At 45.6% G+C, this 134,027-nt stretch overlaps 7 protein-coding genes and 1 long non-coding RNA gene across 14 annotated transcripts; 6 read left to right on the top strand and 2 right to left on the bottom strand.

Annotated features, from left to right (window-relative positions):
- The first annotated feature begins 46,647 nt into the window (after nucleotides 1-46,647).
- On the top strand, nucleotides 46,648-50,826 carry LOC100502253 (Plant cysteine oxidase 3). 4 transcript variants are annotated; one of them, XM_035963176.1, is made up of 6 exons: nucleotides 46,648-47,011; nucleotides 47,233-47,393; nucleotides 48,163-48,310; nucleotides 48,636-48,836; nucleotides 50,320-50,435; nucleotides 50,523-50,826. In XM_035963176.1, exons 1-6 carry the CDS (start codon nucleotides 46,864-46,866, stop codon nucleotides 50,526-50,528), a joined length of 780 nt encoding a protein of 259 aa, XP_035819069.1. In that variant the 5' UTR covers nucleotides 46,648-46,863; the 3' UTR covers nucleotides 50,529-50,826. The 4 variants fall into 4 exon arrangements, with proteins under 4 accessions (XP_035819069.1, XP_008662295.1, XP_008662296.1 ...); XM_008664073.4 differs by having other exon boundaries at nucleotides 50,514-50,826; XM_008664074.4 differs by having other exon boundaries at nucleotides 50,317-50,435.
- Nucleotides 50,827-52,327: 1,501 nt separating this feature from the next.
- LOC118473618 (uncharacterized) lies at nucleotides 52,328-53,052 on the top strand. Its single transcript, XR_004853445.1, has 3 exons — nucleotides 52,328-52,351; nucleotides 52,436-52,598; nucleotides 52,935-53,052. It is a non-coding gene; the product is annotated as an uncharacterized lncRNA (long non-coding RNA).
- A 1,645-nt stretch (nucleotides 53,053-54,697) lies between these two features.
- Nucleotides 54,698-57,268, bottom strand: LOC103642174 (regulatory protein RecX family protein). The gene is made up of 6 exons (XM_008665491.3): nucleotides 57,099-57,268; nucleotides 56,939-57,006; nucleotides 56,624-56,837; nucleotides 56,177-56,269; nucleotides 55,777-55,864; nucleotides 54,698-55,194 (listed from the first exon to the last, which is right to left on the bottom strand). The coding sequence occupies exons 1-6, from the start codon at nucleotides 57,191-57,193 to the stop codon at nucleotides 54,913-54,915; spliced, it is 840 nt and encodes a 279-aa protein (XP_008663713.1). The 5' UTR covers nucleotides 57,194-57,268; the 3' UTR covers nucleotides 54,698-54,912.
- A 3,598-nt stretch (nucleotides 57,269-60,866) lies between these two features.
- Nucleotides 60,867-62,052, bottom strand: LOC100501931 (Heavy metal transport/detoxification superfamily protein). The gene is given in 3 exon segments (NM_001196569.1): nucleotides 60,867-61,563; nucleotides 61,734-61,809; nucleotides 61,920-62,052. Coding segments are annotated over 3 exon segments (456 nt in total). The 5' UTR covers nucleotides 61,932-62,052; the 3' UTR covers nucleotides 60,867-61,195.
- A 2,714-nt stretch (nucleotides 62,053-64,766) lies between these two features.
- LOC100191221 (uncharacterized) lies at nucleotides 64,767-85,093 on the top strand. Of its 3 annotated transcripts, NR_152418.1 has the most exons (11): nucleotides 64,816-64,953; nucleotides 65,052-65,183; nucleotides 65,274-65,284; nucleotides 66,279-66,396; nucleotides 83,174-83,218; nucleotides 83,381-83,492; nucleotides 83,601-83,659; nucleotides 83,764-83,838; nucleotides 84,264-84,312; nucleotides 84,405-84,481; nucleotides 84,654-85,031. NR_152418.1 is itself a non-coding variant. In XM_020544843.3 (10 exons), exons 1-10 carry the CDS (start codon nucleotides 64,855-64,857, stop codon nucleotides 84,741-84,743), a joined length of 744 nt encoding a protein of 247 aa, XP_020400432.1. In that variant the 5' UTR covers nucleotides 64,767-64,854; the 3' UTR covers nucleotides 84,744-85,093. The 3 variants fall into 3 exon arrangements, 2 of the variants coding, with proteins under 2 accessions (XP_020400432.1, NP_001345364.1); XM_020544843.3 differs by lacking the exon at nucleotides 66,279-66,396 and having other exon boundaries at nucleotides 64,767-64,953; nucleotides 65,279-65,284; nucleotides 84,654-85,093; NM_001358435.1 differs by lacking the exons at nucleotides 65,274-65,284; nucleotides 66,279-66,396 and having other exon boundaries at nucleotides 84,654-84,795.
- Nucleotides 85,094-88,944: 3,851 nt separating this feature from the next.
- LOC103642173 (N-acylphosphatidylethanolamine synthase) lies at nucleotides 88,945-96,886 on the top strand. The gene is made up of 5 exons (XM_008665490.3): nucleotides 88,945-89,296; nucleotides 94,933-95,060; nucleotides 95,868-95,953; nucleotides 96,078-96,215; nucleotides 96,316-96,886. Exons 1-5 carry the CDS (start codon nucleotides 89,052-89,054, stop codon nucleotides 96,601-96,603), a joined length of 885 nt encoding a protein of 294 aa, XP_008663712.1. The 5' UTR covers nucleotides 88,945-89,051; the 3' UTR covers nucleotides 96,604-96,886.
- Nucleotides 96,887-100,956: 4,070 nt separating this feature from the next.
- Nucleotides 100,957-114,869, top strand: LOC103642170 (kinesin-like protein KIN-14I). Of its 2 annotated transcripts, none has more exons than XM_008665484.4 (23): nucleotides 100,957-101,672; nucleotides 102,143-102,215; nucleotides 102,843-102,974; nucleotides 103,127-103,356; nucleotides 103,433-103,760; nucleotides 104,882-104,981; nucleotides 105,137-105,318; nucleotides 105,400-105,515; nucleotides 105,635-105,737; nucleotides 105,858-106,010; nucleotides 106,090-106,236; nucleotides 106,323-106,523; nucleotides 110,363-110,527; nucleotides 110,591-110,695; nucleotides 110,797-110,937; nucleotides 111,049-111,243; nucleotides 111,323-111,449; nucleotides 111,532-111,734; nucleotides 111,846-112,028; nucleotides 112,264-112,359; nucleotides 112,781-112,978; nucleotides 113,729-114,000; nucleotides 114,261-114,869. In XM_008665484.4, exons 1-23 carry the CDS (start codon nucleotides 101,530-101,532, stop codon nucleotides 114,451-114,453), a joined length of 3,786 nt encoding a protein of 1,261 aa, XP_008663706.1. In that variant the 5' UTR covers nucleotides 100,957-101,529; the 3' UTR covers nucleotides 114,454-114,869. The 2 variants fall into 2 exon arrangements, 1 of the variants encoding a protein (XP_008663706.1); XR_004853444.1 differs by having other exon boundaries at nucleotides 101,107-101,672; nucleotides 112,215-112,359; nucleotides 114,261-114,864.
- Nucleotides 114,870-116,052: 1,183 nt separating this feature from the next.
- LOC100285232 (trafficking protein particle complex subunit 3) lies at nucleotides 116,053-118,989 on the top strand. The gene is made up of 5 exons (NM_001158126.2): nucleotides 116,053-116,257; nucleotides 116,345-116,442; nucleotides 117,291-117,390; nucleotides 117,869-118,051; nucleotides 118,591-118,989. The coding sequence occupies exons 1-5, from the start codon at nucleotides 116,204-116,206 to the stop codon at nucleotides 118,711-118,713; spliced, it is 558 nt and encodes a 185-aa protein (NP_001151598.2). The 5' UTR covers nucleotides 116,053-116,203; the 3' UTR covers nucleotides 118,714-118,989.
- The last annotated feature ends 15,038 nt before the right edge of the window (nucleotides 118,990-134,027 follow it).

The raw sequence follows: 134,027 nt of genomic DNA, 5'->3' as shown, positions 1-134,027 counted from the left end.
TGTTTGTCGGGAGTGGGACTCCGACGAAAGCTCAAGCGACTCCTCCGACGACGAGGACGCCGCCAACATCGCCGTCACCAAGGGCCTTCTCTTCCCCAACGTCGGCCACAAGTGTCTCATGGCCAAGGACGGCAAAAAGAAGGTAAAATCAAGGTCCTCCACCAAATATGAAACATCTAGTGATGAGGATGATGATAAAAATGAGGAGGATAACTTGCGCATTCTTTTTGCTAACCTTAACATGGAACAAAAGGAAAAATTAAATGAACTAATTAGTGCCATCCATGAAAAGGATGATCTCTTGGACTCCCAAGAGGACTTCCTAATCAAGGAGAATAAGAAACATGTTAAGGTTAAAAATGCTTACGCTCTACAAGTTGAAAAATGTGAAAAACTGTCTAGTGAGCTAAGCACTTGCCGTGAGATGATTGACAACCTTAGAAATGAAAATGCTACTTTAAATGCTAAGGTTGATTCACATGTTTGTAATGGTTCAATTACCAATCTTAGAGATGATAACGTTTACTTGCTTGCTAAGATTGATGAATTGAATGCATCTCTTGCTAGCCTTAGATTAGAGAATGAAAATTTAATTGCTAAGGCTAAAGATTTTAATGTTTGCAATGCTACTATTTCCGACCTTAGAACTAAGAATGAAATGTTGCATGCTAAGGTTGTAGAACTTAAATCTTGCAAACCCTCTACATCTAATGTTGAGCATGTTTCTATTTGCACTAGATGTAGAGATATTAATGTTGATGCTATCCATGATCACCTAGCCTTAATTAAAAAACAAAATGATCATATAGCTAAACTAGATGCTAAAATTGCCGAGCACAACTTAGAAAATGAGAAATTTAAATTTGCTCGTAGCATGCTTTATAATGGGAGACGCCCTGGCATCAAGGATGGCATTGGCTTCCAAAGGGGAGACAATGTCAAACTTAATGCCCCTCCTAAGAACTTGTCTAACTTTGTTAAGGGCAAAGCTCCCATGCCTCAGGATAACGAGGGTTACATTTTATACCCTGCAGGCTATCCTGAGAGCAAAATTAGGAAGATTCATTCTAGGAAGTCTCACTCTGGCCCTAACCATGCTTTTATGTATAAGGGTGAGACATCTAGCTCTAGGCAACCAACCCGTGCCAAGTTGCCTAGAAAGAAAACTCCTAATGCATCAAATGATCATGCCATTTCATTTAAAACTTTTGATGCATCTTATGTGCTCACTAGCAAATCCGGCAAGGTAGTTGCCAAATTTGTTGGGGGCAAGCACAAGGATTCCAAGACTTGTGTTTGGGTACCCAAAGTTCTTGTATCTAATGCCAAAGGACCCAAAACAGTTTGGGTACCTAAAGTCAAGAACTAAATTTGTTTTGTAGGTTTATGCATCCGGGGGCTCAAGTTGGATACTCGACAGTGGGTGCACAAACCATATGACAGGGGAGAAAAGGATGTTCTCCTCATATGAGAAAAACCAAGATCCCCAACGAGCTATCACATTCGGGGATGGAAATCAAGGTTTGGTCAAAGGTTTGGGTAAAATTGCTATATCACCTGACCATACTATTTCCAATGTTTTTCTTGTAGATTCTTTAGATTACAATTTGCTTTCCGTATCCCAATTATGTAAAATGGGCTACAACTGTCTTTTTACTGATACTGGTGTTACTGTCTTTAGAAGAAGTGACGATTCAATAGCTTTTAAGGGAGTGCTAGAGGGTCAGCTATACTTGGTAGATTTTGAAAGAGCTGAACTCGACACTTGCTTAGTTGCTAAGACTAACTTGGGTTGGCTTTGGCACCGCCGACTAGCCCATGTTGGAATGAAGAATCTTCACAAGCTTCTAAAGGGAGAACACATTTTGGGACTAACCAATATTCATTTTGAGAAAGACAGGATTTGTAGCGCATGCCAAGCTGGGAAGCAAGTTGGAGCCCATCATCCACACAAAAATGTCATGACTACCGACAGGCCGCTGGAGCTACTACACATGGACTTATTCGGCCCGATCGCTTACATAAGCATCAGCGGTAGTAAGTATTGCCTTGTAATTGTGGATGATTATTCTCGCTTCACTTGGGTATTCTTTTTACAGGAAAAATCTCAAACCCAAGAGACTTTAAAAGGATTCTTGAGACGGGCTCAAAATGAGTTCGGCTTAAGGATCAAGAAAATAAGAAGCGACAATGGGACGGAGTTCAAGAACTCTCAAATTGAAAGCTTCCTTGAGGAGGAGGGCATCAAGCATGAGTTCTCTTCTCCCTACACGCCACAACAAAATGGTGTAGTGGAGAGGAAGAATCGAACTCTATTGGACATGGCAAGAACCATGCTTGATGAGTACAAGACACCGGACCGGTTTTGGGCCGAAGCGGTCAACACCGCCTGCTACGCCATCAACCGGTTATATCTTCACCGAATCCTCAAGAAGACATCATATGAACTCCTAACCGGTAAAAAGCCCAATATTTCATATTTTAGAGTTTTTGGTAGCAAATGCTTCATTCTTATTAAAAGAGGTAGAAAATCTAAATTTGCTCCTAAAACTGTAGAAGGCTTTTTACTTGGTTATGACTCAAACACAAGGGCATATAGGGTCTTTAACAAGTCCACTGGACTAGTTGAAGTCTCTTGTGACGTTGTGTTTGATGAAACTAACGGCTCTCAAGTAGAGCAAGTTGATCTTGATGAGATAGGTGAAGAACAGGCTCCATGCATCGCGCTAAGGAACATGTCCATCGGGGATGTGTGTCCTAAGGAATCCGAAAAGCCTCCAAGTACACAAGATCAACCTTCCTCCTCCATGCAAGCATCTCCACCAACTCAAAATGAGGATGAGGCTCAAAATGATGAAGAGCAAAATCAAGAAGACGAGCCACCTCAAGATGATAGCAATAATCAAGGGGGAGATACAAATGATCAAGAAAAGGAGGATGAGGAAGAACCAAGACCGCCACACCCAAGAGTCCACCAAGCAATCCAACGAGATCACCCCGTCGACACCATCCTCGGCGACATTCATAAGGGGGTAACTACTCGATCTCGGGTTGCTCATTTTTGTGAACATTACTCTTTTGTTTCCTCTATTGAGCCACACAGGGTAGAGGAAGCTCTCCAAGACTCGGATTGGGTGGTGGCGATGCAAGAGGAGCTCAACAACTTCACTAGAAATGAGGTATGGCATTTAGTTCCACGTCCTAACCAAAATGTTGTAGGAACCAAATGGGTCTTCCGCAACAAGCAAGATGAGCATGGTGTGGTGACAAGGAACAAAGCTCGACTCGTGGCCAAAGGGTATTCACAAGTCGAAGGTTTGGATTTCGGTGAAACCTATGCACCCGTAGCTAGGCTTGAGTCAATTCGCATATTATTAGCCTATGCTACTTACCATTGCTTTAAGCTTTATCAAATGGACGTGAAAAGTGCCTTCCTCAACGGACCGATCAAGGAAGAGGTCTATGTTGAGCAACCTCCCGGCTTTGAAGACAGTGAGTATCCTAACCATGTTTATAGGCTCTCTAAGGCGCTTTATGGGCTCAAGCAAGCTCCAAGAGCATGGTATGAATGCCTAAGAGATTTCCTTATTGCTAATGGCTTCAAAGTTGGTAAGGCCGATCCTACACTCTTTACTAAAACTCTTGAAAATGACTTGTTTGTATGCCAAATTTATGTTGATGATATTATATTTGGGTCTACTAACGAGTCTACATGTGAAGAGTTTAGTAGGATCATGACACAGAAATTCGAGATGTCGATGATGGGGGAGTTGAAGTATTTTCTAGGATTCCAAGTCAAGCAACTCCGAGAGGGCACCTTCATTAGCCAAACGAAGTACATTCAAGACATTCTTGCTAAGTTTGGGATGAAGGATGCCAAACCCATCAAGACACCCATGGGAACTAATGGGCATCTCGACCTCGACACGGGAGGTAAGTCCGTGGATCAAAAGGTATACCGGTCAATGATTGGTTCATTGCTTTATTTATGTGCATCTCGACCGGACATTATGCTTTCCGTTTGCATGTGTGCAAGATTCCAATCCGACCCTAAGGAATCACACCTTACGACCGTAAAACGAATCTTGAGATATTTGGCTTATACTCCTAAGTTTGGGCTTTGGTACCCTAGGGGATCCACATTTGATTTAATTGGTTATTCGGATGCCGATTGGGCGGGGTGCAAAATCAATAGGAAGAGCACATCGGGGACTTGCCAGTTCTTGGGAAGATCCTTGGTGTCTTGGGCTTCAAAGAAGCAAAATTCGGTCGCTCTTTCCACCGCCGAAGCCGAGTACATTGCCGCAGGACATTGTTGCGCGCAATTGCTTTGGATGAGGCAAACCCTGCGGGACTACGGTTACAAATTAACCAAAGTCCCTTTGCTATGTGATAATGAGAGTGCAATCAAAATGGCCGACAATCCCGTCGAGCATAGCCGCACTAAGCACATAGCCATTCGGTATCATTTTCTTAGGGATCACCAACAAAAGGGGGATATCGAGATTTCTTACATTAATACTAAAGATCAATTAGCCGATATCTTTACCAAGCCACTTGATGAACAATCTTTTACCAGACTTAGGCATGAGCTCAATATTCTTGATTCTAGAAATTTCTTTTGCTAGCTTGCACACATAGCTCATTTAAATACCTTTGATCATATCTCTTTTATATGCTATGACTAATGTGTTTTCAAGTCGATTTCAAACCAAGTCATAGGTATATTGAAAGGGAATTGGAGTCTTCGGCGAAGACAAAGGCTTCCACTCCGTAACTCATGCTTCGCCATCACTCCGAGCAACTCTCTCTTCTTCGGGGGAGAAATGAGCATCAAGGAAAAGGACTTCATCCTTGGGGGAGAGAGTAAAAGCTCAAACGCAAAAGGACTTCATCTTTGGTATAATCTTAACTCACTTATTTATTACCAAAGGGGAAGATTGCACACCGAGGGCTCTAATGATTCCGTTTTTGGCGATTCATGCCAAAAAGGGGGAGAAATGAGCCCAAAGCAAAAGGACCGCACCACCACCACCAAATTCAAAAACTTAGTGCTTTCCAAAAGTCTTTATCATTTGGTATCCTATTGTGTTCAAAAGGGGGAGAAAGTAGTATTTCAAAAGTGGTATATCAAAACCCTCTTGAACACTAAGAGGTGGATCTCTTTTAGGGGGAGTTTTGTTTAGTCAAAGGAAAAGCATTTGAAACAGGGGGAGGAAATTTCAAATCTTGAAAATGCTTTTGCAAACTCTTATTTATTTACCTTTGACTATTTGCAAAAGAATTTGCAAAAACAAAACATGTGGTGCAAACGTGGTCCAAAATATTAAATAAGAAAGAAACATTCCATGCATATCTTGTAAGTAGTTTTATTGGCTCAATTCCAAGCAACCTTTACACTTACATTATGCAAACTAGTTCAATTATGCACTTCTATATTTGCTTTGGTTTGTGTTGGCATCAATCACCAAAAAGGGGGAGATTGAAAGGGAATTAGGCTTACACCTAGTTCCTAAATAATTTTGGTGGTTGAATTGCCCAACACAAATATTGGACTGACTAGTTTGCTCTAGTGTATAAGTTATACAGGTGCAAAAGGTTCACATCTAGCCAATAAAAAGATCAAGTGTTGGATTCAATAAAGGAGCAAAGGGGCAACCGAGGGCACCCCTGGTCTGGCGCACCGGACTGTCCGGTGTGCCACCGGACAGTGAACAGTACCTGTCCGGTGCACCAGGGGACTCAGACTCAAACTCTTCGCCCTCGGGAATTCTCGGAAGCCGGCGCGCTATAATTCACCGGACTGTCCGGTGTGCACCGGACATGTCCGGTGCTCCAAGGAAGCTCGGCCTCCTGAACTCATCAGCCTCGGGTTCGCGCGACAGCCGCTCCGCTATAATTCACCGGACTGTCCGGTGTGCACCGGACTGTCCGGTGTGCCAGCGGAGCAACGGCTCTCTGCGGCGCCAACGGCTCTCTGCGCAGCATTAAATGCGCGCGCAGCGCGCACAGACGTCAGGGCTGCCCATACCGGTGCACCGGACATCAAACAGTGCATGTCCGGTGTGCACCGGACACCCAGGCGGGCCCACAAGTCAGAAGCTCCAACGGTCAGAATCCAACGGCAACGCTGACGTGGCAGGGGCACCGGACTGTCCGGTGTGCACCGGACTGTCCGGTGCGCCATCGAGCAGAGGCCTCCAGCCAACGGTCACTTTTGGTGGTTGGGGCTATAAATACCCCAACCACCCCACATTCATGGTCATCCAAGTTTTCCAACTTCTAACCACTTACAAGAGCTAGGCATTCAATTCTAGACACATACAAAGAGATCAAATCCTCTCCAATTCCACTCAAGCCTTTAGTGACTAGCGAGAGAGATTTGCCGTGTTATTTTGAGCTCTTGCGCTTGGATCGCATTCTTTCTTTCTCTTTTGCTCTTGTGATCAACACTCAATTGTAACCGAGGCAAGAGGCACCGATTGTGTGGTGGCCCTTGCGGGGAAGTTTTGTTCCCGGTTGATTGAGAAGAAGGAAAGCTCACTCGGTCCGAGGGACCGTTTGAGAGAGGGAAGGGTTGAAAGAGACCCGGCCTTTGTGGCCTCCTCAACGGGGAGTAGGTTTGCAAGAACCGAACCTCGGTAAAACAAATCCACGTGTCACTCTCTTTATTTGCTTGCGATTTGTTTTGCGCCCTCTCTTGCGGACTCATTTATTATTACTAACGCTAACACCGGCTTGTAGTTGTGATTATTTTTGTAAATTTCAGTTTCGCCCTATTCACCCCCCCTCTAGGCGACTATCACCTTCCTTCTCCCAAAGCTTTCACCCTTTTTGTGTCCAATCCACCCGTGACTGATAGCAATTTGGGTCTTAGAGTGCGACCTTCTGCCGAGGAAGTCAGTGCTTTGGTTGCTTCGCTCGGGGCAATTCCTGATGATGAACGGCAGGTTTATTTCGAAGTGCCTCTGAACCCCAGTGATGCTGACATAAATGATATGCTCGATCTGCTAGCTGAGGATTCATCCGATGTTGCTCCTGATGGTACATTGGCAGTGGTGCCCCTTCCAGAGGTTGATGCGACCTTGGATGTCCCAAAGCCTGTCAGTACTCGCCCGAGGCGCCCTAGCCGAACCAGTCAGCCCGAGCCTTCTGCTGATGAGCAGAAAAAGAAGAGAAGACGCCTCCGGCGAGTATCCAGCTTTGACGAGGATGCCAGTACCTTAGCTTCTGCTGCCGAAGAAATGACTGCAACTGGCCTTGCTGACATTGATCCCAATGGGTGTGCTCCGCCTGCTGCTGACCCCAATGAGGATGCTGTTTGTGCTGTTACTGTGGAGGATGAGGAGGAAGAAAATGAAATTCCATTAACTCGGAAAAACAGTCGGCAGTTCGTCGCTAGCGGTGGAAGTAGTGGAGTTCCTTCTCCCGCCTTGTCTGCCCTTATTGGTCTGCAAGAACTGTCCATGGCCAATTTTGATCAAGCTCTAGAGGATATGGTCCCTGAGAACTTGTTGTTGGAACCCGCAGATGCTGATGCGACAGAAACTTGTGCAGCCGTGCCAGATGCTGGGTTGAGGTCATCCCGTGCCTCGTCGACCTTAGAGCATGATCTCGAGGGTCAGGATGCTGACCTGGATCGTTCTGATCCCATGGAAGTAGCTGAAGGCCCGTCAACCTTAGAGGTGGTCACGGCTGAGAGCACCTAGAGGGGGGGGTGAATAGGTGATCCTGTAAAAGTTCAAAACTTAAGCCACAAAAACTTGTTAAGGGTTAGCACAAGTATGGCCAAGTGGCTAGAGAGAACTCAAAACACGATAACCACAAGAAAGCAATCACAGAGTTGACACGGTGGTTATCCCGTGGTTCGGCCAAGTACAAAACTTGCCTACTCCACGTTGTGGCGTCCCAACGGACGAGAGTTGCACTCAACTCCTCTCAAGTGATCCAATGATCAACTTGAATACCACGGTGTTTTTCTTTCCTTTGATCTTTTCCCGTTTGCGAGGAATCTCCACAACTTGGAGTCTCTCGCCCTTACAATTGAGTTCACAAAGAATACGGAGTAAGGTGGGAATGAGCAACGCACACAAGACTCGAAAATCAGAGCAACAACACGCACACAAGTCGCAACAAGAGCTCGCAACGCAACACAAAGAGTTCACAACTCCACAAGAGCTCTATATGCTATCACAATGAAACGAATGCGTGAGATTGATGTCTTGGTGCTTAGAAGAGTTGTAGGAATGCTTGGTATGCTCCTCCATGCGCCTAGGGGTCCCTTTTATAGCCCCAAGGCAGCTAGGAGCCGTTGGGAACAAATCTGGAAAGCCATCTTTGCCTTCTGTCTCGTGGCGCACCGGACAGTCCGGTGCACACCGGACACTGTCCGGTGCCCGATTTGTTTCCTTAAATGGCGAAGCCGACCGTTGCCGACCGTTGCAGATCTGGCGCACCGGACAGTCCGGTGCACACCGGACAGTCCGGTGCTTCCTTCCGACCGTTGGCTCGGCCACGTGTCGCGCGCCGATCGCGCGGCCGACCGTTGGCCCGGCCGACCGTTGGCTCACCGGACAGTCCGGTGCACACCGGACAGTCCGGTGAATTTTAGCCGAAGTCGCCGGAGAAAAACCCGAGAGCGGCCTCTTCGGCCGAGGCAGCCTGGCGCACCGGACACTGTCCGGTGCACCACCGGACACTGTCCGGTGCACCACCGGACAGTCCGGTGCCCCAGACCGAAGCAGCCCCTTGGCTGTACACAGCCAAGTCTTCTCTTCTCTTCTTCTATCTGTTTCTAACACTTAGACAAATATATTAGTACACAAAACCAATGTACTAAGGCTTAGAAACATACCTTAACTTGTGATTTGCACTTTGATCATCCTTGGGCATATTTTCACATTTAAGCACTTGTGTTTGCACTCAATCACCAAAATACTTAGAAATGGCCCAAAGGCACATTTCCCTTTCAATCTCCCCCTTTTTGGTGATTTATGCCAACACAATATAAAGCAACTAGAACAAGTGCAAAATCACTTTAAATAAAAACTCAAATTGGTTTTATTCAATTTTGGCATATATGGATCATCCTTTGCCACCACTTGGTTTGTTTTTGCAAATCAAACTCAAATCTCTATCTCTAAGTCAAACACACATGTTGAAGTATAAAGAGAGTCATTCCAAAAGAGATTGATCAAAGATTTCAAAAACTCCCCCTATTTCCCATAATCAATACTTCTCCCCACAAGAAGCCAACTTTTGACAAGAGAGACAATAAAAGCTTTTGACACAACAAAAACTCTATTCTACCATTTTCAAAATCTCTCAAGTGGTAGCTGATCCATTTATCGCTTTGGCCTTTATTTTCTCCCCCTTTGGCATCAAGCACCAAAACGGGATCAATCTTGGCCTTTTAACCTCATTGCCTCACCAAAGTCTTCAATTAAGAGCAAATGGCAATAAGATTTCATGAGATGAACTTGGAATTAGTTACCCTCTCATCGGAGTGCAGTGGAAGTCTTTCATGGTCCAAGTCCACCTTTTCCCTTTCAATCCTCCTTCGAGACTAAATTATCAAACTCAAGCACAAGGTTAGTCTCAAAGGGTCAAGTTGTAACACATCTCCCCCTAAACATGTGCATCACTTTGCAACGGACTTGTGAGGTCCAGGGAGTGTTTGTACAACTTGAGCACCATAATAAGCAACATAATGCAAAAAAAAAGGAACATGATCAAAAGCATAACTACATGTATGCTACAATTCAATCCAGGTTCCGCGAATCTAAGACATTTAGCTCACTACGCAACCTGCAAAAGGTCTTCTCATCTAGAGGCTTAGTGAAGATATCGGCTAGCTGGTTCTCGGTGCTAACATGAAACACTTCGATATCTCCCTTTTGCTGGTGGTCTCTCAAAAAGTGATGCCGGATGTCTATGTGCTTTGTGCGGCTGTGCTCAACAGGATTCTCCGCCATGCGGATAGCACTCTCATTGTCACATAGGAGTGGGACTTTGCTCAGATTGTAGCCAAAGTCCCGGAGAGTTTGCCTCATCCAAAGTAGTTGCGCGCAACACTGACCTGCGGCAACGTACTCGGCCTCAGCGGTGGATAGGGCACCGGATGTTTGTTTCTTAGAGTTCCATGACACCAGGGACCTTCCTAAGAATTGGCACGTCCCCGATGTACTCTTCCTATCGACCTTACATCCAGCATAGTCGGAGTCTGAGTATCCAACTAAGTCAAAGGTAGACCCTTTTGGATACCAGAGCCCGAAGCAAGGCGTAGCAACCAAATATCTAAGAATTCGCTTCACCGCCACTAAGTGACACTCCTTAGGATCGGATTGAAATCTAGCACACATGCACACGCTAAGCATAATATCCGGTCTACTAGCACATAAGTAAAGCAAAGAACCTATCATTGACCGGTATGCTTTTTGATCAACGGACTTACCTCCTTTGTTGAGGTCGGTGTGTCCGTCGGTCCCCATTGGCGTCTTTGCGGGCTTGGCGTCCTTCATCCCAAACCGCTTTAGCAGATCTTGCGTGTACTTCGTTTGGGAGATGAAGGTGCCTTCCTTGAGTTGCTTCACTTGGAACCCAAGGAAGTAGTTCAACTCGCCCATCATCGACATCTCGAATTTCTGCGTCATCACCCTGCTAAACTCTTCACAAGACTTTTGGTTAGTAGAACCAAATATTATGTCATCGACATAAATTTGGCACACAAACAAATCACCATCACATGTCTTTGTAAAAAGAGTTGGATCGGCCTTCCCAACCTTGAAAGCATTAGCAAGTAAAAAGTCTCTAAGGCATTCATACCATGCTCTTGGGGCTTGCTTAAGTCCATAGAGCGCCTTAGAGAGCTTACACACGTGGTCGGGGTACCGTTCATCCTCGAAGCCAGGGGGTTGCTCCACGTACACCTCCTCCTTGATTGGCCCGTTGAGGAAAGCGCTCTTCACATCCATTTGGTACAACCTGAAGGAATGGTGAGCGGCATATGCTAGCAAAATACGAATGGACTCTAGCCTAGCCACAGGAGCAAAGGTCTCCTCAAAGTCCAAACCTGCGACTTGGGCATAACCTTTTGCCACAAGTCGAGCCTTGTTCCTCGTCACCACCCCGTGCTCGTCCTGTTTGTTGCGGAACACCCACTTGGTTCCCACAACATTTTGCTTCGGACGAGGCACCAGTGTCCAAACTTCATTGCGCTTGAAGTTGTTTAGCTCCTCTTGCATGGCCAACACCCAGTCCGGATCTAGCAAGGCCTCCTCTACCCTGAAAGGCTCAATAGAAGAGACAAAAGAGTAATGCTCACAAAAATTAACTAATCGAGATCGAGTAGTTACTCCCTTGCTAATGTCACCCAGAATTTGGTCGATGGGATGATCCCTTTGAATCATCGCTCGAACTTGGGTTGGAGGTGCCGGTTGCACTTCTTCCTCCATCACATGATTATCTTGTGCTCCCCCTTGATCGAGCGCCTCCACTTGAGGTACCTGTTCGTCATCTTCGGTTGGGGGATGCACCATAGTTGAGGAAGAAGGTTGATTTCGTTCATCTTGTTCCTGTGGCCGTACTTCTCCAATCGCCATGGTCCGTATAGCGGCCGTCGGAACATCTTCTTCATCTACATCATCACAATCAACAACTTGCTCTCTTGGAGAGCCATTAGTCTCATCAAATACAACGTCGCTAGAGACTTCAACCAAACCCGATGATTTGTTGAAGACTCTATACGCCTTTGTATTTGAGTCATAACCTAACAAAAACCCTTCTACAGCTTTGGGAGCAAACTTAGAATTTCTACCCTTCTTCACTAGAATGTAGCATTTACTCCCAAATACACGAAAGTACGATACATTGGGTTTGTTACCGGTTAGTAGCTCATACGACGTCTTCTTGAGGAGGCGATGAAGGTAGACCCTGTTGATGGCGTGGCACGCCGTGTTCATGGCTTCCGTCCAAAAGCACTCGGGGGTCTTGAACTCTCCTAGCATCGTCCTCGCCATGTCGATGAGCGTCCTGTTCTTCCTCTCTACCACACCATTTTGCTGTGGTGTGTAGGGAGCGGAGAACTCGTGCTTGATTCCTTCCTCTTCAAGGAACTCCTCCACTTGAAGGTTCTTGAACTCGGACCCGTTGTCGCTTCTTATCTTTTTCACTTTGAGCTCAAACTCATTTTGAGCTCTCCTGAGGAAGCGTTTGAGAGTCCCTTGGGTTTCGGATTTTTCCTGCAAAAAGAACACCCAAGTGAAGCGGGAAAAGTCATCAACAATAACTAAACCATACTTACTTCCTCCTATGCTCAGATAGGCGACAGGTCCGAAGAGGTCCATATGCAGCAGCTCCAGGGGTCTTGAAGTGGTCATCACGTTCTTGCTGTGATGTGCTCCTCCCACTTGTTTACCTGCTTGACAAGCTGCACAAGGTCTATCTTTTTCGAAATGCACGTTAGTCAAACCTATCACGTGTTCTCCCTTTAGAAGCTTGTGAAGGTTCTTCATCCCCACATGTGCTAAGCGGCGATGCCACAGCCAGCCCATGCTAGTCTTAGCTATTAAGCATGCATCTAGACCGGCCTCTTCTTTTGCAAAATCAACTAAATAAAGTTTGTCGTCTAATACACCCTTAAAAGCTAATGAACCATCGCTTCTTCTAAAGACAGACACATCTATATTTGTAAATAGACAATTATATCCCATATGACATAATTGACTCACAGATAGCAGATTGTATCCAAGACTCTCTACTAAAAATACATTAGAGATAGAATGCTCATTAGAAATCGCAATTTTACCTAAACCTTTTACCTTGCCTTGATTCCCATCACCGAATACAATTGAATCTTGGGAATCTTTATTCTTGACGTAGGAGGTGAACATCTTCTTCTCCCCCGTCATATGGTTTGTGCATCCGCTGTCGATAATCCAGCTTGAACCCCCGGATGCATAAACCTGCAAGGCAAATTTAGGCTTGGGACTTAGGTACCCAACTCTTGTTGGGTCCTACAAGGTTAGTCACAATTTCCTTAGGGACCCAAATGCAAGTTTTATCACCTTTGCATTTTGCCCCTAACTTCCTAGCAATTACTTTTCTATCCTTTCTACAAATTGCAAATGAAGCATTCAAAGCACAATAAATTGTAGAGGGTTCATTCACTACTTTTCTATGAACATTTGCAACATTTCTTTTAGAAACAACATTTCTCCTAGTAACATTTCTATTATACACATAAGAAGAACTAGGAGCACACATGGCATGAGAATCATAAACATATGAATCAAAAGCATCATAACTTCTATTTCTAGTTTGTCTTTTATCATGATACAAAAAGGCATGGTTCCTTTTAGCACTAGTAGCCATAGGGGCCTTCCCTTTCTCCTTGGCGGGAATGGGAGCCTTATGACTTGTTAAGTTCTTGGCTTCCCTCTTGAAGCCAAGTCCATCCTTAATTGAGGGGTGTCTACCAACCGTGTAGGCATCCCTAGCAAATTTTAGTTTTTCAAAATCACTTTTGCTAGTCTTAAGTCGAGCATTAAGACTAGCTACTTCATCACTCAATTTTGAAATGGAAACTAAGTGTTCACTACAGGCATTAATATCAACATCCTTACACCTAGTGCAAATTTCAACATGTTCAACACAAGAGTTGGATTTATTTGCTACTTCTAATTTAGCATTTAAATCATTGTTGACACCTTTCAAAGTAGAAATGGTTTCATGACAAGTAGATAGTTCAAAAGAAAGCATTTCATTTCTTTTAACCTCTAAAGCATAGGATTTTTGTGCCTCAACAAATTTATCATGCTCTTCATACAACAAATCCTCTTGCTTTTCTAAAAGTATATTCTTTTCATTCAAGGCATCAATTAATTCATTAATTTTGTCTATCTTAGATCTATCTAAGCCCTTGAACAAACATGAATAATCTACTTCATCCTCATCACTAGATTCGTCCTCACTTGAAGAAGCATAGGTAGAGTTGCGAGTACATACCTTCTTCTCCCTTGCCATAAGGCATGTGTGACGCTCGTTGGGGAAGAGGGTTGATTTGTTGAAGGCGGTGGCGGCGAGTCCTTCATTGTCGGAGTCGGATGAGGAGCAATCCGAGTCCCACTCCTTGCCTAGATGCGCCTCACCCTTTGCCTTCTTATAATGCTTCTTCTTTTCCCTCTTGTTTCCCTTTTCCTGGTCACTTTCATTATCAGGACAGTTAGCAATAAAATGACCAAGCTTACCGCATTTGAAGCATGATCGCTTCCCCTTGGTCTTAGTCTTGCTCGGCTGTCCATTGCGACCCTTTAGCACCGTCTTGAAGCGCTTAATGATGAGAGCCATTTCTTCATCATTAAGCCCGGCCGCCTCAATTTGCGCCACCTTGCTTGGTAGTGCCTCCTTGCTCCTCGATGCCTTGAGAGCAATGGGTTGAGGCTCGTGGATTGGACCGTTCAACGCGTCATCGACGTACCTTGCCTCCTTGATCATCATCCGCCCGCTCACGAATTTTCCAAGTACTTCTTCGGGCGTCATCATCGTGTACCTGGGGTTCTCACGAATATTGTTCACGAGATGAGGATCAAGAACGGTAAATGACCTGAGCATTAGGCGGACGACGTCGTGATCCGTCCAACGCGTGCTTCCGTAGCTCCTTATCTTGTTGATAAGGGTCTTGAGCCGGTTGTAAGTTTGAGTTGGCTCTTCTCCCCTTATCATGGCGAATCGTCCAAGCTCGCCCTCCACCAACTCCATCTTGGTGAGCATGGTGATGTCGTTCCCCTCGTGAGAGATCTTGAGGGTGTCCCATATCTGCTTGGCATTGTCCAAGCCGCTCACCTTATTGTACTCTTCCCTGCACAAAGATGCTAAGAGAACAGTAGTAGCTTGTGCATTTTTATGAATTTGTTCATTGATAAACATAGGGCTATCCGAGCTATCAAATTTCATTCCATTCTCTACAATCTCCCATATGCTTGGATGGAGAGAGAATAAATGACTACGCATTTTGTGACTCCAAAATCCGTAGTCCTCCCCATCAAAATGTGGAGGTTTACCAAGAGGAATGGAAAGCAAATGCGAATTCGAACTATGTGGAATACGAGAATAATCAAATGAAAAGTTCGAATTAACCGGTTTCCTTTGTTTGTCGTGGTCGTCGTTCTTTTGGGAAGAAGAGGACTCATCGCTGTCGTAGTAGACGATCTCCTTGATGCGTCTTGTCTTCTTCTTCTTCCCATCTCTTCGCTTGTGGCCCGAGCCCGAGTCATTGGACTTGTCATCCCTTGGCTCGTTGACGAAGGACTCCTCCTTGTCGTTTATCACAATTCCCTTCCCCTTAGGATCCATCTCTTCGGGCGGTTAGTCCCTTTCTTGAAGAGAACGGCTCCGATACCAATTGAGAGCACCTAGAGGGGGGGGGTGAATAGGTGATCCTGTAAAAGTTCAAAACTTAAGCCACAAAAACTTGTTAAGGGTTAGCACAAGTATGGCCGAGTGGCTAGAGAGAACTCAAAACACGATAACCACAAGAAAGCAATCACAGAGTTGACACGGTGGTTATCCCGTGGTTCGGCCAAGTACAAAACTTGCCTACTCCACGTTGTGGCGTCCCAACGGACGAGAGTTGCACTCAACTCCTCTCAAGTGATCCAATGATCAACTTGAATACCACGGTGTTTTTCTTTCCTTTGATCTTTTCCCGTTTGCGAGGAATCTCCACAACTTGGAGTCTCTCGCCCTTACAATTGAGTTCACAAAGAATACGGAGTAAGGTGGGAATGAGCAACGCACACAAGACTCGAAAATCAGAGCAACAACACGCACACAAGTCGCAACAAGAGCTCGCAACGCAACACAAAGAGTTCACAACTCCACAAGAGCTCTATATGCTATCACAATGAAACGAATGCGTGAGATTGATGTCTTGGTGCTTAGAAGAGTTGTAGGAATGCTTGGTATGCTCCTCCATGCGCCTAGGGGTCCCTTTTATAGCCCCAAGGCAGCTAGGAGCCGTTGGGAACAAATCTGGAAAGCCATCTTTGCCTTCTGTCTCGTGGCGCACCGGACAGTCCGGTGCACACCGGACACTGTCCGGTGCCCGATTTGTTTCCTTAAATGGCGAAGCCGACCGTTGCCGACCGTTGCAGATCTGGCGCACCGGACAGTCCGGTGCACACCGGACAGTCCGGTGCACACCGGACAGTCCGGTGCTTCCTTCCGACCGTTGGCTCGGCCACGTGTCGCGCGCCGATCGCGCGGCCGACCGTTGGCCCGGCCGACCGTTGGCTCACCGGACAGTCCGGTGCACACCGGACAGTCCGGTGAATTTTAGCCGAAGTCGCCGGAGAAAAACCCGAGAGCGGCCTCTTCGGCCGAGGCAGCCTGGCGCACCGGACACTGTCCGGTGCACCACCGGACACTGTCCGGTGCACCACCGGACAGTCCGGTGCCCCAGACCGAAGCAGCCCCTTGGCTGTACATAGCCAAGTCTTCTCTTCTCTTCTTCTATCTGTTTCTAACACTTAGACAAATATATTAGTACACAAAACCAATGTACTAAGGCTTAGAAACATACCTTAACTTGTGATTTGCACTTTGATCATCCTTGGGCATATTTTCACATTTAAGCACTTGTGTTTGCACTCAATCACCAAAATACTTAGAAATGGCCCAAAGGCACATTTCCCTTTCAACGGCAGAGAGCCTGGGTCCCAAGAATGGCGCTGATATATGCCCAGCCCCCGAGGATGTCGTCGGGAGTGACTTAGCTCGGGCGAAGAGTGTAGGCCACTGCCCAGCCCCCGAGGGTATTGCCGGGGATGATCCGGCTCAGGTGGGCAGTGCCGACTGTGACCCAGCCCCCGAGGGTGCCCGAGCAGGGTCTCCTTCCTGCACTTCTATGGACGTTCACGCGGGTTCACCTCCACACTCTGGCGGCATGGTGGTGGCTCAAACTCCAGATCAGGGGGTCGCTTTAGAGGGCAGCATCCCCACTGGTCTGGCGTTAGGCTCTGCTGAATGTACTGAGCTCGTTCCTGCTGGTCTGCTGCAAGCTGCTTCGGGTGGTGGTCTTACACCTGATTATCCACTGATCTCTCCTGATTTGGGAATATCTTCGTTCTTCTCCAACCTCCAGGTAATTGTGCTGTATTGTAGCTTGATCCCTACATTGTATGAACTGTTGCCATTCTACTCATCTGTTCTTCTCATCAGGCTTTAGTGAATGGGATGGCCAGCCAGCTGAGATTGCAGGGTGCTTCTGTCCCGGAAGTGGCTTCGTCTCTTGCATGCTGGAATCCAGTGTCGCTTCAACGTCGTGTGTCTGAGTTGGAGGCAACAAATGCTGGTCGGTGTTCTTTTCCTTCTTCTTCTTTGCCTTTGCTCGTGGATTGTTTTACCTTCTGACCTTATTTCATTTGATTACCCCTTGATAGGAATGACTCGGCAGATTGCAGTTCTTGAAGAAAAACATTCCCAAGATCAAGCTGAAATGGCTCAACGGTGCGCTGACTTCGAGGAGAAGTATTCTCAGAGTCAGATCGAGTTGAGTCAGGTATCTGCGGCTTTGGATGATGCCAACGCTCTGAGTTCTTCTCTTCATGCTCAGCTTGACTCTGAGAAGGTAGCTTACGAACCCGTGCTTTGCCTTATCATGCTCTTGGATTCTGAATGAGTTGATTTTTTGCTTGTAGGAAGAAAAACGCATCCTTGCTGCTTCTCGCGACAACCTTGACAGATTGTACCAGGATTCCAGCAACTCGCTGACCATCTTGGAGAGGAGCCACCGCTTTACGATGGAGGAGCTGGACAATCAGCGTCGTCAGCTGCAAGAATCCTCGGACGAAGTGACCCGCCTTACATAGTTGCTATCAGCAAAGGATACCACCATCAAGGGACTCCGAGCTTCTAAGAAATCCATTGCTCAAGAGTTAGAAACTGCCCAGCAGGCTGTTAAAGTTGCCGAAGAAACTGCTGTCACTTTCAAAGCTCAGCGCGATAAGGCCCTGGACAAGGCCATTCGGGCGGGACGAATCTTGATGAGAAGACCTGGCGTGGTTGTCCCTGAAGATATAAGAGCCGATGTGAATGCTGCCCCTGACTCCTCGAATCGCCCTTCTTCGTCAGTCATTCCTGAGAAAGACATTGGAAAATAAAGAAACAGTTCGCGTGCTCTGAGCGCGCAGTTAGCATGATCAAGCACTCGTTAGAGGTTATCGGCTTATCATTCAAATGAGATCATCATTTTCTTATTGTATCCGAATTTCGAATTTGTGGTAACGCTACATGATGATTATGAAGTTTGTTTGTGGGATATGGAAATCATCCCCTGAACTGCATAAGCGCGAGTATGCTATATCGGTTTAAGCCGTAAATGACTTTTAGCCGATAACTCCGTTAGTAGGGTATAGTGGTCCCCCTAGGTAAAGTAAGCGTGAGCATGTTGCTCCGTCTTAAGTCGTTGCCGACTTAAGTCGATTGCTTCGTTTGTAGGGCATAGTGGTCACCCCGAGTTAAGTAAGCGTGAGCATGTTGCACCGCCTTAAGTCGTTGCCGACTTAAGTCGATTGCTCCGTTTGTAGGGCATAGTGGTCACCCCGAGTTAAGTAAGCGTGAGCATGTTGCACCGCCTTAAGTCGTTGCCGACTTAAGTCGATTGCTCCGTTTGTAGGGCATAGTGGTCACCCCGAGTTAAGTAAGCGTGAGCATGTTGCACCGCCTTAAGTCGTTGCCGACTTTAAGTCGATTGCTCCGTTTGTAGGGCATAGTGGTCACCCCGAGTTAAGTAAGCGTGAGCATGTTGCACCGCCTTAAGTCGTTGCCGACTTAAGTCGATTGCTCCGTTTGTAGGGCATAGTGGTCACCCCGAGTTAAGTAAGCGTGAGCATGTTGCACCGCCTTAAGTCGTTGCCGACTTAAGTCGATTGCTCCGTTTGTAGGGCATAGTGGTCACCCCGAGTTTAAGTAAGAATGCAAGTCGATCATAAACGAACCGAGTATCTTTGAAATCTATCTTTATTGATGACATATTTCCACTTTACAGAGTACATGGTCGCCCCGGCTGTTTTGAAATACAGCTAGGGGTAAAACTTTCTGAGGTGCTCTATGTTCCAAGAGTTCCCAACTTCTGTGCCATCCGTCTGGGTGAGGCGATACGATCCGGGCCGAGTGACCTCTGCTACTATGAAGGGTCCTTCCCATAAGGGTGATAGCTTGTGCCGTCCCTCCCCCGTTAGAATTCGGCGGAGGACGAGGTCTCCTACTGAAAAGAACCGTTGCCGCACAGCCTTATCGTGATAGCGCCTTAGAGTCTGCTGGTACCGTGCTGATTGGATTACTGCATCCAGTCGTTCTTCCTCAAGTACATCAATATCCTCCAGCCTGGTGGCCTCAGCTTCCGCTATGCTTTCGAAGATCAATCTTGGCGCCCCAAACTTGAGGTCAGCAGGTAGCACTGCCTCCGACCCATAGACCATGAAGAAAGGAGTGCTTCCATGCAGGGCTCGGCTAGGTTGGGTTCTCAGGCTCCAAACGACATAAGGTAGTTCTCTTATCCATTTTCCTGCGAATTTTTCATTCTTATCGAAGACCCTTTTCCTGAGTGCCTCCAATATCATTCCGTTGGCTCGCTCAACCTGCCCGTTGGCTCTTGGATGCGCTACAGATGCGTATTTGATCTGAATGCTTTTTTGCTCGCAGAAGTCAAAGAATTCTGAGCTGGTGAAGTTGGATCCTAAGTCAGTGATGATGCTGTTTGGTATCCCGAATCTGAATATTATATCCTGTATGAATTCCACGGCCTTAGCAGAGGTTAAAGAAGCAATGGGTTTGAACTCTATCCATTTAGTGAATTTGTCAATCGCCACCAATACGTGGGTGTAACCTCCTTGAGCTTTCTTGAAAGGTCCAATCATATCCAATCCCCAGCATGCGAAAGGCCAAGTTACTGGTATGGTCTGTAGCTGCTGTGCTGGCATGTGCTGTTGCTTTGACAGGTATTGACAAGCTTCGCATCTCTGAACTAACTCGGCTGCGTCGTTCTTCGCCGTCGGCCAATAGAATCCTGACCTGAAGACCTTCCCGACTAGCGTTCTGGGGGCTGCATGTATTCCACATTGCCCTGCATGGACCTCCTCCAGAAGTTGCTTCCCAGTGGACGGGAGAATGCACTTCATGAGAACACCTGATGCACCCCTTCTGTATAATATCTCCCCAATGAGTGTGTAGTGAGCCGACTGTCTGGCAATGCGCTCTGCCGAGTTCTTGTCGTCTGGTTCTTCTTCGTTCTTTATGTACTTAATGATCGGCCTCCTCCAGTCATCAGAGTCTGACTCGGGTTGATCTACGATGTTGCACTCTTCTGTTTGATCTATTGAGATACTCGGCCGTGTAATTTCTTGCACGAAAACTCCGGGTGGGACCTGAGTTCGACTGGATCCGAGCTTGGATAGTGTATCAGCTGCTGTGTTACGATCCCTTTCCACATGATGAAATTCCAGACCCTCGAACTTATCTTCCAGCTTTCGGACGGCAGCGCAGTATTTTCCCATTGAATCACTTGAACAATCCCATTCTTTGTTTATCTGGCTAATGACTACCAGAGAGTCTCCATATACCATCAATCTTTTGACGCCCAGTGATACGGCGATGTTTAATCCATGTATCAAAGCTTCATACTCGGCTGCGTTGTTAGAGGCCGGGAATAGCAGCTGGAGAGCATACTTGAGGTGCTCGCCTCCAGGTGCAGTGAAGAGAATTCCTGCTCCTGCTCCTTGCAGTTTCAGCGAGCCATCAAAATACATTCGCCATACTTCTGCGGTTTCTGGATTATCCGGTACTTGCTGTTCTGTCCACTCTGATACGAAATCAACCAGTGCTTGAGTTTTGATGGCTGTGCGAGGTCGGAACTCGATATCATGGGATCCTAACTCGCAAGCCCACTTGGCTATTCGGCCAATGGCTTCCTTGTTGTGAAGAATGTCCCCTATTGGAAAACCAGTAACTACTATGACTTTGTGGTCGTCAAAGTAGTGGCGTAGCTTGCGGGCAGTTAGAAGTACTGCATATAATAGCTTCTGAACTTGAGGATACTTTTTCTTCGATGGACCCAAAACCTCACTGATGAAGTAGACAGGATGTTGTACCGGATAAGCATGCCCTTCTTCCACTCGTTCGACTACCAACGCAGTGCTTACCACGTGAGTCGTGCAAGAGATATATAGCAGCAAATCTTCAGCTGGTTGAGTTGGCGTAGCTCGCCGGGGCGGCTTTAGTACTGGTGGTGTTGTCAGGAATTTCTTAAGTGCATCTAGAGCTTCTTGTGCTTCTGAAGTCCATTGAAACTTATCCATCTTCTTAAGCAGCTTGTAAAACGGCAAGCCTTTCTCCCCCAGTCTGGATATAAATCTGCTTAGAGCTGCCATACATCCTGTGAGTCGCTGAACCTTCTTTTGTGACCGAGGAGCTTCCATCTTCATGATAGCTTCAATCTTATCTGGATTAGCCTCAATTCCCCGGTGGCAGACGATAAATCCGAGCAACTTTCCTGCTGGTACCCCGAAAACGCATTTTTCAGGATTGAGCTTCCATCTATATCTTCTCAGGCTGTTGAAAACCAGTTTTAAATCTTCGATGAAGTTTTCCGGATTCTCAGTTTTGATCACCACGTCATCAACGTAAGCCTCCACACGCTTGCCCCAGTGATCGGCTAGGCATGTTTGAATGGCTCTCTGATAAGTCGCTCCAGCGTTTTTGAGGCCGAACGGCATGGAGGTATAACAGAAGGCACCAAACGGAGTGATGAACGCCGTTTTTTCCTCGTCTTCTTTTGCCAAACTAATCTGATGATACCCGGAATAGCAATCTAAGAAAGACAACACAGAACATCCAGCGGTGGAATCCACCACCTGATCTATCCTCGGGAGCCCGAAGGGATCCTTCGGACAGTGTTTGTTGAGATCGGTATAGTCGACGCACATGCGCCAATCCACTTTATTCTTTTTGAGTACAAGAACAGGATTGGCTAACCACTCAGGGTGTAATACTTCTCTAATAAATCCAGCCGCGACCAGGCGAGCTAATTCGGCACGAATGGCTTCTCTCTTGTCGGGCGTGAAACGACGTAGCTTTTGTCGAATCGGCCTCGCCTGGGGGTAGACTTTCAGTTTGTGCTCGGCCAGTTCTCTTGGGACTCCCGGCATATCCGCAGGTTGCCACGCGAATACATCCCGGTTATCTTGCAGAAACTGGACGAGCGCGCTTTCCTATTTGTCGTTCAAACTGGAGCTGATGACAGCCGTCTTGCGCTCGTCAGCGAACCCCAGGTTGATTCTTTTGGTTTCTTCAGTCGACCGCATAGAGGTCGCGGCCTGAGTTTCATTTGCCGGTACCGTGAGGCCTTCCTCAGGCTTAGAGTTCGCCGATGTAGAAGGAACCGCCGACGGCTTGGTGGTGAGGGCTGCCTGAATGGCCACTCGGAAACACTCTGCGGCACCTTGGAAGTCGGCTCGCACAATTATGATTCCTCGTGGTCCCGGCATCTTCAGTATCATGTATGTATAGTGCGGAATGGCCATGAATTTGGCCAGTCCCGGCCTCCCGATGATGGCGTTGTACCCGCAGTCGAAGTTCGCCACCTCGAACCTCAGGAACTCGGTTCTGTAGTTCTCCGGAGTTCCGAAGGTGACCGGCATGTAGATGTGGCCCAGCGGGTATTCCCCTTCCGTCGGCACGATGCCGAAGAAAGGAGTGTCCGACTCGTGGAGCTCTTTGAGGTGAACTCCCAAGCCTTGGAGTGTACGGGGGAAGGTGACGTTGATGCTGCTCCCCCCGTCCACTAGCACCTTCTTTACCCGGCTCTCTCGGATCACCGGATCAACGAGGAGCAGGTATTTGCCTGGATGGTCGAAGTTGAGCCACTGATCCTCCCGAGTGAAAGTGATCGGGTGCTCCGACCACCGGTACGGGGCGGGAGGACCGGTGGTCGCCACCAGTATCTGGCGGTCGTTGAGCTTTTGTTGTCTTTTGTTCTCCTGCGACCCATGTCCGCCGAAGATGACGTTGACCTCCCTGTCAACGCGCGGGAAAGCTCCTCCTCCCCCCTCCTCCTGCCGATGGGGCTGTCGTGGTTCATCTGGTCCTCCCCTCGGCGGAGGAGGCGGTAGAGGTTGGAAGGGTCGGCCGTGCCCGACGGAGTGCTTGAAGTCCCGGCAGTTTCGAAGGGTGTGGCGCATGTCTTTGTGGTACGGGGACTGGGCGTCGAGGATGTCGTCCAGCGTGCGCTCGCCTCCACGAGGTCCTCCTCGGGCGCGAGAGGCGGGTGGTCCGGCGGCGTGTACTTCTTCTCGAGGCCTCTTCTCCCAGCGTTTGTCGGACGGCTGGTTCGCGTCACGTCGTGGCGCTGCCGGTGCAGGCTTTGCTCCTCCGATGAGATCCTGGGCCCGCTCGTCGGCGGTGATGTAGAGGTCGGCTTCCCGGAACAGCTCCTCGGAGGTAGTCGGCGCCTTTTGTAGTATGGCTCGGACGAAAACCGAGTCATTGGATCCTCTGTAGAAGTCCTCGATCACGGCCACCTCCGTGACCTCGGGGATGCGGTTTCTCATGGTCTGGAACCTTTTAAGGTATGACCGGAGAGTCTCATCCCCCCGGCGCTTGATGGATTTGAGGTCCCATGGCTGCGCCGGCTTGTCGGAGAGGGACTGGAAGTTGGCGATGAAACGTCGACTGAAGTCTCCCCAGTCGTCGATGCAGTGTCGGGGTAGATGTCGCAGCCACTGCAGCGCATCTTGCCCAAGGACGATGGGCAGATACGCGGTCATGACGTCTTCGGATGCTCCGGCAGCTCGAGCGGCAGTGGTGTAGACGGCTAACCAACCCCCTGGATCCTGCTTAGGTTCATATTTGTCGACATTGGATACCTTGAAGTTGGGAGGCCATTGGATGGCCCTAAGGCGCGGAGTAAGTGCAGATACTCCGCACGTGTCCTCCTGTCGTCGGGGATGACGTCTGTCCCGGGGAGGGGAGTGGTGGTGGCGGTTCCTCGACCGTCCCCGGGTGGTACCGCCAGTTGAAGCTGTTGCCGACTCAGTCCTGGTGGCCTGGCTTTGAGTCGGGAAGCCATGATCTCGGTCATACTCCTCCCGACGGCGAATTTCGTTCTCATGCCGCCGTTCGCGCGAAGCATTGATGAAGCTTCGCGCGTCTCGGCGACTGTTGATGGTGTGTCGCAAATCGTTCGGCGGGTGAGCGAGCGGTAGAAGATGGTTGGTCGCCTGAGTAAACAGGCGTCGGTATCCCTCGGCGTCGGGAGTCCGAGGAAGTCTGTCAGCTATCCGAGCTAGAACGCCTCCGACTTCGCTCGGCGTGTTCATAGCTCGAGCGAAGTCGGGGTTCAAGTTGCGCCCGAAGAGCGGATTCTCGCGTCGTTGCCTTGCATCTTGCTCGGCTTGCTCCGGAGTCCGACGGCGATCACGTCGTCGAGAGTTCCTTCGTTCCCTGAAGACGCGTTCTTCCGGAGTTTCTCCTATCTCTGAGACCTCGTCTCGCGAGACAGGCTGCTCCGGATCCCTTTCTCCAGCTGCGTGATGTCGTCGAACGTTCCTGCGTCGGTTCCTTCGTCGGCGGGATTCTCGCTGAGGCGGTTCTTCTCCAGGCGCGGTCGGTTCATCGTCGGAGATGGCGGGCGACTCTGCTCTCCCGATGAAGAGGACGTCGGGGTAGAACGGTATTGCTGCCGCGGCGACTTTCTTTCCGTTCTCCTTTGAGGTCGGAGGAACGGGAAGAACGACTTGCCTCTCCCCGGTCTCCTTCTTTCTCACGACCCGTGTCCGTTCTTTCGTCGGGGAAGTAGACAGTGGAGTCTTCCGGGTCAGCGAGCTTCTAGCTCCAGCCTCCCCGGAGACGATCTTTTTCCGAAGAGCCGGAGGTAGCGTCTTTCCAGCATTTTCGGAGTTTGTTGGAGGAGACTTCTGTTCCGGCAGATCTGCGAGGCGGTGTAGAATTCCTTCTTCATCTGCTACGGACGAGATTGTCCCGAAGCAGAATACAGATCCGGGACGCACGGCGATTTTGCTGTGGAAGGTGACGGCCATTGAGCTAGCTTGGATCGTCGACACACCCCCTACCTGGCGCGCCAGCTGTCGGTGTTTTGGATCCGACCGCACACCCGGGGTTGCCCCTCAAGGTGTTTTTAGGAGTAGGACGGTGTCAACGACTGTAGCAAAATGGTTCGTGCTGGTCGCACGAGGGACAGTAGACAAGATTTGCAGGTTCGGGCCGCTTAGAAGTGCGTAACACCCTACGTCCTGGTGAGTATATGAGCGTGGTTACAAGAGGGTCCTCCGGATAGAGGACGTAGAGAGTTTATGTGTGTGGCTAAGTAGAACAGGGGCCATCGTTCTGAAGGGGTGCCCCCTAGGTCTTATATATTCGACCGTGGGGCAGTACACGTGAGTATGATAACAACAAGTAGCTAAAAGATAGTGAACCTCTTGAGTTTATCCCTACGTAACCCTCGCCGACTTATCCTCGCATGGCTCTGTTGCATGGGGGCTTCAGCGCGGGAAAGTCGGGTCTCTGTTGCGATTCATTCGTTCGACGTTTGTGGGCCGTCTGGGTTTCCACTAATCAGTCTCACGTCTTCTTTTCTTTGTTGTCTGTCCTTCCCTAGGCCCACGAAAGAATGACCTTACGAATTATTGGGCCCCTGGGCCTTTCGTGAGGCCTTTTACTTCTTTAGTGGACCCAGGGGATATCTATCCCCCACACGAGGAATCTCCACAACTTGGAGTCTCTCGCCCTTACACTTGAGATTCACAAAGAAATACGGAGTAAGGGAGGGAAGCAACACACACAAATCCACAACAAAATGCGCACACACACGGCCAAGAATCGAGCTCAAAAGACTATCTCAAAGTTCTCACTAGAACGGAGCTCGAATCACTTAGAATGACAAACGAATGCGCAAAGACTGAGTGTGAATGATCAAGAATGCTCTAAGGTTGCTTGGTCTCTTCCTCCATGCGCCTAGGGGTCCCTTTTATAGCCCCAAGGCAGCTAGGAGCCGTTGAGAACAAAACTGGAAGGCCATCCTTGCCTTCTGTCATCGGGCGCACCGGACAGTCCGGTGCACACCGGACACTGTCCGATGCCCGATTTATTTCCTTAAACAGCGCAGCCGACCGTTGCCGACCGTTGCAGATCTGGCGCACCGGACAGTCCGGTGCACACCGGACAGTCCGGTGCACACCGGACAGTCCGGTGCTTCCTTCCGACCGTTGGCCAGACCACGTGTCGCGCGCAGATTCCGCGGCCGACCGTTGGCTCGGCCGACCGTTGGCTCACCGGACAGTCCGGTGCACACCGGACAGTCCGGTGAATTTTAGCCGTACGCCGTCGGCAAATTCCCGAGAGCGGCGTCTTTAGGTCGAGGCAGCCTGGCGCACCGGACACTGTCCGGTGCACCACCGGACAGTCCGGTGCCCCAGACCGAAACAGCCTGTTGGCTGTACACAGCCAACAATCTCCTTTTCTTCTTCTCTCTGTTTCTAACACTTAGATAAATATATTAGTACACAAAACCAATGTACTAAGACTTAGAAACATACCTTTGCTCTTGATTTGCACTTTGTTCATCCATTGCATAAATTCACATTTTAAGCACTTGAGTTGGCACTCAATCACCAAAATACTTAGAAATGGCCCAAGAGCACATTTCCCTTTCAATCTCCCCCTTTTTGGTGATTTATGCCAACACAACATAAAGCAACTAGAACAAGTGCAAAACCACTTCAAATAACACTTAAATTTATTTTGATTCATGTTTGGCATATATGGATCATCCTTTGCCACCACTTGGTTTGTTTTTGAAATCAAACTCAAATCTCTATCTCTAAGTCAAACACACATGTTGAAGCATATAGAGAGTTATTCCAAAAGAGATTGATCAAAGATTTCAAAAACTCTCCCTATTTCCCATAATCAACACTTCTCCCCACAAGAAGCCAGCTTTTGATAAGAGAGACAATAAGAGACAATAAAAGAGTTTGCCAAAACAAAAACTCTATTCTACTATTTTCAAAATCTCTCAAGTGGTAGCTGATCCATTTATTGCTTTGGCCTTTATTTTCTCCCCCTTTGGCATCAAGCACCAAAACGGGATCAATCTTGGCCTCTTTAACCCCATTGCCTCACCAAAATCTTCAATTAAGAGCAAATAGGCAATAAGAGTTTAAAGATGAACTTGGAATAAGTTACCCTCGCATCGGAGTGCAGTGGAAGTCTTGCATGGTTCAAGTCCACCTTTTCCCTTTCAATCCTCCTTCGAGACTAAATCATCAACTCAAGCATATGGTTAGTCTCAAAGGGTCAAGTTGTAACACATCTCCCCCTAAACATGTGCATCACTTTGCAACGGACTTGTGAGGTCCAGGAAGTGTTTGTACAACTTGAGCACCATAATAAGCAACAAAATGCAAAAAGGAACATGATCAAAAGCATAACTACATGTATTCTACAATTCAATCCAGGTTCCGCGAATCTAAGACATTTAGCTCACTACGCAACCTGCAAAAGGTCTTCTCATCTAGAGGCTTAGTGAAGATATCGGCTAGCTGGTTCTCGGTGCTAACATGGAACACTTCGATATCTCCCTTTTGCTGGTGATCTCTCAAAAAGTGATGCCGGATGTCTATGTGCTTTGTGCGGCTGTGCTCAACAGGATTTTCCGCCATGCGGATAGCACTCTCATTATCACATAGGAGTGGGACTTTGCTCAGATTGTAGCCAAAGTCCCGGAGGGTTTGCCTCATCCAAAGTAGTTGCGCGCAACACTGTCCTGCGGCAACATACTCGGCCTCAGCGGTGGATAGGGCAACGGAGGTTTGTTTCTTAGAATTCCATGACACCAGGGACCTTCCTAAGAATTGGCACGTCCCCGATGTACTCTTCCTATCGACCTTACATCCAGCATAGTCGGAGTCTGAGTATCCAACCAAGTCAAAGGTAGACCCCTTTGGATACCAGAGCCCGAAGCAAGGCGTAGCAACTAAATATCTAAGAATTCGCTTCACCGCCACTAAGTGACATTCCTTAGGATCGGATTGAAATCTAGCACACATGCATACGCTAAGCATAATATCCGGTCTACTAGCACATAAATACAGTAAAGACCCTATCATTGACCGGTATGCTTTTTGATCAACGAACTTACCTCCTTTGTTGAGGTCTGTGTGTCCGTCGGTTCCCATCGGCGTCTTTGCGGGCTTGGCGTCCTTCATCCCAAACCTCTTTAGCAGGTCTTGCGTGTACTTCGTTTGGGAGATGAAGGTGTCGTCCTTGAGTTGCTTCACTTGGAACCCAAGGAAGTAGTTCAACTCGCCCATCATCGACATCTCGAATTTCTGCGTCATCACCCTGCTAAACTCTTCACAAGACTTTTGGTTAGTAGAACCAAATATTATGTCATCGACATAAATTTGGCACACAAACAAGTCACCATCACATGTCTTTGTAAAAAGGGTTGGATCGGCTTTCCCAACCTTGAAAGCATTAACAATTAGAAAGTCTCTAAGGCATTCATACCATGCTCTTGGGGCTTGCTTAAGTCCATAGAGCGCCTTAGAGAGCTTACACACGTGGTCGGGGTACCGTTCATCCTCGAAGCCAGGGGGTTGCTCCACGTACACCTCCTCCTTGATTGGCCCGTTGAGGAAAGCGCTCTTCACATCCATTTGGTACAACCTGAAAGAATGGTGAGCGGCATATGCTAACAAGATACGAATTGATTCTAGCCTAGCCACAGGAGCAAACGTCTCCTCAAAGTCCAAACCTGCGACTTGGGCATAACCTTTTGCCACAAGTCGAGCCTTGTTTCTCGTCACCACCCCGTGCTCGTCCTGTTTGTTGTGGAACACCCACTTGGTTCCCACAACATTTTGCTTCGGACGAGGCACCAGCGTCCAAACTTCATTTCTCTTGAAGTTGTTGAGCTCCTCCTGCATGGCCAACACCCAGTCCGGATCTAGCAAGGCCTCCTCTACCCTGAAAGGCTCAATAGAAGAGACAAAGGAGTAATGCTCACAAAAATTAACTAATCGAGATCGAGTAGTTACTCCCTTGCTAATGTCACCCAGAATTTGATCGACGGGATGATCCCTTTGAATCATCGCTCGAACTTGGGTTGGAGGTGCTGGTTGCGCTTCTTCCTCCATCACTTGATCATCTTGTGCTCCCCCTTGATCAAGCGCCTCCACTTGAGGTACATGTGCGTCATCTTCGGTTGGGGGATGCACCATAGTTGAGGAAGAAGGTTGATCTCGTTCATCTTGTTCCTGTGGCCGTATTTCTCCAATCGCCATGGTTCGTATAGCAGCCGTCGGAACATCTTCTTCATCTACATCATCACAATCAACAACTTGCTCTCTTGGGGAGCCATTAGTCTCATCAAATACAACGTCGCTAGAGACTTCAACCAAACCCGATGATTTGTTGAAGACTCTATACGCCTTTGTATTTGAGTCATAACCTAATAAAAACCCGTCTACAGCTTTGGGAGCAAACTTAGAATTTCTACCCTTCTTCACTAGAATGTAGCACTTGCTCCCAAATACACGAAAGTAAGATACATTGGGTTTGTTACCGGTTAGAAGCTCATATGAAGTCTTCTTGAGGAGGCGATGAAGGTAGACCCTGTTGATGGCGTGGCAAGCCGTGTTCACAGCTTCCGACCAAAAACGCTCGGGGGTCTTGAACTCTCCAAGCATAGTCCTCGCCATGTCGATTAGCGTCCTGTTCTTCCTCTCTACCACACCATTTTGCTGTGGTGTATAGGGAGCGGAGAACTCGTGCTTGATCCCTTCCTCCTCAAGGAACTCCTCCACTTGAAGGTTCTTGAACTCGGACCTGTTGTCGCTCCTTATCTTCTTCACCTTGAGCTCAAACTCATTTTGAGCTCTCCTGAGGAAGCGCTTGAGGGTCCCTTGGGTTTCAGACTTATCCTGGAAAAAGAACACCCAAGTGAAGCGGGAAAAGTCATCAACAATAACTAGACCATACTTACTCCCTCCTATGCTCAGATAGGCGACGGGTCCGAAGAGGTCCATATGCAGCAGCTCCAGGGGTCTTGAAGTAGTCATCACATTCTTGCTGTGATGTGCTCCTCCCACTTGTTTACCTGCTTGACAAGCTGCACAAGGTCTATCTTTTTCGAATTGCACGTTAGTCAAACCTATCACGTGTTCTCCCTTTAGAAGCTTGTGAAGGTTCTTCATCCCCACATGTGCTAAGCGGCGATGCCACAGCCAGCCCATGCTAGTCTTAGCTATTAAGCATGCATCTAGATCGGCCTCTTCTTTTGCAAAATCAACTAAATAAAGTTTGCCGTCTAATACACCCTTAAAAGCTAGTGAACCATCACTTCTTCTAAAGACAGACACATCTACATTTGTAAATAAACAGTTATATCCCATATGACATAATTGACTAACAGATAGCAAATTATATCCAAGACTCTCTACTAAAAATACATTAGATATAGAATGCTCATTAGAAATCGCAATTTTACCTAACCCTTTTACCTTGCCTTGATTCCCATCACCGAATATAATTGAATCTTGGGAATCCTTATTCTTGACGTAGGAGGTGAACATCTTCTTCTCCCCCGTCATATGGTTTGTGCATCCGCTGTCGATAATCCAGCTTGAACCCCCGGATGCATAAACCTGCAAGGCAAATTTAGGCTTGGGACTTAGGTACCCAACTCTTGTTGGGTCCTACAAGGTTAGTGCAAATTTCCTTAGGGACCCAAATGCAAGTTTTGTCTCCCTTGCATTTTGCCCCTAACTTCCTAGCAACTATTTTCCTATCCTTTCTACAAATAGCAAAGGAAGCATTTAGTGCATGATAAATTGTAGAAGGTCCATGAACTTTCCTATGAGCATTAACAACATTTCTCCTAGGCATATTGTGAATAACATTTCTTCTACCAACATTTCTATCATGCACAACATGAGAACTAGAAGCAGTCATAGCATAAGAATCATAAGCATGTGAAAAAGCATCATAATTTCTAAAAGCATTTCTAGTATTTTTTCTATCATGATATAAAAAGGCATGGTTCTTTTTAGCACTAGTAGCCATAGGGGCCTTCCCTTTCTCCTTAGCGGGAATGGGAGCCTTATGGCTTGTTAAGTTCTTGGCTTCCCTTTTGTAGCCAAGTCCATCCTTAATTGAGGGGTGTCTACCAATTGTGTAGGCATCCGTTGCAAATTTTAGCTTATCAAAATCACTTTTGCTAGTCTTAAGTTGGGCATTAAGACTAGACACTTCATCATTCAATTTAGAAATTGAAGCTAGATGTTCACTACATGCATCAATGTCAAAATCTTTACACCTAGTGCAAATCACAACATGTTCTACACAAGATGTTGATTTACTAGATTTTTCTAGCTTAGCATTTAAATCATCATTAACGCTCTTTAAAGTAGCAATGTTTTCATGACAAGAAGATAATTCACTAGAAAGTACTTCATTTCTTTTAACTTCTAAAGCATAGGATTTTTGTGCCTCTACAAACTTATCATGCTCATCATACAACAAATCCTCTTGCTTTTCTAAAAGCCTATTCTTATCATTCAAGGCATCAATCAATTCATTAATTTTGTCTATCTTAGATCTATCTAAACCCTTGAATAAGTATGAATAGTCTATGTCATCATCATCACTAGACTCATTATCACTAGAAGAAGCATAAGTGGAGTATCGAGTACTCACCTTCTTCTCCCTTGCCATAAGGCATGTGTGACGCTCGTTGGGGAAGAGGGATGACTTGTTGAAGGTGGTGGCGGCGAGTCCTTCATTGTCGGAGTCGGAGGAGCAATCCGAATCCCACTCCTTTCCGATGTGTGCCTCGCCCTTGGCCTTCTTGTAATTCTTCTTCTTTTCCCTCTTGTTCCCCTGTTCCTGGTCACTATCGTTATCGGGGCAGCTAGCGATGAAATGACCGATCTTACCGCACTTGAAGCATGAGCGCTTCCCCTTTGTCTTGGTCTTGCTTGGCTGCCCCTTGTGACCTTTTAGCACCGTCTTGAAGCGTTTGATGATGAGAGCCATCTCTTCATCATTAAGTCCGGCCGCCTCAATTTGTGCCACCTTGCTAGGTAGCGCCTCCTTGTTTCTTGTTGCTTTGAGAGCAAGAGGTTGCGGCTCGTTGATTGGTCCATTCAAGGCGTCGTCCACGTATCTTGCCTCCTTGATCATCATCCGTCCGCTTACGAATTTTCCGAGTACCTCCTCGGGCGTCATCTTCGTGTACCTGGGATTCTCACGAATATTGTTCACGAGATGAGGATCAAGAACGGTAAATGACCTTAGTAATAGTCGGACGACGTCATGGTCCGTCCATCGCGTGCTTCCATAACTCCTTATTTTGTTGATAAGGGTCTTGAGCCGGTTGTATGTTTGGGTTGGCTCCTCGCCCCTTATCTTTGATCACGATTCCCTTCCCCTTAGGATCCATCTCCTCGGGCGGTTAGTTCCTTTCTTGAAGAGAACGGCTCCGATACCAATTGAGAGCACCTAGAGGGGGGGGTGAATAGGTGATCCTGTAAACTTCAAAGCTTAAGCCACAAAACTTTGATTAAGTGTTAGCACAATTAATGCCAAGTGGCTGGAGAGAAGATCTTGCACAATATGATAATCACAAGGAGTTCAACACAGAGAAGACACAGTGATTTATCCCGTGGTTCGGCCAAGTACAAAACTTGCCTACTCCACGTTGTGGCGTCCCAACGGACGAGAGTTGCACTCAACTCCTCTCAAGTGATCCAATGATCAACTTGAATACCACAGTGTTATGCTTTTCCTTTCAATTTCCCGTTTGCGAGGAATCTCCACAACTTGGAGTCTCTCGCCCTTACACTTGAGATTCACAAAGAAATACGGAGTAAGGGAGGGAAGCAACACACACAAATCCACAGCAAAATGCGCACACACACGGCCAAGAATCGAGCTCAAAAGACTATCTCAAAGTTCTCACTAGAACGGAGCTCGAATCACTTAGAATGACAAACGAATGCGCAAAGACTGAGTGTGAATGATCAAGAATGCTCTAAGGTTGCTTGGTCTCTTCCTCCATGCGCCTAGGGGTCCCTTTTATAGCCCCAAGGCAGCTAGAAGCCGTTGAGAACAAAACTGGAAGGCCATCCTTGCCTTCTGTCATCGGGCGCACCGGACAGTCCGGTGCACACCGGACACTGTCCGGTGCCCGATTTATTTCCTTAAACAGCGCAGCCGACCGTTGCCGACCGTTGCAGATCTGGCGCACCGGACAGTCCAGTGCACACCGGACAGTCCGGTGCTTCCTTCCGACCGTTGGCCAGACCACGTGTCGCGCGCAGATTCCGCGGCCGACCGTTGGCTCGGCCGACCGTTGGCTCACCGGACAGTCCGGTGCACACCGGACAGTCCGGTGAATTTTAGCCGTACGCCGTCGGCAAATTCCCGAGAGCGGCGTCTTTAGGTCGAGGCAGCCTGGCGCACCGGACACTGTCCGGTGCACCACCGGACAGTCCGGTGCCCCAGACCGAAACAGCCTGTTGGCTGTACACAGCCAACAATCTCCTTTTCTTCTTCTCTCTGTTTCTAACACTTAGATAAATATATTAGTACACAAAACCAATGTACTAAGACTTAGAAACATACCTTTGCTCTTGATTTGCACTTTGTTCATCCATTGCATAAATTCACATTTTAAGCACTTGAGTTGGCACTCAATCACCAAAATACTTAGAAATGGCCCAAGGGCACATTTCCCTTTCAGCGGGACACGTGGCCGAGCCAACGGCTAGAAGGGGGCACCGGACTGTCGGTGTGCACCGGACATGTCCGGTGCGCCAACGGCTCCCAAATCTGCAACGGTCGGCTTCGCTATTTAAGGAAGGAAATCGGGCACCGGACAGTGTCCGGTGTGCACCGGACTGTCCGGTGCGCCACTCGACAGAAGGCAAGATCAGCCTTCCTAGAATGCTCTCAACGGCTCCTAGCTGCCTTGGGGCTATAAAAGGGACCCCTAGGCGCATGGAGGAGAACACCAAGCATTCCTACAACATTCCTAAGCACCAAGACCTCGATTCCGCGCATTTGTTTCATTGTGATAGCATATAGAGCTCTAGTGGAGTTGCGAACTCATTGGGTTGTGTTGCGAGCTCTTGTTGCGACTTGTGTGCGTGGTGACACTCTGATTCTTGTGTCTTGTGTGCGTTGCTAATCCCTCCCTTGCTCTGTGCTTCTTTGTGAACTTCAAGTGTAAGGGCGAGAGGCTCCAAGTTGTGGAGATTCCTCGCAAACGGGATTGAGAAAAGCAAGCAAAACACCGTGGTATTCAAGTGGGTCTTTGGACCGCTTGAGAGGGGTTGATTGCAACCCTCGTCCGTTGGGACGCCACAACGTGGAGTAGGCAAGCGTTGGTCTTGGTCGAACCACGGGATAACCACCGTGTCATCTCTGTGATTGATTTTTGTGGTTATTGTGTTTTGTTGAGACTCCTCTCTAGCCACTTGACATTTACTGTGCTAACGCCTAACCAAGTTTTTGTGGCTTAAGTTTTCAAGCTCTACAGGATCACCTATTCACCCCCCCTCTAGGTGGTCTCAATTGGTATCAGAGTCGTTCTCTTCACGAAGGGACTAATCGCCCGAAGAGATGGATCCTAAGGGAAAGGGGATGGTGGTCAACAACGAGAAGGAGTCTATCTTCAATGAATCGAAAGATGACAAGCCCACCGACTCGGGCTTAGGCCACAAAAGAAAAGACGGGAGGAAGAAGAAGACAAGGCGCATCAAGGAGATCGTCTACTACGACAGCGACGAATCTTCCTCTTCCCAAAAGGACGACGACGACTACGAGAAAAGAAAACGGTCAATTTGAACTTTTCGTTTGATTACTCTCGTATTCCTCAAAGTACAAATGCTCATTTATTATCCATTCCACTTGGCAAACCTCCCCACTTTGATGGAGAGGACTACGGATTTTGGAGCCACAAAATGCGTAGTCACTTGTTCTCTCTCCATCCTAGTATATGGGAGATTGTAGAGAGTGGAATGCACTTTGATAGTACGGATAGTCCCATGTTCATTAATGAGCAAATTCATAAGAATGCATAAGCTACTACTGTTCTTCTAGCTTCATTGTGCAGGGATGAATACCACAAAGTGAGCGGCTTGGATAACGCCAAGCAGATCTGGGACACCCTCAAGATTTCTCATGAGGGGAACGACGTTACCATGCTCGCCAAGATGGAGTTGGTGGAGGGCGAGCTCGGGAGATTCGCGATGATAAGGGGAGAAGAGCCAACCCAAACGTATAACCGACTCAAGACCCTTGTCAACAAGATAAGAAGCTATGGAAGCACACGATGGACGGACCACGACGTCGTCCGCCTAATGCTAAGGTCTTTCACTGTCCTTGATCCTCATCTTGTGAACAATATTCGTGAGAATCCTAGGTACACCAAGATGACGCCCGAGGAGATACTTGGAAAGTTCGTGAGCGGGCGAATGATGATCAAGGAGGCAAGATACGTGGACGACGCATTGAATGGTCCAATTAACGAGCCTCAACCCCTTGCTCTTAAGGCAACAAGAAGCAAGGAGGCGCTACCTAGCAAGGTGGCACAAATTGAGGCAGCCGGACTTAATGATGAAGAGATGGCCCTCATCATCAAGAGATTCAAGACGGCGCTAAAGGGTCGCAAGGGGCAGCCAAGCAAGACCAAGACAAAGGGGAAACGCTCATGCTTCAAATGTGGTAAGCTTGGTCATTTTATTGCTAACTGTCCCGACAATGATAGTGATCAGGATCAAGGGAACAAGAGGGAGAAGAAGAAGAACTATAAGAAGGTAAAGGGCGAGGCACATCTTGGCAAGGATTGGGATTCGGATTGCTCCTCGTCCGACTCCGACAATGAAGGACTCGCTGCCACCGCCTTCAACAAGTCATCCCTCTTCCCCAATGAGTGTCACACATGCCTCATGGCAAAGGAGAAGAAGGTATGTACTCAAAACTCTACTTATGCTTCTTCAAGTGAGGACGAATCTAGTGATGAGGACGAAATAGATTATTCATGTTTATTTAAGGGCCTAGATAGAACCAAGGTAGATAAAATTAATGAATTAATTAATGCCTTGAATGATAAGAACAGACTTTTAGAAAAACAAGAGGACTTGTTGTATGAAGAACATGACAAATTTATAGAAGCACAAAAATTTCGTGCCTTAGAAGTTAAGAGAAATGAAATGCTTTCTTGTGAATTATCTTCTTGCCATGAGAAAATTTCTAGCTTAAGGAGCATTAATGATGATTTGAATGCTAAGTTAGAAATAGCTAGTAAGTCAACAACTTGTGTAGAAAATGTTGTTGTTTGCAATAGATGTAAAGATTTTGATATTGATGCTTGTAGTGAACACATAGCTTCTATTGCAAAGTTAAATGATGAAATGGCTAGTCTTAATGCCCAACTTAAGACTAGCAAAAGTGACTTTGATAAACTAAAATTTGCTAGGGATGCCTACACGATTGGTAGACACCCCTCAATTAAGGATGGGCTTGGCTTCAAGAGGGGAGCCAAGAACTTAACAAGCCATAAGGCTCCCATCTCCGCCAAGGAGAAAGGGAAGGCCCCTATGGCAAGTAGTACTAAAAGGAACCATGCTTTTATGTACAATGATAGAAGACAGTCTCATAGGAGTTGTAATACTTTTGATTCACATGCCTATGATTCTTATGCTATGTTTGCTTCCAGTTCTTCCTATATGCATGGTAGAGATATGTCTAGAAAAAATATTCATCGTGTGCCTAGAAAGAATATTGTTCTTGTTCCTAGGAAAGTTATGAATGGACCCTCTACAATTTATCATGCTTTAAATGCTTCCTTTGCTATTTGTAGAAATGATAGGAAGATAGTTGCTAGGAAATTAGGGGCAAAATGCAAGGGTGATAAAACTTGCATTTGGGTTCCTAAGACAATTGTGACTAACCTTGTAGGACCCAATAAGAGTTGGGTACCTAAGACCCAAGCCTAAATTTGCCTTGCAGGTTTATGCATCCGGGGGTTCAAGCTGGATTATCGACAGTGGATGCACAAACCATATGACGGGGGAGAAGAAGATGTTCACCTCCTACGTCAAGAATAAGGATTCCCAAGATTCAATCATATTCGGTGATGGAAACCAAGGCAAGGTGAAAGGTTTAGGCAAGATTGCAATATCAAATGAGCACTCTATCTCTAATGTGTTTTTAGTTGAGTCTCTTGGATATAATTTACTATCTGTTAGTCAATTATGTAATATGGGATACAATTGTCTATTTACAAATGTAGATGTGTCTGTCTTTAGAAGATGTGATGGTTCACTAGCTTTTAAGGGTGTACTAGACGACAAACTTTATTTAGTTGATTTTGCAAAAGAGGAGGCCGGTCTAGATGCATGCTTAATGGCTAAGACTAGCATGGGCTGGCTGTGGCATCGCCGCTTAGCACATGTGGGGATGAAGAACCTTCACTAGCTTCTAAAGGGAGAACACATGATAGGTTTGACTAACGTGCAATTCGAAAAAGATAGACCTTGTGCAGCTTGTCAAGCAGGTAAAACAAGTGGGAGGAGCACATCACAGCAAGAATGTGATGACCACTTCAAGACCTCTGGAGCTGCTGCATATGGACCTCTTCGGACCCGTCGCCTATCTGAGCATAGGAGGAAGTAAGTATGGTCTAGTTATTGTTGATGACTTTTCCCGCTTCACTTGGGTGTTCTTTTTGCAGGATAAGTCTGAAACCCAAGGGACCCTCAAGCGCTTCCTAAGGAGAGCTCAAAATGAGTTTGAGCTCAAGGTGAAGAAGATAAGGAGCGACAATGGGTCCGAATTCAAGAATCTTCAAGTGGAGGAGTTCCTTGAGGAGGAGGGGATCAAGCACGAGTTCTCCGCTCCCTACACACCTCAACAAAATGGTGTGGTAGAGAGGAAGAACAGGACGCTCATAGATATGGCGAGGACTATGCTTGGAGAGTTCAAGACCCCCGAGCGCTTTTGGTCGGAAGCCGTGAACACGGCTTGCCACGCCATCAACAGGGTCTACCTTCACCGCCTCCTCAAGAAGACTTCATATGAGCTGCTGACTGGTAACAAACCCAATGTGTCTTATTTTCGTGTATTTGGGAGCAAGTGTTATATTCTTGTGAAGAGAGGTAGAACTTCTAAATTTGCTTCCAAAGTTGTAGAAGGGTTTTTATTAGGTTATGACTCAAATACAAAGGCGTATAGGGTCTTCAACAAATCGTCGGGTTTGGTTGAAGTCTCTAGCGACGTTGTATTTGATGAGACTAATGGCTCTCCAAGAGAGCAAGTTGTTGATCTTGATGATGTAGATGAAGAAGATGTTCCAACGGCCGCGATACACACCATGGCGATTGGAGATGTGCGACCTCAGGAACAATTGGAGCAAGATCAACCGTCTTCCTCAACTATGGTGCATCCCCCAACCCAAGATGACGAACAAGTACCTCAAGTGGAGGCGCATGATCAAGGGGGAGCACAGGTTGATCAAGTTGAAGAGGAAGAAGCACCTCAGGCACCTCCAACCCAAGTTCGAGCGACGATTCAAAGGGATCATCCCGTCGATCAAATATTGGGTGATATTAGCAAGGGAGTAACTACTCGTTCGAGATTAGTTAATTTTTATGAACATTACTCTTTTGTCTCTTCTATTGAGCCTTTCAGGGTAGAAGAGGCCTTGCTAGATCCGGACTGGGTGTTGGCCATGCAGGAGGAACTCAACAACTTCAAGCGCAATGAAGTTTGGACACTAGTGCCTCGTCCCAAGCAAAATGTTGTGGGAACCAAGTGGGTGTTCCGCAACAAACAGGACGAGCACGGGGTGGTGACGAGGAACAAGGCTCGACTTGTGGCAAAAGGTTATGCCCAAGTCGCAGGTTTGGACTTTGAGGAGACGTTTGCTCCTGTGGCTAGGCTAGAATCAATTCGTATATTGCTAGCATATGTCGCTCACCATTCTTTCAGGTTGTACCAAATGGATGTGAAGAGCGCTTTCCTCAACGGGCCGATCAAAGAGGAGGTGTATGTGGAGCAACCCCCTGGCTTCGAGGATGAACGGTACCCCGACCACGTGTGTAAGCTCTCTAAGGCGCTCTATGGACTTAAGCAAGCTCCAAGAGCATGGTATGAATGCCTTAGAGACTTCTTAATTGCTAATGCTTTTAAGGTTGGGAAAGCCGATCCAACGCTTTTTACTAAGACTTGTGATGGCGATCTTTTTGTGTGCCAAATTTATGTCGATGACATAATATTTGGTTCTACTAACCAAAAGTCTTGTGAAGAGTTTAGCAGGGTGATGACGCAAAAATTCGAGATGTCGATGATGGGCGAGTTGAACTACTTCCTTGGGTTCCAAGTGAAGCAACTCAAGGACGACACCTTCATCTCCCAAACGAAGTACACGCAAGACTTGCTGAAACGGTTTGGGATGAAGGACGCCAAGCCTGCAAAGACTCCGATGGGAACCGACGGACACACCGACCTCAACAAAGGAGGTAAGTCCGTTGATCAAAAAGCATACCGGTCCATGATAGGTTCTTTGCTTTATTTATGTGCTAGTAGACCGGATATTATGCTTAGCGTATGCATGTGTGCTAGATTTCAATCTGATCCTAAGGAGTGTCACTTAGTGGCTGTGAAGCGAATTCTTAGATATTTAGTCGCTACGCCTTGCTTTGGGATCTGGTATCCAAAGGGGTCTAACTTTGACTTGATTGGATATTCAGATTCCGACTATGCTGGATGTAAGGTCGATAGGAAGAGTACATCGGGGACGTGCCAATTCTTAGGAAGGTCCCTGGTGTCGTGGAACTCTAAGAAACAAACTTCTGTTGCCCTATCCACCGCTGAGGCCGAGTACGTTGCCGCAGGACAGTGTTGCGCGCAACTACTTTGGATGAGGCAAACCCTCCGGGACTTTGGCTACAATCTGAGCAAAGTCCCACTCCTATGTGACAATGAGAGTGTTATCCGAATAGCGGAAAATCCTGTTGAGCACAGCCGCACAAAGCACATTGACATCCAGCATCACTTTTTGAGAGACCACCAGCAAAAGGGAGATATCGAAGTGTTTCATGTTAGCACCGAAAACCAGCTAGCCGATATCTTCACTAAGCCTTTAGATGAAAAGACCTTTTGCAGGCTGCGTAGTAAGCTAAATGTCCTAGATTCGCGGAACTTGGATTGATTTAAAGCATACATGTATTTATGCCTTTGATCATGTTCCTTATGCATTTTTGTTGCTTACTTGTGGTGCTCAAGTTGTACAAACACTCCCTGGACCTCACAAGTCCTTTTTGCAAGTGATGCACATATTTAGGGGGAGCTGTGCTACAACTTGACCCTTTGAGACTAACCGTTTGCTTGAGTTTGCTTGATTTAGTCTCAAAGGAGGTTTGAAAGGGAAAGGTGTACTTGGACCATGAAAGACTTCCACTGCACTCCGATGAGAGGGTAACTTATTCCAAGTTCATCTCATGTACTCTTATTGCCTTTGTATTTTCATTTGAAGATTTTGGTGAGGCAATGGGGTTAAAGGGCCAAGATTGATCCCGTTTTGGTGCTTGATGCCAAAGGGGGAGAAAATAAAGGCCAAAGCAATAGATGGATCAGCTACCACTTGAGAAATTTTGAAAATAGTATATTAGAGCTTTTGGTTTGTCAAAACTCTTTTATTGTCTCTTATGTCAAAAGTTGGCCTCTTGTTGGGAGAAGTGTTGATTATGGGAAAAAGGGGGAGTTTTTGAAATTTTGAATCAATTTCTCTTGGAATGACTCTCTTTATGTCTTAACATGTGTGTTTGACTTAGAGATAGAAAACTGAGTTTGATTTGCAAAGACAAACCAAGTGGTGGCAAAGAGTGATCCATATATATCAAATTTGAATCAAAACAATTTGAGTTCTTATTTGAATTGATTTTGTATTTGTTCTACTTGCTTTATATTGTGTTGGCATAAATCACCAAAAAGGGGGAGATTGAAAGGGAAATGTGCCCTTGGGCCATTTCTAAGTATTTTGGTGATTTAGTGTTCAACACAAGTGCCTAAGTGTAAAATGGTGGACAAAGTACAAATCAAGGATAAAGGTATGTTTCTCAGACTTAGTACATTGTTTTAGAGACTAATGTATTGTGTCTAAGTGCTGGAAACAGGAAAAGACCAACTGGAAATGTCTTGGCTCAAGCAGCCAAGACTCTGCTCAGTCTGGGTGCACCGGACTGTCCGGTGGTGCACCGGACATGTCCGGTGCGCCAGGCTGGCTCGAGCGAACTGGCCGCTCTCGGGAATTCACCGACGACGTACGGCTATAATTCACCAGACTGTCCGGTGTGCACCGGACTGTCCGGTGAGCCAACGGTCGGCCGGGCCAACGGTCGGCCGCGCAATCTGCGCGGGACACGTGGCCGAGCCAACGGCTAGAAGGGGGCACCAGACTGTCCGGTGTGCACCGGACATGTCCGGTGCGCCAACGGCTCCCAAGTCTGCAACGGTCGGCTTCGCTATTTAAGGAAGGAAATCGGGCACCGGACTGTCCGGTGCGCCACTCGACAGAAGGCAAGATCAGCCTTCCTAGAATGCTCTCAACGGCTCCTAGCTGCCTTGGGGCTATAAAAGGGACCCCTAGGCGCATGGAGGAGAACACCAAGCATTCCTACAACATTCCTAAGCACCAAGACCTCGATTCCGCGCATTTGTTTCATTGTGATAGCATATAGAGCTCTAGTGGAGTTGCGAACTCATTGGGTTGTGTTGCGAGCTCTTGTTGCGACTTGTGTGCGTGGTGACACTCTGATTCTTGTGTCTTGTGTGTGTTGCTAATCCCTCCCTTGCTCTGTGCTTCTTTGTGAACTTCAAGTGTAAGGGCGAGAGGCTCCAAGTTGTGGAGATTCCTCGCAAACGGGATTGAGAAAAGCAAGCAAAACACCGTGGTATTCAAGTGGGTCTTTGGACCGCTTGAGAGGGGTTGATTGCAACCCTCGTCCATTGGGACGCCACAACGTGGAGTAGGCAAGCGTTGGTCTTGGCCGAACCACGGGATAACCACCATGCCATCTCTGTGATTGATTTCTTGTGGTTATTGTGTTTTGTTGAGACTCCTCTCTAGCCACTTGGCATTTACTGTGCTAACGCCTAACCAAGTTTTTGTGGCTTAAGTTTTCAAGTTCTACAGGATCACCTATTCACCCCCCCTCTAGGTGCTCTCAGCACCGGACACTACATTGTTCATTGTCCAGTAAGTGCCACGTCAGCCGATCGTTGGAGTTTGGAGTTGTTGACCGTTGAAGTCTTCTGTCCTCTTGCAGTACCGGCCAGTCCAGTGCGTTCTGACTTTGCAGACTGACTTCTGCCTTCTGCTCTGGTGACTGTGATGCAGTCAGCGTAGTTGACCGTTGCTTCGTTGTCTCACCGGACAATCCGATGAATTATAGCGGAGCGCACTGAGAAAACCCAAGAGCGGTCAGTTCACGAGGTGCTCGGTCAGGGCACCAGACAATGCCTGGTGCACACCGGACAGTGTTCGGTGCGCCACTGGCTGCACCAATTCTTGTACGCTCCAAACTTTGTAGAATTCCTTCAAGTCTTTTTCTTTGTATGTTTATGTTGAACTTTATGCACCTAAGAGAAATAGCAACTAGGCAAACTAGTAGTCCATAAGGTTTGTGATGGACGTCAAATACCAAAACCGATTATATGAAATGGTTAAGCCCATTTCCCTTTCAGTCCCATCGGATAGAAGATGCAAAAACAGCCATAGAGCAGCAAGAGCTTGTTGGTGCCAAGATCGACAAGCACCTCCACTCTAGCTTCATTCGCGAGGTCTAGCACTATTTGTGAAAGGCAAATAGTCTCAATATTTTCTATAATCGATTTTGGTGTTTGACGACCATCACAAACCTTGTGGACTAACCAGTTTGCCTAGTTGATCATTTCACAGGTGCATAAGTTCATCTACAACTATTCTAAATCGACTCTCCGGAATATCGTAGATTATTCCGGACAGGAGAAGCTTTTTTGGAAAAACACCTAAGCACGGACCATCCGGGCTCTTGCGGCGGACCGTCCGCGGCACCAAGGTGACCCTCGGACAGGAACACTGCAAAAACACAAGTATACACTACGGACCGTCTGATGGAGAAGCGAGCACCGTCCGAGACCAAGCGCGGACCGTCCGACCTCAGGCGCGGACCGTCCGGTCGGTGAATAATCAGAAAACCTGAAGGTGACGGGTTCGGTAAAATGAATTTTAAGCGTCCTCACGGAGCGTCCGGGGTGCACGACCGGACCGTCCGCGACTGCGGTACCTGACATCTGACGACACATTTAATGCAAAGTAGCCATTGATATAGCTGTTACTGCTGACCGTTACGATTTCAGCCATTGATGTGCAGGTGCGGACCGTCCGGACCAGGGGCACGGACCGTCCGCGGTCGGCAGAAAGGGAGCAACAGCTAGGAAGTGGTTGGGGGCTATAAATACAACCCCAACCACCTCTATTCACTTCAACCAAGCACTCCAATCCTTCACATTCAATACAAGAGCTAGCAATCCATTCAAAGACACAATCAAAGCTTTCAATCTTTTCAAGTTTCACAATTGAGACAAGTGATCATTAGTGATTAGTGACTTGAGAGAGAGAGAGAGAGAGTGATCTGTGTGTTATTTGTCGCTCTTGTCATTTGGCTTTTGCAATCGTGCTTTCTTCTTTTCCCATTCTTATTCTCAAGTGACTTGTAATCAAAGCAAGAGACACCAAGTGTGTAGTGGTCCTTGTGGTGTCTAAGTGATCGTTTGAGAGAGGGAAAGGGTTGAAAGAGACCCGGTCTTTGTGACCACCTCAACGGGGACTAAGTTCTTTGGAACCAAACCTCGGTAGAACAAATCACCGTGTTCATCCGCTTTATTTCTTGGTTGATTTGTTTTCCCTCTCTTTCGGACTCAGATTTAATTCTAACGCTAACCCCGACTTGTAGTGTGCTTAAGTTTGTAAATTTTAGATTCTGCCTATCCACCCCCTCTAGGCGACTTTCAATTTGGCAAACTTCTAATGTACATAGACTACACCGGCCTCAACAAGAAATGCACTAAAGATCCATACCATCTTGTGTAGATCAGATTATAGACTCCAGCCTCGTGTGTGAGCTTCTATTTTTTAATGCATATCCTAGTTTCCATCAAATTAGCATGGTTAGGAAAAATGAGAAAAAAACTTCTCCCATAACTCCTTAGGGTCTATATTGTTTTGTAAATATGCCTTACAGGTTCAAAAATGTCTTGTTCACCTTTGTGCGTGCAACACATACTACTTTTGGTGGTCATATAGGCAAAACTATTGAGGTCTATAGATACGATATCATTGTCAAGTCCCATTAGAGCGATTCAATCCTCTGGATCTAACTAATGTTTTTATAGCATTTGCCAAATCATATGATGTTAACCCGGAGAAAGCGTGTCTTTAGGGTATTTTGAGGCCAACGTAACTCAAAGAATTGAGTCCGCTCGTTGGTTTCCTTTGGGAATTGAGACCACTTCTTAGCTAGGGCTCATGGTGGTTGTTATATCGCCCCTGCATCGTTAGCTAGGGTCCCAAAAAGGTTTCAGGAGAAGAGTCAAAAGGGTATTGTTAAGTACAATATTCATGAGACCCATGACATGGAGAGTTTTATCATTTTCCTTGAGAAAATTGCAGGAATGACTCGATATATCATGCGCTCCTTCTCTAAGGGCATCACTCCCTTGGGGGCTGCACCACGCATCACTTGGAGACTCCGCAAGGCAGAAGCCTCCTCTTGGTCATAGGGCTATCACAACTCAATGGCTAGACGAGAACCTATTTGGGTCCTTTGTGGTGCCAAAGGCCCAACCTTTGATAGTCTGCATTGGGCTAAAGGAGAATCTCTTCGAGTCTAATGACACTAGAAAGAAAAATGAGTTATTTCATTAAATTTAAGAAATTGGCTAATGATACACCATCTCGTTTAGAATGAAATGACTCCTCAAACTAAATACCCTATAACTCGTACATTTGCAAATGTCTACAAATTCTATTAGTACGCAAGAATATAGTATTCTCTATATAAGAATACACAACATAAATAAGACAACATGACAAACACAAAAATGGGATATGGAGGTTTTGTCATATGTCTTGGAAGAGATGATTATAGAAGCATCTAAAAAAGAAAACTAGGGCACATTTAGATGTGCACCGGACATAGTTTGATAAGGTTAACCTTACCTGTCCAAGTGAGTTAATTTGTCTCTCATGGGCTAGCGCCGAGTGCTAGGCTGGCGGACACTCGGCAAAAAAACTGACAAAGGGGTTCGTCGGCGGCCTCGTTGTCGAGTGCTAGGCTGACGGACACTCGGCAAAGATGAAAACTATTTGCCCAGTGTCACCTAATACACTCGACAAAGGTTAATCTGTTTAGCGAGCGTCACCTAGAACACTCGGCCAAGGTGCCGTCTCTATTAACAGTCGCTGTGACGGCGACCTTTTCTCTGTCGAGTAGTACTCGACAAAGAAGCCGTTGTTGATGTACAGTTCGTCGAGCTCTCTTTGCCGAGTATTTCGCCGAGTGTTTTACAGGTTTTGCTGAGCCCGATTATGGTAGTGGAGAAAAAACATGTTTGCATAGGAATCGAGGAAAACCAAATAAAAAATGTGTTCTTGAATTCGATTTCTCACTAAATGAGGTAAGGCACAATTTCTAGCTAAAACCAAACATGCTCTTATCTTCTTTTAAAATACTGTAGATAGATAGGTAGTTAGGGATAAAAATACAGATAGAGATATTGTTATGAATAGAGATATCGATAGATAGGCAGACATGGATATAAATACAAATAGAGATATAGATGCAAATATGGATATAAATTTAAATAAAGATAAAGATACAGATACAACATACAAATACTAGAGGATCCTACAAAGGTTTCTAAAATACCATTTAGAGTGTGTTTGATTTGAGGAATGAAGTAATTCATCTTCTTCTCACTCCTCACCTTTTTAGTTGGTTTGTGGAATAGAATGGGTTGATCCATCACCACCCCATTCCTCATAAGCTAATAATTAGTATATACATGATGAGTGAGTTGATTCCACCAAAATTGATGGAATGAACTTATGATGCATCACCTCATAAAACATAGAGTGACTCCACAAACCAAACACACCATTAGAGAGTCATTTATAAAATTTGTTTTCTATGTTTTTTCACTCTTCAATAACTTTTATATTTTATTTGCACTCTAGAGAGTCGTTTTTATTTTCTATTTTTGGCTAACCAGAAATTTAAAATAAAAGGTTAGTTTTATTTGTATAATCATTTTAAAACCTGTTAGAGGATTTCTATTTATCAAAATCTCTATTCCTAGCAATTAGAAAAGATATAGAAAATCATTTATAGTTGTTGTTAATATAGATATACATTAAGATAAAAAATAGAGATACCGATATAGATATTATATATCAATATATTTAGAGAGATATTAGCAGAACAAAGTAGATATATAGGTAGGGTTAATTAAAGATACATTCGGTTCCTGATAAAATTCAATTGAATAATTCAAATGTGGCCGCGTATGTGAACTCCGTCATAAACGAGAACCCAGCCGCTGAGTAGACTTGTGTTTTCGCTTCCCCTTCCCCATCCCCTCTCCTCCCCTCGCCGGCTTGTCGGTCTCGCCGCGCCACTGGCCATACATCCAAGACGCTAATCCGTGTGGGGGAAAAGCCCCCCTCTCTCTGAAACTATTCAAATGGCGTGGGGCGTATCCCCGCGGCGGCAGCCGTCGTTCCCGGTGCAGGCCCTCTACGAGCTCTGCAAGCGCTCCTTCCCCTCCCCTTCCGCCGCCTCATCGTCTCCCCCGCCCGCTGATGTCGTCCGCAGCATCTCCTCGCTCATGGGTAACATACTCCTCTCCGTTATTACAGTACTGAATTTCGACCTGTTCCCCTAGTATTGGCGTGTTGTAGTTCTCCCATCCCATGGCCATGGCCAGGGCCAGGTTTGCGCAATTTTTGATATCTTTATGTAGTAAGAGAGTGTGTTTTTTCGAACATGCACTAAGAGTTAGTCATTATGACTGGCTTGTCTATCGTGTGATAAAATTGTGTCGAATGTTCAGATACAATCACTCCTGCGGATGTTGGGCTCAGAGATTATAATCTTGAGGACGACAGGGGGCATGGATTTTTTGACTCCAACCTCCTCAAGGGTTCAGGAAGGCTTCCTCGGTGGGCGCGGCCCATCAAGTACCTTCATATCTACAGCTGTGATGCATTCTCTGTGAGTTCACTTGTTAATCCTGGTTCAACTATTAGGTGAACAGAATTGTGCTGGTGCAACCACTTTTGCAAATCGTGAACTTCCAGTTATCTTCTTCGTTATATAGCTCCCACTTGATTCCTATTTGCTAACAACCACACAGGCAAGTACAGTATATCTTGAACTCATCAGGCTTAGTCTGGTGAAATACAGCCTCCTGGTTGACCATGCTATCCAAAGTATTTTTCCCATTTCCTTTCTTCTAATTAAAGTACATTTCCGTCTAAGTGTTCCTCTGTAATTCAAGAGCTATATATATTATGTATTTATGTTACTGGTTTGGTACACCATTAAACTGCACTAGTCAGATGCCCAAACATTGCTACAGTTTCTATATATATTATATAATTAGGCTTTGTTTTAATAAAACACAAAATTATGTGTTCTATTGGTTAGGTGGTGTGGACGTAGAGCCAACAGCCAAGGTTTAAATCCCCACTTGTATGTAATTTTACCTTCTTTTTTTTGCATAAAATAGGAAGGTGATGCAGGACGACTGTAGAACCATGGAAACCAGAAAAACCAGTGCTTTTATATAGCAGAGATACTTGTTATAATTGCTCACCACTACGGTTCCATAGTTCAGCTTTCACAAACTAGTGAGCTTTCCATGTATATTTTAGTTTTCTTTGACTACGAGTTTTCTTTTACCAGAACTACAACTGAAATGCTACTTAAAGCCTGTAGTGCTTATCTAACCTATCTTCTTTATTTCCTGTGTATTTTGCAGATTGGAATATTCTGCTTGCCAACTTCATCAGTCATTCCTCTTCATGATCATCCAGGAATGACTGTACTGAGCAAAATCCTTTATGGTTCCATGCATGTGAAATCATATGATTGGATAGAGCCTACTGTCCTAGCAAGTAGCCAGCCAGGTTGTTAACCAGCTTTGTTTCACAAGTTTTCTGTTTATCTTTTATGAGTTATTGATACTCCAGTACAGAGCTCTAAGTTTATTGATAAGATAAGAAACTAACCCCTGCGATGGATTCAGCACGGAATTGGACAGTTTTACCTATTAATACACTGACAGATAGTTCTCCTGCACGTTCGAAGAAAAATAAACAAATCATTTATGCATTTCAGCCAATTGTATCATTTACTAATGTTATCGAGAAATTATTTGACTGTTATTTTCTTGCCTTCAGCTTTCATCATTTTAGACTGTTACTGAAATATTGTTTCGATCCTGGTATACAGCAAGGTTGGCCAAATTACATACAGATGATGTTCGTACTGCTCCATGTCCAACCTCCATTTTGTATCCCCAAAGTGGTGGGAACCTGCACTGCTTCACTTCAGTATCTTCTTGTGCTGTTCTTGATGTCCTTGCCCCACCATATAACGATGACGCTGGTCGGATTTGCACTTATTTTCATGACTATCCATTTTCAAGTCTCTGTAAGTTAAACCCCTCTCTGTCATCATATTGTATGCTTGTACTTGTGGAAAGGTCATTACTATGGGGTTTGGTTAGATTATAGTGTAGAGTGCACGAGTTGTGGACAGAAGACTGAGGGCCAGGGTCTCGCATCAATACTGCATATTGAGATGGTAGTGTGCCTATGGTTGGTGTGTGTATAATGGGAGAGGCTCCCCAAAAAACTTGAATTAATAGGTAGAATCCAAATCAGTTTAAGGGACTTTTCTCAGATGTTTCTATCTCTTGTTCTGCTGACTTAATGGGGCAAAAACAATGTTACTGCCTTGTGCTAGGGTTTGGTTGATGGTGGATGCTGAAGTTTCTGTGCGCACCTGGCATAATGCTGGACCATAAGGCATTTAGTCTGTTTAGCGGAAGCAACGTAACAATCATCACAGATATTTATATTTTTTTTAAAAAAAAAATCCAGAGATCTGCTTTATGAGGTGGGAACCATGATTCATGAGGACAACGAGATATTTGTTATGATCATTCCCAATTGATTTATATGAAATAATTAAATAGGATTTCTGGTTGATTGTGTTGGTCTTGCTCAAGCCCAATTACCCATGATAGGCATGGCTGGGTGCGTAGAAGCCTAGTATAATGCACTTGCAATCAGAGAATGGAGGCAGTAAAAACCAGCAGCCTACCATGACTCTGGAGTCTAAGGTTCTGTAGGTTACAGTTCAATGAAACATGGTAAAACAACTCACGTTCAGTGGAGAACATACAGTAGCGGAGAAACCTACCATTTTCAGAAATGGTCCTCATTGCATAAGACACTAAGACAGTTTAGGAGGTAGATAGATCTGCAGGATGATTACCCAGTCATGAATGGTGAGAGGTCTTCCTCATGCCAAGAATCACATACCTGCCACTGTGAGTAGTGTCATTTGATCTGTTGTCTAGGTCGGTGCATGTCAGGATTTATCCTATTGCCTTGCTATTAGTGTTTCCACTGGGGTTTTAGGTACTTTATAAATAGACGTCCTTTTGTTTTGTCTTTTTATTCACAATTCAGGAAAACCATCTTCATGAAGATGATGTATTAGTTTCTGGAAATCTTGTAGCTGTTTTTTAGTGGCAGGCGGCAGTGTTGTTTTGTTTGCAGCATATTTTGGGTCTGTCTGGTTCGTTGCCACAGTTTGCCACGCCTAAGGTTAAACAGGTTTGATCGGTTTAGGCGTGTGCCTCGTTTCTAGCCACAGTTGTGGAAAGATTTTTTTCCTACTGCGTATGTCCCACTCGTTAATGACTTATAAAAGTGTGCAAGATTCCCATAGATATGTCAAAATCTGGCGAAGAATTTGAGCGCTAAATCTTAGGCAAGTGTGGTAGAAAAAATGTGGCAATTTTTGGCACTTTAGGTATACAACCAAAGAGGCTATTTGTTTCTCATGCTATTTGTTTCTCATGCTATTTGTTTTGTCATGGTCATTTGATGCTCCTCGACAGCAGCAGCTGGACGCACGAAGGTAGCTGGTAACCCAGATAATTATGCATGGCTGGAGGCCATAAACACTCCAGTGAATATCAACATGCACACTGGCATGTATACCGGTCCAACTGTACAGGTATAGCCATATAAGTTTAACGCTGCAGTTGCTGAAGGTGATTGAATAGAACTCCTGATTTTTTTGTGTTCTATCTAGGAACTTCAGACATGATGTAAAGATGAACCGGAGCATCAAGCAGCAGCTGGGTGCCTCTTCACTGATAGTAGAGCTCTAATATAGTGATGTATGTTCTATACTTTGAGGTTAGCTTTTCCCCTCTGGCCCCCTTTGTTGGAGAAACTGTTGTACTTCAGTTAAGAGATAAGTTTTCAGAGTAATTTCTCCTAATCAGTTTAGTAGAGGTTTCAGGTTCACTAACCTGAGCAGTGATCAGGCTTTTAGCTTATTTATTTATGTTGTGCAACGCTGGAATGGTTTTGAATGCAAAATTGTCACTGATGTTGCCGCATTGCCGTCTTAACTCGCGGGGGCTGGCTGCATGCCGATATCGGTGTTTGAACGGAAAGAGGACTCACAACAAGAAATGAATGAACGATGTTCCATTGATCGATCTTGCACATTTATGCATATATGATTAAACAGACAGTTAGTTCTAATGCCTAGTTCCTAATCTGTCAGCTGAGACTACTAACTCTAATCTAATTGGTTCTTAACACTCAACTTGTCAAATCCAGTTTTGAAATTTTAGCATACCAATGTAGTACATGTTTTTTTTGTTTAATTTGTTTATGTTTCTCACCGTTAGCCAAAGCCTCGGCGTGTATGAACTTATTCAGTTGTTCCTCCCTGTGTTACCTGCCCATCAACATGGTCGTCCACACTTCGTTTCACAGTTTCCCTAAAAAAAACAGAGCACAAGAACAGAAGGCGAGGCAGCATCCGCCTGAACTTCTCAGTTTGAACTTGATATGTTTGTTGCCATTCATCTCTACAACTATTAAGACCCAAGTGTAGACTGCCCCCGCCTCCATACGTCCGCACACCCGCAATCCAGCCATCGCCGCGATCCGCCCGCCCGTGCATGCCGCAACCGCGCAATCCGCCCGCCCGCCGCAAAACCGCCGTGATCTCGCGGTCCGCCCGTCCGCCATCCAGCCACCCCGTCGCGACCGCTCCGTGCATGCCTCCACTGTCGCGATCTGCAAAACCGCCACGATGTGACCGGCGAGATCCGCCCGCCCGCCCACCAGCCGTGACCGGCGAGATCCGCCCGCCCGCCCACCGCAAACCCCGTGCGCGACCGCTCCGCAACCGCCGCTCCCGCCCACTCGGTCGCACAATCCTCTCCTCGACAGCCGCGTGACCGCTGCACCTGCCCCGCTTGTGATGCCCCCTCTCCCCCACCCCCATGCGCTCGCCCCCCCCCCCCCACCCTCGTCCTCGCCACCTCTCCCTTGTCCCCTGACTCGCCACCTCGCTCTGCCAGCCGTTGCGGGTTCCGCCGCAACCCGATCCCTCCACGCACCACACGATGCCAGCTAGCCCGCCGCACGCGCACGAGGCCACCGGCGGCGGCGCCGCGAACCTCTCCAAGAATCCAACCTTCGACTGCCACTATTGAGTAAGGATTGAGAGGCTTTGCATCATCAGCAGAGCGACTGGCCCGGGATGTCAGCCCAAACGCCGGTCGATCGAACGCAAGAACCATGGCACGGACAATGCAGACGAGAGGCCGCATCACACGACTCCAGGAGAAGATTGACCACTGACGTGCCGAAGCCGCGTAGTAGCAGTATGGGCAGGCCAATCTAGCTTTTCCGGATAGCGTCTAAGTGCGAGGCAGTAGTGGTACTACCTGAGGACTGGTCGCTGGACGAGTCCTCATCCTCGTGGCTGCAGACCTTGTGGTGCAGCCTCACACCGTTGATCTCAATCGCTGTATATGTCTTCCTTTGTGCATTCTAGAAACTCTGCAGGAAACCGGTGCACATAACTGTAGGATTAGTGTATTTCCTTATGTGGCCTTTGTTCAGGTAAAGTAAAAATTAGGCCACCAGCAAAGACAAAAATTCCTCCTCCTCCAGTCATAGCGTATCAACCTGACTGCATACAAATAGTTCCTTTCCTTGCTCATTTCGTTTTCAGCTCAGATGATGTGTTTGCTCCATCTCTCGCTCCGCTTATCATCATCATCAACATCATGAAAGTGACAGTGATTGGACTTGGTTTCGTGAAAGCTGAAGGTGTGGTTAACTCCATGACTAGGCATGGAGACCGCAGGTATGTTTTGTAGTGATCATATATTTGTTGCTACCATGCTTCTTGAATGCATTGCAGATGAGGCTGTGGTTTTGCTATTATGCATATACTTTTGTTGTGCCCATCAGGATTGTGTAGCTGCCATATGTCGCCAATTGGATTGTGTAATAGCGGATACTTGACCTTTGTAGCTGGATTTTGCTAAATGTAGGTTTACTGATGGGATTTTCCCCATTTGTTTCTTTCTCCTCTTAAAAAACGTGCCAAGGCAGTGCTCTGAAAAAAAATACCATCTCTTTTTTTCTGCCAACTCTGATGAAGAACTGACAATTCCATGCTTTTGCCTCTTGACTCTAGAGAACTTCTCAAGGGCCCGTTGTATTATGCCTGTGCTATAACTCTGACAACAATAGTTTTCTGGAGGACATCTCCCATCTCAATCGCGGTGATCTGCAATTTGTGTGCCGAAGATGGTATTAACTTGCTTCTTTCTTCGATCGCAACTACAATCTGTTAGTAGCAGAAGAGGCTGCTCTCTAGCCACAATCTCTCTCTCTTTGTTCACGTGAAAACTATTGGTTATGGGGAGACTGATGCTTTGGAGGCATTGGTGGTTGAGGCAGCCAAGAGGATTGATCGACATTTGATGGATGTCATTCATAAACGACACCGATTTAAGGACCACTGCCTTGCTATTAAGCGTTACTTGCTTCTTGGGCAGGGTATGGCTCATTCGAACCATATGTGGAGAAGTTTAATTCCTTATTAGTGAGAGCAGAAGACAGAAAATGCAGAACAATTGTATAGTGTTTCAAAGGCGTTGCCTACGCACGTCCAGCCGTCCAGGTATCTCCAGCTCGCCTTGGGAAACATTAAGGATGCGGGTTCCATCAGGTGACTTCACATCAAAACCGATTCCAATTTTACTGGTATTACTTGATTTTTTTACTGTGATGTTAGTTGCTTCTGCTGTGCTGTTTTCAATGTTTAAAATGCATTCATTTCCGTATTTTGATACTGCATTTTGTGCTACTGATTTGTGCCATTCTGATCTGACCTCAAGTTCTAGGAGCAGCTAAGTGAAATAATACTGTTTCTAAATGTATCTTCTCTTTTGGGCTTGTGTCATACCTACTGTTTGATTTACATTTTACTCTAATGTTTCATTTTAATTGCAGGGGAAGGGTAAACCAAAACCAAAACCAAAGGATACATGTTTATGGTTTGATGGCGACAAAAAAGCCATGATCCAACTAGCTAGAGAACTTTTCTGGAAAATGGGTGAAGACCTGTATAGCATCGCAAAAGATCATACAGCTTCTCTTGATGCTTTTATTACGTAGCTGCCCATGCAACAACACGTCGATTTGAAGTTCCTTCTCTTCCGCCTTGACTTCACTGAATATTACGGCTGTGTTTCCTCCAACAAATGAATGTGAGCCGTTTATGTGAAAAACTAGGAGTTAGATTGACCGTTTGGTTGGGACTTCACTGAATGTGAGCTGTGTTTCCTCCAACAATTGATCTTGGTCGCTTGACTGGCAATGGCCACTTCCATTTTCCTTGCACCTCCTGTAGAAGAGGATCTGAATACCCTTTTACTGAGCATTGCCAATGCTAGAATCTGGTGATTCTGTCAGTTGTTTACATGCTGATGCTTATGTGCCGATTCAATGAGGCTAAAGCCATGCATTTCTTGCAACTCTGTACAAAATTGTAAGTTTGTTTTGATCATGATTTTAATGGATGTTCTGGTGTAAATTTAATATATATTTTTTCTCTATTAGTTTCTTGAGAATTAAAGTTGGAGGTCTTGAATATTTGTCCTTAACAGTTTATATTGTTAGTTTTACAAGAGCAGATATCTCATTACACTGGTTGTTGTTCTTGGATTTGAAATTTCTATTGGAGTTGTTGTCTGGAACTTTGGATAGCATGCTGTGGTAAGAGCAGCTGATGATAAGATAATATATATGTTGCTCATGTAAAGGAGAAGTGTAGAACAAAAAGGTCTCGACTTATAGTGAGTTCGTTTTCTCACTGTTCTGTAATCTTTCAGTTGGTTTGACCACGGTTGAAAGAATCTGATACTGCTACCGAGACATGAGAGACTATGCACGAGGCATGCAAATTAACAAGACTCATACAAGCGTGGAACAGTATGCTGATGGGACATAAGGGTAACACATGTTCAGGTCTTAACATATTTGGCTTTCGAGTAAACTTTCTACAGACCCCCCCAGGAAATATAAGATCCGATTAGATATGTGTCTATACTCATCCCAGCGTACACCCGTTGCAACGCACGGACACACACCTAGTCTAGTCAGAAGAGTCAGGGTGGAGGGTGCTGAGCCTCCAGCTTCCTGATAACGGCATTGGTCACAGCCCAGTTGAACCCTCGGTACTGAAGCCACCTCACCATGCGCGCACGTCGGCTCTCCAGGGTCAAGCTTTGCGCACGCTGCCACTGTTTGGACGCCTGAGCAAACAGATGATCCATGGAAGCTTCGGACATGCCGAACGTTGCCTCCTTTCCATAGTCGTCGCCATCCTGGAACACTCTTCTCGTTGCCTGATCTACTTCTGCCTCTGGGACACCTTTTTGGTGAAGTGCCTGATTCGAGAGTGAGTGATGTCATTTATTTATGAATTAAACAAGGGGACACCAAGCACATAATCAAATAATGGCAAGAGCAAAAACAGGCATAAAAAATTTACTATCAGAAGGCATAAGAATGTAAAGTTCCCTTGCAAAGTAAATTTTCTTTCACCTCATTGGACAGACTTTAGATATGGAGTTTGTCAAATCTTATGATAGGGATTTATTTTCAAAGAACATGGTATCTCGGAAGGCATAAGAATATAAAGTTCCTTTGCAGGGTAACTTTTCTTTTACCTCACTGGACAGGTTTTAGATATGGGGATTATCAAATCTTACCCTAGGAATTTATTTTCACAGAACATGGAATCTGAAGGTATAAGAATATAAAGTTCCTTTGCAGGGTAACTTTTCTTTCACCTCACTGGACAGATTTTAGATATGGGGATTATCAAATCTTACACTAGGAATTTATGGAGACAACTGAGAGGAATTCACCATTCACAGAACATGAAAAATGGTTTTGTAATAAAGGACGACCACATGTGCCAACAGTTCATTCAGTACAACAAGGGAGAGGATAGATAAAACACTGACCTGTTTTATTCGCCTTGGACCCCATGTTGATGTTAGCCACCGGGATCGCGAAAATGATTCAGCATAAAAACCATCATTCAACAAACCCCTTCAGAAGTAAAATACAAAGATATTAAAAACAATATGAGCATAGGCATAGCAAAATAAGTGATGTTCTTAGAACTACATATTAATGCGTGCTGCCTTGCTCTATCAGCAAAAGGTATTGGTTAGATCTAACATTTAAGAACCTGGAAATACAAACTAAAGCCCTTCAGCCTTCACAAAATTTGGTGGCTATTCAGCATAAATTACGCATGGTTTGTAAAAATGGATAATGATAGTTCTATCACCACTATTCTGTAAATGAAGATCTGTAAGTTTAATAGTGTGGCCATAAGCGAAACGAAGCCAGCCTTACCTTGATTTGAAATTAGCAATCACGGCATCAATTGTATCAAAAGGATACTTCTTACTTCGTAGTTTCTTCCTAAGCTCAGAGACAGTGAAAGCTCTGCTCAGGCAGCAACGAGGCATATTTCAGTGTTTATTCTCAATAGTGACAACAAGATTACGCTGAAAACAAGTAAAATGCAACGGCCTGAATGCATAGCACAGAAACTTGCATTAGACTACAGATGCTAAGACAATGTCATTATATCAGAAAATGAGAAAAATCAGTGGATTAACTTGCTAGCAGCAAGATCATTCACTTGGTACAGACAAGTGTGCGATCAGCAGATTATTCATTCCTGCTCGATACCCAGATCACACTAAATAGAACAAACATCCAGCACGAACATGTTGCCACCAGCAGAGTTTCAGGACATTACCATGAACATGGTGGGAATCATTCATCAGTTCTCACCTGGCAGCAAGCAATTCAATTGCAGCCTTCTCCACATCCCGCACCACGCTTTCGCTAATTTCGCACACCATATCGTCAGTCTCCTCTTCGAAAGAAAATTGCATAGACTCGTTGGCGAAGTTCTTTTCAATGGGCTCTAGGTCTAGGGCCCTGCCATTGGCGTACTTGCAATGACGGAGCACTTTATCTGGAATCGGCACGGCCTTATCCCTCGCTGCTCGGCAAGCGGCAAGAACCAAATCAGCGAAGTTAAACCAAAACGGTCTGTGGAGTACGGATTTGAAAACCTATTATGTAGCACTATCAAGACCTCACCTGCATTCCCCTGCTCGAAAGCACCTTGTCGGCAGGTCACAAGCTTCCGACGAGCCATCCCCTGTGCCCTGCAAAGAAGCAAAAGTTTCTGAATTTGGGGGGGCAGAGAAATCAGTTGGAGTTGGGCCGGCGGCGTGGGGCTGTCAGGGTAGAGATGTACCGCGAAGACAAGGGGATGCTAAGCGCACGGGACCGCAGGCACAGCTCCAGCCGCGGCAGGAGATGGAGGAGGCGGCGGCTCGCCGCCATGGACATCCCTAGGGGCCTACCGGCTACTAGCGTGACGCACTGACGCGGCCGAAGGATAGGAGAGCGGCATTGCGGCAGTTTTCTTTGCCACTATTACGATTTTACGGTACGATGGCCGTACAAACCGTCTTTTCTTATTTTAGTCCGAAAGTTTTTAAGTTTAAATTTCATTTCAATAAATAAATCCTCAGCTCAATGTTATTATTATTAGCAACGATGTTACACGTCTCAACGTTAATTTTATTTGCCCCGAGATATCAGATCCACACACTTAAACGGCGTCTATGTGGTAACATAATGTTTTTGGCAGATCCACACACTTCAAAGTGTCAGGCCTTGGCTTCAAAAGCTAATTTGTGATGACAGTCCTCATGTTTTCTATGTCCATTGTTTTGCTCACTAATTGCAGTTGGTTGTTGTTTTTGTCGTAAGATGTTGTCCAACTATTGTGAACAATATTTGTGGATCTTGCAAGAGTATGGAAGTATTGCTTGATAAACATCACAAACTCCTTGTGGATGAATTGATTCATTGTCAGATTTCATCTGGCAGAGGACAAAACCAAGAAACTTCATTGGCTAGACCTGGAGATAAAAGATGGTGTTATAAATGAATGAGACACAAATAGGATCAATCACAGAGAAGACACGGATTTAACGTGGAAAAACCCCTCTAAAGTGAAGGGGAAAAAACCACGGGCGCCGGCCGGCAACTTCTCACTATTTTCGGGTGATTACAGATCGCAGGAGATTTACAATTGAGATAGATATCTCCTGCGGCTTACAAAGATATTTATAGAGGTGAAACCCTAAAACGATCCGTACCATGGGCCGGAGCGCAGCGAGGCAACTTGGCCGCCTTCTTCAGAATTTGGATCACAAACTCAACAAACTCCACCTTGAGACAAATTCCTTGTAGCATCATAATAGCAACCTCCACCTTAAACAAATGCATCATCATCTTGCCGGCGCCAACAGCCACTAAGAGCTAATTTATAATACCAACGATAGCTCAAACTTAGCAACAGAAACATGCTTCGTCATCATGTCAGCTGGATTATTATCAATACTGATCTTGCATACCTTCACCAACCCTTTTTCAATGATATCACGAATGAAGTGATAACGAATATCAATATGTTTGGATTTCTCAGTAATCATCTGATCTTTGGTGAGATGAATGGCACTCTGGCTATCACAATAGATGGTAATGCAAGACTTAATTCCACATAACTCTGAATATATAACTTTCAACCATAAGGCTTCCTTAGTAACTTCTGCAATTGCCATATACTCAGCTTCTGTGGTAGACAAAGCAACAGTATCCTGTAAACGAGCTTTCCAACTCACAGCACAATCTCCAATAGTAAAGACATAACCTGAAAGAGATCTCCTCCTGTCTAAATCACCACCATAATCTGAATCAACATAGCCAATCAGACCATCTCCAGATTTGCCAAAACATAAACAAGCACTAGAAGAACCACGTAGATATCTGAAAATCCACTGAACAGCTTTCCAATGCTCTTTACCAGGATTAGACATGCCCAAGCCTCCCGGCGACGGGCCTCCGCTTCGCTCGCCAACTTGGCCGCCTTCTTCAGAATTTGGATCACAAACTCAACAGATGGGGATCCCACTACAAGACTTTGCTTCGTATTGAAATAATGTGGGAGTCAATAATAGAAGTTTTGGGAATTATAAATCAAGGACAGCGGAATCCATCAAGGGCTATAGGTTTGGTTGCTAAAATGGAGTCATTTTGCTTTGTGCTAATCATGAGTATGATGTTGCAAATCTTTCGCATTACAAATGATTTGTCCCTTTTGTTGCAAAAGAAGGACAAAAATATTGTCCAGTCCATGTCTTTAGTTGTTGATGTGAGAATACGTTTAAATGATTTGAGAAGTGAAGGTTGAAGAAGTCAAAGTTTTTTTATAGAAGTTGTTATTGATATACCAAATATGAATGGTCCAATATCAATATTTTGTCAGTTAAGAAGAGAAGGAAAAAACTACACGATCATTTTTACTGTATTGATATCTTTTATGATGCTATTGGCTCTTATAACAGAGTTAAATCATCGATTCAATGAGACCTCCTCTGAATTGCTTACTTGCTTTGCTTGTCTTGATTCAAGAGATTCATTTAACGAGTTTGATGTGAATAAGGTTACTCTTGTGAATATATATTTGGAGGACTTCTGATCGTGCGGCCCGTGCTCCGTGCCAAGACGAATATATATTTGGAGGACTTCTGACCGTGCGGTCCGTGCTCCGTGCCGTGCTACCGGACTGATGTGCGGGCGCACCTGACCGGTGGCCTGAGCACCTGACCGGCGAGCTGCCCGTGCGGCCGTGCCCCGTGCCGTGCTACCGGACTGATGTGCGGCCGTGCGGGGGCACTCTGCTCACACTGGCCACAGGGGTTCATCAGACGGACATCATTTCCATTGTCCACTACAGGACGCCGACGCAAATCGAGGGAGAAGAAAATGTAGCTGGGATTGTTTGCCTCATTTGGAGCTTAGTATTTGTTTTCTTCTTCTTGGCGGCTAATAGGGGATTGCTTGCCGCATATAGCTATTCTATGAGAACATCTCCAATAGGTTCTTTATTTTTGACTCTCTATTTAACTCTTTATTTGTCTCACCATAAATAATAAACTCTATATATAACATCTCATTCAACAAACTCTCCAACATGCAAGTTAGCTTGACTAGCGATAGTTACTAGCCAAATTTAGCTAGTGGGGGAGTTAATTTAGAGAGCCAGATAGCTTAGCAAGTAAAATGGCTAGTTTGTTGAAGAGCTATTATAATATTAAGTAGCTAAAATTTAGCTTGGGGAGCTATTTAACTAGTCTCTTGGAGATGCTCTGAGCTAAAATAAAAGTGAAAAGTTTAGCCATATAGGAGCTAAAGCTTTAAATAGAAAAAGCTAAAAGTGACTAAATTGATTTTTTTGTCATTTTAGTTATTTTAACTCTTCCTATTTTGATCACTAGTTTCTAGTGACAAAAAAAAATTCCAGTCTCCAAGACAGCCACGCCAGGATGAAACTAGTTCTTAATCCACATTTTAATGCTTGATCCTTGCCGTCAAATCCACGTATATCTATATGGTTCAGATGGCAACCAGTTTACGATAGATTACAATATTGCCGTAGATGTCCGTGTCGGGTTCACCGATCCTACTTCCTCATCATTCGATCTCATCGGCATCATCGTCACCATATTTGCGCCCCTTTTTAATTTTAATAACGGCAGTTCGTTGTAACGTTATAAACAATGCGTAGTTTTTATGTAGAAAAGATATTCTCAATATAAATTTTTTATATAATAATCTTTTGCCTTGCTTCTCTCTGAGTCGTTTACCTATCATGTTTTTTTTTTCTTATGGGTTCATAGGTATATATACATATCATTAAAAAGTTATATCTCTCTTCTTTAATTACAGTGCCGCATCATTAGCCTTTTCTGCTTAGTTAGTATTCAAATTAATTAAACATATAGTAAACTATATAGTTTTAAAGGTTGGAAGTGCCCTAATAAACCCAAGACCACTTGAAATTCACCACGTATCGGACATCTCCAAGTTATAATTTACATTACAAGGTCAATTAATCTTTATAAATCTCTCTCTATATATATAGTTTCATGCCTCAAACACCCCGAATAGGCAAATAGCCAAGGACAAAAAACCGCATGCACACTACGCGACCACGCTGGTCAGCAGCCTGAGAACCCCGACAAGGCAACAAGTACTTTTGGATGGATCGCCTGCATGATTGCAATTGCAACGACCTGCGGACACGGGCCAACGACCAACCCCACCGCCAGCATAGAGACGAGCGGAGCAGCCAACCACCACACCCGCCCCGGTCCCGGCGATCACCGACGACGTGGCGGTCGATCGAGCAGGTAGGCAAGCAGAGCAGGCCAACAACAACAAATATAGGAATGTGCAAAAAAGAAGACTGTGACTGTGCTGCGCCACGCCGGCATCAGATCAGCAGATGACGCAGGAGTTGGGGTCCTCCTCGGCGCTGTGGACGACGTACTGGGGCGGGTACGGCCGGGGGTGGTACTGGTACTGCGCGGCGGCGGCGGCGGCGGCGTACGCGTGCCACGGGTACGGGTACGGGTACACCGGGGGCGGCGGGGGCTTCTTGTCGTCGCCCTTCTTGTCAGCGTCCTTCTTGTCGCCGCCCCCCTCCTTCTTGTCGCCGTCTTTCTTTTTCTCCTCCGTGGCCGGGCCGACGGAGACGATGGCGGCGGAGCCGACCTTGCGCAGCCTGCCCACGACGTCGACGGGGTCCGCCAGCCCGACCACCGTCAGCTTGGACTCCTTCATGTCCACCGCGATGGAGTCGATGCCTGCGCACGCGCGTGGGGTTGCCGCCGCGTCAGAGACCAGAATTCGGACACGGACTCACTCGCTACGAATATACTTGAGGGAGGTCGCGGAGGGTCCTACTCCTGCAGGCGCGCGGCCTCCATGACAGTGACGGTGGAGGGGAGCAGAGCAGGGGAGAGGAGAGGAGTACCGTGGAGAGTGGAGACTGCCTTGAGCACCTTCTGCTTGTCCCTGTTGTCGTGCAGGTCCAGCTTCAGCACCACCTTCTGCGCCACGACACGACGAGCCGAGTGAGCGATGAACTCCGTTAGTTATTAAACCCCCGGGCCGCCGAAGCTCTGCGAATCGAGCGAGAGTTCTGAGGCGATTGGTTTACCTTGGCGGCCATGGCGAGACCAGCGCAGGTCGTCCTTCTAGCTAGCGCGCGCGCGGGGAACCGAGAGCAGCCGACCGTGCCTCGTCTCTGTCGGGGCCGGCAACGCGAGAGCAGCGGGGGCGGAGTGGCCGTGTGTGTGTGTGTGTGCTCCTCTGCCTGCGTCGGCGGTGAATCCGATGGGCGTGTGCTTCGGATTTTATAGGCGCGCGGGCGGCACTCGGCAGTCAGGGCCCCGCACTGGGGTCTGGCTGGCACACTGGCAGACTGATGGTTTCCTTGCCTTTCTTTGCTCGGTGCCGAGCCGGAGCCGGCGTCGCTCGCGCGTAGGCAACCGAGGGCTGCTGCTTGGACTCGTGCGCGTGGTCGGTCGGGTGGGTGGGTGGGTGGTTAGTGAGGGGGAGTCTGGAAACGTAGCCGCCAAAGGAGATCGATCGCGAGCAAGGCAGAGCAAGCCAGCCAGGCCGCTTGACGTTGACGGGGTCCCGCGCCGGCGACGACCCGCCGACGAATTTGCCGAGTCTTCGGTCCGCTTCATTCCGTCTGCATAGCCGTGGCGTCTTGACTGGCCTGCGGCTAGTGGCGGCACTGGTGGCGGCACTGTTGGCAGTGGATGCGAATGAGACACTGTGACGCGTCGCCGATTTGACTAGAAAGCAGGTCTCGGGTCTCCGGTCCTCCGCATCCGTCCGTCCGGTCCGTTTAGCCACGGCGACTGGCGGCGACGCAACGTTGCCGAAGCTTCATTCTGAACCACCGCCGCCGTGCCCGAAACTGGCTCCTCCTGCCGCGTCCATTGGTCACAACAACGAGCTTTCATCTGACTTCTTCCGAATGCACGGACCGGTCCTCTTCCGTTCCGATCATGTGTTTGGAGATTCGCGACGGAGCAGAAGAAAGCGAGTGCCGTATATGTTCCGAAAAGGCTGCGCAGGTTTTGGGGGCTTCTTTCCGTAGAGACAGACATACTGTGCAAGGTCTCCCATGGATTTTTGGCGTTTTTCAAAAGGCAGCCGCCCGTTTCCAGAAGAAAATAATAAAGAAAAAAACGGCACTCGCACTCGCAGCGGAACGTCCAATCGAGACCCACGACCGTGCGCGGCATCGGATCCTGTGGGCGATTCTCGCCGCGTGGAGTTCAGGAACGGCTCGTTTTTATTCGCCCTCGCTGTCGCTGCATCGGGATTGGGATTGGGACACGGCATGACATGTTCCTCCAATCATCCTGTGTTTTGCAGTGCTTCGTCCTACCTTGGAGGCCAAGGAGAACCTCAATTTTTTAAAGGATTTTAATTTTTTCATGGAAAAATGAACTATTTTTTTTGTTGGAAAATAGAAATTCCTTGGAAAATTAGGGTTTTCAAACTAGCCCTAAAAGAAAAGCTGGACAAAGGGGATCGCAAGCTAAAAGAGTTGAGTCGAGTTAACTCTGTGGCTTGTTAGTTTAACTCAAGACAAATGTTAGAATAACTTTAATTATATAGTTAAATCATGTTTATAAAGTGAACAATAACTGATAATGTTAAATCGTATTTATCTAAATTTAACTGTAATTATATACCATATTAAAAACTGATATCAAACTATTCAAATCTGTTATCACTAATATTTAAATATAAATCATTACCATTACTCTTTAGGTTTGTGAATTAAATAGCGCCTAAAGCCGATCGAGTTTGTGTTTTTCGGATGAAAAACGCAGTGCACTGGAGGACGAGACAGACTTGTGGTCTGCAGACTGCACGACGCACTGCATGTAGCATGTACGTACGTACGCAGCACCGGTGGCGGGAGGAGTTGACATGGCCACGTGGGTCGGCGGATATTTTGAACTGAGAACTGTTTCCCGGCCTGTGATGTGATGTGCACGAGAAAAGGTCGCAGAGCGGCCGCCTTTCTATGAAAAAAACAACAACGGATTGCCTCCAATTGATGACGCTGAAAGCTTGGGGTTAATTAACCGTATACACTGCGATTGCTTTCAGTCCAATTGATGATAAACTCAACGAGTGGACAGGACGTCATCATGGATATATGTCTGCCTGTTCCTTGCCTCGCACGGCTTATACAAGCCAAGCAGTGACAGAGATATCAATTTATGGCTTTGACTAATCTTCTCACATATATCTTTCTTTCTTACCTACTACATTCCCAGTGCGATCCCCATGTCCTGTTCTAGATAGAGATTTTAGGACGCGTTAAGAGAAAACAAAAAACACGCTAATGTTTGGATAAAATTTATTTAACGCCCGCTAAATCTATACAGATATTTAATGCACAATTATTTTGTCGATTCGCCGTCAGGCTATCCGCAACCGTCACCCTTAAATTTGTCATCCTATATCATTTTTTTCCTTATTTCCCCCTATTTTTTCATCTCCCGCAGCGGTTCCCTCTAAATACTCCCCCTATACCCCACTACCCCTATAAAATATCATTTTCTATATCAACTATCAATTTTTTATCTACTAACAATTACTCGTGGACCCACAACACAGTGTTTAGGATGATGAACAGTAACACGCTAGATCTGGGGAAGAGAGAAAGAGACCGATACGTAGGAGCACCGCTGCGGCTATAGGGTACCCATACGCGCCGCATGCAAGTGGAGGGGAGGGGCAGCGTCCACAGCTGCAGTTAGCCTCAGGACGCGGCGAGTGCGTGCGTGTACGTAGCAGTCAAATCCGATCAAGTAGCAACAAAACATACACTACAACCAAGCACATGAGTATACTGTATATATACTATACTAGTGGACAAAATACCAACTTGTTAGCTCTGTCACTTTATTTATAAATAAATTGATCCACAAAGGAAACACGTAATAGGCCCGTGTAAACGGCCTGAAATAGCCCAGATTACAGTGGCAGTACACACTCGGCCCGTTTCAGATTCGTGACGTACTCCCTCCCTCCAACCACGCCCGGCCAAACTTGCCATGGCGCTACCGTCGTCCTCGACCCCCACCGCGTCGGCTCCGGCCTCCCTCGGCGAGCGGTGGCCGCCGCTGGAGTCTACCCCCGCAGTTTTCAACCAGGTACCCTCCCTCACCTTCCTCTCACCATCAACGCGATGCTCTGCTCTGCTCTGCTGATTTCCCTCTGACCTCTCCGCGGCGTCGGTGCGCGGGCGCAGTTCGTGTGGTCGCTAGGTGTCCCGGAGGACGACGTGGAGTTCCACGACGTGTACGGGCTCGACGCCGACGCGTTGGATATGGTTCCCCAGCCTGTGCTCGCCGTTGTTCTCTGCTTCCCCGATCCACCACAGGTGCACTCGATTTTGGAGGAAATTAGTCCACCAATCCTGTAGCCAGTGATGGGTACAATATAAGTTTCTTAGAGGAAAAGCTAATTGCAGGTCAGGCAAAGGTGAGGCTACTACACCTCTTGTTGGAGTGCTGTTTCACGATGGGCTCGGCTCACCAAGCCTCACATTTGATCGTGCAATATAAGTTTGTTACCCTCAGATGAAGTAACCGTAGTGACTGCTCGTAGTGTTGAGTAATGACCAATTAGTGCCTAAACAATTTTTACCATGCTGCATATGTAGCCCAACTCGTCCAAATATACGAATGTTGCTCTCTTAATGTGGGATGCTGGATGCACATAAAACTTGTTTTCATATTTATGAGCTCAGTAAGCAAGTTCAGTTTTTTACTGAGACTAGAACATTAGGCGCCCCTTCGGGCGCCCTACAGTGGTTAAAGGCAGAAAATAATAACTATGTAAATGGCATGGCCTAAAGAGAACCAGTTGCATTTCCAGCTATTCAATTTTAATATTTTCTGCATATACAGTCGTACAGGTGCAAAACTTGAACCCACCACATACAAGCGGATGCAAAATAACAAAGCAACTTGAAACCAGTTATTCCTGTCTAAATGACTTTGAATGTTGCATTTGCAGCAATATACCCATGACATATACATTTAAATGATAAAAGATAATATGATAAGCATCTGAAGATGAAATATATCCATGACATATACATTTTAAAATTTAGGACAAGGATTTCATATTGAAAGATGCCAGCAAATTATTCAATGAGAACTAAGATCAGTTGGCATTCTAACTTGTACACATAGAATCAGTTATGAAATGAAATGACGTGCCGCAAAAACTAATTCTAAACGAAATCTGCTCCTTCTCTATAGAGCATTGAATTTAACTATCAACCTATATCACCCTCCATTTGGTGGCAACAAGTAGCTCTCACTTTTGAGTACTTCTGTGCCTAACGACCACAATGTCGATAACAATGACTTCTTGCCTTCTCAGAGATTTAAACACCCCATGAATGCAACCCAACACTAATCTATTGATATGTCAAGGACAGACATAACAAGAAACAACTTTTATTTAGGTGGCACCATATGTATCTTCAAGAAGTAAGCAGGATTGGTGTGGCCTAGCAAGCGGTTGCAGGCCTTCACATGTGCACACAGTGCTGTTGGAATCATGGCCTGCGCTCCTAGAGATGGGTAAGTATTTCGTTAAAATACCATGAAGTCGCTCCCCCTGTGGTGTATGTTCATTATTCTGCTGGTGTTCTTCGAGAGCTCCGTTTTATATGATAAGCCGTTCACTAAGTGAATATGTTTCACTGCCTTCTAATAGCCTTGGCTGCCATAGTCTCCTGCACAAATGTACATCATCCGATAAAAATTTGAAGGGCGAGGGAAACAGAAAAATAAAGATGGAACCAATCCAAGTCCCTTCTCTTCACCAGCCATAATTGAGCGCAGGGACTGCAGTTCTATGTCTTTTATAGGAATGAGAATAGGAGGGGATTAAGGAGTGAGCGCTTACATTTGGTGGAGCCGAACATGGCTGCCGATGCTTAGTGAAGCTAGTGTTCCGCCTCTTTGGGCACTTCTAAATCAGCTTTGGATTTGTGGTAAATCTTAGCAAAGGGAATACTTAATAAATAGACAACAACAACAAGGTACAAAGAGGCGGAGGCTGTACCTAGAATCAGCAGCGATGGAAGCGGAGCTATCACCATCACCAGTTCTATCAGCTAAGTCTCCCAATATCTCTAGTAGCTGTCTGGGTAGGCAATCTATAAGGTGGCCTAGGTTGGCTACACAACGAACTTATTAATTGTTTGAAAGCACAAGCTACCATACCTTCAGGTGCGACGGAGTCTGCTGATGCAGACATGGATGCAGCCTGCGCACATGAAATCGATGAAGGCTGGGTACCTGTCACACCCGGTTTTTAGAAGGCAAACCGAATGCGAACCATGTACGTGCCAGGATCAGTTATTCACGTACACAGCAGTTACATAATATGGACATCATCACACAGTGCTCAAAATAGTATTAATAAGGGAAATAGTCGATTACATCATACGTCTGAGACGTCCATATGGTTCTTACAATAAATCAAAGTGCGGAAAAGAAACGTAGATAACACGGCCTTCACAGGCAGCCGACTGGGGGTTGCCGCTAACCCACACCTAGAACTCGTCGTAATCTTGGAACTCCTGGAAGTCTCCTTCCACAGCTTCATCTTCTCCTGAGCAGTGGTTGCAATGCTGACAACCTGGGGGGGGGTTTGGTGTGTAGAGCAAGGGTGAGTACACATCAACATACTCAGCAAGTATCCTGTTTGGCTGTAGTGGACTAGCTTTATGTGGGGATAAGTCAAGCGGTTGCTTTTAGTTGGTCAGATTATTATTTACTAGTAGAAAGCCAAGTTTTAGCATTAACCCAAGTTATTAACCCAATGTATCCTTTCCAAACGGAAAGAATACCACTTACCAATACCATAATCATAACCAGAACCATCAATCTCATAACCACCTGTACCAAAATATCTCTGATCAAGTATCACTAATCTCTGGAGCTCCCTTGGCCGCTCATAACCGCGAGCACGGCTGATATATCAGTTTCATAACACTCTGCAGAGGTTGTGCACTTTACCCACAAGCCGTGATTCCCTCTCTGGCCCGGGCTTGCAAGACCCTTATTCACTCCCGAGGTGAATGGCCAGGGATTCACTACGAAGCCTTTACAAAGATTCCCCGGGGCTGTAGCCACCCGTTAGGTTTCCTAAATGCACCGCACTCCTCCCCAAGGGGCGAACCCAAACTTGGCAGAGCGAGCCGCATACACCGAGCCCCATTGACGGCACGACGGCTAAGTGAACTACACCCCGGATCCTCTAATTATTCAGCTAAGGGCACCCCATTCCACCCTCATGGTTGCACTGTTTTCCCGGGCGGTCATCCATAGAACAGGTCCTTACGGAGAGGCACTCGAGAAACCGCTCGAGTCCCCTTGAAAACCACAAGTATAATCATAAAGAAGAACGGGAAAACAGCGTATCATAGATAATCACATCATGTTCATTGATTAGAGTTGAGCAATAGCATCAGACTAAGTAGTAATAATCCGACCCAAATAGGTAAACAAGGACATGGATAACAAAAGCTAGTCAATCCTTAGGTATAAATGTGTAATGCGGGAGGTGAATTAAAGAATGAATAGGACATAGATAGGTCAAAGGACACTTGCCTCCACCAAACGACTGCTGCTCAGGGGCTTCTCCTGCGAATTCCTCGGGCTCTTCGACCGGATCGTTCTCTATGCGAGCGCAAACATACATACATACATCCACATATTTAATACAAAAGAACAGTACACCATACAAGATAACAAATAAAGCGAATATGCATCAAGTATGACATTCGATAACGCAATTGTTATGGTTAGAAAGAAACGGGAAAGGTCTCGCAGGGGGGGTTAAATCTTATGCACTAATGACACAATTGGTTTTTAACAAAATAATTCTGTTATACATATTTATATATACTAATGGAAACCTAATCACTTTTAGTTGATCAACATTGCACAGGGTAAACAATTAACTACGTGAATCAATAGCATAACGGAATTTTAAATTAAACTTCCTATTTTCCCATAGCATGAACAGTGATTAGCCTACTTAAAATACAGTAATTATGATCACAGAAAGTAAATAAAATAAAATAAAAAAATAAAAAAAACAGAAGGGGGGGGGGCGGTTGAACCGGCCCTAGGGCGGTTGAACCGGCCCTAGGCGGGGCGCGCAGGGGCGGCCGAGCTGGCGAGGGCGGGGCGGCGCAGGGGGCGGCCGAGCCGGCCGGGCAGGGGGCGGGGCGGCCGAACCGGCGGAGCGCAGGGGCGGCCGAACCGGCGGGGCAGGGGGCGGCGCAGGGGGCGGCCGAGCCGGCCGTGGGGCGGCCGAGCCGGGCGAGGCAGGGGGGCGGGGCGGCCGAGCCGGCCATGGCGGCTGGGCTGGGCGGCGGGCGGCCGGACCGGGCGGGCAGGGAGGCGGCCGAACCGGCCATGGGGAAAGGGGAGAGGGGATGGGGGAGGGAGGAGAGAGGGAGGGGGGAGCTCACCGGGGAGGGGCGCGACGGCGAGGGGCGGTCGGCGGCAGGGGTAGGGGCGGCGGCTTAGGGAGAGGGAGAGAAAATGAGAGAAAATGAGAGGGAGGGAGAAAGAATTGGGGGAAAAAGGGGAGGTGGGGGGGGGGGGGGGGCGGTTGGGCCTATTGGGCCCAAGGGGGGGGCGCCAGGGGCGGCTGGGCCGGCCGGGGTCGGCCCACGGCGCGGGAGAGAGAGAAAAAAGAGGAGAGAGAAAGAGAGAGAGAAAGAAAGAAAAGATCTTCTCCTCATTTTCGAAATCCGATCTTTCTACATGAATGCAATTGCGCTTTCAAAGCAATCAAAAGAAATGCAAGGGCGGCATGGTGCATCAAACAACATAAAGTATTTAGGGTTTTTATACGTACGGGAATTCCAAACCGAATCCCGCTTAGAACTTTGGAAAAGGTCAAGGTTTAGCGAGGGGAAAAAGAAAAGGAAAAGGTAACGCCCGAATTTTGGCGAGTAAAGAAAAGAAAAAATTCAACTGCAAAAATTCGGGGCGTTACAAACCTATCCCCCTTAAAAGAATCTCGCACTCGAGATTCAGGGCTGGCTAGCAAAGAGCTCCGGGTACTTAGCCATCAGATCATCTTCACGCTCCCAGGTTGCTTCTTCCTCAGAGTGGTGACTCCATCTGACTTTGCACATTCTGACGGTCTTCCTTCGGGTGACTCTATCTGCAACCTCAAGGATCTGAGCTGGCTTCTCAACATAGGTCAAGTCCTCCTGGACTTCCAGACCTTCCACTGGCAACTGCTCTTCTGGCACACGCAAGCACTTCTTCAACTGAGACACATGAAAGACATCATGCACAGCAGACAAATTCTCTGGCAAACTGAGCTGATAAGCCACTTCTCCTCGTCTTGCAAGAATCTGATACGGACCAATGTAGCGGGGTGCTAGCTTACCTTTGACTCCGAATCTTCTGACTCCTCTGATCGGTGACACTTTCAGATAAACAAAGTCTCCGACTTCGAAACTCAGCTCTCTTCTTCTTGTGTCTGCATAGCTTCGCTGCCTCGATTGCGCTATCTTCAGATTCTCTCGAACCATCTTGATGTTCTCTTCGGCTTCAAGCAAAATGTCTGGCCCAAACACCTGCTTCTCTCCAGGCTGATCCCATTGCAACGGAGTTCTGCAACTCCTTCCATACAGCGCTTGAAATGGTGACATCTTCAAACTGGCCTGGTAACTGTTGTTATAGGAAAACTCTGCATAAGGCAATCGCTTGTCCCATCCGGACTGATCTTGCAACGCACAGGCTCTCAACATATCTTCAAGAATTTGATTGGTTCTTTCAGTCTGACCATCTGTCTGCGGGTGATAAGCTGAACTGAAATTCAGATGCGTGCCCAAGGCTTCATGCAACTGCTGCCAGAAATGAGAGGTGAACTGCGTTCCTCTGTCTGACACTATCTTCTTTGGCACACCATGAAGACAAACGATCCGAGACATATACAATTCTGCCAATACTGCACTGTTGTAGTTGGTCTTGACAGGTATGAAGTGGGCTGACTTGGTCAAGCGGTCCACTACTACCCAAATGGAATCGTAGCCGGCTCGAGTGCGAGGCAATCCGACTATGAAATCCATACCAATTTCATCCCATTTCCACTGAGGGATCTGCAACGGTTGCAACAATCCAGCTGGTCTCTGGTGTTCTGCCTTGATTCTTCGACAACTATCGCACATAGCCACATGCTCTGCGATTTCCCTCTTCATTCCGTACCACCAGAATTTCTTCTTCAGATCCTGATACATCTTCTCACTGCCAGGGTGAATCGAATAAGCTGTCTCATGAGCTTCCTTAAGAATCAACTCCCGAATAGACTGGACATTGGGAACACACAAGCGGTCTTTGAACCATATCACGCCTTCTGCATCTTCTCGAAAATCTTTGCCTTTGCCTTCTAGAATCAATCGCCGAATCTCACTGATCTTCTCATCATTTTTCTGCGCTTCTTTGATTTCGCGCTCCAAGGTAGGTTCCAACTCAACTGTGACTCCTCGCGAATTGTTCAGAAACCCGAGACTCAACCTGTCAAACTCCTTGGCCAACTCATAAGGCATCGGGCGAGCGACCATCAGATTGACTTGACTCTTTCTGCTCAAAGCATCTGCCACTACGTTTGCTTTGCCTGGATGGTAATGAATCTCCAACTCATAGTCTTTGATCAATTCTAACCATCTTCGTTGCCTCATGTTCAATTCTGACTGAGTGAATATGTACTTCAGACTCTTGTGGTCTGTGTAAACATCGCATTTCTGTCCATACAGATAGTGCCTCCATGTCTTCAGTGCGTGAACCACTGCTGCCAACTCTAGATCATGGATTGGGTAATTCTTCTCATGAACCTTCAGCTGTCGGGACGAGTAAGCCACAACTCTTCCCTCTTGCATCAACACACATCCCAAACCTGTGTAACAAGCATCACAATACACCGAGAAGGGCTTGTGCACATCAGGCAAGACTAGGACAGGCGCTGTAGTCAACTTCTCTTTCAGCGCTTCAAAGGCCTCTTGGCATTTCTGGGTCCACTTGAACTCAACTTTGCATACAACTGGTGCTCTCGCAATCTCTGCAATACCATCCTCAAATGATCTGCATGCTCTTCTTCACTTTGAGAATAAACCAGAATGTCATCAATGAATACCACCACGAACTTATCAAGATAATCCATGAATACACTGTTCATCAAGTTCATGAAGAATGCTGGCGCATTGGTCAAACCAAAAGACATCACTGTGAACTCATACAAACCATACTTGGTAATGAATGCCGTCTTCGGAATGTCCGAAGGTCGGATCCTGAGCTGATGATAACCTGACCTTAGATCGATCTTGGAGAACACACTGGCTCCTCTCAACTGGTCGAACAGATCTTCTATTCTGGGCAAAGGATACTTGTTCTTGATCGTGACTTCATTCAAAGCTCGATAATCGATACACATCCTCTTAGTACCATCTTTCTTCTCCACAAACAAGACAGGGGCGGCCCAAGGCGAGGTGCTTGGCCGGATGTAACCTTTCTCTGACAGCTCATCAATTTGCTTCTTAAGCTCATCCAACTCTGGTCCAGATATTCTGTAAGCTCTCTTAGAGATGGGGGCGGTTCCAGGAAGAAGCTCTATAGCAAACTCAACTTTTCGCTCTGGTGGCATACCCGGTAAATCCTTTGGAAACACATCCGGGAATTCGGACACAACCTTGATACTTTCAATTGGGTCTGCTTCACTGCTATCGACAGCCATCTGATAACAACTTCCTTTCTTTGGCTCGGGCGGGACTAACTCGGTCACCACTTCCTCTCCTAGTGGGGACACTAACTTGATTGTCCTTTTATCACAACTGATAACTGCCTGATACTTATCTAGCCAATTCATCCCTAGGATGACATCTATTCCCTGAGTACCCATTACTATAAGGTTGGCGGGAAATGCTATCCCCCTTATTTCCACACTTACATTTAAACAAATGCTATCAGCTCGAATTCTACCACCGGCTGAGTCAATTTGAATGGGGGTTAACATGGTAGTAGTTGGAAGATTATGTGCTTCTACCCATGATGCAGTAATGAAAGAATGTGTTGCTCCAGTATCAAATAACACTTCTGCAATATGGGAGTCGACTGGGAACATACCTACTGTCATGCCGGGGGTCTCCTGAACTGCTTCAGCCTCCAAGTGATTCAATCTTCCATGATTATAACGCTGCTGAGGGCGATTGCCTGCTCCAGGCTGAGACACATTCTGCTTTGCTGGGGCATTGGGGCCTGACTGCTGCTGGGCTGCCTTCTTCGGACATTGCATCACCCAGTGGCCTTGCTCTCCACAGTGGAAACATGCCCTGTTTCCAACTTGAGCTGGTGCTGCCTGACTGTTCTGCTGATTTGCTGGGGCAGGAAGACGAGGTGCTTGCTGATTCTGCTTTTGAAACTGACCTCCTGACTGATTGCTCTGACGGTTCTGGTACTGATGCTGAGGATACTGCCTTTGGAACTGCTGATACTGCTGACGCTGCTGATGCTGCTGAGGTGGACGCTGGTTCTGCCTGAACTGCTGGGGTTGATTGCCTGAAAAACGAGGGCGGCTGCTGCTTCCAGGCTGGGGTCCAGTGATCTTGCGCTTACGATCTTCCATCTCCTTGCGCTTCCTTTCTGTCATGATTGCTCTGTCAATCAGGTGCTGGAATGTCGGGAAGGTGTGGTTCATCAGCTGATACTGCAGAGGGTCAACCAAGCCTCTCAAGAAACGGTACTGTCGCTTGGCGTCGGTATTGACATCTTCAGGAGCATAGCGAGACAATTGCAGAAACCTGTCTCGATACTCACTGACAGACGATGACCCTTGCTTAAGGGCCAGGAACTCCTCCTTCTTCACTGTCATCAGACCTGCAGGCACATGATACTGACGAAAGCTACTTCTGAATTCTTCCCAGGTGATGGTGTCGGGGTCGGCATGGGTGGCGAGGTAAGACTCCCACCATGACTGGGCTGCTCCTCTCAACAGACGGGGACCATACAAGACTTTCTCCCTGTCATCGCACTGAGCGGTATGCAACTCCCGCTCCACAGTGCGCAGCCAATCTTCAGCATCCATGGGGTCAGAAGAGTGAGCAAACGTTGGTGGATGACCTCTCATGAATTCAGCACGCTTGTCTCTAGGCATCTGAGGCATCTGAGGCTGGGGTGGTGCTTGCTGCTGCTGCTGCTGCTGCTGAATGGCGGCCAAAGTCTGACCGATGGCTTGAACTGCCTGAGTCTGCATCAGAAACATCTGCTCAATCGACATCGGGGGCGGGGGCGGCAGGTGCTGCTGCTGGGGCACCTCATCCTGCGGAGCGGCTCGCTCCTGCTGAGCACGCCTTCCTCCTCTACGCCTGTTCTCTGACATCTGCAGAACGCAACCACACATCAGAACTGATCTGGCAAAGCTTGCAGCATAAGAAAAGAGTATAGAATTCTCCAACAGCACTGAACAGATGAGCATCTTCACTGATCTCCAACACAGACCACACAGCTTCTCAGATAAAGAGGAAAGGAGAATAATGGGTTTCCCAACTATATAACTAACTTTATTGACATAGTATGTAAACCAAAATGCAGGGGATACCCACACTCTGGTGACAATCATTACAAAGATCCAAACCAAACATAGTTCATCATGACAAGCATAAATGCACAGGATATAGCAAACTACCCTGTCTAACTAAAACTAACTAAGATCGAGACTAACGCTAAGACTGAAGCTTCTATGTATATATTTATTTCGTATTAATTACAAGATCCAACTCTAACGATCTATGGTTCTAGATTTATCTTGGTCTTGCAGGCGGGATTGCCATAAGACTGGTGTCCACGCTGAGGTGAGCGGTACGGGTGCTGAGTCCCAACGGGAGCGGGGGAACCACCGTCCAGAAAACGACGTTCCGCGCGCTCAGCCCGCAGCAGGGCGATCTCAGCACGAGCCCTACTCAGCTCGTCTAATGCATGGTCCAGCTCCGTGTTTAGCACGGCGGCTAGGTTGACTGTGCTGCTCAACCTAGGATTGCCCTCACCGACAGGTGAGACAATCACGCCTCCTGTGCTGCCGGATGAACGGCGGGGGTAATACTTCAGGTCAAGACCGTCAGCTGCCCCACCGAAAACCGAGCAGTAGTGCGAAAGCGCACGCCGTGCAGCATCTTGCATGGCTGCCTCAGCTGAGTCCCGTTCAGAGATAGAATAGTGCTCTGAGCAGGCCTCAGCACCCTGGAGACTGTTCTCCGGGCAGCGCACCAAGCAAGTTGCCTCCCAGCGGTCCGGGTAGACCCCGCGACTATGCTGGTAGACCACACAGCGATACTCGACGGACCAAGTATGCCGGTCAAATGCCCGACGTAGCAGGGTGTCGAGCGCATCATGGAAGTGACACCCGCGAGCAGCGTCGCGAGTGATGGGTCGAGCAACCCATCCTTCCGGCTCAGGGTTAGCAGAGAAGTCGGTGTCGTGGCTCGAGCTGTCGTCGCCTCCTCCGTCGTCTGGGTCTCCTCCAGCAGCTACTCCAGAAGCTGGGGCGCCCAGTGGTGGTGCAGGGGGCGGCTCCAGAGGAAGCACAGGAGAGCAGCTCCTCACAGACTCTATCTCCTGGTGGAGCGAGAAAGAAGAGCCCTGCTGCTCCTGTCGTCGACGTTCCTGCTCCTCACGCAGGCGGTGGTGTAGTCTCTCCAAGTGGCTGGACTGTCCGGCCACGGGACGGCGAAGCGGACGCTCAGCAAGGCGGGAGGGTAAGAAGGGGATGACTGACTTTCGTGCAGTGTGTCTAAGTCGAGCCATCTACAAAAGACATCGCAAGCAAAAGGGCGAGAACAGAATTAATATGACCAGCAAGTAATGAATCATAAATAAATGAAGGATCAGAATAAAACATAATTTTCAGCAAGGTATAATATGTAGTAGAACATAGGTTTGGTCAGTAGGACCAACTTTTGAAGGGATATCAAAGTCAAGGAAGAGACAGAGGTCTATAATCCTTAGAACGACCATTCTACTCTAGGTTAGCGGTCCTACAGTCAGCACGGCTCTGATACCACTTATGTCACACCCGGTTTTTAGAAGGCAAACCGAATGCGAACCATGTACGTGCCAGGATCAGTTATTCACGTACACAGCAGTTACATAATATGGACATCATCACACAGTGCTCAAAATAGTATTAATAAGGGAAATAGTCGATTACATCATACGTCTGAGACGTCCATATGGTTCTTACAATAAATCAAAGTGCGGAAAAGAAACGTAGATAACACGGCCTTCACAGGCAGCCGACTGGGGGTTGCCGCTAACCCACACCTAGAACTCGTCGTAATCTTGGAACTCCTGGAAGTCTCCTTCCACAGCTTCATCTTCTCCTGAGCAGTGGTTGCAATGCTGACAACCTGGGGGGGGGTTTGGTGTGTAGAGCAAGGGTGAGTACACATCAACATACTCAGCAAGTATCCTGTTTGGCTGTAGTGGACTAGCTTTATGTGGGGATAAGTCAAGCGGTTGCTTTTAGTTGGTCAGATTATTATTTACTAGTAGAAAGCCAAGTTTTAGCATTAACCCAAGTTATTAACCCAATGTATCCTTTCCAAACGGAAAGAATACCACTTACCAATACCATAATCATAACCAGAACCATCAATCTCATAACCACCTGTACCAAAATATCTCTGATCAAGTATCACTAATCTCTGGAGCTCCCTTGGCCGCTCATAACCGCGAGCACGGCTGATATATCAGTTTCATAACACTCTGCAGAGGTTGTGCACTTTACCCACAAGCCGTGATTCCCTCTCTGGCCCGGGCTTGCAAGACCCTTATTCACTCCCGAGGTGAATGGCCAGGGATTCACTACGAAGCCTTTACAAAGATTCCCCGGGGCTGTAGCCACCCGTTAGGTTTCCTAAATGCACCGCACTCCTCCCCAAGGGGCGAACCCAAACTTGGCAGAGCGAGCCGCATACACCGAGCCCCATTGACGGCACGACGGCTAAGTGAACTACACCCCGGATCCTCTAATTATTCAGCTAAGGGCACCCCATTCCACCCTCATGGTTGCACTGTTTTCCCGGGCGGTCATCCATAGAACAGGTCCTTACGGAGAGGCACTCGAGAAACCGCTCGAGTCCCCTTGAAAACCACAAGTATAATCATAAAGAAGAACGGGAAAACAGCGTATCATAGATAATCACATCATGTTCATTGATTAGAGTTGAGCAATAGCATCAGACTAAGTAGTAATAATCCGACCCAAATAGGTAAACAAGGACATGGATAACAAAAGCTAGTCAATCCTTAGGTATAAATGTGTAATGCGGGAGGTGAATTAAAGAATGAATAGGACATAGATAGGTCAAAGGACACTTGCCTCCACCAAACGACTGCTGCTCAGGGGCTTCTCCTGCGAATTCCTCGGGCTCTTCGACCGGATCGTTCTCTATGCGAGCGCAAACATACATACATACATCCACATATTTAATACAAAAGAACAGTACACCATACAAGATAACAAATAAAGCGAATATGCATCAAGTATGACATTCGATAACGCAATTGTTATGGTTAGAAAGAAACGGGAAAGGTCTCGCAGGGGGGGTTAAATCTTATGCACTAATGACACAATTGGTTTTTAACAAAATAATTCTGTTATACATATTTATATATACTAATGGAAACCTAATCACTTTTAGTTGATCAACATTGCACAGGGTAAACAATTAACTACGTGAATCAATAGCATAACGGAATTTTAAATTAAACTTCCTATTTTCCCATAGCATGAACAGTGATTAGCCTACTTAAAATACAGTAATTATGATCACAGAAAGTAAATAAAATAAAATAAAAAAATAAAAAAAACAGAAGGGGGGGGGGGCGGTTGAACCGGCCCTAGGGCGGTTGAACCGGCCCTAGGCGGGGCGCGCAGGGGCGGCCGAGCTGGCGAGGGCGGGGCGGCGCAGGGGGCGGCCGAGCCGGCCGGGCAGGGGGCGGGGCGGCCGAACCGGCGGAGCGCAGGGGCGGCCGAACCGGCGGGGCAGGGGGCGGCGCAGGGGGCGGCCGAGCCGGCCGTGGGGCGGCCGAGCCGGGCGAGGCAGGGGGGCGGGGCGGCCGAGCCGGCCATGGCGGCTGGGCTGGGCGGCGGGCGGCCGGACCGGGCGGGCAGGGAGGCGGCCGAACCGGCCATGGGGAAAGGGGAGAGGGGATGGGGGAGGGAGGAGAGAGGGAGGGGGGAGCTCACCGGGGAGGGGCGCGACGGCGAGGGGCGGTCGGCGGCAGGGGTAGGGGCGGCGGCTTAGGGAGAGGGAGAGAAAATGAGAGAAAATGAGAGGGAGGGAGAAAGAATTGGGGGAAAAAGGGGAGGTGGGGGGGGGCGGTTGGGCCTATTGGGCCCAAGGGGGGGGCGCCAGGGGCGGCTGGGCCGGCCGGGGTCGGCCCACGGCGCGGGAGAGAGAGAAAAAAGAGGAGAGAGAAAGAGAGAGAGAAAGAAAGAAAAGATCTTCTCCTCATTTTCGAAATCCGATCTTTCTACATGAATGCAATTGCGCTTTCAAAGCAATCAAAAGAAATGCAAGGGCGGCATGGTGCATCAAACAACATAAAGTATTTAGGGTTTTTATACGTACGGGAATTCCAAACCGAATCCCGCTTAGAACTTTGGAAAAGGTCAAGGTTTAGCGAGGGGAAAAAGAAAAGGAAAAGGTAACGCCCGAATTTTGGCGAGTAAAGAAAAGAAAAAATTCAACTGCAAAAATTCGGGGCGTTACAGTACCTTATCCTTTTTAGAATGCAGAAGCAATTCAGTAGTCTTCAATCATCAACTCTTGTATGAGATGATTTTGTCTGCACAAGTCAATAGATTAGGAGAACATAGATGTTTCTTCATTTGTGCATGGACTTTTGTCCAGACAAGTACATCTGTTTTTTCCTTCTCTATGGTATCTTGTTTGAATGTGAAAGGAGTTAACTCCTTGGGAAGGTTCGAGTCTTAATTATCACTAAATTTTGAGATGTTTCCCTGGTATTTGGCAAAGAGCAACATATGCTATATATACACAGTTGTGATGCACTCACAACTGCAGATTTTCATTAACAGATACCCTGTAAAATCTGTATACCACTTTACCATTCTAAATGTCTTGGAAAGAAGACAGTTGAGAATGTACCATAGCTACAGATTATAAGTTATTAAGTCAACTATATCATCTAAAGTAACTATATGGATTCATGCTTTAAAATGCTTTGGTTCCATTCAGATACCATTACAATGTAGTAGATGCCAAACCTCATCAACACTCTACTAAATCAATCTTATATGTTACAAAAACAGGATTTGAGCCTAGCTCAGTTGGTGGGAGATATGGGCGTGCACCCCCCATTAGCTAAAGTCCTCTTTTTGCAATGTACCTAGTTCCTCCTAGGTTGGTTTAGTTTACTGTAAGGGCCTTCTTATTTTATATAAAACAGCAAACAACACTATAGAAAAGCATTAAACTGAAGTAGAATAAGGACATAGACAAACATTAGGAAGAACAAGATGACTGACACTCAACTTATATGCGGACAAAAAAATTGAAAAAAGAACATAAACGCAAAAATAGTCAAAATGGGATAAGTGGTCTTAAAACAGATAACATGTAGATACCTTGCACACATCATTCTTTGTGCAAATCAGTATGCGTAATTCATTTGAATGAGTGGCCTCAAAAGTCAAAAATAAAACAAAAAACAGTAGTTCATCTTTGGGTTGTATGGAGACAATTTATTCCTCAAAAGAAAAAGGGAAGCATTGTGTGCAAATCAATCTGTGTAGTTCATCTTCGGGTAAGTATTGCACAGACCAGAACCACCTCTTCTGCAAGGAAAAAGGAAACACAAGAAGTATAGGTTCCGTAGTTATCTCCTAATCATCCATTGCTCTCATTTTACATGTGCATAACTGCATATGCTTAAAGAAAAGTTAGCTCCATTTTGAACATAACAACCCTGAAGTAAAGGGAAAAATAATATTAGACTGATGAAAGCACCATGGCAGCACAAATATGCCAAATAGATCCACTGTCAGCCTTCAGGCACAAACTCAACCAATGAAAAAATTATATCCTTACTGCCATCGGTGGAGCTAACTTTTTCATTAGTTAGGAGATATCTCTCTCCGCACTTCTAAATCAGCTTACTCCGCACTGCCATCGGTTCCTTACTGCTAATGAAAATCATGATTTGAGAGCTCTCTCCGCACTGCCATCGGTTCCTTACTGTCAATGAAAATCATGAAACCGGAGCCTTCAGGCACAAACCGGAGCTCTCTCCACACAAACTCAACCATGATTAGGAGATTGGAGCTCTCAAACCGCAACACGTGCTTCCTTACTGCGCGGAGAGAGCTCCAATTCCTTACTGCCATTTCAACTTCTTAAATTTAATTAATTAGATCGAACCGATGAAATTGGCATGTAGATTTGTCTCGGAAAACAAATGACAAAATATATTTATAACAAATATATAATAATAAAACTCGGCATCACAGTTCACATTTTAGAGGTTAATGAATGAGGATGCATACATGTTGTTCCCACTCCCAAACATTGAATCAAGAAATTTACAAAACATGGATCTGCCAATCCAGGCGGTGGTATCGGCTGAGTGAATCAAGTTTGCACTAATTTTCTTTCTTTCATGTTGGTCTCAGAGAAGGGGAGAAAAGAGAATAAGGACATTATGAACAACTTCAACAAAATTTGCCAGAGTGAATGCAGCAGCAATGTTCTCTATCACGAAAACAGAACCTAGCCAAATTTGAGCCTATCATATCAAGACTGCAGTTGCTTATAACTTTTAGACTGCAGTTTGGGGCCCTCTGAGTAGCAGCGATCTCCTGCTACTCGGCCGCTAGTTGTAGTGTGCCCTGCAGTTGACACAGCAACACCATGTCTCCGAAGATAACACCTGCACTACCTTGGCATAGAGGGGGTGAATAATTTTCTGGGACATGCACAAATGTGCTTTGCCTCTCTGTCCTGCTTCACTACAAGGGCTATGTAAGTGTGTTGCACTCACCTACCTGTTGTTATATGTGTAATATATAATGCTAGTTTCCTGTTTAGCACGTTTCTCCTCAAACAAGTGCCTATTATTGATTAAAGGCTGAATTGCGACTGCGGGTTTGAATGTGATTCTCAATGATGAATGGGTTCAGTGACATTCATGTATGGCAGCATAGGCTAATTTACTAATGAATAAATTTGTTCAATGACCATTTTTGTTGTCAAGTGATTCCATGCAAATAAAGAGCAAAAGGATATTTTACACACGTGGAGTACTACCACATCCAAAGTTTGCTGAATATAAAAACATGTTGTCGTGTAGCACTGTTGCAAGGGTTAATGTGTTGACTTAATGATTTGTGGCAACCTTAGTTAATAACAAAGTGCTTCAAAATTTCAGTGGCACAATTTCAGTGCTTCAAAATTTAATATGTGCTTCCTGGTTTAATGCACTTAAGTCAGTAAAAGAATCAACTTGCAAAATAACTTGCCTATTACAACTATGAAAAGATTCATATGTAGAACGAGGTGGATGAAAAAATCTAGATTAAATTTTGCTCTCTAAGTATGATAATCAGGTATATAGAGTGTCTGTGTTTGGTTAGCTTAAAAAAATTAGCAAGACAAAGATTTGGCAACCAAAAGTTGAACAAAAATATTTGCTAGAAGCCGTATCAACACCAACCAAACAAATTTATCCTAACGCAATATTAAGAGAAATAACTGAAAACAACCCTATTAAGCATTTGGCATAATCTTTTAATATAGCATTTGGGATAAAATTACAAAAGAGGAAAGAGAGAAAAACAACCAACATGACAATTAGATGGCGTCCAAGCTATAATCACACAGCACCATATTACAAAACAAAAGAGGAAAGCGAGAAAAAAATCAGTACCTTATCCTCAGCTAACAAGGGGAGGTGGAGTAGGATCTCAAGAGGCTCTGTATCCGCCGCCATCACAACAAACTCTGATATCCCCCTATTCAGGGTATTCGTCGCTGCGCGTAGACACAAAAGACACAACTTGAATAGTATAAGCCTCAGAACTAACAGATTACAGGACAGGGGATGTGCACAATGGATTGGTGCGGTACCTTCGTTCGCTCCCTTCTTGAGCTGCTTGTAGTTGGTGGAGTGCTGGATGATATCGAGGATACCCATCGTTAGCTGCGCATCAGCCAGTGGGTACGCCTTCGGGTTCACCGTGGACTCCATCGCAGGGTAGATCTAGTAGACGGACATGGGCTTAAATACCATCAGATAGTTTTTTTAAGTTAGAAGGTAAATATGCATCAAATAGCCAAATAACTTGATATTAGAGTTTGAAAAATCAGTTTCGCACAGCAGGCAGGAAAGAGATGGTTGGGAATACCTGGAGGGCGTTCTTTGCCGGTGAAGTGCGGCGGCAGCGGTAGCCCTGCTGCCCTGTAGACATATTCGGCCCGAGCTTGTGGCGGTGGTGTACTGTTTGAGTGGCAGGCTGGGGGCTAGAGTGCCGTGTGGGGGAGCCGAGAGGGGAGGCTGAGGCTGGTGGCAGTTAGGGTTACTTCGCAGTAATATATACGAGCGACGGGAGCAGCTGGCGCGACAACGCGAGCTCTAGCGGCGGTCCTCCTCCGTCCGTCGGGACGACACGACCCGTGATTGAGCCCAATTTTGTAGTCTCAGATTAAGTGCAGGCTCACCTGCGACCATGTCGGGTGGGTATGGTATGGCTTCTTCTCCAGCGTGGCCACTGCCGAGGCGAAGGGCTGGGCACTGGCGGGTGTGGGATGCAAGGTTGTCGCGCCCTCGGATGGTTGGATACAGTCGCTGTGGCGGCGGCGAAGTTGGTGGCCAGCGCCGTGCGAACGCGGCGGCGAGAGACCGAGAAGCTAGGTCGCTGAGCGGCGTAGGCGGCGCGAGCAGATGGGACGCGAAGAGAGAGATGCGGTGGCGCACGGCGGGGTTGGCGGAGGTGCCTGGGTTGCCCATCGCGGCGCTACCCTCTGGAAGGCCCGGAGGAGGAACTGCCGGAATGCCGGCGGTGAGTGCGAGGAGGAAGCAGGACTGGAGGCGGACAGAGGCAGCGTGGGAGTGAGAGGCTGGAGGGAGCGGACTCAAGAAAGCTCAACAGGATTCAATAAAAAGTTCGCGTCCGTGAAGGGGCTGTGCACCTGTGTTTTTTTTCTTCCACGCGGCGGCACCGTATAAGGCAGAAATCCACCGATTGCGGAGAGGCCAGCATTCCCGTGTTACTTTTAACTAGAAGTAATACGCTCTTTTTCCACTGCAGGATGCAAGTTACCCTTCAGAACAACTCTTAATTTCTGGAGAAAAGGTGAACAATTACGTTCCTTGTAGATGCCCCCCCCCCCCCCCCCCCCCTTCATGTATGATTTGCAGTTGATTTCTCTATCATCCAAATCTCTGATGGTTTTATATCAAGTTGCCCATATCCCTTTACTGTGCATGGTGTTTCATGCTGCCTTGTGTAACACAGGAAACACAGGACCAGGTTTACTTTATAAAACAGATCGAATCATTGGGAAATGCTTGTGGAACTATTGCTCTACTCCATGCTGTTGGAAATGCATCTTCCAAAGTCAATTTAGGTGACCTGAAACGATTATATGCAGCACACAGAATTCTATAAGATGGTTGCAATCTTTCTTGTTCTCTCCTTGTTTCTGAATTGAATTAACCTATCTAGTCTTTTGTAGTGGAGAATTCATGCTTGGACTTGTTCTTCAAATCAACTGCTACCATGGACCCATATGAGGTTCTTGTTTGTTTTCTCAAAATGCATGCTCGTCACCAGGATACCTTGACCAGTCTTGCAGTTTTTTTCCCTTACGCGGTTATGCCTCATGCTATGTTTTACAGCGTGCTGTGTTTCTGGAGAAGGATGATACAATGGCAAGGGCTCACTTACTTGCTGCCAATGATGGTGCCACCGAGGTACTGGTTTATTTGCATATGTGAACTGGAAATCAATCTGGAAAACATCAAAAAATAATAACTGTCGAACGTAAGGCTATGCACTAAATACAGTTCATGATGTTCCACTATATTTTTCTTTAGTTAGCATAGTTTCAAGGTCAGAGCTGAACTGTGCTGTGCTGTGTGCATTGACAACAAAGTAAAATTGTGAAGCTTAAATTTGTGATTCTATTTTATATAGATAGATGAAGCATTGTTATGGTTATTGTTTTCTTCAGCTGAAAATAGATAAATAATTGTGTTACAAGTCATACACATGAAATTCATTAGTGGGTTTCAATTTCAACTCGAGTTGTCCCAAACAAGGGAAAAAATAATAGCCAAATTTTTCTCTCATCATTTTTCAATTATATCTAACCACAAGTCTGGCCTTTGTTTGGCAGCTCAGTGATCTTATAGAAGAGCACTACGTTTGTTTTGTGTATGTCAATGGTACGGTGAAGTCTTTGACAGCGGCTTTTCACCATCCATTTCTCTGTTTTTCGTGCATTTACACATCAGTAAGGAGCTAAATCGGGTTGTAGGAACACTTTATGAGCTTGATGGAATGAAGGATGGACCTATAAAGCACGGACCCTGTTCTTCTATAAGTTTGCTGCAGGTACTGCAAGGTTCTGAAGTGGTTCCTTTTTTTCTTCTTGTTTTGCACATCCTTTTCCACTTCCTTAAACCGGTTGCTGAAACTGCTAACAGTAAAGCTCAAAGAAAACGACTGATGCTTACTAGAATTTTCAGTTATAATATAGCCTACAGTAACCATTTTATTGCACCAGGATGTTGTTCCTGTTATTAAGGCCATCATGTGCAATATCCCCAACTCAATCAACTTCAATCTTATGGTGCTGTCAAGGAAAGAAAAATAATGGTGGTGCTATTCCTTGAGCTGGTAAGCGGTGGAATGCAAAACGCAAGGGTTCAAGGGAAGGGGATTAAACGGATGCCTGTTTGGACTGCAGCTGCGTCACTAATAAGTTCAGTGAATGCAAACATTTTTTCCTGATGTGTTCGCTATCATATCTAGTCGAGTGCGTGACTACATTCATCTTTAGTGTTCGCAAAGCATCTGAAAACTTGTCTTAGGCTCTATTTGTTTCCTTCCAGTATTATATAATCCAGCTTATACATTATATAGGCCCCGTTTGTTTCCTTTTAGGATCATATAGTCCACCTTATAGATTATATAAACACCTAATGATCTACTTATAAATTATTATAATCTAGATATCTAGATTACATAATTCAACTAATAATATGTGTTGTTTGTTTAACTTTCAACTTATTTAAGATGGATTATATAATCTAGAGGATAAACAAACAGGGCCATAAGCACCTATTCACCTACTTAGGCCATGTTTGTTCCTCTCCTAAATTATATAAGTTGGATTATGGTGGAAGTGTAGAAGGTAAAATATTATTTTATGATCACAAATAAGCTGAAATAAGTATTTCTACCATAATGCAACTTATATAATTTAGAAGAGAAACAAACACACTTATAGATTATCATAATCTAGGTATCTAGATCAGATAATTCATCTAATAGTCTGTGTTGTTTGTTTACCTCACAACTTATTTAAGCTAGATTATATAATCTAGAGGGTAAACAAACAGAGCCTTAGGCCGTGTTTGTTTCCTTACAGGATTTTATAATCTAGCTCATGTATTATATAAGCATCTAATAAACTACTTATAGATTATCATAATCTAGGCATCTAGATTATATAATCCATCTAATAGTTTGTATTGTTTGTTTGCTTTTTAACTATTTAATCTAGATTATATAATCTATAGGGCGGGTAAACAAACAAACCCTTAGAATTGCTTGACTACATTCATTTTTTTTCCATTTTCTTATTTCTTTTAGCCAATGCGGCATTGTCCTCATACTCCATACAGTATAGTTTCTGATTACCCACTCTGTTTATAGCAGATAACAATATACACAACTCCCACTTGAAGTTACCATGTGAAAGACAAATAGAAGTAGCCTCGTGCTCTCGTAGCTAACCAGCGTGTCGTCGCCGGGGTGGGGTACTATCGAAAAAAATGACTATTTTTTAGGCTACCGTGGGCCAACTGGCCGAGACAGACCACACCTGCCTCCATTCGTCTCCGCGGCAGATTGATGCCGGCAACGGTCTGAGACACTTGTTTATAAATACTAGTCACTCGCGCGCGCCAGCGCGCGCATTAAGCAATATAATGTGTATAGAAATAGTATTATAAAAATGTTTTTTAATAAAACAAAGTTAAATTAAAATAGATGATAAACATGCAAATTTGTTATAATAATTATCTGGCATATGCTTTGATTGATAGAAATAAAAAAATATTTAATTTAAGGTTGTAAAAGTGAAGTACTGATGATAGAATATCAATAATTGAGGTATATACGTAGATGCATAGGTAGAAAAGAATGTTTGATGTAGCTCGCAATAAAAGAAACATATTAGTCTGGCATAATATTTATGGGACAAACACTGTATTATCACATATTTATATCTAAACAGATTGCCAGTGTATAGTAGCAAAAGATGGCTGCAACATATTTACATCTAAGTAGGTTGTTCATGACTACATAGTGGCATAGTATATATCTAAGCAGATTGTATTATCAGTGCATAGTAGCAAATGATGGTTGTCACATATTTACATCTAAGTAGTTTGTTCATGACTACATAGTGGCAAAAGATAAGTATGTGGAGAAATTATTGGAAGAAATTAAATACATGTAAGTATGTGGCATTGAATAAATGGTAACTGGATAGCAGGGTCGAAATCAATATCTGCTGCATCAAAGTAAAGTTCTATTAAAATGAGATGAGGTTGTTCTTTTGGAGAATAGGCTAGAGAAGCATTCTTTGAATGCTTATAGATAGTTATGCAAAGAAGAAATACGTAATAGTACCACTACTGGGGAAAAAGTTATATTGGAGGACACTATGAAGAAAAGGAATGTGTAATCAAATGTATCTTGATCAAGTAGATTTTTTTCGCTGAGCAAATATGTAAATTTTGATGAAGCCCGTGCTTCCAAACCGAAGATTATAATTTATTGTTAAATTAATAATGACAAAGCAGTAAGCAGTAAATGGTGAAGTACTATAAATACAAAATAAACGTCATATTTATAGGAAATGCATTTGTATATGTGCCAAACGTTGATAAAATGACGAAGCAATCAGAGAAGCTGTGGAGATCCCGACAGTCGTCAGCGACAGGAGCGATTGTTCGGGGAAGCTGCTATGACGTTGCAGCAGATAACCGGTGTAGCGCTAGGAGTAATGGATGGGATGGGAAACGATGAAGGGGGTGTTTGGTTACTCCTGCTAAAATTTAGCCCGAGTCACATCAAGCGTTTGACTTCTAAATAGGAGTATGAAATATAGACCCAACCAACTGGACTAGATTCGTCTCGTCTTTTAATCTTCGGCTGACAAATTAGTTTTATAATCCGACTACATTTAATACCCGGAACGGAGGTTCAAACATTCGATGGGACAGGGGTTAAATTTTAGTTTGGGGTAACCAAACACCCCCGAAGTCGCGAGCGGCGTCGACTCGCCCAAAAGATGACGACACTATGAAGAGAAAGAAGTAGCTGGCTTCTTCCCTTTGGTGCGCTCGCTTCGTCTCCCATCTAGAAGTGTCTGGCAGTGGCTAGGAAGAATAAAAAGCACGTGAAGGAAACAACACTGCTTTTTGGACGTTTGGATTTGAAACTGTGTAAACCATCGGACGGCTGAAAATTTTTGGACTACGTGGACACGCTGACTGGGGAGCGACTGGGCCTGCTTTAATATATAGAAATAAACCAGTACAATGTTCTACGCCGTGATTACACATAATTATATTTGCACGCATATAGCTTTCTGTCGTGTTAGACTTAGATGAATTCCTATAGCTTATCTATGATATAACAATCTATCAAATTATGTTCAGCAGTTTATCCACCACTATACTCATATTCAAACTCCGCTCTGCCAACATTGTAGATTAATAAAAAAATAGTGTTTTAAATAAACTATAAATAAACTGCTGAACATGGTCTTAGGACTATTGTTGTGTTAGATAAGGAACACACCTACGTGTTTCATACGTGACATATGATACATGAAATTGGTGTTTTAAAGGTTTAGAGAATACATTATCTGTGATGGAAACCCTGAAATCAAAGACCACAAGATTTTTTGTGGTCAATCGTCATGGGTTCATAGCTGATGGAGAAGAAGGGGTATGGATAGATAGGAGCTCTATCCGTTCAGGAAAGAAGATTGCATCAGACCTAGCGGCAGAAGTTTCTTTGCCCTCTTCATTAGGTGCCGTCTGAGGTGTGGTTCTTTGTATCTATGTTTGCTCATATTGTAAGCGGTTTTGTGTGGTTGTTTGTGTGTATGTTTGCTTATATTGTAAGCAGCTTGTTTGTTATTGTTGGAATATAAGTGAACTGTCCATCTATTTCCACCATCTTAAGCTTTTGGATTTGAACTAATTGATACATATAATAATTGATACATGTAACTTAATATGGTGTTAAAAGTCTAGATTCAAAATTTTTGCTTCGCAACTCTTTTGGCCGTTGACCTCTAACAGGAGTCCTGATGGAATCTTATTTTTAGAATATAAGACTGCTTCAACATGGCTCTTATTTCACAAAAAATAATTAAACATTTATATGACTTGGCCTCTTAGATCCTAAATATAGAATCACATATGTTGGAGCCTATCCTTGTTTTGTACACTATTTTTAACTTTTTATTTTCTAAATAATATGATATATTACTTTAAATATTTGTTGTCCGCTAGTTCATTTTTAAACTAAAACACGATAAATAAAAAATGAATGGAGTATTTTCTATTAACATAATATATGACTTAATTATTGGAGCCTTAATTTTTTTTGTGGCCCTAAAATTTTCAAATGAAATTATATTTAAATTTTTGGGACTCAAATATAAGACTTGTTTTTAGAGGGAGTGGTTTTTTGACTTTTGTTTTATAATAAAGAAAGGTAAATCTTGTTTGTGAAAACGCGAATCCAGCAAAGAGCGAGCAAAGCGGCAAATGGCGCGTCCAGTGGAGACCCACCGAAACCTACCAGTGTCCCTACATCGTCAGAGGGGCATAGACGAAAAACCGAGCCCACGCGAGAAGAAAAAAAGTGGCTAAAAATGGAGGCGTCCGCGGAGGCGGCGGCCGCCGCCGCCGCTGCGCGAACGTTGAGGTGGGCTGGCCGCGCGGGGCACCTGGGCGGCGTCCCGCGCGCCGTCGTGTTCGCCGCGGTGGGCGCGTTCGCCAAGGCGTGCGCCTCGCTGCTCAACACCACCACGGTCCACAACGCCGACGCGCTCCTCCGCCTCGTCTCGGCGCGGGCTCCCGGGACGCCGCTCCTCACCGTCAGCAATCACATGTCCACGTATGTCCCCCCTGTAGCCTCCTCACGCGTTTCCCTCCCCCATGGCCGTGTATTACCCTTGATGTTTGTTGATGAAGGCTAGCCGCAGTAGCTGGGATCAGATGTCTGTTGCGTTGCTTGGTGTGCTCGATCTGTAGTAATTCTGGCGCCTTGCCTGATCAGATTTTCGTCAGCATTGCTGCCACGTATCATCTGGCAGTGGATTGCATGGAGCATATGTTGATTGAGGTTTCAGTCTACGGTGGATCTCAGGCTAGTTTCCCCCCATTGGGCACATGTAAATGAGTAAATCTGTTAAGCATTAGCGTCTATGGACACCATTGACCTTCTGTTCTTGTAGTGGCCTGGCCCTTACCTATCGAAGCACCAGCTGTCTCCTACATGCAAAACTTAGGTTAGATGTGGTCTAGGCATGGGGGAAGCAGGCTGCGGCAGTTCTATGCACAGTAGCAGGAAGCTCCGGATGGTGGCGAGGACGGGCGCGTGCACGTTGCGCTCCCAGCACGCCGACTCCGCGTCGGGTCCCGCTCCACGGAGGCGCGCGCGGACAGTGGCGGACGCGTCGAGCCGCTGGATGGGCCAGCCCCAGGCGTTGGCCATGCGCCGGATCTTGCACACCTCCGCGGCCGCCGGGTCCCGCGTGTTGTCCTTGATGTCGCTGATTGCGGCGCGGAAACTGGCGCACCCGCGAAGCAGGCACCCAGCTCGGGCACGCCGATGGCCCTGCCCAGCCCCGCGGCGTGCGCGGCGCACTCCGCGGCCGTGGTCGCGGCGAAGTGCAGCCGGAGCTCCTCCACCATGCCGCCGCGCACCATGTCGTCCATGCGCTGGTCCAGGTACTCCACGAGGAGCGTGGCGTCGACGTGGACCCAGAGGAGGCATCACGAGGAGTGGAGCGCGGGGCGACGGCCCCACTGCGGCGCCGGCACAAGGCCCCAAGGCAGTAGTAGGCGGCGGCGGTTGTTGACTAGTAGATTGGCAGCAGATCGGATCTCAGCGCCCATGCCGGAATTTGAGACGGCGATCACGGAAGTGCAGCTAGTGGATCGATACGCTCGGCGGCTGGGAGGACGCCGGGGTGGCTGTTAGGGCCGGCTGCGACAATGACGACAGAGCTGCTACGACCTCGGATGGCGAAGGCAGGGACTGCGACGGCTGGGAGCCCAACACGACGACCTTCATCGTGGCTGTGTCAGACCGCAACGTCATCATCTAGGCTTGTATGGCTCCCAGACTGTTGGAGAAGTGAAGGGACGCCGTCAGCTGCTCGTTTGTCATTGTGCGAAGGTTGGTGGAGATACCGGCGGTGGTTGGCGAGCGGGGTGGAGGTGGGCAGCGCGGCGGTGGATGCAAGCGGCAGCGTGTGCGACTGGGAGGTGGGCGGCAGGGTGGCGGGTTGTGCTGGTGGAGAGGAGCTCATGGTGGTCGGAGGATCGTAGGCCTCTGATACCAAATTGGTAGGGTTTTTAGTCTTACCAGGGATCTGCCGAAGGGAGTATGGGTGAGGGCAGGAGCAACCGGGCTACGACCTGGAGGTGTGGAGGTGGCGCTGGTGGCTGCCTCTTGGGCGCCGTAGTTGCAGGGAACGACACACAGGGATGTGGATTCCAGCTCCCATGAGGAAGCTAACAGAAGATATCTGCTATTGCTTGCCTTCTCTTGATTACAAAGTCCTAATTATATAGGCCTAAGGCCAAACGACTACTCCACAATACTAGCAGACTTATCCAACTAAACTACTCCATAATATTAGGAGATAAACGACACCAACCGATTAATCCACAATACTAGGAGACTTTGTTAGACTGCCCGTCTAGGGTTTGGGGTATTCCCCTTGTATTTACCGTCATACCCTCAGTGTAATGGGCCTGGCCCATTTACTCATTCTATTAATACTACTCCCAACCCTGTTTAGGGTTATGGGCACATATTCCAACATGGTATCACAGAACTAGGTTTAGGGTTTCTCTGTTTTTTTTCCAACAGCAGCCACAGCCGCCGTGGGGGGTTTCCTACACCCCCTGCAGCCGCCGCCGGCCCCAGCCGCCGGACTCCCTCCCGCCGTCGGCCCCCAGCCGCCGGCCCTCCCTCCCTCCCTGCCCGCCGCGCCGCCAGCAGGCCCAGCGCCGGCCCTTCTTCCCCAGCCGCCGGCCTTCCATTGTCGGCCCTTCCTCCCTCCCTGTCCGCCGCGCCGTCAACTTCGACGCTCCAGCCGCGACCGCGACCGCGCCAGGCCGCCAGGACCCAGCCGCGACCCCGCCCAGGCCGCCAGGACCCTGCCGCGACCGCGCCAGGTCGCTGCCGCGCCGCCAGCCGCTCGGGCGCATCCCGCCCAGGCCACCGCGCCGCCTGCCGGACCGCGCCCGGACGCAGAGCCCACCGCGCCTCCGTCCAGCTGCCCCTGCTGCCTCATCGCTCGATGGACACAGCCACCGCCGCCACCACTGCGGCCGGATCCAACGTCGGGGTCACCACCGGCCCTGGCACGCACCTCCCCATCGCCCCTGCTGCACTCAGCAGCGAGCTCGCCCATGGAGGGCCCCCCTACATCGCTGGCCTTGGGCCGATCCACGCCGCTTCCCCGCTGCCCCTACGTCGCGGCTCCCCGCCGGGCTTTCCCGCCTCCGCTCCACCCACCTGGAGCTACACCGTCGCGCCCTCCGCACTCCCCACCACCGACTCCGCGCTCGTCGGCACCCTTGCTACGATCCAGGCTGCAGTGACGGCCTTGCAGGAGCGCGAGCGCGCCGCCTCCCTCGCCTTGGAGCGTGAGCGTGCCCTGGGCGCCGCTCTGACCACCCAGATGGCCACCACGCAGCGCCTCCTCGGCCGCCCGACACTCGCCGCTGCGGAGCCCCTAGAGGATCCCCACACCTCTGACCTCGACGCCGACCTCATCGCTGCTCTCCATGCTCAAGCCGCCGGACTGCACAACATCCGGGCCCTCGTGTCCGTGGTGTTGGATCCGACGTCTTCCCACTACCCCCGTTGGCGAGGACAGGTCCTGCTCACGCTGCGGCGGTTCGTCCTTGACGATCACGTCCTCGTCGACCACGACGCTCCGTCGCCCCGCTCCTGGTGCCTCATGGACAGCGTTGTCCTCTCGTGGCTCCACGGCACCATCACCGTCGAGCTACAGGCTTTGGGGCAGTCCTTCATCAAGGAACAGGAGCCATTGCATTCTTCAGTCGTCCTTTTGCAGCAAGACACCACAAATTAGCAGCATATGAAAGAGAGCTTATTGGTCTCGTACAAGCAGTACGACACTGGCGGCCATATTTGTGGGGACGCCGCTTCATCATACGGACAGACCACTATAGTCTCAAGTTTCTCCTCGACCAGCGACTCTCCACAATCCCGCAGCACCAGTGGATTAGTAAAATCCTTGGGTTTGATTTCTCTGTCCAGTACCAGCCAGGTCGCCTCAACACAGTAGCAGATGCACTCTCCCGTCGCAATGCGGACACCCTTTTCTCTGCAACTCTATCGGGGCCAACTTTTACCCTCTATGATGACCTCCGAAGGGACACTGCTAGGGACCCAGACTGCCAGACCATGTGCACCCAGATTCGAGAGGGGACATTACCTCCTCCATGGCGCGTGCAGGACAGTCTCATTCTCCATGGCCGACGCATTTACGTGCCAACATCATCAGATTGTTTGACGGCGCTGCTGCAAACAGTCCATAATGCAGGCCATGAAGGGATTCAGAAAACACTGACCAGACTAAGGGCTGATTTCTATATCCCACGGGACAAAGCTCGAGTTCGAGAGTTTGTTAAGTCTTGTACAACATGTCAACGCAACAAAACAGAGCATCTGCACCCAGCAGGCCTCTTACAGCCATTGGACATTCCCTCACAGGTGTGGGCAGATATCTCAATGGACTTTGTTGAAGGATTGCCACGAGTTCATGGAAAATCTGTGATCCTGACAGTAGTGGATCGATTCTCCAAATACGCCCATTTCATTGCACTCAGTCACCCCTACACCGCAGCTTCTGTTGCCAGGATCTTCTTTGCGGAAATTGTTCGTCTTCATGGCATTCCCTCATCTATTGTGAGTGATCGGGACCCAGTCTTCACTAGCCATCTATGGAAGGACTTATTCAAGCTGACTGGCAGCAAACTCCGGTTAAGCACTGCGTTCCACCCCCAAACGGATGGTCAATCAGAAGTCGTCAATCGCACAATTGCTATGTACTTGCGATGCATCACAGGAGATCGACCTCGTTCCTGGCTGGACTGGCTTCCATGGGCGGAATATTGCTATAATACATCCTTCCACTCAGCGCTGCAGACTACACCATTCAAATTGGTATACGGACGTGAGCCTCCGGCACTGGTACCATACCAACAGGGCACGGCGCAATCCCAAACCGTGGAAGACCTGCTACAAGACCGAGACAATTTCCTGGCAGAGGTGCGGGACCGCCTTCTTCAAGCACAGCAGCATGCCAAGCGTTGGTATGACAACCATCACCGGGAAGTGACTTTTGAGGTAGGCGACTGGGTCTGGCTTCGACTCCTACATAGGCCAATGCGCTCCCTGGTTGACAAAGCACACAGCAAGCTGGCACCAAAGTATGCAGGTCCTTTCCAAGTTTTGGAACGAGTCGGGTTAGTAGCCTACAAACTTCAGCTCCCAGCCGGCGCTTGTTTACATGATGTTTTTCATGTGGGACTCTTAAAGGCATTTCACGGCACTCCGCCAACAGAGATTCCACAATTGCCCCCAACAGCACAGGGTCGCTTATTGCCAGTACCAGACAAGGTCCTACAGGCCAGTCTTCGGCGAGGCATTTGGCATGTTCTCGTCCAGTGGGGAGGCATGACTACCGAGCAGGCTACATGGGAACCACTGCAGAAGTTCAAGGACCAGTACCCAGATCATCAGCTCGAGGACGAGCTGTTCTTGAAGGCGGGGAGAGATGTTATGGTCGGGCAGACATACAAGAGAAGGGATAAGGATGGCGAGTCCTAGGCCGCCTGAAGGGATAAGTCTGCTATAGGGGAGTTTGTTAAGATAGAGATTCAAGCTGTTTAGATCAGCCTATTTGTTAGGAGATTTCAGTTGGTTCAAGCTGTTTAGATCAGCCTATTTGTTAGGAGATTTCAGTTGGCTATAGGCCTATATAAGTAGGACTTTTGTAATCTGCCAGATAGGCAAGAAGTAATAAAGATATTATTGCTCCCTGCCCCTTGTTCACCTACCAGCCTCTCCTCCCGGGCAGCCACGGCGCCTGGACCATCTTCCAGGCGACGAGCCACCACGCCCCGCCCTCCAGTTTCCCACCAGTACAACCTGCGCAGTACCGGCCGTACCACCTACTCTGGTGGGTCTAGTCGTCTTCTGGTAGACTAGGCCGGTCATAACAGAACCATTGCACATTGGTAGTGTATATTTAAGGAAAGCACAATACGTTCCTTTTCGCCATAAAATGTGTATGAAAGGACAAAATAATCATATTCACAAATCACAAGTGTGGTGCCACTGAGTTGCCATATTGTACACGTGTTATGTATCAGTGCTCGTGCCTCGTGGTTATCAATTTGCTGACCCCGCATCATTTTCTATAATGTTCATTTGTCAGAATTTCCTTAATGTTAAACTTGTGTTTATACCTTTTGTATCAGGTTAGATGACCCGCTTATGTGGGGATTCAAGGGTTTTCCAACTTCGGATGCAAAGCTTGGAAGGTGGGTGCTGACAGCAGAAGATATATGCTTCAAGAATGTAGTCATGTCCTACATGTTTCGACTTGGTGAGCCTTAATATTCCTACTTGTTATATCTGTTCCGTTCCTGTATTAGTTTTGTGAGTTCTACTGGTACTCTGCATGCTAAATAACGAGGGGTGCAATTTGGGTATGTATAAAATTACCACTTATATACTCATGCGGGTTTTATGGATGAAAGTTGAACATTTAGACAATAGTACTTATGTGGGTTTGGGTAAAAACTGACACCTGTATATGATCAACTTATGCGGGTTTTGTGGATGAAAATCGAATTTGTAGGCAATGATCTTTATGTGACTTCTCAAAAATCTGAGATGATGTAACATCCTCTAACTCATTTACTCAGGTAACATTTCATTTGAAGATATGGATTGTTGCCTTTTGATAGAGGACTACAAGGCATTTTAAGGTGTATCCAGTGAAGCATGCAAAATAGGAAAACGTCTAGCACAATCCTATTAAATCCAGCAAACACCTGTCTGTTCCGTACTTATGAAATCCAGTTTCACTTCAACTGCCAGCAACCTTTTTAGAAATTCAGTTTCATGGCACTCAATTCACCCACCAAGACTAGCGAATTGCAGAGGGTTGGCATAGCTTGTCTTCTTGCCATAATATCTTCAGTCCCTCATTTGCAGTATTGTGTATCAGATAAGATTAGCTGATGCTTGCTAATCTATGTGCTGTGGTACTAGTACAAGAAGCAAATGGTATCAAATGTAGCGCCTCATTATATTTTGTTCAACTGATATTCAGATGTCCAGGCCCTTCACATTATTTGGTTATTCTTATTTTTTCCATTTCTAAGGTGACAAATAACTGTGCGCACAGGGAAATGCATACCAATCACGAGAGGGGGTGGGATTTATCAAGAACACATGAATGAAGCCCTTGACGTGCTTAGAAATGGAGGCTGGGTATGGGGGTATTTTTTTTTACAATTACGTACTGATCTTTCTGTCAGCAACAGATGCCATATCCCCTGCCTATGGATTCTGCCCTCTATTTAATTCCAAAATTTATCATGACATATTCAAACAGCTGCATACATTCCCTGAAGGAAAAATAGCCCAAGAAGATCAGCCGATTAGAAGATTGAAGTGGGGAACGGCCAGTCTTATTGTCCGAGCACCTATAACTCCAATAGTTTTGCCAATTGTTCACTCTGGTTTCGAAAAGGTACATGGAACTGATATGGCATCTTGTTAGTGAAGACATTTGTAGTATGTGGTATGGAGAAATATGAATATATTATTAGCACGCTGCCATCTACTTCCAGGTCATGCCAGAAAACTCGTTCTTTGGACGGCGACCACCGGTGCCACTCTGCAGTAAGAAGATAGACATCATTGTTGGAGAGCCAATAGAGTTTGACTTGCCAAGCTTGAAGCAAGAAGCATCAACGGTACCCCATGACTCATCCTCTGAACGGAAGGGGTGGCCGGCCATTACACCAGATGGGCTGGACGAGGCCGCCCAGAGATGGCTTTACCAGAAGATGTCAGACAAGGTCCAGTCTGTGATGGAGAGACTGCGGAAAACAGTTACCAACCTTAAGCAGCGTTGATCTTCATCTATCAGGCAATACCTTGTTGAACTGCTGATTAGGATTCTTTAACCAGCTTGAGTTGGTGGATACAGAAATGGACAAGTGGTCGTCACACAAGTTCGTCAAAGTATTGGTAATAATAGAATTAGAGCTCAGATTGTTTCATTTTTTAGTCTTTTTTTAGTTATTGTTTTGAAAGGTTTCTTCATTATTTACAATCAACTGTTCAGGTTGCCTGCCAGTTTTACTGAGGCATGAATAAAAAAAGGCTTTTGATATTCAGTTGCAAAATCACCATCCATTTACCTGTCTTATGTGTAGTGGTTTATTTTTTTTGTCTTTTACTGATCGGATACCAGGATTTCGTTTCAACTCAGTGCATACGAGGATTACAATGCGCTTCGCAGGTCACTGATGTCCCGGTCTTTGGGTTCTCTCTAGGGCCTAGGCCCTGCAGAAACAGCGTTGGGCCTTGGCCTCAAATGCCAGAAGCATGATGCATGTTTTTCCCATGCCGGACTAGTTTTGAAACTCGAATTCGAGAAACTCAAATCGTCTTCGGATTTGAGTTTTCAGACTAGCTCTCCCCACCAGGTTAACTGATAGAGAAATAAACTAATTTCTCCTCGATCTCATGAATTAATGATAGAGAGATTTGAGAAATAAACAGCTTTCGCCTGCGCCGCTCCTGCACTTGTCCTGCTACCCCTGCACTGCATGCACGCTGTCGAGCTGACCTGACCCGACTCCCGAGCCTTGAGGCGGCGCCGAGGCCGAGTAGGGATGGCAATTTAATCCGTGGATTTGGATATCCGTCGGATATCCGACCCGAAGGATATGGATATGTTTTTTGACCCGCGGGTAAGACCCGTATCCGATCCGAGATAAAGTGGGCATGAATTTGGATATTAGATCTCACCCGCGGGTAATCCGTTGGATATCCGAAATTAACCATTAGTCCATTATTGTCAGGATGAACATGATTCTACTATCATTGACTAAAAAATTCAAACACAACTACTATAGCGCTAGCTCAAGTGCTCAAAACTACACTCGGATCGGATCAATATTGATTGTCATGTATTTGTTTTCATGTTGAGACATGTATTTTTGTCATGTTGAGAATGTTGCTTGTTGAAGGACATGTATATTTGTTTAAATTTTTATTAAATTTTAAGTTGTGTATGATGTTGAATTGGGAAGAAATTTGATTAATTATGTTATTCAATTGCTGAAATGGTTCTTTATCATATCCGATGGATATCCAATGGATATCCGAAACCCGATAGGCATGGATATGAATATGAATTTCTACCCGTGGATATAGTTATGGACGGATATTATCTATAACTGTGGATATGTCTGCGGGCGGATATTTCCAAAATCCGATCCGAGTCCGACCCGTTGCCATCCGTAAGCCCGAGCCCCCTTCCGGTCCAGTCGTGCCGCTGCTGCCTGCTGGGTGCTGGGTCACAATGGCACGTGCCACGACGTCTCACTCGGCGTCACAATGGCACGGGCCAGGCAGATGGATCCATCGCATCGCAGGTAGCCCCAGTGGTGAAGCGCCGACCGTGACTGTTGGCGTCTGTTGGGTGTAGAACTAGGTAAACGTGCTGTTGAGCACCGAATTCAGCCTGCGGACGGTCCGACCCTGATGCCGGACGGTCCGCGGCCCGGACAGTCCGCGCCTGGGGCCGGACGGTCCGCGCGTGCGCAGAGCAGATTAGGGTTCCGAGTTTTGTGTTACGGTTGTTAGCTAAAATCACGGGAAAAGCGCGGAAATTAGTTTGTAAAGGGTCCAGCCCCCCTCCTCTATAAATAGAGAGGTATACGGCCGATTAATAATCAATCGAATCAATACAACTTCTATTTCGCATTTTATCTTAGGAGTAGTTCTAGTTTAGCCTTCCAATCCCCAAATTCTCCGCCTCTCCTCGACTCTACGTCGATTAGAGGAGTCTAGGTCGGTCTACCCGAGCCTAGACAACTCCAAGGATCTCTCCTCCCCGACGGGGTCCCTCCCGGGAGCGAGATCCAGGCGCCGCCGGCGATCTTCCGCCGCCCCTGCGCACGCGCGGACCGTCCGGCCCTAGGGTGCGGACCGTCCGACCGTCAGGCAGGGAACTCGGGCTCCTGCACCAGGTAGCGGACCGTCCGGCCCTGTGCCGCGGACCGTCAGCGCCTGATCAGAGAGCACCGCCGCCTCGCGCTAGGTCGCGGAGCGTCCGGCTCTGGGCCACGGACCGTCCGCGCCTGACCAGAGAGCACTGCCGCTGGTTCTCTTGAGTAATTGACGCATCCAAAAAGGTGTCAACACGTGCGTTCTAAACTTGGCTCATCACGGGTCTTGAAATACAAGTAAAAAACAAACAAACAAACAAACTAATTCCAATCTCGAATTTTCTTACTCCCTTCGATTCTGATTTAGTTGATTGCATAGACTGTTGAACAAACTAATTTCTTTTTCGGTGCACGCTAACTGTTGAAGTTCTAAGTTTTTTTATTACTAATTATCTGACATTGGGCAGGGCTGTAGGAAGAAGGAGAATGAATGTCGCGGTCGTGTAGGCGGAGCAAAAGAGCAAATTGAGGGCGTGCGAGGCCTGCTCGGATTGTCCGTCGCTGTTGGGCGCAGCGCAGCGCAGCTAGCGCGGGGTCGGGGTCGGGCGGTCGGCGCACACGTCGTTTCCCGCGGGTTTTAATTTGGTGGGCGAGATGGCTCTCTGCTACTCAGTCCATAGCTGGTTAATTACACGGCAGAGTAGAATCGGATTACTGGGTGGCATCAGGACTTGTAGCTGCTATAGGACATGCCAGCCGTACGTACCGGGCTGGGGCTGGCGCCTTCTTCACGTGGTGGTGTCAGGCAAAGAGTCCAACAAAAGGTACCGAACGAAATAAACGGACAAACAAAAGGGGATGACGATCTCTGCACCGCTGCTGGATCTTCTTGGGTTCCAATATCTGTCTCTCTGGGATGCTGGCGTGTGCGTTCGACAAAAGGTAGCGTCCCACAAGCCATGACGCAGGACGCGCTTCTTAACTATCGAACCGAGATAGATGCTTGCAGTGACATGCATGGCATGCGTGGCGCATGCATGGGTATTTTGCACTGGGTGCATTGCAGAAGAACCAAGACGCGACATGCATGCATGTGAACGAAACGAAAGCCGAGGGCCGGTCGTCATCTAGATGCTGCAGGGACCCGTCGTCCGTCCCGGGTACAGTACGGTAGGACAGAGCGCAACAGAATTGGGCCTGTTCCTGTGGAACCTTGAATGACGCCGCCCGCCGGGACCGTATAGTAGGCGCTGGCGTGGTCCAAGCTTGCAACGTAACGCCGACCTCGTACGTGGTTGTATTGTACGTATGTACACACGTACATACATACATTGCACGCGAATGCATATACACCTGGCTAGCTAGCTATCTATGCAAGGCGTACGCAGCTGGTGCTAGACTTTACTTTTGTACTGTACCGCTCTAAGGCCTACGGGAGTAGGAGACTCTGGACATAGAGAGGGAGAGACGCAGACGACGCAGCAGCTCTGTCCATGCTTTGGGCGAAAGGCAGGCAGATCGAGCGTTGGGTTGGGTGGCGAAACAGAACACATGTGGCGATGCCGTGAAGGAAGAGGTTGCTTGCTGTCGTATCGTGATGGAGTCGCAGCTAGCCACGCAGTGCTCGGCCAGAGCCAAGGCGACGACGACGACGACCTACTACACTGGGTCAAAAGCTAAGGCTCGTTCACGCACGACCGACTGGCCTCCCTCCGCTCCGCGCCTCCGTTGTTTGTATCCATTTGGCCGGAGAGCTGGACCGCATGCAGCGTGACCGTGACCATAGACATCGACCGACCGTTTGTATCCATTTGGTCCGCTCCAACTGAATTCAGCAGAAAACGTACGATATCATTAAATCGTTAGCATCGAAATAGTTGTCTTAGTTTTAGAATTCTTCGTCACGAGACTGTTGATTGAGAGACAACCGCCTGTTTCTCCTATCTCCCCCCTCTCTCCCTCTCGTCTACGTCATAATAAATAAATAAAAAAAATCATATATGGTAGCGTTACGTTTCTATATAGACAGTCTCCATGTACTTGTGCGTTCAAGAACAGGATGGATCAACAGATTTTCTCCCTGGCTTCACTCCAGGCCAACAACTGCTTCGTTTTCCGTACAACCATTCAATCCGGTTGCGTCACTGCAGGCGGTGAACGGCACCTCGTACCGCACGGGCGCTCCTCGAAGCCGAACAAAAAACACTAAACACCCGCAACATCCCACTTCCCACCCCCGCGCCTCTGCTTGCCTGCCGTGCCGTGCGACCCCCACCCCCACCCCACTCAGTCTCTCCCATTCCCATTGCATTTCTCATTCCAAAAATTAAATTCAAATAAAAATTCCATCCGGCCTCCCTCCCGTTTTCCCATTCCCAGCTGCGCACGCCGGCCTCCCAAAAATCACGAGCGCTTGCGCGGCACCAGGAGGAGGACACGGGGAGGGAGGGGAGAACAGAACAGAACAGCAGCGGAAGAGGCCCCGCACCACGTCGCGTGATTTTCTTTAATCCGCTAGCAACACAGCGCCCCGCCCCTCGTGAAGGCCTCCAGTCCACACCAGCCTTCGTCCCGTCCTGCCCCCCACCCCATCCTCGCCTCCGGATCTCGCTCCGCCGGCCGCGGCCGGACGAGGCGCCTGCGACCCGGTCCGACCCTCCCTCCCTCCCTCCCCCTCTCCCGCCGACCGCGCGTCTGTCGGGACTCGGGCCGGCTTACTTATACCGCTCGCATTGCCGGGTGCCTGCTCCATTTGTCCACCCCACTCGCCGCGCGCGCGGACTCCGTGCCCCGGGCGGGCCACTCGCAGCTTCGAGCTAGCTCGGAGCTTCTGAGCACGACCACGAGGAGGAGAGGTACAGGCTACTACAGTTCTGGGAGATGGCGGCCGGCGGGGTGGGGCCCGCGCAGCACCAGGCGGCGAACGGCGCCTCTGGCAGCGTCAGCAACGGTGGCGCCGCCACGCCGCTGCACGGCTCGGCCGCCGACGGCTACGACAGCGACGGCTACAGCTTCGCGCCCCCGTGAGTCCCCCCACCACCTCCCTTGCTAATTCGCCCGCCTCCTCCTGCCGCTGCTTTCGGGAACTACCGAGTCGATCTCGCGTCGTTTGCCTATGTGCTAGATTTAGTTAGTCACCGGTTCGGATGTCTCACGCCTTTGGGTTTTCTATTGCGTATGATGACGATCGTCAAAAGGGTTCCCTGCCTGCCTAGTGGCCAGTCCAGGGGGGAAAAGGTGGCCTGATGGGTTTCATGGCTGGGATTTGTTTACTTGCCGTACCACGTTAATGTCGCTATAATTGGCTATCTGCACCGCGCTTGTAATCCATGGCCTACCGCCCCACTTGTTAAATGCGTTAGGTACCCATTTTGTGGTAGTTGTTTCGAAGCCAAGACACCACACCGCGTACATTTCTTCCTTGTGCGCCACATTCTTCTGGTAAGGTCGGGTGTGATTCGCATTTACTAATCTGGGCTTACTTTTTTTGCAGCACGCCGTCAACTTTGTCCATGTCCATACCTCCTGAGCTTGCTGGAGCTATTCCGTTAATTGATCGATTTCAGGTACTTGACTACTACGTTCTGTGATCCTCACTGATGCCGTGATGCGATTGTATTTTTTTTTTGGGTGAAACGGTTGGTGTGTTTATTAAGTTTTACCTTTAGCATTGAGGCTGTTGCATTATTCTTGTTTATGCTTTACACAAAAGAATACCCGCGGTTGTCAGTTTGGTGGAGGCAGAAACGAGTTAGGGAAAACTATCCATCATTGTGTCACCATTCAATTAGACTGTAACAAGCACAGTCAATTAGTAGTCGTACATAACCTCTGCACAATAGTTTTCATTCTATTCTTTAGGAACTGAGAGGTGAATCCAAAGTAAGAATGATTAGCATAACATTCAAGTTTAAGCTTTACATTCTCTTATACATGATCAAAAATAGGAAAAAATGTAGGTTCCAACTTTAAACCCTATATACTCTCACCACTCAATTGGTTAACACCAACGTTTATCCTTGTCACTGGCATTGTAGACAAGGAAATTCAATTAGGCAATACCAGCAGATATCCTAAGCATCCCACAGGCTCATCAAAATGTCCATTATGGTTCCATAAAGTACTGCTATTGAGTTTCAGATGGTAAGGAATGCTTTGATTCCCACTCTGATATCAGTGCTGGAAAATGGCAGGTCGAGGGCTTTCTCAAAGCAATGCAAAAGCAGATTCATTCAGCTGGAAAACGTGGGTTTTTTTCTAAAAAGTCTGTTGGACCACAAGCTCGTGAGAAGTTCACTTTGGAAGATATGTTGTGCTTTCAAAAGGTGATGCTGTGAAATCTCATTCCATCTGTGAAGTTACACCGTTGCACTTGTTTCAACTTATTTTTCTTCTAAACTTCTATGTTAAAGCTTTACATCAAATCACATCTATCGTTTTGTTCTGCTAATTTGGCGCTTCTTTGTATCTCCTGCAGGATCCTATTCCAACTTCATTACTGAAGATAAGCAGTGACCTTGTAAGCCGCTCAATTAAATTGTTCCATGTCATATTGAAGTACATGGGCGTCGATTCACCAGCAATAATAACTTTGGATGAGAGAATAGAACTTGTTGCGAAGCTCTACAAGCATACGTTGAAGCGTTCTGAACTTCGAGATGAACTCTTTGCCCAGATTTCAAAACAAACACGTAACAATCCTGATAGGTGAGTTGGGCTTCTCATGGATGGCCATCATATGTGTACGTCATTGTAGGAATCATATATTTTATTGTATGTGCAGGGGTTGGTCAATAAGAGCTTGGGAGCTTATGTACCTGTGTGCATCATCCATGCCACCAAGCAAAGATATTGGGGCATACTTGTCTGAGTATGTTCACTTTGTTGCCCACGGAGCCACAACTGATTCTGATGTTCGAGTTCTAGCACTGAACACACTGAATGCATTAAAACGATCAGTCAAGGCAGGTCCTAGGGTTACAATTCCTGCACGGGAGGAAATAGAAGCTCTTTTGACAAGCCGAAAGCTTACAACAATTGTTTTTTTCTTGGACGAAACTTTTGAAGAAATCACCTATGACATGGCAACAACTGTTGCTGATGCTGTTGAGGTAAATGCATTTTCCTGAGCAATTAGTTTAGAATTGACATATGCTCAATACCTTCAAAAATCTTTTAAAAGAATGTATCAGTGTTCTTGTAGTTAAGCGATAACATATATAAGTGGTCTGTGTGATTTGCTTCCAAATAGTGTGCTATTACTTAGGTCGTGGTCAGCAAAAAAAAGTGATGTTATAGAATGCAGGCATATTACGCTCTATATGCCTGGCAAGATATACAAAAATAGTGCTTTTCATGAGGTCGAAGCTCATTGATTCTAAAAGAGCAGGTGCAGTCTAAACTCTAAAATTGCTAAGGGTCAGAGTTTTTATGCTTCTTGACTCGCCTGACCTCCATTTAGAATCAGGTTTGGCTTTTTTCTTCACTCAGGGTTGTCATAGCAAAAATCTTAGTGTGGCATCTTCTTGGCTTCAACTTCAACTCAACCTCAAAAATATGTTGTAACCTGGTACTTGATGCCAGGATGCCACATGGATGGCGTGCTTTGGTTATTCTTCATTTGCTATCTTGTTGGCGTTATGAATTCTAGGACTAGTGGATTTTTGTGGTTGACTGAAATAATAGTTTTAGTTCCAATTCTCTGGACTAGTTTCCCTTCTTATTTTCTTGTTTACCAGAGACATATTCATCCACATTACAATAGTTCAGTGTTATGTTATATTGCGAAAGGATAATGGTTAAGGCTTCCGAGTAGCACCTCCAGGTCATGGGTTCTCGGGATCCCCCTTTGGGGCGAATTTCGGTATTGGTTAAAAAAATCCACTCGTTGTGCCCTGCCCGCTCCTGGGTTATGTCCTGCGCGCTACCCTTCGGCTGGGCTGTTGCAGAGTGGGTGATGACGGCCCGCTAGTGATGGGGGGCCAGGGTTCGGGGATTTTCTCGGCCAGGACCATGTTTCGGTCACTTCTTAATATAATACCGGGAAGGCGGTCTTTTCCTCCCCAGTCGAGTTTTGTTATGTGATGATATTTCTATCTGTTATGTTGTTGTACTTTCCTTGAACACTTCTGGCATTAGATCTGTTGTGCAATTTCTTCTGAACTTTTTGAAGTTACAATATCATTTGAAATTATAATGTTCTAAAGAAACAAAAAAATCGATTTAATGGCAGGAACTTGCTAGCATTATCAAACTTTCAGTGTATTCTAGTTTCAGCCTATTTGAATGTCGGAAGGTTGTTAACGGATCAAAGTCTTCAGAGGTTGGCAATGGTAACTAGCAAGTCATATTCTTTTTTTCCCTTTTCTATTTCATAATTTAAATAATCCTCCATGTGGTTTGGATATCAAGGAGCAGAAAGAAATGTATTAGGATTTTGTAGATGTTTTTCAAGTAACATGTGCTTTTCTTTATCTTTTATATGCAGAGGAATACATTGGATTAGATGATAACAAATATATTGGTGACTTGCTATCTGAATTCAGATCAGCTAAGGATCGCAACAAAGGAGAAATTCTTCATTGCAAACTTGTATTCAAGAAACGTCTCTTCCGCGAGTCGGATGAGGCTGTGACTGATCCAATGTTTGTTCAGCTATCATATGTCCAGGTACTGAAGGATTGCCAGTTTGTGTGTTATTCAAGTAATCTTGGTTCAAAAATAGAGCTAACAAGTAACATTGTTCTGCAGTTGCAACATGATTACATTTTGGGAAACTATCCTGTTGGCAGGGATGATGCTTCACAACTCTCTGCTCTGCAAATCTTGGTTGAGATTGGATTCATCGACAATCCTGAGTCCTGCGTGTAAGTATTTCTTAAGGTCACACCTGATATTTCATGCCATTGCCATTTTCAGTATAGTGTTTATGGTGGCAACAAAAATAATTTGCCCCCCTCTGTTCATTTTTTTTTGCTCTCATCAGCGAATGGATATCACTTTTAGAGAGATTTCTTCCTAGACAAGTGGCGATTACCAGAGCAAAGCGAGATTGGGAGCTTGACATCATTTCACGCTTTCAGTTAATGGTATTTATCTAGCTCTTGAACTTTATATTTATTAGTCTATCAATATATTTACAATTTGCGTCCACATTGGTAAAGCCTCATTAGAACTCTAGCTTATCTGAGTACTCCGTTTGATTTCAGGAACATTTATCAAAAGACGATGCACGGCAACAATTTCTCAGAATCTTAAGGACTCTTCCATATGGGAACTCTGTTTTCTTTAGTGTCCGTAAGATTGATGATCCAATAGGATTGCTACCTGGAAAAATTATTCTGGGAATCAACAAACGAGGGGTCTGATCTCACCATGCGATGGAAACTTCATATTCTTTCTGTTAAGTAAAACTGATCTTGAATTTATGCATGAATGCAGGTTCACTTTTTCCGTCCAGTTCCCAAGGAATATCTTCATTCTGCAGAATTAAGAGACATCATGCAATTTGGTAGCAGCAATACTGCTGTTTTCTTTAAAATGCGAGTTGCTGGTGTCCTTCATATCTTTCAATTTGAAACAAAGCAGGTATTCTAAAGTTTCGAGGCAATAGTTCATAATGCATCTGATCCTGTTATATCATCTATAACTGATAGAATAACCATGTTTTTTAGGGCGAGGAAATATGTGTAGCACTTCAAACACATATAAATGACGTCATGCTCCGCAGATATTCAAAAGCACGCTCTGCTAATAGTGTGACATCGCAAAATGATGTTAACCATGCATATAAGCCACCAAATATTGAAATGTATGAGAAGCATGTCCAAGAACTGACAAAAACAGTTGAGGAATCTCAGAAGCAAGCAGATCAGGTAAGCACCTTTGGCTACAAACAAAATTGGCAACCTAAGGTATTTGATAGTGTAACTTGAAATTTCTAAACTATTTCTTTGCAATTGGATTGCCTGGTGCAGTGTTGCTTCAGTTAATTGAATTGAATACGGTCCTTCTGGCCTATTTAAATCTAGTATGTGGCTAAAAACCACAAATCACTGTTTTTTTTTCTCGAAAGCGCAGGGGAACTGCGCCTTAAAATATATTAAGAAGAGGAAAAAGGTCTAAAATAGACTGTTTTTGCTCAGAATCACAAAAATGGCAATTAGCAGAAAAGAAAGTTGTACAGTTTCATTTTGTTATTCCACTTGTTAATAAATAATATGCTAGACTAGTAGGTCAATTTCTAGAAGACTATATTTAGTCCGGTACAGGTAATAATTGATAAATATTGGTTAAGATGGCTGCACTTCATGAGTCATGAGCATCTTAGGGCCTGTTTGGATCCTAGGAGCTAAAGCAAAAGTGTTTAGTCACTTAGGAGCTAAAGATCCAAACATGAAAAGCTAAAATTGATTAAATTGATTTTGTGTTTTTACCATTTTAGTTACTTTTAGCTCTTCATGTTTGGATCTTTAGCTCATAAGTGACTAAACTTTAGTCACTTTTGTTTTAGCTCCTAGGATCCAAACAACTCGTTATTGTCATATCAGATACCTTTTAGGTGTCCATAGAGCACCCAAATCCATTTACAATTGCCACTTAACAATTGTCATGGGCATCATAGGGAGCGAGAGGCAACAGCCAGGCTGGGATAAGGCTAGAGAATAAGATTGAGATGAGCTGGGATAAGGCTAGAGAATAAGATTGAGATGAGAGAATTGTGGAGAGTTGACTAACATCAGATAAGTCCAAGAAAGTAGGAGTTAGTTGAGAGTTTGTAGGAGAAGTTGGTTAGCCATAGGGCTATTTATAAGCCGCATGGCAGCAGGGAATAAATCAAGCAAGATCATTATCAAACCAATCTCTCTCTCTTCCAATGACCATCTCAAGCGCCTAGGGCTGCTACCCTAGAACCAAGCCTGCGGCAGAGGGGTATAACCTCGCCGGAGAAGACAGCTATCCCATGGACCGAAGGTCCATGACACCTAGAACCAAGCCTGCGGCAGAGGGGTACAACCCCATGGACCGAAGGTCCATGACACCTGGTATCAGCTCCAGGTTATCCTCACCACCACCAGCCGCCCATCCCTCACCACCACCAGCCGCCGCACCATCTGCTGCCGCAACGCCCTCCCACCCACCCTCTCCAACTCTAGATGCATTCACTCGGCTCGAAGAGAAGTGGGACCAATTCGTTGTGATGTTCCACCGCTACAAGGAGAAGACAGAGAAGGAACTCCAAGCAGCGGTGCGGCTTCAGGCGGCAGCGCGAGGGTTCCTGGCACGCCGCCAGGTACAGTCCCTTCGTGGGGAGAAGCACCTTGCTGTGGCCTCCAGGGCCACCCCATGGCCGTCATCACATGAGCAGGCCGTGGTGCGCCTGCAAGCCGCAGTGCGCGGCTTCCTTGTTAGGCGGGCGGTGCGGAAGCTGCACTTGTTGATCAGCTCATCGCTGCACCAACTCGCAGCCTGCGCGCCCAACCACCAGGTCTCGTCTATACTTTTCGAACCCACTGCAGAAGTCGAGATCTGGGTATGCAGCCCCCCTGCACGGCCAAAGAGGGTCGTCTCCTTCATTCGGGCAACTGCCTTGGTGCTGGACAGACCCAACATAAGAACGGGCTGGTTCCTCCTTCACCTGTCATCCAACGTGAAGTCCGCAGTTCAGCTCTTTCCTTGGGATCCAGGAGGACAGGAGGACATAGCTGGAGTTCAAATTTATATTTTAGTTCCATAATTATTTTGTATTTTCGTCTTAAATAATAAAGGTAAGCCGAGATGTAAAAGGCTTAACCTTAAGTCGTGTCAGGTAAGTCTATGGCAGCTCGAGGACGAGCTGGTCCTCAAGGGAGGGGGAGATGTCATGGGCATAATAGGGAGCGAGAGGCAACAGCCAGACTGGGATAAGGCTAGAGAATAAGATTGAGATGAGCTGGGATAAGGTTAGAGAATAAGATTGAAATGAGAGAATTGTGGAGAGTTGGTTAGCATCAGATAAGTCCAAGAAAGTAGGAGTTAGTTGAGAGTTTGTAGGAGAAGTTGGTTAGTCATAGGGCTATTTATAAGCCGCATGGCAGCAGGGAATAAATCAAGCAAGATCATTATCAAACCAATCTCTCCCTTGCAATGACCCTCTCAAGCGCCTAGGGCTGCTACCCTAGAACCAAGCCTGCGGCAGAGGGGTATAACCTCGCCGGAGAAGACAGCTATCCCATGGACCGAAGGTCCATGACACCTGGGTTATCCTCACCACCACCAGCCGCCCATCCCTCACCACCACCAGCCGCCGCGCCATCTGCCGCCGCAACGCCCTCCCACCCGCCCTCTCCAACTCCAGATGCATTCACTCGGCTCGAAGAGAAGTGGGATCAACTCGTTGTGATGTTCCACCGCTACAAGGAGAAGACAGAGAAGGAACTCCAAGCAGCGGTGCGGCTTCAGGCGGCAGCGCGAGGGTTCCTGGCACGCCGCCAGGTACAGTCCCTTCGTGGGGAGAAGCACCTTGCTGTGGCCTCCAGGGCCACCCCATGGCCGTCATCACATGAGCAGGCCGTGGTGCGCCTGCAAGCCGCAGTGCGCGGCTTCCTTGTTAGACGAGCGGTGCGGAAGCTGCACTTGCTGATCAGCTCATCGCTGCACCAACTCGCAGCCTGCGCGCCCAACCACCAGGTCTCGTCTATACTTTTTGAACCCCCTGCAGAAGTCAAGATCTGGGTATGCAGCCCCCTGCACGGCCAAAGAGGGTCGTCTCCTTCATTCGGGCAACTGCCTTGGTGCTGGACAGACCCAACATAAGAACGGGTTGGTTCCTCCTTCACCTTTCATCCAACGTGAAGTCCGCAGTTCAGCTCTTTCCTTGGGATCCAGGAGGACAGGAGGACATAGCTGCAGTTCAAATTTATATTTTAGTTCCACAATTATTTTGTATTTTCGTCTTAAATAATAAAGGTAAGCCGAGATGTAAAAGGCTTAACCTTAAGTCGTGTCAGGTAAGTCTATGGCAGCTCGAGGACGAGCTGGTCCTCAAGGGAGGGGGAGATGTCATGGGCATCATAGGGAGCGAGAGGCAACAACCAGGCTGGGATAAGGCTAGAGAATAAGATTGAGATGAGCTGGGATAAGGCTAGAGAATAAGATTGAGATGAGAAGAATTGTGGAGAGTTGACTAACATCAGATAAGTCCAAGAAAGTAGGAGTTAGTTGAGAGTTTGTAGGAGAAGTTGGTTAGCCATAGGGCTATTTATAAGCCGCATGGCAGCAGGGAATAAATCAAGCAAGATCATTATCAAACCAATCTCTCTCTCTTGTAATGACCATCTCAAGCGCCTAGGGCTGCTACCCTAGAACCAAGCCTGCGGCAGAGGGGTATAACCTCGCCGGAGAAGATAGCTATCCCCATGGACCGAAGGTCCATGACACAATGTATTCATGTGATGGCTGCAACAATGACATCTTTGAATCTATATTTTGTCTTGGACTGTTCTCCAGCAGTTCACCATATAGTCACCTAAAACACTGTTTTGCACTGTAGACTACACTGTTTACAGAGTAGAGTTTGAAATGGGTAATGGGGATGAGTAAGCTGCTGGAGATAGCCTTATTCATAGCTAAGAAAATGGAAATGCCTATCTTATAAAAGTGTACATTTAATACATATATAAAAGTGGACATTTTGTTGAGGAGATAATTACTTCAGTCTTCACCTTATGTTTAGTTGCGAGAAGATCTACAGTTGAAGACAAAACAAGAAACAGAGATGCAAGAAGAGTTGGAAGGGCTAAAAGACACCTTGCAATCCGAACGACAAAGTTCCAAAGAAGTAAAAAATGAGCTTGATAAGCTAAAATCTCTATGTGATGAGAAAGAATCTGCTTTGCAGGTATGGTGATAGATTGTCGATTTAGTTAAATTGTTTGGATCATCTGACATTCTATTTTATTAGGCTGCCCTGATGGAAAAAAGTAGACTTGAAACCAGATTGACAAGTAGCCAGGGCCGTGAGAGAGATACTTTGACAACTGTAGGCAGCGTCAATAGTGACATTGAGGTATCTGTGACCTGTTTATAGCTTCTTTGTCCACAGTTTACACTTATTTCTGCAAAGTTGTTACAAAATTCTGATGCATTTTACTCTTGTATGTCTAAAAGATGCTTACCAAGCTTAAGGAGGATTTGAAATCATACCAAAAAGAGCTCGATGCATCAAAACAGGTCTCGAAGAAGCTCATGTCAGAAAAGAATCTTCTTGACCAGAAGGTTCAAAGGCTTGAAAGAATGAAAAATGAAGAGGTTATTTTTATTGTTTTGTTGTTATGCTACTTATGTTTTTTCTGTTCTGATTTCACAGTGAAAAGTTTATTCATTTCATATTTCTGAAATATGGTTTATATGATTATGCAGAAAAGCACAATGGAAAAGGTTTATGCGGATGAATGCCGTAAACTGAAATCTCAGATTGCTGAATTGGAGCAGAAATTGGAAGATGCAACACAATCCTTAAATGTGGCTGAATCAAATCTTGCTGTAAGAAATGCTGAAGTTGATAGCTTGCAAAATAGTCTGAAAGACCTTGATGAACTAAGAGAGTTCAAAGCGGTACGCGGTGTACAATAGGTGCATTTGTTTTTATAGCCTTTCAGAAAATTATATACTCTTTCGTTTCGCACTATCTCAGGATGTTGACCGAAAGAATCAACAAACTGCTGAGATTCTTAAAAGGCAAGGGGCACAATTGGTGGAACTTGAGAATCTTTATAAGCAAGAACAAGTTCTGCGAAAACGTTACTATAATACAATTGAAGGTAAACCAGAATAAATGTTTGTGCTTAGTAATGGCTATGATATTTTCTGATGAACCATGATTTATTTTCCAACTCTTTACAGATATGAAAGGAAAAATAAGAGTTTTTTGTCGCTTGCGCCCTCTAAGCGACAAGGAACTTTCTTTTGAGGAGAAAAATATAGTTTGCAGTCCTGATGAATTTACAATTGCACATCCATGGAAAGATGAGAAGTCGAAGCAACATATATATGATCGTGTTTTTGATGCAAACACAAGTCAAGAAGAAATATTTGAGGATACTAAGGTGAATATTTCAAATGCTATCTTTTGTGTTGATGCCATCAGTAATATAAATTTTATTTCTAGGACTGTTCACTGAGGGTTTCATATGATGTGTTGAATTTATGTGATGCAGTACCTGGTACAATCAGCTGTTGATGGATATAACGTTTGCATATTTGCATATGGTCAAACTGGTTCTGGAAAGACTTTCACTATTTATGGTTCAGATAACAATCCTGGTCTTACTCCAAGGGCCACATCTGAACTTTTTAGGGTGATAAAGCGCGATGGGAACAAATATTCATTTTCATTGAAGGTAGGAAGAATCCCTGTTTGTCATGTTTATCTTGACTACTTGGCATATGTTTTGTTCATTTATATCTGCTAATCTCGGCCCATTGATTTGTATCGTTGACCAGTACTTTGTTCTTGTATTTTACATGATTGGGAAGAAAAAGTGACTTCAGTGACACTTCTGCATGTTTTAACATGTTTTCTTTAGATCCTAAGTATGCCTTCGATATTATCCTTAAATTGCATTTTATAAGCAGACATATATGGTGGAGCTTTATCAAGATAATCTTGTGGACCTATTGTTGCCCAGAAATGTGAAGCCGCTAAAGTTAGAGATAAAAAAAGATTCCAAGGTATTATATTTCCTTTCCTATATACGTTCAATTTGTTGTTCTTACAGGGCACTGGATATACTACCCTACTTTATTTGCATATTTGATTACCACTTTTCTTATTGACCTTTTTGTGCTTTTCAGAAACAGTAGTATCCAGATATTTATGTTTTATACTTTGTTAATTGCTAGGACATGCAGTTAATTTATCTCATTTTTTTGTCATTAAATAACTTGCTTTTGTACCTCCCTAACAATTTGTTTCTGCATCTCCATAATAATTGTGTTCAAGTTCTGAAATATCTATATCTGATAGTAGCAATTCAAATGAACCAATCATCACCTTGATCTCTGCAGTTTCCATTGGGAATTTCAGAAGTGTGTTTTATCCATGTACATCCTTTCATACTCATAGAGTTAATTATTCGACACTACCTTTTAGGGTGTTGTTACTGTTGAAAATGCGACAGTTGTGAGCATTTCGAGTATTGAGGAACTGAGGGCTATAATTTCAAGAGGCTCTGAGAGGAGGCACACTGCCGGAACTAATATGAATGATGAGAGTTCAAGGTCTCATTTAATTCTTTCAGTCATTATTGAAAGTACAAATCTTCAAACCCAATCATATGCAAGAGGCAAGGTATGGACAGAATGAAGCTGCGAACATAACTCCAATTTGGTTGAGTCTACTGGCAATACTTTCGACTATAATAATGAATAAAAATATTGAACGTTCTGTCTCCCTATATCTGTGGCCTGGGCACTTCATGGACATGGTTGAAGTTTTGCATGCTGTAGACAATACATCTGTGATTTGATGGAGGTTGTTGGCAAACATTACCTGGAAAACACACTTAAAACTAGTCATATTTCAATTGTTCAATAAGATTTTTTTAAAAATGTGTTTTTTGTATTATCTTGGCCTCGGCAGTCTAGTTATGCATATGATCTTGGTTATTTTACCATGAAAACTGTAGGGGAGTTCCCTACAGTGCTACATATCTATAATGATCTTTGGTTTATTATTTTTTGTTGATACTATGCAATATGCAGTCTCAGTGCATGTTTAAATTTTGTGTGTGATTTAATATGAAGTATAAAGGCACACAGTATGCTAGCGTGGAGTTCTTTCTCTTGTTCCTCTTAGTTGATACGATTATTTTAAATAGACAAGCTGCCGAGAATATCTTGTACCAAACAAAAAAAAAGGAAGAGGAAGACTAGTATGTTGCTTATGGCCTCCTTTGGAAAGCTGCGATTTCTCATATTTCTGCGAACTACACGGTTTCCTGTGAAACTATTGCATCCTAAACAGTCCTTGGGCTTTTGTAGAGTTTGTTTCACATTACACTTACGGGGAAGAATTGACAGTGTTCCTCTGTTTGAACAGCTAAGTTTTGTGGACCTTGCTGGTTCTGAGAGGGTGAAAAAATCTGGTTCCGCAGGAAAGCAACTGAAAGAAGCACAAAGTATAAACAAATCTCTTTCTGCTTTGGCTGATGTTATTGGTGCTTTATCTTCTGATGGACAACATATACCTTACCGGAACCATAAGTTAACAATGCTTATGAGTGATTCTCTGGGAGGGAATGCGAAGACCTTGATGTTTGTGAATGTTTCACCAGCAGAGTCTAACTTGGAGGAGACTTACAACTCGCTGATGTATGTACTTTGGTCACTGAGTCTATGTACCCTGTCTTTTGGATTTGCTTTTTGTCACTGTTTCCATCAATGTGGTCTTGATATATTAGCTTTTCCATATCATTTCAGTTGTCCCAATCAAATGGGTATGATGGTTAGGTTAACTTTGTTTCTACTGATTGGAATCTACATTGTTTTAATAGTTTGTAGTAGTACCAGTATAGGACATTCCTGTGGTATTGTGCAGTGGCTTTGTTTCATTTACTTTTTAACCCTTGTAGGTATGCTTCACGCGTTCGATGCATTGTTAATGATACGAGCAAGCATGTTGCTCCAAAAGAAATCATGAGATTGAAGAAGTTGATCGCCTACTGGAAGGAGCAAGCAGGCAAGCGGAGTGATGAGGACGAGCTAGAGGAGGTAAAGGAAGAGAGGATCTCAAAAGAGAGAGCAGACAATCGCCTGACTGGCTGACAACTTGACACAACCACTGAATGCTCCTGGTTCCGTTCTTCCATTACCTGGAGAAGAGGTGATTGATGCTGATGAGCATTTGCAACTGCCACGAGTTCTGCGATCGCTCTCTAACAGAATGTTCCGATATCATCTGACCTGTACATACAGTAGCTACGTATTATATACTATGGCAGCGATGCCCGTTTGTACAAAGAGGAATGTAGCACACATTGATAGAAAGGGAAAAGGTTGTGTGACTGGGAGGCTTGATGCGCCCTAAGCCTATAACAGCTGGATCATGTCTTTTTCCCCCCTTGGAGCAGGTATTTAAAGCATAATGTGAGCGTCCTTACCCAATTCTTTCTTATCTTGTGTAAAAATCGGGTAGCCTTGGATGTCAATTAAACACGTAAACTTCACCTTGGACTAGACTACTTCGATTTTGGACCAAGAGAGTGAGATGTCTATGTGGTGTCATGGTATTTTTCATCTGAGTTAACCAGTATGGAGATGAGTACAACATTTTAACTTCCGCATATCCACTGACTAATCTACTACATACACTCTAGCTATGAATTAATTAAAAACATAGATCTAAATATATAGCAAAAACTTTATATTAGGGTATGTTTGGTTCAGTTTTTTTGAAGAGTTTTTTTTTCTGATAATCTGGTTGTGGGAAGAATCTAAGTATCGTGGTAATTACATGCAGAATAAGATGAAGGGTTCATAAGGTTTATGATCTAGAAAAATGATAGATTCATTGATTCATGAATCATGATGACTCGACTGTTTGTGTTTTTCACATTGATTTTGAACGATTTTCAATAAAATGATTCTCATAGAAGCTGACTAAAAAGTTAATTGTTTGGTAATACGTAGCAGCTTCTGGTAGCCATAATAAAAAAAGCTAAAATAAACATACAACATGTTCGTTTGGCTTTAATCCGTATCAGCTTCTACTGTTTCTACAAACAACCGGCTTTAATAAAAGTGAACAACCCCGTACACTAAAGCATCTCGAGCTTGGCTCGGTGCGACTGATATTGTAAGTAATCAAAATTTTAATTTTTCATATATCCATCATCAAAGTCTAGTCTAAGGAATGAGTCAGATATTTATAAATTATTCGATATTTATCATTATTCTATATGTTGGTTAATTTGGTATAGCTCACGAGCCAAAACGAGCTATCGTGTCTCGGCTCGTTGGATTAACGAGCTCAAAAACTTAGGTCGACTCAGCTTGGCTTGTTCAAGGCCCGCGAGCCACTTCAAGCTGCCCGAGCTCGAGCCTTGAGTCTCAAGTTTTTTTTTCAGACCTAATAGAGTATTCACTATGTAGACCTAATGATGTGAAATCCAATACAATTAGAATTTTTATTTTTATTTTTCTGTGATTTACTAAAAATAAATATAAAACAAAATATGAAATCACTTAGGGGACTTGTCGATTTTAGGAAACGAGAAAGAAATTATTTCTGGTTTTGCAATGTTGAGAAAGATAAAATCAACCTTTTCTCTTCCAAGATCCTGTATTTTACAACCAAGTTACGAAATAGCACAATGCGAACACACCCAATACTCTTAAGGCCCAACAGGCCCATGTAGCCGACGCACTGGCACTGTGCCCCCGACTGCTCTCACTCAGTCTCAGAGACGTTCTCCTCCGTCCGTCCGCCCCCGTGACGCGAGCGTCGCCAGGGAGCCGAAAGTAAGCCTCAGTTCCGCCGGCGTGCGAGGGGTTCGATCTGGGTTAGCCTCTCACGATGCCGCCAGCCCCCAAGTCCGGCGACGCCCTCTTCGCCAGCGTGGATCGCGTCGTAAGCCGTTGCTCGCGGAGACCTGACGCTGACGCTAGATCTGGCCTTGGACTCGTCGTAATCGCTCTTCTGGTGCATCGCTTGCAGAATGCGGAGCTGTTCACGCTCACGTACGGCGCCATAGTGCGGCAGCTGCTCACGGATCTGGAGGAGGTCGAGGAGGTCAACAAGCAGCTCGATCAAATGTGCGTGACTCTCCTCTCTTTCCTTCCCTTCCCTTAGTTGCAGCATTTCCCTTGTCAATTCGGAGAATTTTGATAGATGATGGAGCCAGCTAAATTCTGCGGCCTTAGTGCGGCAGTAGAAACGTTGATTTCCTTGTGGCCGTGCTTATGAGAATCGTTCTGATAGTGCTCACCGCTGACAAATTGTGTGATCTTTTCCCGCAATGATATATGGATCATGCATGATTATTCAACCCAACAGAACCTTAAGATTAAATACGACTTTCGATAATAAAGTCTCATAGCTATATTAAGTTTTGTGGACACATACAACGAAACTAACTTGAACTAAGAAATTGGACCTCATAGCCTCAGATCACAGGTTTTGTGCAGCATGTGAATGAAACGAAAAGGGAAAAAAAGATTTTTCTTGACCGTATTAACATCTCAGTCATGGAGTCATGTTATGAGTATGTGTTCTGTCTCTTCGGAGACATCCCATAGAAGAAAAGTGATATTGTTCTTCTGAAATACACGTTCCTATATGTGGATTATATGGGTTTCCTATCCAACCCATGGTATATGTCCCATGGAGTTGGTCGTGACACCATTTACATGCCATGGTTCTACTCACGGAGAAGATTTGTTCAATTCTATTGTATTTCACTTTTGCAGTTTTCTCCTCAATTGAGGATCATGATGCTGGATCTGAACAAGTATAATTTGTGACATAATTACTGTTTTGCAGCTTACCGAATGGAGTTAATATCCCTTGTTTTCTGGTTGATATTCTCATCATTTCGTCTTCAAACTTTCCTTTTTTATTTAAACCCTTTTCTACATGTTAAAAGAAAAGGTTTCATTTTCAGGGGTTACAACATTGGAACACGATTGGTCGATGAGTTCTTAGCAAAGTCAAATGTATCAAGGTGTGTTGACTTCAAGGAGACTGCCGATGTTATTGCGAAGGTCTTTGCTAAACTTCACAGCAATACATAGCTGCTGAGCTTACTGCACCTATTCTTATATGGCATAGTATCTGCTAGTGTATTCTGTATACACTTCATATTCTAACAAGTATTTATGCGGTGTTGGATCAAATGCATATATAATCCAACGGTTGTTCATAATATTCCACTTCTGTTAGATTAATTTAGTGCTTCTGTTCACTGTCTGTGCTATATTAGTTCAATAACCATGCTATCTGCTCTGCAGATCGTCCTTATAGCATGCAGAGCTTTTATTTATGCATGCTTCTTGGTTTGTGAAGTCCATTGACCATTTACCATGTTCCTATTTGGTTCAACATTTGTTAACTGCTGCCTATAAGATGCTGGATTTATGGGTTATCAAATATTTAGCATTAGCAATGCTGCATCTTTCTTTTTTCCTTCCTCCATGGATTCAAGGTCTGACAGCACTGTTTTGCTTTTCCTTGTCAAAACAGCTTGGCTTCAAAATGTTCTTGGGTGTGACTGCAACTGTGACCAATTGGGATGTTGAGGGTACAAGTTGCAGTATTGTCCTCGAAGACAACCCTCTTGTTGATTTTGTTGAGCTCCCTGACACTTGCCAAGGCCTTCAGTATTGCAATTTGTTAAGCGGAGTTATTAGGGGGGCATTGGAAATGGTTGGTTCTTCTTTTAGCTGCTATCTCCATTTAAGTTTCTTCCTTTGCCCTTCATGTCACTCGTACTATTGAAAGTTGTTCTGAAGTTATTTCAGAATGCATGCAGCCAGCTTCCTGAAACTTTGACACAAATATGGTGTGGTCTTGTAGAAGTATTTAGATTTATCACAAATAAAATAAGTGATACTAGTGTATTTGTTCTCAGAAATACTTAATATTGATATTTCTCCCTGTACCATGTTACAATGGTGATGGCTTGCCTAGGGATATCGATCTTACCCGCGGGTTTTGTACCCGATGGATGTGGACACAGGCATGAAAACTTACCCGCAGATATATGAGGATTGGTTGGGTGCGGGTGTCAAGTTTTACCACCCGTGGGTACCCGACGGGTATCCCCAATTTGAAAATTTGAAAATATATATGAATATATGTCACCTATGTTATATACATTGGTGGCACTATTTGCTGTAGCATGGAACTTTACAAACCTATGTTCTACTTATCATAGTGTTCTTACTGATTGATTGCAAGTTTAGGTGTCTATGAAGACGGAGGTGACATGGGTACGAGACATGCTTCGCGGGGATGATGCCTATGAGATGCGGGTGAAACTTATCAAGCAAGTCCCGGAGGAATACCCCTACAAGGATGATGACTAGTTCTATCTCATTGGAAGATACAGGACGCCTGTTTGCTTGTTTGGATTTTTTCACATTGTTGTCGTTGACGGATTCTAGTTCTGCTATAACCTGATGCCATACGAGGAAGGTGTGGATTATATTTTATACTCGCCGTGTGTATTGCTTATGTATTGTAGTTGTAGAAATCATACATGATCTTCCATGAGTTGAGGCTTTGAATTATAGTCTGCTGAATTCAGAGCATTAGCTACGCAAACTGTGTTTCCTAGAAATGAAGTATTTTCTAGTTGAGGGTCTCTGCCCTTTCTCTGGTGTGCTTCGGCCGTTGGGACCGGCCTTCTCCATTTCCCTGGAAAGGTGATAAGAGCCTGGTTTGTTATTAGTATTTTTTCCTAATTAAGTTTTATTTCCTAATTGTAATATATTATTTCCACCATAAGGTTAAGTCCTTTTCTTCAATTAAGTTGAAACCAACAAAAAATAGCTGGAGAGATTAAAATTTATATTGCATATGAGGATATTTGGACTAAGCATAAATAATGGGCAATACTAAGAGGCATAAATCTGAGCATTTCCCTGATTCTAAGTGTTTCGTTTATTTGCTTTAAGTGATTATTTTGGCCTTTATAATTAAGGATCTATGATAGCTAAGTTTCAGGCTTTATTTTTAAATAGTGTCTTTTATAGTTGTTCTCACCAAAGTTGTTTATGACAATTAATGGTCACGATTTTATTATCCTCTAATAAATTGTTAATGTTGTCCGAAGTCATATTCATAAGGCTTCGCCTCCACATTTTCTGAAAGAGCCGAATAGCTTGGTTTGCAATTAGTATATAAAATTATGAAATTGATCGAGATTTTGAGAAATAATGTTGCCTTTACAAGCTCGATTTTAGGACCCTTTCAGTCACACCTAGCACTACCAGCCCTACATCAAGCCATGAACACTGCAAAAACTCTAGATAAATTCCCTACTCACGAAAGTTTGCAGTCATCACCTCACTTGGATTTGTTATAAGTACAAAAAAATCGTGAAATTGACCTACAGTTCCCGAAGAAACACGGTTGCTTATACAAGCGCCATTTGACAAAATTATACCCGTTCGGTTACCTAGCAGCCCTACATGACCCTGCAAACGGCATTACTACATGATTCTCCCGGTTGCTTAGCTGACTTTGCAAAAGTGAAAAAAAAATCGAATCTACCTTTACTCGCCAGCGACATTAGATAATATTCCTGGCCGTTTGGACACTAGCCAACGTTGACTTTGCAGAAGTAAAAAAAAAAATCGAATAATCTTCATGACGAGCTCTAAAAGATACAAGGTTGTCATTGGAATGTTATTTTGGATTTTTTGAACACCAAATTTGGTAACCAGACGGTCGGATGGTATGAGCTTGTGCGCCTCGGACAGTCCGCAAGAGTAGTCTGGACGGTCCACAATTAGATTAATTTAAGCTGAAATCCTTGTCCTTGCGTAGTTATCTTAGTAACATGTGGGAAACTTTTTAGAATCCGTCTAGCAACGAGTCCAGACCCTCCTATATATATGAATAGGTACGGTCAATTAAGACACACCCAAATCTAATTTAACCAATCTATTTATCTTCATGTCTTAGGAATAAATGTAGTGTTTCTCAATATCAATCTTCACATCTCTCCGGCTCTATCATCTAGAGATGCTTTGGATGACATATCGATTCTAAAGCAACCATACGATCTGTTAGAAAGTTAGGCATTTTTAGTTTTAATTTAATCCAGAAAAACAGTGCGATATATGTGATGACATGCATGTGCATGTGTGTATAACTACTCGCATAAGCAGTAAACAGCAATGAAATATGCACAAATACGAAGAACAGAGTGTACTCAGCGGAGGGACCGATGCTCAAGGCATCAGTGGCTCCATTCACACGAGACATCTCGTGTGTTTGTTCGATGTAGCCGTACGAAGTCGGTGCAGGAAGATGTACGCTGTGCAGTCCCTCGAACGGTCGCCGGGAAGAAGAACAGCAGCACGCGTCAACTCGGGAAGGCGACGAACAGCAAGCTGTGAACGAAGCAGCTGGACAAACAGATCACGCGAGCAGTCGCGAAGACGCTCCCCAAAAATCTGATCGCCCGCACACCCGTGCAAGTGTATCTCTGCGGTCGGTGATTTCGGAGGCCTGCTCTCCCACTCTCTCTGTGCTCGCAGAAGATGGGACGGGAATGTGTTGTTTGCAATTCGCGTGAGATAATTCGCGTAACTGGAAGAGCCCTCCCTCTCCATTCTTATAGGCGGTCAGAAGGAGGGAGAAGAACAACGGACAGAAACGGTCGCGCATTAGAACTGGAAACTGACGACAGTAACTGACGTCCGTTACTAGCCATAAGACAGGAAACAGACGGTTATCATGGCGGTCATCGCTCCAGGCAAAATGCGCAACCGTTTGAAAGGAATATTCGGACCAAGGTCCGATCTACCACGAGCCACGAGCCACGCCATAAGACAGGAAACGGAGCCACGAGCACGGCACGGCCGGCGGCGGCGGCGCGCGCGCGCGCGTGTGGCAGTCCTTCATCCTTTTCTCAACTTTTCAATAGATGCACCAATGGTCCACCTATTTAAGTTGATTGATTTGTCCTTTGAACTTTCAATATGGTACTAAATAATTAGTACACCATAGCATTAAAGTGGGCCATTAGCATTGACTATTATTGAATATTAATTTGGGTCAAGCCCACATTAATCCAACACGATCTATCCTCTTAGTTGAGGCCCCTCCTAAGAGGCGAGGTCTATGTTCTACACAAAGTCCTCTGCAACGACATCATGGATGGTCCGTCGCATACATGTGTACGGTCCTCGACACCCAATCGTGGACCGTCTGATAACCTAAAATGGACGATCTGGTGATTTATCGCGGACCGTTCGGCACCTCGTAGAGAGATCCCTAAGGTCTCATTGCTCACGAGTAGGATCTAGGGATTATTGATGTTGGTTTAAAAAGTTCAACAAATTCCTAAATTTATCCTAACATTCAAGTCATCAGCTCATGAAACTCTATTATTTTAGCCTCTTTCTGTTCAGATATACCGTCCCTAATTAAAACATCTGTAAAATAGAAAAGAGTCACACACTATTTTCTGATTTTGACATAGTGATGCGATCTCACTTCTGCGGTCGTACGTCTACACTACAACTGTATTATGTATTTTACGTGATTAGCAGCATTATTTTATGTACTAGTTAGTATTGTTGTTTAATTTAGTTTAAAAATAAACTATCGGACGGACAAATATTCGATAATGGAGCTAGTATGTTTAACTGAATTCTGTTGGAGCGACTGCTCTCGTACTCGTACCCTTGTTTGTCTCTCGAATTATATTATCTTCTCCTCCTCTCATCTCCAAACACAACTTTGTCACACATAAAGAGCGCGCACGTAGAAAGGGGAAACAAAAAGCCATGGCCGATAGCTGCTCGGTGCCGTTCCGTTGTCCTTATGCTGCTACTGTCATGCTGGGGCGTCGTCTCGTCCAAGCTGACCCACCTCCACCTCTACTTCCACGAGGTCGACGCCGGCGCGCCCAACGCCACCATCGTCAACGTCTCCAGCCTGCACATGTACGTCTCATATGTATATATATCGTTGACACTAGCTAGCTACTAATTAACCACGCATGATGCGTACACTAACAATTTAAAGCTTGCTGCGCGCGTGGTGGCTGTGGCTGCCGCGGCAAGCAGGGGCGCGCCGGCGTTCGCCGTTCGGGGACGTGAACGTCTTCGACAACGAACTGCGCGAAGGTCCGGACCCGGCGTCGCGGCTCATCGGCAGGGCGCAAGGCTTTGCGGTGAACGCGTCGCTGGACGGCTCTAGCATACTCTCGGCCATCGACTTTGTCTTCTCCGGCAGCACGCTGACGACGCAGGGTCAGTTCGACCCGGCGGGAGGGCCCTCGGAGCGCAGCATCGTGGGCGGGACCGGCAAGCTCCGGTTCGCGCGAGGGTATATGACCAGCCGCCTCCTGAGCTCCACCAACACCACCATCGTCGTCGTCTTCGACATGTACTTCACCCTGCCCCACTGATCGTCGTTCAATCCGTCGTCCTTGCTTTCGATCTATCCCAACAGAAATGCGCGCTACGTCTAGTCTAGTCTTTCTTTCAGATTTGATATATGTTTGTGCACTGCCACTTGTTCGAATAAGCATTTGAACTGTTTGAATTCTAGGGAATTTCTGTAATAAATGTTTAATCCAATAATTCGTTGAAATAATCGTGATGAGAAGCATGTAAAAGTGTGGTGACTAACGTATATACATGCCGACGACAGTAACACTGAACATGTTCGTGACATTAAAAACACACACTATGACACCAACAGATAGGGAATTAGATTGCACAGTACGTACGACTTGCTGAGTGTTGTGGCTGCAACTGCAACAAACACTTTATGTTATTTCTCAATCAAGTCAGTTTGGTTTAGACCATTTATCAATCAAGTCATTTCTTTAAAAAAAGTGAATTTAAATTATCAATCTTTAAACAGAATCTTTAGGACCCAAATCATTTTAATTAAAAATATTGTTAACTAAAAGTTGCAGATCTCTTTGAGTACTATAACTCTACTTTATGTCATTTCTTCATTCAATATCATTTAAAATAAATAAATAAAAGTTAGTTTTCAAATCCTGACAACTTAAAATATAATTTTTCGGACCTAAATTATTTTAAACAAAAAAACTACTTCGAGTAGGACGTTTCTCCATATGAGGTAATTTGAAAAACTTAAAACGATTAAATTTCAGATTATAAAAATTCAAAACAACATTTTCATAATTTAAATGGTCTCAAACGAAAAGTTGACATCTACAAAATTCCAGATATCACTAAGTGCTGCCGTGCTACACCTAAGAGCAACTCCAGTAGTACCCGAAAGAATAGCTCCTTAAATAACTGTTTACGAAGTTAATAAATATGGTTTGGAAGTAAAAAAATCATTTTATCTTCAACAGTTCTCTATGTGTAGGCACTAATTCAATTTTTAAATCCGTTTATAGGCCCAAAGATTTTTGTTACTTTCAGTGTTGCTGCGCCGCCAGAGACCAAAAATATTATAAATCGATGAATACAAGATTTATGAGGACTCTTTGATATAGTTATATGAGGACTCTTCGATGTTTTTAATATGCATTTTTTTTGTGAAGCACATATAGAGAGAGCCCTAGCGGTGAGTCTAGCTATGTCCTTTGTGGCGGTTGGGACTGATCTCATGGTGAGACGGGCAAGAAACCCAATTCGCTTCTATTTTTTATGCGTATGGAATACACCGGGATAGCAAAATTTGGCGCCATATTGATTTTCGGGAGCTATCAGGAGTTGGAATACTCTAGCTAAATATATTGACAAAATAAGGTAGGATAGAAACTTGTTAAGTTTATTTTAGGAGCTGTTGGAGAGCAGATTTACTACTATTTCTCTAAATCATCAATTTAAAAAGTTCTTTCGAGAACTACTAGAGTTGCTCTAATATTTTTGGGTCTAAAATTTGTCTTTAATGGACTTGATTTAGTTGCCAATTTAAATGGGCTAGGCCCAATCAAATCTAACAAACCCCCGCCAAAATGATAGCCAAGCAGAGAACTTTTCATGACATAATGGGTGTTTCAACTAAAACTGCTCCGTGGATGATGGATCCACTGACTATATGTATAGAGAAGTGTTTAGCTTAGACAAATATATGTGAAGTTATTTTTTCTAGATATGTGGAGTTCTTGGTTGCATAAATGGGTGTATATATGGTAAAAATTTATCTAAATCTAAACATTATATTTTGTATTTTTTAGGTGCATTGGCACCCCCCCCCCCCCCCACTAAGTATAATGTAGCTTCACCCCCGAATAAAGTTTGCATTATCTGTTGTAAATGAACATTTGCTGTCTAGGCAGCTAGACGACGGTCCCAAATTTGAAATTTCTAAATAACCAAACAACTTCCATTGATCGATCTAAGACTCGAAGTATGTCTTAAACTAAAGTGCTAATTATTTATTTACAGCTTGCTGCTGCATGTCTTGTTCCGTTTCAATCCAACATATATTATTCATTTCCTAGCTTGGTAAGCATCGCCAATTTTCTAAAACTTGATGGATCAGGTGATGTGTGAAGCCAGATCGCAGTGATAAAGCTGCAGCTGTTGGATCTTTTATGGGCTTGGCCCATTTATTGAATAAACTCTATGGTGTGTAATGGTGGAGAATACCAATAATACCACATTGGAAGTCCAAGGGTCTTTTGCCTTGACTTATATGGTGAGATTTATTCCACTTAACTTGAGAAGTCAAGAAATGGACAAGGGTGTGCCACACGCGCGCGCGCGCGCGCCGCCGCCGCCGCCGGCCGGGCCGGGCGTGTGGCGTGGCAGACTCTTGGCGTGACTCGGCGACCTTTCTCCTTCAGCTTCCCTCTGCGAGAGGATAAATAGAGGAGCGCCCCTGTCACTAAAAACAAACGAGAAACAGTTTCAGAAGCACAGTTCAGCTGCCGAGTGAGAGTATTTCCATCTCGTGGCTCTGCGCGCACAGAGAGGCGAGAGGGCAGGTGCCTCCGAAGCCCTTGCCGTTCGAGACCCTGCTCGGGGGATCGGCAATTAGGTTTTTGGGGAGCGTCTACGCGACTGCCCAAACGTCTGTCGTTGTCTTCATCGCTGGTTCCTGGCGTCTTCATCTCGATCGGATGACAAGAGAAGCTGGACAAGGATCAGGATCCTCGGAGCGCATGGGCGGGTATGATCAATTCAGTTCGTTACTGTTTTATATTCTGCATATTATATATGTCGTTTGTACCTCTGTTCTATCGTATTATCATATGTTATATCTGTCTGTCTTAATTTTACAGTCATCCTGTTTATATTGTTATCTGTTTATTTCCAGTTGTTCTGCAATAATCCATGAACCATGCTTATATACTTATTTTATTTATATGATTTACATGCTTCATATGCTTTGTGTTCTCATGATCCATATTGTTATGGATATATTTGAGATAATGATTTCTATGATTAAACATATTTTATATGTCATCATCATAATGTTAATTTATGGAATTAAAATAATACGGAAAATGCCTATATTTCTAACAATCCAAAAACCTAATGTTAGGCATTTTTCTGTCAGAGGTTTTGCTGCTGTGCTAAAGCCTGATCCTTTTGACGGTAAAAACTTCTTGATATGGAAAGCTAAAATGGAATTGTGGCTAACTGCAATGTCTTGTTTTCATGCCGCTGAGGGCAAGCCTGCAAACTTACCTCCTGAGGATGAGGCTAAGTTTAAGGCTGAAGACAACCTCTTTCGAGGAGCAGTCATTAGCGCACTGGATACTAAATTCCAGAAAAGCTATATCATCCTTCCCACGGGGAAAGAGTTGTGGGATGCACTTGTCGGAAAGTTTGGAGTAACTGACGCTGGTAGCGAGCTGTATCTCATGGAGCAGCTGTATGACTACAAAATGGTTGAGAACCGATCTGTAGTAGAACAGGCTCATGAGTTTCAAGCACTAGCTAAGGAACTCGAACTTTTTCCTTGTCCTTTGCCTGACAAGTTTGTGGCTGGCGGTATAATCGCCAAGTTGCCACCTTCTTGGAAGGACTTTGCTACCTCTCTCAAACATAAGAGACAAGAGTTCAATGTGGAAGAGCTCATTGTTACTCTTGATGTTGAGGAAAGGGCTAGAACAAAGGACAGTGGAAAAGGCGTTGAGACCTCTACTGCTAATGTGGTGCAGAAGAGAAACTTCCGCAAGTTTAACAAGAAGAAAAACCAGAACAAACAAGAGAATGCAAATAAACCTGTTCATACAGCACAGTTTAAAAAGAAGAACAACAATAACAAGGGAAAGGGAGGTTGCTTTGTCTGTGGCAGTGATCAACATTGGGCAAGAGAGTGCCCTGATCGCAAGTTCACTCAAGACAAGAAATCAGCTAATGTTGTAACCACTGAAACTGAAGAAGGAACATCTGGGTATGGTAATTCTTTACCATTTGTTCTTTCAGTCTGTAATTCACCTGAGTGGTGGATGGACAGTGGTGCAAACATTCATGTGTGTGCTGATGCCTCTATGTTCACTTCCTACCAGGTCGGGAGGTCTGGCGCCTTGTTGATGGGAAATGGGTCGCGTGCTCATGTTCTTGGTGTTGGTACGGTCATTCTGAAGTTTACTTCGGGAAAGACGGTGCCATTGAAGAGCGTGCAGCATGTGCCCTCTATCAAGAAGAATCTCGTTAGCGCTTCGATGCTATGTCGAGATGGATATAAAGTTGTTCTTGAGTCTAATAAATGTGTTGTGTCGAAACATGGTACCTTTGTTGGTAAAGGATATGATTGCGGAGGCTTGTTCCGCTTATCACTGCATGATGTGTGTAATAAACTGGTGAATTATGTTAATTTTTCTGATGAGTCAGATTTATGGCATTCACGGTTTTGTCATGCAAGCTTTGGCTGTCTTATGCGGTTAGCAAATATAAATTTAATTCCTAAATTTAACTTGGTCAAAAAGTCTAAGTGCCATGTGTGTGTTGAATCAAAACAACCCCGCAAGCCTCACAAGGCTGCTGAGGCGAGGAGTTTGGCACCTCTAGAACTTGTTCATTCTGATCTGTGCGAGATGAATGGAATTTTGACCAAAGGTGGTAAAAGATACTTTCTCACTTTTATAGATGACTCCACTAGATTTTGTTATGTGTATCTCTTAAAAACAAAAGATGAAGCGTTCAATTATTTTAAGGCCTATAAAGCTGAAGTTGAGAACCAACTTGAGAGGAAAATAAAACGGTTAAGGTCTGATCGAGGTGGAGAATATTTCTCTAATGTGTTCGATGAGTTCTGCGTGGAACATGATATTATTCATGAGAGGACACCGCCATTCTCACCACAATCCAATGGGATTGCTGAAAGAAAAAACCGCACTCTAACAGATTTGGTGAATGCCATGTTGAGTACAGCGGGATTATCCAAGGCATGGTGGGGTGAGGCGATTTTGACAGCATGTCATGTCCTGAATAGAGTTCCAACAAAGAACAAAGAGATCACTCCATTTGAGGAATGAGAAAAGAGAAGATTAAATCTCTCATATTTGCGCACTTGGGGTTGCTTGGCCAAAGTGAATGTGCCAATCAACAAAAAGCGTAAACTTGGGCCTAAAACTGTTGATTGTGTATTCCTTGGGTACTCTTTTCACAGCACTGGGTATAGGTTCTTAATTATAAAATCTGATGTGCCTGATATGTATGTTGATACTATCATGGAATCAAGAGACGCAACATTTTTTGAGAATGAGTTTCCCATGAAGAATACACCTAGTGATATAAGTCATGAGACTATAATTCCCCATGAGCACGAACTGTCGATTCCTATAGATCATGCTGAGGATTCTCACGTGCACATCCCTGAGGAGGATGACACTATAGTCACTCGAAAGAGCAAGAGACAGAGGGTTGCAAAATCCTTTGGTAATGACTTTATAGTGTACCTTGTGGAAGACACACCAACTACCATTAGTGAGGCATATTCCTCTCCTGATGCTGACTTATGGAAGGAAGCAGTAAGGAGTGAGATGGAATCTATTATGTCTAATGGAACTTGGGAGGTCGTTGACCGTCCTTATGGTTGTCAACCTATAGGTTGCAAATGGATCTTCAAGAAAAAGCTTAGGCCTGATGGTACAATCGAGAGGTACAAGGCAAGGCTTGTGGCCAAAGGATATACCCAAAAAGGAGGGTGAAGATTTCTTTGATACCTACTCACCAGTGGCTCGATTGACTACAATTCGCACATTAATAGCCGTGGCAGCCTCTTATGGTCTTATCATTCATCAGATGGATGTTAAGACAGCTTTCCTAAATGGAGAGTTGGATGAGGAGATCTATATGGATCAGCCAGAAGGGTTTATTGCGGATGGTCAAGAGAACAAGGTGTGCAGGTTGATAAAATCATTGTATGGCCTAAAACAAGCACCTAAGCAATGGCATGAAAAGTTTGATAATACTCTTACAACAGCTGGCTTTGTTGTAAATGAATCTGACACGTGTGTATACTATCGGTATGGTGGGGGTGAGTCTGTTATGCTATGCCTTTATGTTGATGACATTTTGATCTTTGGATCAAATCTCAATGTGATTGAGGAAGTTAAAAATCTTCTATCGAGCAATTTCGAGATGAAAGATTTGGGAGAGGCTGATGTCATTCTAAACATCAAGCTTGTTAGAGAAGCTGATGGTGGGGTAACTTTGTTACAATCCCATTATGTGGAAAAGGTATTGAGTCGCTTTGGTTTTAGTGACTGTGATCCTGCTCCAACACCTTATGACCCCAGTGTGCTATTAAGAAAGAATCGGAGAATAGCAAGGGATCAATTGTCATACTCCCAGATCATTGGCTCGCTCATGTACCTTGCAAGTGCAACAAGGCCAGACATCTCTTATGCTGTGAGTAAGCTAAGTCGGTTTGTGTCGAAACCAGGAGATGATCACTGGCGTGCTCTTGAGAGAGTGTTGCGATATTTGAAAGGTACTATGACATACGGTATTCATTATACCGGAAACCCAAAAGTGCTAGAAGGCTATTGTGATGCCAACTGGATTTCTGATGCTGATGAGCTTTATGCCACAAGCGGATATGTGTTTCTGTTTGGAGGTGGCGCTGTTTCCTGGAAGTCTTGCAAGCAGACTATCTTAACGAAGTCTACAATGGAAGCAGAACTCGCAGCATTAGACACTGCTGGGGCTGAGGCTGAGTGGCTTCGTGATTTCCTATTGGACTTACCGGTGGTTGAAAAACCGATACCGGCTATTTCCATGAACTGTGACAACCAAACGGTGATTACAAAGGTTAACAGTTCTAGGAATAACATGAAGTCTACAAGGCATGTTAAGAGGAGATTGAAATCTGTCAGAAAGTTGAAAAACTCCGGAGTTATAACTGTGGATTATGTCCACACATCAGATAATCTGGCAGATCAATTCACTAAGGGTCTATCACGCAATGTGATAGAAAGTGCATCGAGGGAAATGGGTATGAGACCCATGTGAGATCTACTCTAGTGGTAACCTGCTCTATGTGATCGGAGATCCCGTGAAGTAGAGTGGAGAAACAAGCTAGGAGTAGATTGTGAGGAAAGATCCCTTCTTTAACTCATTTCTGATGCACATCTTTCCTATCTGTAAGGCAGGATGGTTTTTACCTTAATGTATTCCAAGAGTCTTATAAAGGTAAGATGTTGTCCTACAGAACATCTTCTGAGGAATACACCTATATGAGTCAGACTGCTAGTCACAGTCTATGGGACTTGGGTAATCCCTAAATACTCATGAAAGGCACTGAAGTATGACTTATATGCTTCTAAACAGCGGGAATACCCTTTTGCAGCCTAGTATCAGCAAAGGATTTGAGTGAATCTTATTTCGCACAAAACTGTCAATTCAAGGCATAGTCCATTGTTCAGTTGTGAATGAGTGAAACTCTTATTCTAGATGGATGTTCAACTTAACAGTCTCCATCAAAACACTGATATATCAAAGGATTGTGATTCTGATACTTCATCATTACAAACCCTAGAGTTTGGTGGGGATTGTTGGATCTTTTATGGGCTTGGCCCATTTATTGAATAAACTCTATGGTGTGTAATGGTGGAGAATACCAATAGTACCACATTGGAAGTCCAAGGGTCTTTTGCCTTGACTTATATGGTGGGATTTATTCCACTTAACTTGAGAAGTCAAGAAATGGACAAGGGCGTGCCACACGCGCGCGCGCGCGCCACCGCCGCCGCCGCCGCCGCCGGCCGGGCGTGGCGTGGCGTGGCGTGGCGTGGCGTGGCGTGGCGAGGCGAGGCAGGCAGGCAGGCGAGCGGGCGTGGTGTGGTTGTGTTAATTTTTACCACTCACTAACCGCGTACGTCAGCCAAGTGACCCTGTCTCTTCGTCTGCCGAGTGACCCTGTCTCTTCGTCAGCCAGCCGAGTGACCCTTCTCCTTCAGCTGCCGACTTATGGCGTGACTCGGCGAGAGCTGGCCGACTCATGGCATAACTCGGCTAGAGCTGGCCGACTCTTGGCGTGACTCGGCGACCTTTCTCCTTCAGCTTCCCTCTGCGAGAGGATAAATAGAGGAGCGCCCCTGTCACTAAAAACAAACGAGAAACAGTTTCAGAAGCACAGTTCAGCTGCCGAGTGAGAGTATTTCCATCTCGTGGCTCTGCGCGCACAGAGAGGCGAGAGGGCAGGTGCCTCCGAAGCCCTTGCCGTTCGAGACCCTGCTCGGGGGATCGGCAATTAGGTTTTTGGGGAGCGTCTACGCGACTGCCCAAACGTCTGTCGTTGTCTTCATCGCTGGTTCCTGGCGTCTTCATCTCGATCGGATGACAAGAGAAGCTGGACAAGGATCAGGATCCTCGGAGCGCATGGGCGGGTATGATCAATTCAGTTCGTTACTGTTTTATATTCTGCATATTATATATGTCGTTTGTACCTCTGTTCTATCGTATTATCATATGTTATATCTGTCTGTCTTAATTTTACAGTCATCCTGTTTATATTGTTATCTGTTTATTTCCAGTTGTTCTGCAATAATCCATGAACCATGCTTATATACTTATTTTATTTATATGATTTACATGCTTCATATGCTTTGTGTTCTCATGATCCATATTGTTATGGATATATTTGAGATAATGATTTCTATGATTAAACATATTTTATATGTCATCATCATAATGTTAATTTATGAAATTAAAATAATACGGAAAATGGCTATATTTCTAACAGCAGCACATGCAAAAGATCCATGCGTCATTACGTCGAGGATTCAACAGTTTATTTATTTACGTCGAGGAAGCACGCAAGTCAGGATCAAGACAGTAATGACGCATGGATTCAACATATCGCCAATTTTTAACTATAAGGAATGAGATGGTGATAGATCAACTTATTCTATTCCACAAACCAAACAAAAATACTGAGTGAGAAGACGATGGACTAGTTCATTCCTCAAACCAAACACTTCATTAGTGTCTTGATCCTGACTTGCGTGCTTCCTCGACGTCGGTTATTCTCTCCTCGTCGCCAGTGGCGGACCTCAGCCCCAAGCCCCCCGGTCTCTAATTATATAGGACCCTAAATCTAATTATACATTCAGTAATTAGACTATCAGATACAATAATTTAGTAGTGAAATGTTGAATAATTAGCAGTCGCAAAGCTCACAACTGGTCATATTTAAACATGTTAAAAGAATTTTTAAGATAATACTATAATAGGTATCTTTTTATTTATTTGTTGTTTGATATAAATATTTTGATGTGTCTTGAGTTTATATATTAGTAATATTTTTATATAACATTAGTTTGATTGGTCTCAATTTTAAATTAGTCCCGGTCCCTAAAACCTCCAGTCTGCCGCTGCTCGTCGCCATTCTCCTTGTCCCCGTCAATCAACCTATAGCTAGCAGCACCACCGGCGAAGTAGACGTCGACGACGTCGAGAAGGCCCGGATCCAGTTCCGCCTGCGCGTCGTCGTCGTCCAGGAGGAAGCGCTCCAGCTCGGCCACGTACGCCGCCATGGCCTCGGCGGCGGCGGCGTCGCCCGCCGCCGGTGCCAGGGGCCCATCTGCGATGCCGGAGTCCGCCGGCGACGACCCTGCTCCGTCTTCTTCCGCCCTGTCGCCGCTGTAGCCGTCGTCGTTGCCCAGGTCCGGCCCCGCCACGAGTGCCTCGCCGCCGTGATGCCTGCAGTGGCTAACAATGTCCGCGTCGGAGAAGATGGCGCGGTAGTAGCAAGCCGGGGCGCAGAACTGGTCGTCGACCGACGACATGTCAGAGTCCAATAAGGATTGGATGAAGTCGAAGTCGTCGAGTAACACGTCCACGTCGTTCGTGGCTGCCATATGTCAGTCGTCGCCCGTCGGTGAGGAGTGAGGAGAGAGCGCGCTGGTGGGTCGTCGGTCGCGATCTAGGTTGTGGTGGTGGTGGTTGGTGGGGCGAGGGCGTTTTTATAGGGTGGCGCGGTTCCTTATCCCACGACTCACGCATGCCCTATAGCGACGTTACAAGCCATAAAAGTGGATAAGATATAAATCATCTTCTTTTGAACCAACTTACAGATAGCTACAGTTACAGATAACTAGGTAGGGTTTAGCTAGGGTTTCCTGTAATCTATATTATGTTAGCCTAGGATGTGAAATGCTTCTGTATTGTTCCTGCCTAACATGTTAATTATGTGCGTAAGAAATTAGATAAAATATGGATATTGCGGTGTGAGCTGAGCTCTTTGAGTTGACGTCTACACGTTTATATATATAGGGCAAGATTAATATATCACCATAGGGGCGGACCCAGCCAAAAAATTAAGGCGGGGCATACTTCTAGCTAGGGATGAAAACGGGCGGAAACGGTCGGTAAACACTAAAACCATTACCGTTTTCATATTTTTTATCGGAAACAAAATCGAAAACGGTAACTCCGGAAACGGAAACGATATCGGTATTTCGGAAACATCGGAAACGAAAGTTCGGTGCGGAAAATACACCGGTAATGGTCGAAATCTAAAATACGATCGGTAAGCATATCAAACTTCACAATAAAACAAAATTGACAAAACATCACAAATACCACAAGTTCACAATTCATGATATAACAAGTTCACAATATAACAAGTTCACAAGGATCACAAATTTATAATATAAAAAGTTTACAAAGATCATAAGTTCACAATATAACAAGTTCACAGTATAACAAGTTCATAAAGATCACAAGTTCACATACTCAAAGTTCACAATTCACAATATCCACTCGATTTAGTTGACATGGCATGCTTACTCATGAAATATTTTTTCCTCACATAAAGGGTTTTTTGACAGACTCACAGGAAAACCCTAAAATCTAGTGTGTGAAAAAGACAGACGGTCGGCTCTCTATCATTATATATTACTAATACATAACATGTGCATAGAAAATGGTGGATTCGTTCGAGAGACCAAATCGTTAATCTCAACTGTCTTCCAACACCATCTAACCCCCCAAAAAACCTTAAAGCGTCCAAAAAATACAAAAATAAGTAATCCTTATCTAGAGATGTACAGGCGATGCGAAAAAATCACATGCTGGAAAATTCCGAAAAAAATCCGAAAAAATTCCGAGACACAATTCCGGAAAATTCCGAGACATAAATCCGGTAATTTCCGACAAAAACCGGTAACCGATGGAAACGGTCGGTAAAACACCACGCCGATTCCGATACCGATTCCGATAGAAAATTCCGAAAACCGATTCCATTTTCGAAAAATACCGTTACCGAT

The sequence above is a fragment of the Zea mays genome, chromosome 10 (genome assembly GCF_902167145.1).
Source record: "Zea mays cultivar B73 chromosome 10, Zm-B73-REFERENCE-NAM-5.0, whole genome shotgun sequence".
In the NCBI taxonomy this organism is placed as follows: domain Eukaryota; kingdom Viridiplantae; phylum Streptophyta; class Magnoliopsida; order Poales; family Poaceae; genus Zea; species Zea mays.
The sequence above is the reverse complement of the archived record's forward strand: the minus strand, read 5'-3'. Positions and strand labels throughout refer to the sequence as shown.

Coding starts and splice junctions, on each gene's coding strand:
- LOC100502253 (NM_001196730.1), top strand. CDS start 46,864: ATGGCGTGGGGCGTATCCCCGCGGCGGCAGCCGTCGTTCCCGGTGCAG. Junction 47,012..47,232: donor CAGCATCTCCTCGCTCATGG/GTAACATACTCC, acceptor TCGAATGTTCAG/ATACAATCACTCCTGCGGAT. Junction 48,311..48,635: donor CCTAGCAAGTAGCCAGCCAG/GTTGTTAACCAG, acceptor CCTGGTATACAG/CAAGGTTGGCCAAATTACAT.
- LOC103642174 (XM_008665491.3), bottom strand. CDS start 57,193: ATGTCCATGGCGGCGAGCCGCCGCCTCCTCCATCTCCTGCCGCGGCTG. Junction 57,007..57,098: donor AGCATCCCCTTGTCTTCGCG/GTACATCTCTAC, acceptor GCTTCTTTGCAG/GGCACAGGGGATGGCTCGTC. Junction 55,195..55,776: donor GTCCAAGGCGAATAAAACAG/GTCAGTGTTTTA, acceptor CTCTCGAATCAG/GCACTTCACCAAAAAGGTGT.
- LOC100191221 (XM_020544843.3), top strand. CDS start 64,855: ATGGCGCTACCGTCGTCCTCGACCCCCACCGCGTCGGCTCCGGCCTCC. Junction 83,219..83,380: donor TCTTAATTTCTGGAGAAAAG/GTGAACAATTAC, acceptor TGTGTAACACAG/GAAACACAGGACCAGGTTTA. Junction 83,660..83,763: donor CTACCATGGACCCATATGAG/GTTCTTGTTTGT, acceptor TATGTTTTACAG/CGTGCTGTGTTTCTGGAGAA.
- LOC103642173 (XM_008665490.3), top strand. CDS start 89,052: ATGGAGGCGTCCGCGGAGGCGGCGGCCGCCGCCGCCGCTGCGCGAACG. Junction 95,061..95,867: donor GTCCTACATGTTTCGACTTG/GTGAGCCTTAAT, acceptor CTGTGCGCACAG/GGAAATGCATACCAATCACG. Junction 96,216..96,315: donor TTCACTCTGGTTTCGAAAAG/GTACATGGAACT, acceptor ATCTACTTCCAG/GTCATGCCAGAAAACTCGTT.
- LOC103642170 (XM_008665484.4), top strand. CDS start 101,530: ATGGCGGCCGGCGGGGTGGGGCCCGCGCAGCACCAGGCGGCGAACGGC. Junction 110,938..111,048: donor AAAGAATGAAAAATGAAGAG/GTTATTTTTATT, acceptor ATGATTATGCAG/AAAAGCACAATGGAAAAGGT. Junction 111,450..111,531: donor TTACTATAATACAATTGAAG/GTAAACCAGAAT, acceptor AACTCTTTACAG/ATATGAAAGGAAAAATAAGA.
- LOC100285232 (NM_001158126.2), top strand. CDS start 116,204: ATGCCGCCAGCCCCCAAGTCCGGCGACGCCCTCTTCGCCAGCGTGGAT. Junction 116,443..117,290: donor AACAAGCAGCTCGATCAAAT/GTGCGTGACTCT, acceptor TTTCATTTTCAG/GGGTTACAACATTGGAACAC. Junction 118,052..118,590: donor TTAGGGGGGCATTGGAAATG/GTTGGTTCTTCT, acceptor TTGCAAGTTTAG/GTGTCTATGAAGACGGAGGT.